Here is a 108,459-nt window from a genome sequence, read left to right as displayed (position 1 = left end):
TAGCGGGGGGAGGGGTATTTTATTGATAAAAATAAATTAAAAAAACCATAAAGCCTGCCCCCCCCCCACACAAAAATCCTGGTCCCACCCATGTTCCCAGGGCAGCTTTGACTGACACCACCTCTGTTATTTTCAGTGCCAGGTTTTTATTTTTAATAATAATAATAATAGTGGAACTATGGAACTCACTCCCACAGGAGGCAGTGATGACCAGCAACTTGGATGGTGTTAAAAGAGGGTTGGGGAAAATCATGGAGAAGGCTATACAGATTCATCCGCTATGGAACTTGGGGAGAGGGCTAGCTCAGTCACTGTTAGCATAAGCTACCTCATCCTTGGGGCCTTGGATACTAGGTAAGGAAGTGGTAAGGAAGTAATGGATGAATAATCCAATTAAACAGAATGGCCCCCAACTAATTTGGCAGCTGTTGCTTTTTTAAAATAAGAATTTTTAAAAAGTATACACAAAATGGGAGACTTGCCCTTTTCTCTCATATGCAGGAGAAAATGCTTTGATACATAATTCCAAGCATTTCAAAAAGGATGTGTTTTCCTTAATTCTGAATATATATATATATATATATATATATATATATATATATATATATATATAACACACACACACAAATGTATGCAGATTTAATTGGTTAATTTAAGAAAGGGAAGATAAAATTCAGAGCTGAGCTGAGAGGAAGTGGGAGGACATCAGATAAATTTAGAAGCAATACGAAAGAAATAAGCTTAACTAACGCCCAAAGAGTATTCTAGGCATCCTGGAGACTCAAAAGGTCACACTTCGCATACTGTACTAAATTCCCAACCAACAAAGGTCAGTTTTCTTCCTGAAGCACATGCAGGGTAAACTCCCAGTTTGTTTTTGTGAGTACAAAATAATATGCAGGGAACTCCAGATATGGCTGGTGTAGGATGGTTGGAAAATGCTTTGTTGGTTGCTGCCCCCTGCCAGGAATGCATTGCAAGTCAAACCATTAACAAATTTTAGAGGAGCAATTGACAGCTTTAAAGGAACAGCAACCATCCCCTTCAGCTCAACAGGTACATGGGACCCATTTTTTCAAAGGTGATTTTGATTTTGAGTTGGACACAGAGAAAGAATTAAAAAGGCAGGCATAGGCAAACTCGGCCCTCCAGATGTTTTGGGGCTACAACTCCCACCATCCCTAGCTAACAGGACCAGTGGTCAGGGATGATGGGAGTTGTAGTCCCAAAACATATGGAGGGCCGAGTTTGCCTATGCCTGAATTAAAGAGGTGTGAAGCAGAACAGTCTCAAGAGGAATGGAGGGCTATAATGTGTACATTGCCAGAGCAATAGACTAAGGGGAGGGGTTTCAACAGGCAAAACCCCCAGCAACCTCCTCCTTTTAGCCCCAGCCAGTATTGCTAATGGTCAGGGATGATGGGAGTTGCAGCCCAACAGAATCTGAAGGGGCACAGGTTCCTCACCCCTGTCTTACGGGCTATGCCTGGGTTCTGCCATTGGAAGACAAAACTACCCAATATAGACAGCAAGAACTCTGTACAGTCGTACCTTGGATCTCAAACGACTCATGACTCAAATGTTTTGGCTCCCGAACGCCGCAAGCCTGGAAGTGAGTGTTCCAGTTTGCGAACTTCTTTTGGAAGCTGAACATCCGACGCGGCTTCTGATTGAGTGCAGGAAGCTCCTGCAGCCAATCGGAAGCTGCGCTTTGGTTGTCGGAACGTTTTCAGAAGTCGAACGGACTTCCGGAACAGATTCCGTTCGACAACATAGGTACGACTGTACATAGATATTCAATTAGCATAATAATAATTGGCCACTTGAGGCTAACCTAATTTCATAGAATCATGGAATTAAAGTTGGAAGGGACCATGTGAATGATCTAGTTCAGGCTTCCTCAAACTTGGCCCTCTAGATGTTTTTGACCTACAACTCCCATGATCCCTAGCTAGCAGGACCAGTGGTCAGGGATGGTAGGAATTGTAGTCTCAAAACATCTGGAGGGCCAAGTTTGAGGAAGCCTGATCTAGTCCAACCCCCTGCAGTGCAGGAATCTCAAGTACAGCATCCAAGACAGATGGCCATCCAACCTCTGCTGAGAAGCCTCCAAGGAACGAGAGCCCACAACCTCCTGTGGGTGTCTGTTCCACTGTCAGCTTTTACTGTCAGAAAGTTCTTCCTGATATTTAGATGGAGTGGGCTGCTCCTGGGTTTTTCTATCATTGGAAGATGGTAAAGCAGAGTTTCTATCATCAGAGACAAAGACAGACTTTGTCCATCACCATCCTATTTGTCCGAGGTGACTCTTGGGAGAAAGGTACGCTTGGGTTCTGTCGCGGTACCCGAATCAGATAAAGTTATAATTGTCTCAGGCTTTGTACAGGTTCAAATATCTAGCACATTGCTGAGTTTATGGGAAGAAACTCTAAAAGGGGTAAAGATTAGAATCATAGAATCATAGAGTTGGAAGAGACCACAAGGGCCATCCAGTCCAACCCCCTGCCAAGCAGGAAACACCATCAAAGCATTCCTGACAGATGGCTGTCAAGCCTCTGCTTAAAGACCTCCAAAGAAGGAGACTCCACCACACTCCTTGGTAGCAAATTCCACTGCCGAACAGCTCTTACTGTCAGGAAGTTCTTCCTAATGTTTAGGTGGAATCTTCTTTCTTGTAGTTTGAATCCATTGCTCCGTGTCCGCTTCTCTGGAGCAGCAGAAAACAACCTTTCACCCTCCTCTATATGACATCCTTTTATATATTTGAACATGATTAGATGGCTCTGTTCCTCCACCTTGACACTCCATGTGGAATCAGGCAACTATGTTCCTCAATGCCTTCCTTGTGGGGGGTCACAGTCAACAGGAGCCTTTGAGAAGAGATGTTGACTTTTGATGTTATGAGAAGGGGCTTTTTGTTAAAGTGATCAACCTTTTTTTTTTTAAAGCATCTTTTAAAATCCTAACTGAAAAATCATGAATTCCACACTCCAATCTGGATCATAAATCCAGAAAGGAACTAAAACTTTTGTAAAGTTTGCAATTCTGCTGCAGATTGGATTCCCAGAGACTCAACTTTTGGAGTTATTTAAAGCCATCGGAATTGGTACTTGGTAGAACCCTCGTTTCCTAGGAAATGGGGGGATTAATTGTTGCCCTTTTCACACTGTGATGGCAAACCAGGTGGGAGTCATGGGACTCATGAAAGAACTAAAGCAACAGGAAAGTGTGTGGGTTGCCCCAATTGTGGCTTTCAGTAGTGGTGGGTTGCCAAACTACATCATGCAAAAGATTGGCGCTGTTTAATGTGTTTTCATTAACGACATGAGCCCTGTGTTTCTTCCTAGAAGCAACAAAAGAAACTCTCATTAGCAGCTCAAGATTGTGAGGCATTAGGACTATTCCCAGCAGGCATTTCAATCAAATCTTGCTGAGTGGATTCTGTGATTGACAAAAAACTTCAGACCGCAACTTGGTTTCACGTAATGCATTCACTTCCATAGGACAGCAGCTCCAAATTGAAATATTGTGTTGAAATATTGTGTGTCTGACACCAGTGGAACAAATGATATTTTATTTAGGTGTTATTGGCTTTTAAGTGAACCTTTATTTTACTTTAGCTCCAACTGCATTTTCAGGGCAAACCCTCACAGTGCAGCTTACAATAGAAATGTTAAATGCAACACAAAGAAAGGACATTGCTTCCAGGTCTTTAGATCATATGGTCACGGTTTGCAGGCTTTTCAGAGTTTTTTGGTGTGTTTTTTTGGTAACCATGAGGACTAGAATCACATTTCTGTGCATTGACTGGCATGTAGCTGAATTAGTCCCCATTCAGCCACAGTGTTGTTGACTACATGCTTGCATTCCATTGCCTAGAATAGTAGAGTTGGGAGGGACCATGAGGGTCATCATCTAGTCCAGGCATGTCCAACTTCCAAGAGACTGCAATCTACTCCCAGTATAAAAAAAACTGGCAGTGATCTACCCATTGTCATTGGAGGGAGGAGGAGCATGCGGGGGGTAGGTGGATTGCCCACGTTGTTGAGCTTTTTGGGGGGAGGATTGCACGGAGTTTTTAACTATCCTGAAATGTTTTGTACACAATAAGGATCCCTCAATCTAGCAGAATCAGCCGGGGATCTACCGGTGAATAATTAATAAAAATAATAATAATAATTTCTTATTTATACCCTGCCCATCTAGCTGGGTTTCTCTAGCCACTCTGGGCAGCTTCTAACAGAACATTAAAATACAATAATCTATTAAAAACATTAAAAACTTTGCTAAACAGGGCTGCCTTCAGATGTCTTCTAAAAGTCTGGTAGATGTTTTTCTCTTTGACATCTGGTGAGAGGGCATTCCATAGGGTGGGTGCCACTACCGAGAAGGCCCTCTGCCTGGTTCCCTGTAACTTGGCTTCTCGCAGCGAGGGAACCACCAGAAGGCCCTTGGCACTGGACCTCAGTGTCCAGGCAGAACGATGGGGGTGGAGACGCTCCTTCAGGTATACTGGACCGAGGCCGTTTAGGGCTTTAAAGGTCAGCACCTTTAGATCACGATCTACTGGTTGGACATCCCTGTCCAACCCCCTGCAATGCAGGAATCTTTTGCCCAACGTGGGGCTCAAACCCACGACCCTGAGATTACGAGTCTCATGCTCTGCTGACTAAGCTACCCAAGATGCAGCAAACTAATGAGTCGGTGGTGGTTTACAGACTAGCAGACTCGCCAGATTTCTGCAGGCGAATTGCTGGCATCGGTCCACCAGAATGAAGTGGTGCTTATTCTCACAACACTCTGGAAAGAGGTTCTTTTGGTTTGGATGCACAAAGGCTTCAGCCCATAGTGGACCATCTAAATATGTAGTGTACAGGGATGGTTGCAGAATCAGCTCAAGCTGTGCAATCTGTCTTCCCATTGTACTTCTAGAGATATCGAGAGGGAGGGGGAAATGCGTCTCAAAGGAACAGTTTGGTTCACTGCTAAAGGAAAATGGCACACAGGCACATTGTCACTATTGGTACTATATGGATGGATGGCTATTGAAAGATAGGGGTTTGACATTTGCTTATCAAGGAGAGAATAATGGATTAATGATGCTGGCCCATGGTGTATTTGAATTTACTAATGCCTACCTTCCTAGGTTGATTTTGTGATATGTTAAAATTAGTTTTGGGGGCTAGAGGCTCTAGCACTCAGGAGGCTTGCCAAAATAGCATTTTAGAGGAAGCCTTCCAATTGAAAGAATGACAAGATAACCGTAGGCGGAAAGTAATATCAAGTAATTTGCAGTCTGATCCCTGGGCACGGCTGAGTGTTAATTCCTTGCGAGCCCTGGAATTGTAGCATGCAAAGAAGGTGTTCATTTCCTAATTGCTGTAATAGGAATTATTAATGGAAAGAAGGTCCTTGCCTGGAATGCAGCTCAGAATCATCACATCTTTTCGGCTGAGTGAAAAACTTCCTGAATTGAAGGTGGCATTGATGGCTCTGGTGTGAGTTGAGCTAAAGCAGAAAGCTGCCGAGTGCAGAAATGTGCAAACAGTTTTGCCCTGCTGATAACCAGCAGCTCTGGAAATTCTCTTCAATGGGAGGGTTGTGTTTCCTTCACAGTTCTCAGATTTGGATCGCTCCGTTTGTTCTCCAGCTTGAATGCCAAGAAATGCCAGGTGGCCGTGCTATTTCAAATACTATCAATCGGTATTCCTCCCACTTAACAAGAAGGAAGAAGTTAGGGTTGCAAGCTCTGCAGATGGGGTTTTCAGCTCAGGATGTGAAGCTCTCCGTCATACGAGTCCGGAGGAACCAACTGCGCCTCTTCAATGCCAACAGCAACCAAGATGTGGTGAAAACTTGACAGATGGATTTTGTACTGATTCATAGCCTATGAAATATTTATCATTGAAGGTCTTGCCAGTGGCTTAGTAGAAGCTTGTTGGGAGAAGAGAGGGGAGTTTAAACCATTTCCCTTTTTAAACAAAAAAAAAAACCCTGCCCCCAGCAATAATAGGGTTCTGAAACACTCAGCTTCACCAATTCAAAAACTGCTCTTAAACTATTCAGAGCTCTGCATTATTGTTAACAGCAGAGCTTGAGGCATTTCTGAAAATACTTGCTTATACTGTCTGAAAATAGCAATCATGCTTGTGAATTCAAAGCATAAAATAGTAGTTCTGTGCAATAGAAAAGTATACATCTCTGGCATACAGCTGTATGATACCCAGGGTCACAGAGAATATGGAAATGGAGTGGCCACAGAAACATGTGTAAGTTAGGTTTATCTAGCCAATGAGGCTCACACTTTTGGATCTCGAACCCTGGTCATCATTTTAATGATGAAAAGCTCCAGAAGGCTCTCTCTAGCCTTGATTATTGGGCAACAGAATGGCAAATTCTGTTTCCTGCTTGGCAGGGGGTTGGACTGGATGGCCCTTGTGGTCTCTTCCAACTTTATGATTCTATGAAATGAGTTTCCAGTGTCGGTAACTGCAAAGTGATGCATACTGGGAATCACATAAAAACTGATGGGGTCTGAAATGGCAGGGAAGAGGTATTGAGAACAGTGGATAACTCAGAGCACTGTGCTTCAATAGTGGACGTGGCAACAGCCATGCTAAGAATTATTATTAAAGGTATTGAAAATTAATGGGAAATATAAGAATGCCAATTTAAAAAAATAAATATATGGTCACCTTTGGAATTATGTTGATAGTTCTAGGCACTCTTTTTTAAAAAAAAAAAAAGTATCACAGAGCTGGAAAAGGAACAAGGTATACAAATCACCCTACGGATGATGGGCGGTATACAAATTTTAATAATAATAATTTGTTTGTTCCTCTTTTTAAAGCCATACAAGCTGGCCGCCCTTGCCTCTTGTGGGGGCAAATTCCAGAGTTTAACTATGTGCTGTGTGACGTTATTTTCTTTTTGCCTGTCCTGAATCTTCCTCATTTGCCTACCTTTTCAAACACGTTGACTTCAATCCTAAACCAACCTTCAGTACAAACCCAGCCTTTAGCAACCTCTGAAAATCTTTCCGTTGCACCCCCTGAAAAACAAAAAACCTGCAGTCATCTGATTCTAAAAATGCCCTGCTTTATACTTCCAAACAGGTATACTTAAGATTGCAGCCTTAGCCTTACAGTATATTGACAGCAGCTTTTGACCTAAATTTCTGTAGTATGTCCTTGTCTAAACTTGCAACTGAACACTGCTGAGTTGCACCTGTTGCTGTCATCCATTTTAAGCTGCATCGCCCCCCCCCCCAGAGCAGAGTACTGCTGATTTTTCACTTTGCACTAATAATGTAATATACAGTACTGGTGATTCTTTCTTTTCTTTTTTTAGGGTGGGATAACTTCTGTTTCCCCCACCACCAAATAACCACTTTTGTTGACAGACTGTAACGCAACAGACAGTTCCCTACTGGTAAAAACAAGGTGATTGTTATGGTACTTAGTACAGCTTATTTTTAATGAACCTTAGAGCACTGATTTTCAACATTTTTAGACCAGGGGGCCACCTTCAGCTTGAAAATGCATAATGGGAGCTATTGCCTCAAAAAAGAAAATCAGTATATCTGGCTTGTGGGCCACACAGTTGTAGGTTCTGAACCATCGGCTGAAGACCACTGAATGAATGAATGAAACTTTATTTGCGTCAGCCATTGGCCATAGCAACAAAAGAACAATGCGATATACAAAGAACAGAAATAAAAAGTCGATTATATAAAACACAGTTTAGGGTCCTGAATCAGCAGTCAAATAGTGGACCTTATTCTGATTGCCCCAACTAAAAACCTTGCAACCTTTGCTGTCATCTACTCATAATGATCTGCCAAGAGAAAGGTAGGTAGCCGTGTTGGTCCGCCGTAGTCGAAACAAACAAAAAAAAAAATTCCTTCCAGTAGCACCTTAGAGACCAACTAAGTTTGTAATTGGTATGAGCTTTCGTGTGCATGCATACTCTTAAGGTGCTACTGGAAGGAATTTTTTTATTTTGTTTTGCCAAGAGAAAGGAAGGGAAAGCTGAAGACCAGTGTTTTATGGCAGGGGTAGAGAGGTTTTTTCTTCCAAACTGAGGGCCACATTCCCATCTGGGCAATCTCTAAAGGGCTGTATGATGGGGTGGGTGGGTCCAGAGGCAAAAGTGTATGGAGCTACAGGTGCAATTTACAGCAGGCTAGTTTCTACATTCAAACACTTCTCTCTATCCAAACAAGCAACGTGCCGCATGAGAGTTCAGGAATGCATTCCAGCTAGGCAAAAACACTCAAGGTGATAAACAGTAGGTGTTCATTTCTCTGTTGCTTGCTAAAAACTTTTTTTTTTTTTTACTTCTCGGGCTTTTCTTTTTTCATTTTAAAAAGGCAGCATACTAGCGGATAAGCATGCACTCCATAAGATAGCATACCATCCAACAGTCGTCAAATGAAAATAGGGACATTTCTCAACCCCTCAGTCTCTCCCCCCCCCCCCAGGCTCAATTCCCCAGCATCTACCCACAAGGCTGGCTCAGAGAGATGCTTGTCTGAATCCTTGGAAAACTCTTACCACAACACTGACAGACCAATAGTCTGGCTCGTTAAAAGCATCCTATGAGGGGAGAGGATGTTGTCACACCATTGGTGAAAAACCTGTTATGATTTCGCCTAAAATGTTTAATCTCTCTTCACCCTGTTTATTGTCATATTAAATTTTGTGTCTCTTCAGCTACCTGGCTTCTTTCTCTCACCTGCCCCACCCCATTCTTATAGAAAAGGTGTTATTAAATACCGTGATATGTAAAGGATTTTGCCAATGCAATAGATTGGCAGAAGTATTAACAATAACCAGAGGGGTTCCAAGTGAGTCTTCCCACACTCAACTGCAGTAAGGAGAGAAGGTGTATATTATCTGTGCGCCTTTGGCATTCAGGCCAACAAAATCTTGCTGAACTGGTCCCTGCTAAACTCTAAAGAAAAGACTTTTCCTCTTTAAATAAAATCCTAAATGAGGGGTGTGAGCAAACCCTGCGGATTGTCTATTTCATACATCACCAAAGATGCCTGGAAACGATGGGAGAGGGAAGCAGTGCGCAAGACAACTCTCAGTGGTTACACACAGAAAGTTAACAAGGCCAACGTGATTGCAACAAAATAAAAAAATTCCTTCAGTAGCACCTTAAAGACCAAGTAAGTTTTTATTTTGGTATGAGCTTTCGTGTGCATGGTATGAGCTTTCGTGTGCATGCACACTCGAAAGCTCATACCAAAATAAAAACTTACTTGGTCTTTAAGGTGCTACTGAAGGAATTTTTTTATTTTGCTTTGACTCAGACCAACACGGCTACCTACCTGTAACTAGTGATTGCAACAAGTACATTCAGACCTGAAGCTGAATAACCGAGACGTGCTCATGCTCATCTTAATTAGAATTTCTTTCCTGTCCTGCCCTCAAGGAACGCGGCAGGTTATAATATTTCCTAATCTCATTTGAGCCTCATTTTGGGTTAAGCTGAACGCAACTTGCCCAAGACTACCCGCTCAGCAGCAACATGAAACCTGGGTTTCCCAGGCGCAAAACCAACTCTCTTTCGAAACTTAGGATACTTTGCAACTGAAGAGTGCCTCTGAAGTCTCAGAATGACTCAGACACATACCGTATCTGGGCCAACTCAAATGATGCATTTGGAGCTGCTGTGGCATATTTGGCTTCACAGGGCCAACCCCTGTGCTATGGCATGAAGTTATTTGCTGTTCTGATTAAATGGCTGAAAATGTTCATTGGAGCTTTGAACCTGTCTAAATTACTGCTATTTCTTCTTACATAGTATCTTATACAGCTCTTTTTTTCTCTATACTTGGCAGAACAGAGACCAGAGGTACGTAGATACACCTGCTTGGGAAACATTCAGGAGAGGAGGAGCCTTAGAAAGGGTAGAAGGTAGGGACTTTCAGTCCTGGCAACTGCTCCATGGGGGCAAGACCTACTGGGAAGTGTTGCTGATTTGTATGTTCATTTCCTGGAATAAAGAATTAACTTCACTAACAATGGTGTTCTGCCTCTTCCACGCTGACCTGTGTCTGACTCCAACACAGATACACCAATATTGTTGTTCTCCATATTACATGAGACCAGCTAGAAATTTGCATCTGAGACAAGATTTGCCATTACATTGCATTGTTTATCACTACTTCCTTCCTACTTTCTCAAAGCCAGCCTCTCGTGAATTTTTGACTGGCTTCCTGTGATCGTTGTGACTTCCCAGGTAGACTTCACCTTGTCAGGTGGATGAGACCTTATCTTATTTAATGAATATTGGAATCTGATATGGGAAATGATATATTTGTTTGTTGTAAAATGGAAAACAATAATAATAATAATAATAATAATAATAATAATAATACTTTAACTGTGAAAGTTAATGTGAATCAACCTTAATTGCTTAGGCAAATTGTGCTTTGGGATGCCTGCATCCTGCTTAAGAGCACTGAAAATCTTTACATTTACATATTTTAAAAAGAGGTTTCAGGATGCAATCCTACCTTTGCTTACTTTGTAGTAAGCCCCGTTGAACACAGTGGGACATACTGATGAGTAAGCGTTGGTAGGATCAGGCTAAGTGTTTTAACAGCCTCTGTTATTCCACACCCACGGCCAGATTTTCAACGAACTCTTACTTTCATTTTTAACAATCTTGCATTGGTTAATTCAGCTCCGCAGAAAATGCAATTTCAAGGGATGATTCATATATATTTCACCCCCGTTGTGCCATTCAGTTTGAGTAATTCTGTCAGCAAAATTTGCAATTAGAAAAATTATCGTGCTGCTTTAGTTTCCACACAGAAGAGAATGACGGGTTTTGCAGCCATTAATACCATATTTGTATGCAAGATGCAGAGAGAAGGGTGAGCACGTATACTCCCACGTACTCTTTGTCACACTGGGTCAATCTGGCAGAAGCACTATTTAAGAAGAGAGAGAGAGAGGAGAGAGTCTAACTTTTTAATGCAAATATTCAAGCAAAAACCTTACTTGCAAAGGTGAAAGAGACATGAAGTCCTAGATGAAAACATTAAGAATTCTGGGACCGGTCAGTAATGTTAGGTATTCAGGCAGATTTCAATGGAATAGTTGCCATGAAACAGATTTATACATTGTTTATTTTGGAGGGGGAGTCATTTTATTTTCTCCAGTGGAACCAAACAAACAGTATTTGCTTGCTCAAACCCTCTGATGGATAACTAATTTGAGGTGACCAGTTTCTTTTTATGTATTCAGTTGTTATTCTGAATCCATTCAGTTGTTATTCTGCTCCATTTCTGCTTGTGGAATGGGGCCTCGATTCTGCATCCACATAGCTAAGAAACATATGGTGCAATAGGGTTCAGCCCCTTACACATTCCATGAATGTATTTAAAAAAAGATATTGCCCCTTGCCAGTAATTCTGGGAACAGACTGCGTGTTCATGCTTGGAAGGTATTGACTGCTATTGACAGAATTGGGAGTCGAGATGACCTTAACAGATTGGAGAACTGGGCCCAAGCTAACAAAATGAATCTCAATATGGACAAACGTAAGGTTCTGCACTTAGGCAGGAAGAACCAGGTGCACAAATTTAAGACGGGGGACACCTAGCTTACTAGCAGTACATGTGGAAAGGATCTAGGGGTCTTGGTGGACCAGAAGCTTAACATGAGTCAACACTGTGATGCAGCTGGGAGCCGGGGGAAGCTAATGCTATTCTAGGCTGTATCAACAGAAGTACTGTATAGTGTCCAGATCAAGGGACGTAATAGTACCACTCTATTCTGCTTTGGTCAGACCACACCTGGAATACTGTGTCAAGTTCTGGGCACCACAATTTAAGAAGGATGTTAACAATCTGGAACGTGTACAGAGGAGGGCAACCAAGATGAGCAAGGGTCTGGAAACCAAGCCTTATGCGGAGTGGGTACGTTTAGCCTGGAAAAGAGGAGACTAAGAGGAGATATGATAGCCATCTTCAAATATCTCAAGGACTGACACATGGAAGAGGGAGCATGCTTGTTTTCTCCTGCTGTGGAAGGTAGGACTTGAACCAATGGCTTCAAGTTACAAGAAAGGAGATTACAGCTAAACATCAGGAAGAACTTTCAGACAGTAATAGCTATTTGACAGTGGAATGGAGGTTGTGGACTCTCCTTCCCTGGAGGTTTTAAAGCAGAGGTTGGGTGGCCATCTCTCATGGATGCTGTAGTTGAGACTTCTGTAGCGGTTAGCACAAACGGCCTCAGAACAAGTAGGTACACTTCCCCAATAATATGATTTTTTTTCCTGCTAATTGACTAGGTTAGTCCCAGGTAATAAACAACTGGGTAAAGAAGGTAGTAAGAGAGTGTCTTTTATTGAGCCAGGTGAATGTATGGCACTAAAATGAAAATCAGTAGCTGCTTCATGTTGTCTGAACTACCGTAGTTGGCTAGTCTTCTTTAGACCTCAGGTGCAAGAGGAACTGAGTATACAGTAGGTTAAAAAAAACCTTGGCTTTGTTCAGGGAACTTAGGTTATGATTTACTTTTGCTCAGTGGAAGTTACTTTTGATTCAAGGCAAACACTTCACTTGCTTGAGGATGTTGAGAAACGAGGTGTGAAATAATGAGTCACATAATTGGTACTATGGTTTAACTGCCTGCCATAACAATGTACGAGTAACAAATTCTGGAGCGGTAACCGTTTTAGTTTGTTGCAACAAAAACACATGAGTCTTGTAGAACCTTAAAGAACACAGCAGTAGTTGCTCCAGGACTGTCCACATTGCCCCCTTTCATACTTGCTCCATCAAGGTGCAAAGGACTGCTACTGATTCGTCAGTAATGATCATTCAGAATAAGTGATGAATCAACATACAGTATACACAATGGTGGTTCTGGAAATAGCTCCAGCAGTTAAACAGGGGCTAAGAGCTAGGGTGCATGAACTTTGGCCATGAACAGCCACCCAAAGGAAACCGCCTTCAATATAAACATGTTTGATCCTTACAGTTACATAGCTACTCAGTCTTACCTAACTGAGGCAACAAGCACATAACAGTTTCTTTGCTGACAATCCAGTCTTGGATCCACTTCCTCACTGATGCATGGCAAAGTCCAAAAGGTTATTACAGTGGTACCTCGACTTATGAATTTAATCTGTTCTGAACGGACCTTCGTAAGTCGAAAAATTCGCAAGTCGAAGCCAATGGGGAATTTTTTTAAAAAAAATTCATAAGTCGAAAAAAATCCTATCTAAACCGCATCCAAAATGGCGGACGGAACTCTGTTTGTAACTCGAAACATTCATAAGTCGAGGTACCACTGTATTTCTAAGAGAGCGTGAAATAGAGTGAAAGAGAGAGGTATACAGCTAGAGCGAAAGCAGATAGGACTAAAACTTGTCTGACCAGGAGCCATGCCCTCCAAATGTGCACAGATGGGCTGTGATTGCTAAGTGTGAATGAAACATACTCTAAAAGTTATTCAAGTCACTTTTGTCTCGATTATTACTTCACAAGCTCCCGGGATGAGCCCTGATCCAGAATATAGATTTGGGAGTACTGATCCCTGACTTAAATTATGCTTTGTCAACTATCCATATCCTTTCCTTTGAGCATGGGTAGGCAAACTAAGGCCCGTGGGCCGGATCCGGCCCAACCGCCTTCTAAATCCGGCCCACGGATGGTCCGGGAATCAGCATGTTTTTACATAAGTAGAATGTGTGCTTTTATTTAAAATGCACCTCTGGTTTATTTGTGGGGCCTGCCTGGTGTTTTTACATGAGTAGAATGTGTGCTTTTATTTAAAATGCATCTCTGGGTTATTTGTGGGGCATAGGAATTCGTTGTTTTTTTCTTTCCCCAAAATATAGTCCAGCCCCCCACAAGGTCTGAGGGACAGTGGACCGGCCCCCTGCTGAAAACATTTGCTGACCCCTGCCTTTGAGGGTTCCATGTCACCCTTTGTTACATCAAATACCCCAATCTCCCTTCCCCGATTGTTTTGGGACACATTTTAACATCAGAGGTGTGCGTATGCATCGGTTTAAAACCTTAAAATGGCTAAAATGCATTTAAAATCTTCTTGACTGCCTGGCTGGTGTGGTTGGTGTGGTTATAGAGTGCTTGACTAGGATCAGGGTTCAAAGTACTGTGCCGCGGAACAGCGGTTGAGAAACGCTGCTGTAAACCTCCCTGTGATCCCTGGATGAAGGCTTGGATAGAAATTTAGTATGTAATAAATAATAATAATAATAAGTGTATATGTGGCAGGGATACTGATTTTGTTTGCTACTATGGCATGTATTTTTTTTATGCTCTAAAATCCCGTGAACCTTGGACGAAAGTGGGACAAAAATTTAGTAATAACAATTTACAACAACAACGATGATGATGATGTGCGTGTGAAAGGTTATTGTTTTCATTTGCTACTATGATGTGTACTTCTTATGCTTTTATGCTGTAAACTGCCCTGCGATCCATGCATGAAGGGCGGGATAGAAATTTTGTATGTAATAAATAATAAGGGGAGTGTGTGTAGGTCTATGTGTGTGTAGAAATTTTTTTAAATGAATAACAAAATGAGATTTTCCCACAGAGACGGCTGTGGTGCAGACTGTGAGGTTAACAACAACAACAACAACACAGTAATAATAGTTGTTGTGTTTAAAATATTATTATTATTAAATTATAACAACAGCAACACAGTAATAATAGTTGTTGTTAGGTTTAGAATCATAGAATCGTAGAGTTGGAAGAGGCCACAAGGGCCATCCAGTCCAACCCCCTGCTAAGCAGGAAACACCATCAAGGTATTATTGACATATGACTGTCAAGCCTCTGCTTAAAGACCTCCAAAGAAGGAGACTCCACCACACTCCTTGGTAGCAAATTCCACTGCCGAACAGCTCTTACTGTCAGGAAGTTCTTCCTAATGTTTAGGTGGAATCTTCTTTCTTGTAGTTTGAATCCATTGCTCCGTGTCCGCTTCTCTGGAGCAGCAGAAAACAACCTTTCTCCCTCCTCTATATGGCATCCTTTTATATATTTGATCATGACTTTACATTTCTCCTTGTTAAAATTCATCTTGTTTGCTTTGGCCCAGTTCTCTAACCTGTTAAGGTCATTTTGAAGTGTGATCCTGTCCTCTGGGGTATTAGCCACCGCTTCCAATTTGGAGTCACCTGCAAACTTGCTCAGGATGCCCTCAAGCCCATCATCCAAGTCATTGATAAAGATGTTGAATAAGACTGGGCCCAAGACAGAACCCTGTGGCACCCCACTAGTCACTACTCTCCAGGATGAGGAGGAGCCATTGAGGAGGAACCCCTTTGGGTTCGGTCAGTAAGCCAGTTACAAATCCACTGAATGGTAGCATTGTCTAGCCCACATTTTACCAGCTTCTTTACAAGAATATCATGGGGCACCTTGTCAAAGGCCTTGCTGAAATCAAGATAGGCTACATCCACAGCGTTCCCTTCATCTACCAGGCTTGTAATTCTGTCAAAAAATGAAATCAGATTAGTCTGACATGACTTATTTTTCAGATACCCATGCTGACTTTTAGTGATCACAGCGTTTCTTTCTTTCTTTCTTAATGATCTGGTTTAAAATGTTGTTATTAAAAAGGCCAATTATTATTATTATTATTATTATTATTATTATTATTATTATTATTATTATTATTATTATTGATTTCTATTATTATTCTTAAAGCCCCCTCCGTTGCCTGCTCTGCTTCCCGCCCCCTCAGCGAAGGCCCCTCGCGCTCAGCCTCCTCTTCGCGGTTCCCCCTCAGGCGCTGCATCCAATCAGCCGCCGCCCTCCCCGCGCCCCGCCCCCCGCGCGCTCCTTCTCCCCGAGCCCCCCTCCCTCCCGCCAGCGCCGCCTTCCCTCCCCCTCCTCCCCCTCCCCACAGCGGAAGTGACCTCGGCGCCTCCCTCCTCCCCTCCTCCCTCCCTGCCATCAGTGCCTGGCGGCGGAGGCCGGCGCTGGTTGCCTCGTTCGCTCCGCCGCTTCGTCACCAGGCGCCGCTGTGTGACAGACGCCCCAGGGAGCCGAGCGAGTTCGGTGGCCGGAGGAGCAGAGGCAGCAGGAGGAGAGGCCCTCTCGGGGGGCAGCGCCGGCGGCTGAGGGGGGAAAGGGGCGTCGGAGAGGGCGAAGAGAGCGAAGAAGGGGCGAGGCGGCCGGCCGGGGCCATGGCCGGCGGCGCTGCGGCCGGGCCGCCGCCTCCTCCGCCTCCTCTTCTTCTTTCTCCGCCGCCGCCGCCGCCTCAGAAGGAGCTGGTTTACAACAAGCTGCTGCCCTATGGCGACAAGCTGGAGGCCGAGGCCGGCCGCCTCCTCTCCCGCATCAAGCTCAACCTCAGCTGGGCCGTGCAGCTCCAGGAGCTCTGGCCCGGAGGCCTCTTCTGGAGCAGGAAGCTCTCCACGTGAGTGGGGCCAAGGGTTGCGTGTTGGGGTGGGGAGGATCATTGGGGGGTGTCTGTATCTCCCTCCCCCACCCCATCATATTAAGTTTCAACATTTTCAACAGTCAAAACACACATTCGCCTCTTAATTTTGTCGACTCCCCCCCCCCCCCGGGAGTTATTGTTTCTCCCCTTCTGCTGAGCCCTATCTTGTAGCTATCAAATCAGAACCGCAATATTTATTATTGGGGTTTCTTTTTTGGTGGTGGGGAGGACCGTCTAGGTCAGGACGCTCAGGGAGGGAGGGGGTGTTGCAGTGCAGTCCAGCCCTTTCCTCCAACTATTTCTCCGTGGGCTTTGCCGGTGTTTCGTGTAAGAAACACCCCCCCCTTCGGGGTTTGGGGAAACAAATGCCTCCCATTTACACCCACCCATAAAGCAGGCTTTATGTTGTGGGGTGGGGGGGGGGAGAGAACCCTAGTTAGATAAGTATTTTTCTTTATTTACTTGGTTGCCCCCCCTTCCTCGGCTAGACCCATGTACCCACCCACCTTTTTTTTTTTTTTTACAAAAAGGGAAGCCTCTGTTCTTCCTCTTCTCTCTCCCTGAGGCTGGGAGGTCAGCCTAGGGGTGGCACTTCGTCCTCACCCTACCTCAGGCAACCTGGAGTGGGGAGGGAAAAGGGGAGAGCACCACCATTTGTAATCTGGAGATTTAGGAAACGCCGTAAATATGTCTTAATGAACCACAAGAACAGTTGCTATAATTAATAGCTGGAAGGAACCAGGCAGGCGGTTTTGAGTTGGGTTTCTAGGGAGTTAAGCCCCCCCCCCCCCGGCAATTGCATTGGGATTTAACCTTCCCATGGAAAAGAAATAGGTTCTGGATTGTAGACAAAAGAGCCCTGTGGTGCTTGGAAACCTAACAGCCACCCGGTGTTTCCCTGGTGTTCATGTTTCGCTTTGTTGGGAGGGCATAGCAGCAGTGTGTCAGTTGTACTCAGAGTAATATGGATGTCTCTCTCCCCTCCACCCCAAATGAGGGTAGCAGGGTTTGGTGGGGTATGCATTCTTCTGAGATTTAGTTCCTCTGTTTTGTTCCCATTGTGCTCTGTTAAGTGACAGGACCACAAATATTGTGAGAGGGTGTAAGGTATTTAGCCTGCCTTGTGTCTGAAGTGTCAGGGCAGGTAAGAACACATAAAGCAATTAAGTCATCAAAACACATGCAGAGAAAACATCCTACCTGTCCTTAACAAACTTTTTGGGTGCCTCAGGGTAACTGTGAGTGGTGCAGCCTGAAGAATCTGCCAGTGATCGGTAAAATGATGTTTGATTCTCCCTTCTCTGGAAGTTCCACTTTGTTGGGCATCCTTTGATTTGTGGCTTAAGGCACACCGTATCCGGTCCTCCAGTCGCCCCCCCCCCCAATACAGAAGGTAGATATTTTTAAAATGGGAGGTGAATAAACACTGCATTAACTCCTTACCTATGTCAGTTTCTGGTAGCAAAGATACAGTACATTTAAGGCCCCGGATATTTCAAAAAGCCATTTCTTTCAAATCTGGTGCCTGTGGATAATGGGCAACTGGCCTCTGTTTGGGGCAGTGTCTGGTGGCACCCAGGTTCTACACTTCCCTGGATATAGGAGTAGCCCGTGCTACTCCTTTTACATTCAGCAACTTAGTTCTATGCCACGTGTCTACCATTGTCTGCTGCTGTCTGCATGACTCCAGCTTCCCCAAGGCTTTGTCTGGCACTATTTTTGTAAGTGTCATGATCAGCAGGGGGCTTGGTTGGGCTTTGAGTGTTTGTAAGATTGCAGCTTTGCTTTTGAAGGAGATCTCCTGACTGGGGCATGTGCTTCTGGGGACCTTTTTTTAGGAATGAGCAGCCACCCCTTCTGTTTGTGAACCTCCTGTGTGGGCTTGTGTTTGGGAAGTGTCATCTTTCAAGGCTGCATGAGTCTTGGACTTTGGGAAGAGGGAGGGTTTTTTTAGCTTTAGTGATCATAGTTGGTCCCTGAGCTTTCTACTTATGCAGCTATAAATCATACGCAGCTCATTACTCCTAAAAATAGTTTATCATTCTTTGTTGCCAAAACTAGTGCATAGGTTTTGTTCAGTGACTTCATAAGCTACTTGCAACTGTCCTTGCCTTTTTAAACTAGATTACAAAATAGCATTTGCATTTAGTCCAAAACAAGCACTGCATTTCACTTTCACAGTTCAAAGCCTAGGTAGTAACTTGCAGAGTTTAATCTCTTACTCATCTCACATAACGTTTGTTCATACTGCTGTGTCAGCAAAGGAAAAAGAAAAGTGTGTTTTGAGCTGGACAAGGGCAAAAGCACCAACTTCCAGTTCAAGGACTTTTTTGTCTTCTGGGGCACTGATAAAATGTTTTTGCCTTGTCATTATGCTGTCCCTACAGAGAAATATTAAAAGCGAAGCTGTGTTAGTCTGTAGCAGTTTCTTTCCTTGCTGCTATAGCATCTTGGAGGGGTGACTTTGGAATACTGTACATATCTTGCTTTCTCTAGTAGATGAATGTAACAGACTCGACTACAAAAACTGATGCTGCAGCAAACCAGTTAATTGTCAAGGTGGTAATATATCTTTTAAGCACCCAAACCACAGCTTGGAATGCAATCAATAAAGTAAGACTAAAGTGATGGACATACCCAAAGGCTTAAAATCTAACAAAGGTACCACAGCACTTTCTGCCACTTCATTTCTAGACCTAATCTCTTTCTAATACCGGTAGTGACTTAAAATAAAATGGACTATGAGGATATATTTCATTAACATTTCACACTACTAAATAGAGAAAATTGGGCGCAGGGTATACTAGATTGCCTGTTTTGAATCCGTTTGTGCTATTACATATTTTTCAAAAATAATGTAAAGAGCAGGTGTTGACAGCAAGCAAACTTTCAGTATTGCGCCTATAGCACACTCAACAAACCTGGTACACCTGGAACTGGGTGTGGAGAGTGCAGCTGAATGGGACACAGTTGTGGGTAGCCTGAGGATGTGCCATCCACCTTTGGACTTGCCCATAAAAAGCAAGTCTTGGGTAAGAGACTAGGGTGATGCCTGCTGTTTCCAGGAACTCTTCTCATTGTGAGACTCTTATGGGGACAGTAATCTGAGAATTTGTTTGAGCTCTGGCTGAGAACCCAGAGGCTGAGAGGGAGGGTGTGTCGGAAGTAAAATGAATTGATAATGGAACATTTTAATATGCAACTCAGTTTTTGTCATATTTTGTTTATATTGTTGTTCCTTCAGGTTTTTTGTACACTGCTTAGATATATTTTAAATATATTAAGTGGTATAGAAATTAATCAATAATCAGTCATACAATAAAAAAGTTAGTGCCTTTCATTGAGCCTTAAAATTACTTGCTTATGTTTAGACATGCTGAGGTCAGCTGTTCAATGGAAATGGTTTCCAGTTTGTGGTATCTTTGTATGTTTCAACAATGTTTATGTTTTCTGCTTATTTTTAGAATGTTCAAAACAGCTTACAGAGGTCTTTTAGTGTTCCCCTATAAGGGCTGTGTCTCAGTCCACACTAACATAGCTTAACAATGCTACAGCATTGGTTGCTCTTAGACTATTCATTGCCAAAAGGCATTCTGATTGTTTTAATGTATTTTTTAATAGAACTATCTTGCTGGGACACCTCAGGTAGTAGAGCATGAGACTCTTAATCTCAGAGTCGTGGGTTCAAGCCATATGTTGGGCAAAAGATTCTTGCATTGGAGGGACTAGATGACCCTTGTGGTCCCTTCCAGCTCTACAGTTCTTTGATTTTATAATTAAACTGAGGCATCCTAGTGTGTGAAGGGAAGAGTAGCCAACCGTGTGCAGGGGAATGAAGCTTGTTCATATGCCATCTTATTAAGATGAGATATGAGTGTTCAAATACAGCAATTAAGAATCACCCTGCTACTGCATACATAGTGTCCTCCTGAGTTTTAGTTTAAAAATTTATACCTCATTTTTCTCTTACAGACTTAAGGTGACCTATAATAAATACAGTATTGTAAATGCGGACTTTGTGATATAAATTCATACTTCAAAATTCTTATTTTGGTACTCCATTTAGTACTTATTCTTTATTTGCCTTTAAAAGGTAAAGGTAAAGGGATCCCTGACCATTAGGTCCAGTTGTGACCGACTCTGGGGTTGCGGTGCTCATCTCGCATTATTGGCCGAGGGAGCTGGCGTACAGCTTCCAGGTCATGTGGCCAGCATGACAAAGCCGCTTCTGGCGAACCAGAGCAGCACACGGAAATGCCGTTTACCTTCCTGCTTGGAGCGGTACCTATTTATCTACTTGCACTTTGACATGCTATCGAACTGCTATGTTGGCAGGAGCTGGGACCAAGCAACTTAATTTGCTTTGGTCCAAGTGCCACCAGAGAATTATGAGTCTGATCTTCCCAGTTTCATGTGCAGGTCACGTGTTTTGTTAGGGACCAGGAATACCATTAGACATTTCATTACTGTTACAGATGATGCAGCAAAACTGCATCAGAGGAATGAAAGATACTGTACTTCCAATGTTCCCCATATGCCTGGAGACAACAGTCCATAGGGCATTGCTGTTGTTGATGATGTTCTTCTAGCAGCTGGTTGAAAATCTCGTTAGAGATAGGATAGTTGTTGAAGCCTCAATGGCATGGCTGTGGCTCCTTGCTTCCCCAGGCTCAGCTGGATTTAGCTCTTAGCTTGGTTGGCGAAGAGAGTCAGTGCGGGAACAGCAGTCCTCCAGGCCCTCACACTTGACATATTGGTGATCCAGATCTGTTTCTTAGTCACACCAGAGTGTAATGGAACTTGGGGAACTGGCAATGTACATTAGTAAAAAAAAAATTTTGGGGAGCGGGGTGGGGTTGTTTGGCAGAATACCAATCTGCCTTTTGCATCATTGGAAGTGACTTTGTTTACTAGAAAAGATTCTTAGATAGGATTACTTCAGTAGATATAACATGACTCACATGATTGCCTTACAAGACATCTTGAACTTGAGTAGACATAGTGTGACACTGTTTTTCCTTTAACCATCTGCTGCTCCCTCAGTGTTGTTTACAGTGAGGCCTGTTTTCATTCTAGTAGGAGTTATGTGGTAATGCTGTCAAAACATGTTGCCTAACAAAATAATCAGGGTTCTGAAAAGCCATGTGATTTTAGAAGACAGCAGAACCTGCTAGTTTTAACCCTTTGCAGTGTATTATGGTAGTATATGACTTGTCATTCTGTTTCTATGGATGATGTTAGTATGAAGTAATGGAATGATCAAGCACTATGGCTTGGTATGTTATGTTTGGGAAATATATCCATCTCCGTATCCTGCATCCAGTAGTGCAGGCTTCCTCAAACTCAGCCCTCCAGATGTTTTGAGACTACAATTCCCATCATCCCTGACCACAGGTCCTGCTAGTTAGGGATCATGGGAGTTGTAGGTGAAAAACACCTGGAGGGCCGAGTTTGAGGAAGCTTGCAGTAGTGGCTAGATCCAGATGTTTTAAGAGCTCTGTTTTTCATAGTCCATTGCAAGATGTTTGTAATTTAATGTTTACAAACTCCATGTCATGATGATCAGAGTCCTGGCAGGTATACTACCTAATAGTTGTTTATAATCTGAAACAAGTGGCGGCTCTATGACTTAATAAAATCGTAATACAGCATAGTTTTCATAGATCAGACTCTTTCTTCAGATTTATTTATTAGATTTAGTTTTTATAATGCCTAGTTTAAATAATTTACAATGTTTCTGTTTATTTCATAAAATGTATACAACACTTGATTGTAAAAAACCTCCACCTTCTTTCTGTCCATGGCCAGATTTCCTTGTGGGCAATCTGTCAGAAGTTGCTTGCATCACTGGGTGGGGCCAAAGGCATTAGCGGATGGGGTCACCCTTTTCTCTCCCTCTTCTATCCAGGAAGCTGACAGAGGAAGTAGCAGATCACTCCTGACAAAATGTGTGAAGTAATTGCTTGTAGATGGCTTTTGAAATTAATTAGCCACTGCATGGCAGTAAACCCAGAGCCCCGCATGCTGCTCACCCCTGGTCTAGAGGGTGAAGAAGTTTAAGAACTATCATTTGAGAGGGCATGCTTCAAAATTAAAAGGGGAAATCATGGCTAGGAAATCAAAAGTGACATGCACTGTGCTTCATGAAGGTTGAACTTGCATTTGGAAACTATTCAAACTTGCTCCTCCAGTTCACCATTTGGTGTGTCATGATAAAGAGCAGGAAATAACTGCCTTGAGGGAACAGCAATTTGATGGCATACTTGAACACTGACTCTTCTGTTCCACACCCTAGTGCAAGGGCACATGGCTTGTTCAGCACTGAAGTGCTCCGGGGAAATAGTAGCTAGAGGGCTGCTGCTAATCTACACCTTCTGTATAATAGAGGATACTGAGCAACAGTACGCTGAGCCATAATGTTATTATGAAGTATTGTCTGTAATATAAAACAAAATTGAGTGAGCACTTGAAGAATTGAAGATAATGGGCAGTATCCAACTAACACATCCCATCAGTGCAAGGATTTACACATGTGCAATAGAACTTCCACACCTGCTTCCAGGTGTGTGCCCCGCACCCTCTCCAAATCTGCTCTAGGTTTTAGGCCTCTAACCCTTCACATTTTGGGGTCATAGATGATTGCAAAGGTTTATAAATATATGTAAGCCTTTAAACATACAGCAAGGGGTGAAAGTATTTGATCCCCTGCTAAATTTGCCCGTTTGCCTCCTCATGAAGAAATGACCAGTCCATAATTTTAATGGTAGGTTTATTGTAGCTGTGAGAGACAGAATAACAACAGGGGAAAAACCCAGAAACCCAGAAAACAAAAGTCAGAGATTGATGTGCATTATAATGAGTGAAATAAGTATCTGATCCCCTATCAACCAGCCAGATGTCAGGCTACCTGGTATCTTCACTGTATGAAGTACAGAATATGAATATTGAACAAGGAGAACTATTAGTCGAAACCTTATGAATATATGTTCAGCACCGGTGATGCTGTGACCAAGCTATGTGCATCTCTCCAATCTCCCCTAATTTAAAATAGCTGATGTTTAAAATTATGGCTGAAGAATGCTGGCTGTCCAGGAAAACAGCAGAGTCAGCCACTGTTGTCTCACAAATCACGGTTGTAATTTGCAAGACTAAGAGGTTTATAGCACTGGCAGCTTCACAGTTTTGCTGAAAATATAAAGATAGGTTACCGTTTTTTTTTTGTTTTTTTTTGTTTGTTGTTTTTTTTGTATTCTGTAAAATTAATAAAAAGTATGTTTAAAAAAAAAAGAGAGAATGAAAAGCCATTAATGATGGCTTTAAAAGAATGGTTCTCATACCTATGGTAAGATAAATTACCATGTTTACAATATCCTTAAATAAGTTTCTTAATTGTGATATCATATTGGGAGTACTGTATTAGTTTCTGAGCTCTGGGAATTTCTCTGGTACTGTGTGAAGAAAGTTAAAAATAAAGCAAAGTATTCAGCTTGAATAGTTAACAATTGAATGGATTTTAAGCAATCAAAGCAAGTAGCTAAATATTTTACATAAAAAGTACAAATGGAACCACCCACCTGTTACTATGATGTCATAGTGATAGCAGGTGATTGACAGCTCTCAAAATTGGTCGCCATAACTACTGATCATTGAGCAACCTCCTTTGAAGATGCCCTTTCAGCACCAACCACTGGATTGGTGCTAGGAGTGTGCTGCCAAAGATGCTCCCTTTAAACCAGGGTCAGCAAACTTTTCAGCAGGGGTCTACTATTCCTCAGACCTTGTGGGGGGCCAGACTATATATTTTTTTTGGGGGGGGAGGAAATGAACGAATTCCTATGCCCCACAAATAACCCAGTGATGCACCTATCTATCTATCTATCTATCATCTATCTATCTATCTATCTATCTATCTAAATGTTCCCACTGCGTGCGTGGATGAAACAGCCTTTCACCGTAACCGCTGAACTGAATTGCATCAAATTAGGACAAAGCGTACCTTGCCCATCAGGGAGGGATCAGGCATAAATTTTCCCAAAAAAGCACACCTTTCATACCTAAAATAATGATTAAACACAAAAAGTGGCGCACAAATTATACATCACCAGCAGAAGCTCTGAAGACTCCAGCAGCATCCAATAGAAAGGCAGATCACACGCTGTCACCAGCAAAAGCTTTGAAGGGCGGCGCCAAATAAAGATGTCATCAACCGAGCAACTGAAACCACCAAGGCAGCCATTACCAGACAACCCACAGAGTCAGGCCAGGGCCATGGAATGGAGACACAGGGCGGAGGCCTCGGCTCGCATTTAAATACTAGCCCAAGCCAAGGCCGACAGACTAGGCCTCGCCTCTACTTTAAAGCCTACAAACTAGGGCTCTGCTCTACTTTACAAACTAGGCTTCGGCCCTACTTTATAGACTAGGCCTCAGCTCTAAATTACAGCCCACAGACTAGGCCTCGGCTCCACTTAACAGACTAGGCCTCAGCTCTACAGCCCTTTAAATACTATCCCGAATGGAGCCCTGGGTGGGGGGGGGAGGGTTCCAAATAGGTCATGGGCTGACGTAGCGTGGGGGAGCCACAGGGTGGGTGGGGGGCAGGATACCTCATGGGTCGCTACAGGATGGGAGTAAACACAGGGATGAGGCACAACCACGGGGGGGGGGGGAGGAAAAAACACATAGTCCAGGGGGAAATGGACACATCCTCCCCCTTTCCTGGGAAACATTGACCATGAGCATAGCTGTCAAGTTTTCCCTTTTCTCACGAGGAAGCCTATTCAGCATAAGGGAATTTCCCTTAAAAAAAGGGAGAACTTGACAGCTATGACCCTGAGTCAGGCACAGCAACGCGTCATGGATCGTCACAGGGTGGGGGCAGCCACAGGGATAACCCACAGCAATGCGTGGGAGGGTCAACTAATTTTAAATAAAAGCACACATTCTACTCTTGTAAAAAATACCAGGCAGGCCCCACAAATAACCCAGAGATGCATTTTAAATAAAAGGGCACATTCTATTCATGTAAAAACACGCTGATTCCTGTACCGTCCGCGGGCTGGATTGAGAAGGCAATTGGGCCGGATCCGGCCTCTGGGCCTTGGTTTGCCTACCCATGCTTTAAACCAGGCATATCCAAACTGCAGCCTTCCAGATGTTTTGGCCTACAACTCCCATGATCCCTAGCTAACAGGACCAGTGGTCGGGGAAGATGGGAATTGTAGTCCAAAACATCTGGAGGGCCGAAGATTGTGGATGCCTGCTTTAAACCAATGAACAGTTAAGGAGAGTCCCTTTGCAGTTGCTGCAGAGGGGGGAAATGTTCCTAAAACTGGAGTATTTTTCCTTCTGAAGAGAAAGCAGCTATGAATGGCTTCCTTTAGAATCTGTTTATTATTGTATGCTTTGAAAGTGCCCTGCAGTGGTGTTTGCAAGCCTTGTGGTCATGAACTCATTGCAGGGTTTGCAAAGTGCCTCGTGCAGAATCTCTGCAAAACCCCTTTTGTCCAAGCTACCCCATACTAGATATTTTACATGGTGGCAGGTGTTGGGCAGGTGGATATGGCTTTATTATCATTATCTTTAACATTATTATCATTTATTTAGTTAATATGTATACCACCCGTCAGGGCAGTTCACAATATAGAATTACAGAATGAGAACACACAATGAATAAAAAGACAAAAACAAACCAATAACCCCCACATACCATAAACACACTCCTTCAGAGGGAGTGTAACCCCATCAAGAGCAGGCGGCCTCCAATCCATCCAGTCCAGGGAACTGCCCACTAACAGTGCCTCAGTGCTTATTTGGATTGAGCTTCAGTTTGCTGGCTCTCATCCAATCCATCACCGAGGAAAGACAACACTCCAGCACATCTCCTGCTACACCTGCAGATGTAAAGGAGAAGTAGAGCTGTGTGCCATCAGCATATTGCTTACAGCATATGCCAAAACTCTGGATGAGCACGGTCAGTGCTTTCCTGTAGAGGTTAACGTATGGGGATAAAATTGAACCCTGAGGAACCCCACATTGAAGGCTCCACAGGGCCAAAGTGCACTCCCATGCATTACCCTCTGGAAATGACCACCCAGCCACCACTAGGCAGTGCCACCCACCCCTAACTCAGACAGTTGCTCCAGCAGGATACCATAGTTGACGGTACCAGAAGTTGCCAAGCCTTTTCAGTGGTGGCACACAGCATTTGGAATGCCTGCCTCAGGGAGGCTCACCTATTATTCAATCCAATGTCTCTGCACCTTTTTATTTGCCCAAGCCTTTCAGGATGTTTTGAAAACATTGGCTTTTGTTGTATTTTTCTGCTGTGCTATATGTACATGTTGTCTTGATACTTATATTTTTATCTTCCAAGAGAGCTTGTTTGTTGAAGGGTGGCATATTTAAGTAAATAAATGTTTTTCCTCATTATGTATTTCTTCTTCTTCAAGGTATCTCCGGCTCTATGGGAGAAAGTTTAGCAAAGAAGACCATGTCCTTTTTATCAAGCTCTTGTATGAGCTAGTAACTATTCCAAAGTTGGAGATCAGCATGATGCAAGGTTTTGCACGTCTTTTGATAAACCTGCTGAAGTAAGTTACCATTTTCACTGCTCCTCTGTAACGGAAGTATCTTAATGTCCTGTGGAAGAGTAAATAGCTGACTTTGAGGCTGAAGACAAGCCGTTTTAGTTAAATGGGCCCAAAATTTGGATTGGCTTTTGTTGGGGGCTTGTGTCTTTCATCATGCTGGATTTTGAAGGTACTCAGAAGTGTCAAAAATCCAGCATGATAGCAGGTGCCCCTGCCCTTTCCCTATGTCTGGCAGAAGGAGGGGTGCTGATTCCTGAACTCGCTCAGTCCTGCTGCTTCAAAGTGCATTTGAGGCCCAACACAAGGTCCAACGCCATTTCTCACTTTTTTACTCAGCACTTTAAAAGAGGGGCTCACTTCTGGCAAGCACATTTGTCACCTCCCCCAAAACAAACTGGCTTGGTTAATGTAGCACTGAATTAACATTGGCCATAATCTCAGCTAAGGTTAAGAGTGACCTGTACATGTGCCTTCCCTTCTGACACGTAAATTCCCTTCCCTGCCACTTGTAAACTATGGTTAAGCATTCTATCAGCACAAACAAACAATAGTTTCACTTCAAACAGAATTTGTTAACTTCGATTCAAATCTGGTTTCAAATTCCTATTAAGAGAAAAACCTGGTTTAGTTTAGTTTAGTTAACATCTAAACTATTGCTTCAACTTTGTCTAAAAAATGTCCCAGGGATAATTTTCTTGGCATGTTATGGATTATTAGGAAGCTGTGTGAAAGGGGTGATGACTAAAGCAAAATTGCAGCCAGACTTTCTGCTGTGCTATTTTTGGGTATGAAAGATGCATCCACTTGTAATTAATCATTAATCTTAAACTGCTTTTTTAACTTAGGAAAAAAGAACTTCTTTCAAGGGATGACTTAGAATTGCCATGGAGGCCACTGTATGAAATGCTGGAACGGATATTGTACTCTAAGACTGAACATCTAGGATTAAATTGGTTTCCAAAGTAAGATTTTTGTTTTAGTTTTAAAAATGTGAGATAGAACAGGTTTACCTTTTTATTTTAAACATATTTATAAGATACTAACGGGATGATGCTTTGCTGATCCTCAAGGATAACAGACAAAAAGTCAGAATTTGATTGTAGGACTAACTTGTGTAGGGACAGCTTTCGGGAACTGAATGGGTAAAGCCTAAAAACTTAAAATACCCCACCCAACAAATACTAATTTCAACTTGCTGGTTTTTCTCAGCTCTAATTGTGCAGTTTATCAAATATATTTCTTCAGTCATCGATAACAAGATTTAGACTCGTGTTTTTTGTTTTACTGTGGGTGCTCACAATGTCTTCTATTACTCATGTGCCTTTTCTAGTTTACAAACAAGTGACATTTCATGAGATGAATAATCTGACTAGTCTAAGGTTTTAGAAAATGCTGTTTGATATCTGTAAGCTGTGAGTGAAAACTGGCCATTCACAAACAGAAAACAACACAGTGTCACCCACTTCTGAAAGGTGGCACTGCTTTACAGACAAGCCATAGCTTAGTTGTGCTTTGCATGTGTAGTGGCCAAGTTTCAATCCATTGCCTCTCTAGTTGCCAAGGATGGCAAGATTCTCAAAGACCTTGACCTCAGGCTCTGGAGAGTTGCTGCTAGGTGGTCAGTTGATCTGACTTAACATATAAAGCACCTTATATCTGTTCACACTAAGAGAATTCTCAGCTTTAGATTATAAAGATGGAACAATAGCCAAGTGGTTAAGGGTATGATGTTCACTCAAAGAAGGCCCCCAGTTCAATAACTAGAATCTCTGGTTAGAATAAAGTCAGTGTTTCAAGTGACTTAACATTTCCAATTTGCTTCTTGAGGTCTTTTAAGGCAGGGGTGCCTAAACTGTAACTCTCCAGATTTGGATGGACTATAGATCCTATAATCCCTGACTTTTGGCCATGTTGGCTGGAGCTGATGGGAGTTGGAATCAATGACACCTGGAAGGCCACAGGTCATCCAACCCTATTTTAAATAAAGATACCAGCGGTTGAACTTTGAACTTCTTACTATGAAGCATGAACTTTTGAGTTATGTCACCTCCCCAAATTTAATCTCACACCTCAATCTGGAAAGTGAGTTGAGGTAAACTTGTGATCTTTGGTGTGCCCAGTTTGACTTCTAATCTTTGAGGAACAGATCCCCATGTATGTACTGTTAATTTCTTTCTAGTGTGCACACGCATAGGCACTAGTAGAGGAAGGTGCTTTTTTTTTTTAAATCAAGCATGTGTTTGGAATTTGACTCATAGTTCTGTGAGCTGTGGCCAAGCTGTATTGCATCTGATGTTAAAGCACAGGGCAGGGCATTTTCAAAATGTTTTAGGTAAAAGAAGGGTTAAAGTGTGTAAATTGGAAAAGAGACCTGAGGGGGGGGGAGTAAGCCCCGCAGTAAAAATTTAAGGTTGACTAGACTAGAATTTAAAATTGTGCAGTGCGACTTTTTCTCTCATGGTGTTTTGGCAACATTGTTTAAAATACCTTATTTCATTGTTGCCCCTTCTGGTAAATTGGGAAGGATAAGTTGGAAATGAAAGAAATAGGATTGGAATCATTAGATTTGTGTGTGCCTGTTTTCTGAGTCATTTTGTTTACAATTCTACAATTTCCTTTTTCATTGTTTGTTTTTAAACCTTTCTTCTTTATGTTCAGTTCATGTCGACCAGGCTTGTCTTCACCTAAAACATTTGTGCTTAATGTTTTACATAGGTGGTAAGGACAATTATTTTTTGGTTTATTTAGTTTTGGCCGAAGCATTATCTTCTTGCATGGCCTGTTCAGTTGTAACACTTGTCACATACATGTAACTTTTTTAAAACTGAAAAAAACAAAAACAACCAATGTTAACATTACACCACAGTTTATGGGAATGTCGCACTGTATTTAAGCCTACTTGTGAGAAAATACATTCTGTGTGAAGTGGCTGAAAATATGGCTATCTGCTAATTTCTGTTGACTAGTAAATGTATTATTTAAAAGTTATTTTGAATGTAGTGCTTTAATTATTAGGCATAATTTGCACAAAGCTTAGAAATGCATGAATTTAACTTTCCACAAAGCTTGGTAGAATGCTAAAGGAGAGAGAATGATGAAGAGAGTTGGTTGAATTTTTAAAATAATTTTTGGGTTAAGACTTGCAGTGTAATTCTGTGCATTGGTTTGCTGGGTTTTATTTCCTAGTAAGTATGTTTAGGATTCCAGCCTTAAAATAAAAACATTTGACATTGTTAGAGAAGGTTCTGTAGTTTGGAAAATCTCTGTTCACGTTAACAACCAAAAACTGTTCAATCAACCTTTTTCCGGAGCCATTCCTTTTTTTATTTATCCTTAGCAAGTTTTTTCCCCCCCTACAGTACTGGGAAACCAGCAGCATTTTCCCCAGAACTCATTAACTAAACATGAAATATTTACACATTTGTTTGACATACATGGGATTAGTAATTTCCAAAGATGCAAGTTCAATTCTGGGAAATATATCTGTCAAAGTAAGTTATATATTTAAAGCATCCTTGGTAGAAAAGTGTCACTGGAGCAGAATATGGTTCTCGTCCAGCGTACTGTTTCTCACAGTGGCCAGGCAGGTGCTTCAAGGAACCCCACAACCAAGGCAAGTCATAATGGCAGGAGCCCTCCCACAGTTTTTGCCCCCCCCCCAACTAGCATTCTAAGGCATACTGCCTCTGGACATGGAGGTTCCATTTCCTCCATGAATTTGCCCCATGTAAAGCCAGTTAAGCTACTGTCTATCATCACATCTTTTGGCAGTAATAAGGTATATAAAAACAATTAAAAGACTTTGGGAATCTTTGGACATTCCATTTCACTGAGTGACTATCTTGCATGAGCAGCTGTTGAGAAGAGGTATAAGCTTTTCCCTGGTAGCTTAGGGCAGAATATGTGTTCTCCTCCATTTTATCATTGTATCAACCCTGTGTGGTAGGTACTGGCCTGGGGTCACCCAAAACTTCATTGCTGAGTAGGCATTTGGACCTGGTTATCTCTGGTCCTAGTTGAGGCACCTGGAAGAATCCTCCCACCCCCTGGACTATATGCATATTTTGAAAACATTTCCATGTCCTCAGAATACTTTAGTCTAGGATTTTTGCTTATTTATATTGAACCTCACTTGCAGTTTTCTTCCCCTTTTCTCCCAGTTTGGAAAGATCAAGTTGGCTTCATCTATAAATTTGCTTATGTCACTGCTCACCTCTGACTCCAAATCACTTATCAATGTTAAATGGTGTATGACTCAGTACAGACCATCAATGCTTGCTTACCTGTCTTGTGAGATCTGTCAATTTACTCTCACCCTCTACTTCCTGTTCATCAACCAGTTATAGTTCTGACCTGTCCTCCTATCTTACGATGATTAAGTTTGTGTGGGAGTCTTTATTAAATATTTTTCAGAAGTCTAGTTATATAATGTTTTTTTGATTGCTCCAGTATTCCTGAAGGATTATCCTGACCTATAATTCTCTAGAATTTTCTTGGTTAACAATCTGGTGTGCTTCAGTCTATCTGCCTCATGGCATATTGTGACTCCACTGTACACCATAATAAATTAGTTCATCTTTAAGATGCTCCAAAAGTCTTCGCTGGCTGTGCTTCAGCAGACTATTATAACAGCACTTGTAAGTAGAATCTGGTGTTCATAAGCTCTGAGACATCTCCACTAGTATGTTTAATTATGGAAAGGTGAGAGGAGGCAGGATTCCTATTCTTCAATTCCATGGTGATAGACGAGCATGAGCAGCTGTTGAGAGGTCTAAGCTCTTCCTGTCCTTCATATAGCACAGTGTTTATAACCATATGGAGAGCATGAAATGAGACACCGATGAGTAGGTGATGTGAGATCTTCTATTGCACCAACTAGTTGTTTAAAATGCTGCTAGCTCTTACACATTCTTGAGGCTTTGCTAGAAATCTGCCATGACTTTCAGAGCAAAGAAGACAAGTACATCTTGATATGGCCATGCTGTTTTATCTTATTTTGCCCTGTTTGAAAGCATACCTGGTTTCAAACACTTTACTGGTCGCATAATGGATGTTGCTGTATCTGTTATGTCCCTCCTTTCATTCTAAAGCAAGAGCAGAACATGGGACACAAACACGGGGAAGATCCGCTAGCAGGAAAAAGAGGAGGGGACAAGCCTTAGCCTTCACCTACCCTTCCTTCTTTCTCAATCCTTTGTTCATTCTCAGGGTTTGATCTTGCTCACCCCTCTTACTATGGCAAGAGGGAAGTCAGGGTCTGCCAAACAAGATGTTGACTAGCATGATCAGTCAATATTTATTGACTCAAATGGTTCTGCATTTGGGCCCTTTCAGCCTTCTTGCCACTAGCCTCTTTATTGCTTAGCTTCCTTAACTCCCAAAATTTCTAGGCTCTGTCTATCACTTCCATGAAGTTTTAATTTCCCCCGGAGTGGCAGCTTTCCCTTTCCTCAGAGAAGCTGAATTGAAAATTGCCTTGTGTGTTTAGTGGCTTGAATAATCCAAGTCAACCACTGTCAGAGGTTCCACCTTCACAAATGCACTACAGTGTAGCTCTGAATAGCAATGATAATCACATTACTGCTTATTTTCGCTCTACTTTTTAATGTAACTTTAGTAGTTCATAGATGACATTCAGGGCTAAACAACAAGATCAAAAACAACATTTAACATTGGCAGAAAAGTGGATTACTAATATATATATATTCTTAATATTCATGTAATGTGCTCAGTGCAGTATATCCTGTCAACCACATTGTCAATGTATTGTGAATGAGTTAAAATTTCCCAAACACTCTTCAAAGTTAGACCTTGGCTTAACATGTCACAACAATCTAACCTTGACATTTCAAGAGCATGAATCACTGTGGCAGGGTCATCTTTATCCAAGAAAGGGTGCAGCTGGCACACCAACCATAGATGAGAAAAGGCACTTTGAGGTATGGAAGGCCATAGACGAGGGTGGAAAGAAAAGGACCTGCCATACTATGACCCTGCTTCTTAAGCAGGAGTGCTTACCCCATCCATAAGCTCTTATCATCTTAGTCACCTGTAAGGTTTAGGAATACATGAATCTGAGCCCTGGACCATTTTGTCTTTTATTTTTTTCTAGCATTGCCTCTTTCTGCTTCACTCTGCCTTGGTCCAGCTCCAATCTTGCCAAAACAAAGCAAAAATGAAAATGAAATTTAAAAAATGAAAAATGAAATACTCATGACTGATGGGACAAATTACTAAACCAACTAGAGCAGGCAGTTTTCATCAGGTGAAAATGAAATGCATGTTTGGTAGGTAGAGTGTAAAGTATTATTGTTAGAGAAATTATTAAATAGGTTCTTCTTTACACAGAAATGTCTCTCTTGGCTCATTTTGTCTGGTAGAGGCATTGATTCAGTTTAAAGATTTAACTCCGAGGGCTAGCATGCTCTTATTCAGATTATTTTATAGTAACTTAATTATTCTTTAAATTGCATTGTATCCAATAAAGAGGATCTTTGCAGTCCATCAATAGCTGTCATCGGGATCCAGGGATGACTTATTCAGGAGGTAGACACATTTTCTGTATTAGGTTGAGCTGATGCATTTTAGAAATATACATTAGTAATAGAAGATACATTTTAGTCAACTTATTTTACCCCAGAGCTCTTATCAACTATTACCGGTATGTGACTTCTCATTCTCTCTTTCAAAACCTGATAAAGTTGCTTAGTTCAGAACATTACATAATCAAATAAGTTGTTATATTGGTGGTTCCTCTTATATGTCCCAACAGATACTCAAGGAGAATTAAAGAGCAGAGTCAGGAATTGGGCAGATCAGCTTTAATCCTTGTAATTAGGTCTGTAGAGTAAAGGAAGATTAGCTGCTGCATGCACTCAAGAAGATGTCTAATTGCATCAGTATCATTGTAAACTTAGCCCAATCAGGCAATTGTCTTGATATACTTCACTTGAAATAGGATGATGTAATTTACCTAACCCCCCCTCTCTCTTTCTTTCTTTTTTTAGCTCTGTAGAAAGTGTTTTGAAAACCCTCGTGAAAAACTGTAGACCGTAAGTACTTTTAACAGCTTTCAAAGCCATTATGTATTTCTTGAAGAGAAATGTTTTCTCCTTAAAGCCTTAAATGGCAAGATAGCTCTACATGTGCGGAGGGGGGCATTCCCGTTAGCCTTTTATGGAAGCGGGGGAAGTCCTGTGTGTTTATGGGGTTTTGCCATCAGCAGTGGGCAACAGAAGCCCTTCAGATACTGCACTTTTAAATTCATGAAGCTACTGGTGGAAAATAGAACACATGTATCCCTGAGAGATTAAATTGTGTAAGATTTTTTTTACTTCCCCCTCCATGCGTGCTTACTCAGTAGTGAAGACTATAGTTATTTGTGGTTAAAAATATGTCAGTTATGACATGAACATATTTTTGTTTAGACGATGACTTGTGTTAAGAACTACTTCTATCTCATTCATAAACAGAAGTACGGTAGTTGGGTCAGGTTAATCTTAATCTGACATATTGTAACCCTTTCATGTAATAGTAACTATTCTTGTAGTTTGGAAACTAATGCATAAAGAATGTTGTCAGCATTGTAGAAACCTGGCGTACTGTAAATGACACAAACTATTTTTTATTGTGAGATTATCTTTACCGCCACACATTTTATCAACAAAGTTATAATTTTGCTTCCCCCAAATGTGTGGCTGTAGGGTGGGACGTGGGTGGCGCTGTGGTCTAAACCACAGAGCCCTAGGGCTTGCCAATCAGAAGGTCAGCAGTTTGAATTCCCGCGACGGGGTGAGCTCCCGTTGTTCAGCCCCAGCTCCTGCCCACCTAGCAGTTCAAAAGCACGTCAAAGTGCAAGTAAATAAATAGGTACGCTCCGGCGGGAAGGTAAACGCCGTTTCCGTATGCTGCTCTGGTTTTGCCAGAAGCGGCTTAGTCATGCTGGCCACATGACCCGGAAGCTGTCTGCGGACAAATGCCAGCTCCCTTGGCCTATAGAGCGAGATGAGCGCCGCAACCCCAGAGTTATCGGCGACTGGACCTAATGGTCAGGGGTACCTTTACCTTTACCTAAGGTGGGAGCATAGCTTCTGGGCTCTGCTTGGGAGACCTGGCTGCACATCACTACAATCCCCTCATGCACTTTTAAAATGCATGATCTCTCTATTTCTCTCCTGCTTCCAGTTCTCATAAGAACATCTGTTTTGTCTTTCTGCATCAGGCCAAAGGTCCATCTAGAATAGCAGACAGCCAGGTACCTTAGGAATGGCCACAGTCAGGCCATGCAGTAGATGACATTCCCATCTTCTTTTGCCCCCTCCCTCCATTACTGGTTTTCAGGGCTCACTGCCTCTGTGCACTGTGGTCCTGTTTAGCTACCATGATCACCTTTCCTCTCCAATGCTGTTTAAAAAGACGCCTGAGCCAAGTGGCTTCTATCGCTGCACCTTGTGTCAGTGAATTCTGTCCATCTGATTATATATCTTGCTGAAGTACCACTTGTGCATATGAGCCAACCCATCACATCCCTCTTTCTGTTTAGGTATTTCCCCGAAAATGCAACAGCCGAGATGCTAGATGAATGGCGGCCACTAATGTGCCCTTTTGATGTTACTATGCAGAAGGCCATCACTTACTTTGAACTGTTTCTGCCTACCACTCTTCCTCCAGAACTCCACCACAAAGGTTTTAGGTGAGTTGGTCTTAGGTACTTCAAGATGTTCTCACCAAACAATCTATTGCATGGAAGGCTTTTGAATAAATTATATATGTAATGAACTGCACCACGTACTTCATTGTAGCGTTTTAAATAGTTACATTCTGAATGCCTGTTTGTAACAGGAATGATCTAATCAGTTTACCTGAGAGCTAATCTCCAGAATTAACTCTCTTACAATTGATACTGTAAATATATATATATTCAATTAAAGTTCTCTTTCTTGAGTGGGAAGCAAATGAGTTGCTTATATTGAGCAGCATTGCCTGCCTCTCTTCTTTCTACAGCAAGAATACTGTTAGATACCATTGCTTTTTATTGACTGATATACCAACTCTAATAACTTGATTCGGGTGCAGAATCATATTGGAGCCCTAAGCCTTAAACAAACCAAGCCTTTTAATGTCTAGACTTTTGGTTCAGGCTCCAGTGCCTGTCTCCAAAGGGAGGTAAGGCTGTGCATTTGCTGGTAGCTCAAAACTGGCAAAATTCCCATTATCCCAAGTGCACTACTTCTTTCATATCACAAGATGTGCTTAGGAAGGTCAGAGGCAGCATGAGAGAAGTCTTGTTTGCCTACCTTACCTGTTCCTTGCTTTGTTCGTGGACTCCCACAATCCTGGAGCTGGCATTCCTTTGATTAAAGAGGTTCTGTTCAATGACATGTGTGAATAGATTTGGCACGTTTCAATTTGGTTTACAATTCCTGCACATTTCAGTGCTATAATAATGATGCCAAGGGTTAAAATTTCTAATGAATGGATTGTGGCTCTTTTGAATCTTTTTTTTTAGTTTGTCAGCAATGAAATATGAAGCAGGTTTAAGGGAACTATGCATTGATCCAAATATTTGCATGACTAGTTGCGTCCAAAGGTGCTTCAGGCTTGCATTTCTCAAACAGCATATCCCTGTGCCACTAGGCAAGCTTGTTTTGAATGAGGAGAGTTTCAAAAGCAGTTTGTGATGTGAGATTGGGGGAATATATGTATGTGTGGGGAGTAATTAGAAGTTTGTGGGCGGGAACATTCCCCCCAGTGGATTTCTTAGCAGAATGTGTCTCCAATAAGTTTGAAATCTTGCTTAGAATCTGAGCAAGGATTTTGCCTCTTTGCAGGAACAATAATCTATGTTTGTAAATTGTCTCTTAGAAATCACATGGTAGGGAGTGGAGAGATCGAAATCAAGCTGCATGTGTTAATATAGATGCAGCTATGGAATGCAGTCAAAAGTTGGATAGCGAACTGTACAGCTGGGCGTAATAGACATTCAAAAACTATGCTTCCTCATATTTTCTGTCCTCATCAATTGAGACAGCACCATATTTATCTCCAAGCTGTTTCAGGCTGTCCTTGAATGTTCTCATTAAGTGGCTTCATATCTCAGTTCTGTTTCTCTTTGGACTTATCACTTCAAGGTCATAATAAGCCACACTTACTCAAGTGCCTGTCCCCAGAATGCCTCCCCTCTGGACTGTGTCCCATCCTTGAGTTCCTTGCATAGCTTTATAAGTGGTTGCTTTCATCCTGATGAAACACTGATAAGGCACACCCCATCATAGCAAACATATATATTTGGACTTCCTAGATTCAAGGAGGCTGCCTTTTCCATATGGACTCACTCTGTTCTATTGATATCATCAGTGTGTCTATGTGTGTCACATTGTTTAGCATGCTTTGCTGTTTTGTGCATTTTGAGGCTTTTGCTTTGTTTTTAAGTCATATACTGAGCTTACATTGTTGCTTTTTAGCTTCTAATGTTGACAGCACTTCCTTCAAAGTAAGCTCCCTTCCAGCCAGCAGGACTTAGTTCCAAGCACAGGGTTCTAAGGTTTGGGTACAAGAATGATTGTATGGAAAAGTGATTTTGTGTGCTGGCATCTCACCTCTCTTTGAAGTCCTCAATCAGTCTTACAAATCTAAAACTGTTATTAGCACTTATACACATACATACATACATACATACATACATACATACATACATACATACATACACAAGCCACTTGTAACCTAAGAAACCAACCCAAAACAAAACACCCTAACGGTTGTAACATTTCCCACCTGATCACCTGGAGGCAATTCTTACTTGGCATGGGTGACCAGACAGTGGCTATTTTGCAAGCCAGTCAGTTGACAAGTTCAGTATGCACTATAGGTTTATGTTTGCTTGTTTATGAGCTTTGAGTTGCTTTAGGCATGTCACCATCTCTATAAAATGGAACAATGGAATGACCTCCTTATAGTTAGTATGAAAAAAAGGCATTCCCTTTCCCGAGTCTCTGAATACCAGCTTTCTCCTATCATGTTTCCTCCTAGTTACAGGTAGGTAGCTGTGTTGGTCTGCCGTATCGAAACATAATAAAAAAATTCCTTCCAGTAGCACCTTAGAGACCAACTAAGTTTGCATGCACACAAAAGCGCATAGTAATGACAAACCTAGTTGGTCTCTACGGTGCTACTGGAATGATTTTTTATTATTATGTTTCCTCCTGGTAGCCTCGCCACATAGCTTGCAGGTGTGTTGCCGTTTGAGTTTCCTTCTTCAGATGTGATTGAACATCACAATGGATTCTCCAAGCGCCACCTTGCCGTTGTTTCAAACGCTCAGTTACCAGTAGTGGCAAATACTCCTTAATAGGCATGTGCCAGTGTCTAATATAGTGATGGGAGTCTGGAGCAGCTATAAAATAATCAAACTTCAATTGTTGTTGTTGTTTAGTCATTTAGTCGTGTCCGACTCTTCGTGACCTCATGGACCAGAGCACGCCAGGCACTCCTGTCTTCCACTGCCTCCCGTAGTTTGGTCAGACTCATGTTGGTAGCTTCGAGAACACTGTCCAACCATCTCATCCTCTGTCGTCCCCTTCTCCTAGTGCCCTCAATCTTTCCCAACATCAGGGTCTTTTCCACGGAGTCTTCTCTTCTCATGAGGTGGCCAAAGTATTGGAGCCTCAGCTTCACGATCTGTCCTTCCAGTGAGCACTCAGGGCTGATTTCCTTCAGAATGAATAGGTTTGATCTTCTTGCAGTCCATGGGACTCTCAAGGGTCTCCTCCATTTCAATTAGCCAATGTAAATATTAAAACATTTGTGGGTCTAGAAATGATTTGAGTGGGAAGGAGGACAACTGTGCCAAGGGATAAAGCAGTATTCGTTGTTGGAGGCCACATTGATTTAAAAAAGGCATTTCCCTCAGGGCATATTTTGATGACATTCTGTATGAGACTAGGAAAAGTGCCTGAAACTTTCAGTCAGAGTCAGAAACACCCATTTTAATTTCTCCTTCTTCACCCATATGCTCTCTGACTGGCCTTAAGCAAGCTGCTCTTAACAGTCTACCATCTGCACTATAACTAATAATGACTGACATTATTGGATGGTGTAATGATTTCTGAGATAATTATGTGTGCCATTTCATATTTATATAGCACTTCATTTTTTGAATACCGAGCATTAATTGTTACTATGATTAGGGTGGGAGCAGTGTTTATTGTTAAGAACGGGAATGCGTAGCAACAAATCTGTTTGCCTGATTTCATTGTCTTGCAGGCTCTGGTTTGATGAGTTTCTAGGCCTGTGGGTTTCAGTTCAGAATCTTCCGCAGTGGGAAGGAGTAAGTATTCCTGCTTTGGCTTCTTTCCCCCACTCCCCCCGGTCACCATAGTGTTGTAATTGGACTAGGAATATTAGTTCTAGGGTGGGCTGTGATTATTTAGGATTCGTATGTGCCCAGTAGTTGAATAAAGAAGCCCATATTTGGTTGGGTTCTTCTTCCTTTTTACATTGTTAGTTGCTCTCTTGCAAAATTTTCATTTTGTTACCTTTATGTAATGTTGTTTTTCCAAGCTGAAAGTCAAAATCTAGGCCATTAAAATGGGTGTACTTTCTAATTCTTTTCAAATCACACCAGTTTACTATGATCTTTTAATTTGCAGAGGAATCATATGGCTCTGGCAAAGGGCTCTATTTTTGTTTGCCATAAATATTATTGAACTGTATTTAGTCAGAGTTTTGTAAAGTAAAGCATGACATCAGGCGCTTGAATTTTGTATTTCTCACATCAGCATTGTGTTAGCTTTCAAGCCTGGGGCAGACATAGGCTGCATGTGAACATCACGTTAAGCTATGGTTTAGTATTACATGCACAAGCAGCAAGAAGTCTTTGGTATGCATACCCCTTCCTCCCATATGGCCAGAAGGAGGAGTTTGGGAGAGTTTGCTTCTAGCTATGATTAGTTTCAGACAAGTAAATTACAAACCATAGTTCCTAAAGTTGGCTTGTTGAAATTAATCCTAGTTAGTATTAACCATAATTCTGCTCCCAGATTACATTTTATAATTTAGTATTTACAAAAGTATTCATGTACCACACACTCGCAAAGTTCCAGGACAACGTACAACAGTGTAAACACTTATTAAAATGTCTGTCCACTCGAGAGACCTGACAGTCAAAAGTGAGAACGTTGCAAGCTGCATATAACTAAAACTAGAAAGGGAATCTCCTAAATTTCTCCTCTTTTACCATAGAGAAGGAGGTAGTGTGGGCTAAGAGTGTTTTACACACACACACCCCAGGCTAAAGTTGAAATTATCTTTTGATCAAGTACCCTTGCAATTTGGTTGGCTGAAACTTTTGGCCATGTGCAGTTAATCCCATTTTGTATGTACTGAAGTTCTCTTGTACGACCTCTGTTCAGTTAAGGGAAGAAGCAGAAGCAAAGTTTGTACTGAAAATGTTATCTGTGGTTTCTTTCTTTCCAGCATCTAGTCAACCTTTTTGCACGCTTGGCCACTGATAACATAGGCTACATTGACTGGGACCCCTATATTCCAAAGGTAATATCCAATATATAGAAGGAATAATATTAAAACAAGGATAACATGAGAATTGTCTGCTTGTTTAGTATACTTTTAATCTCTCATTCTTATAGCTTGTCCTAAATTGCTTCTGTAAAAAGGCCTTGAGGCCTTTTAAGCCTTACTTAATCATAACAATTGTTCCATGGTTTTAAAACACTTCTGGAACATATTAGCTTACTACCAAGCCTCTCTCATGGTGCACAGTAATGTAGGAAGCTGAAGCGTGAGATTTAGTGGCCACTGCTGAGAAAGTGGGTTTTTGCTTAGCTTTAGTTGACTGACTTGCAAGGTTAATTAATTTCTTGAGGCATGGCGGGACTTTATTTTTTCAGCAACTCGTAAGTAGATGCTTTACGGATGCTAACAAGGGATGCAGCAGCGAGAAATTCCAAACCAATTTGCAGAGATGTGGACTTTCTGTGCAATAGCAAATGGTACATAAATTGAGGGAGATCTCAAGATGGCTCAGGTGGACAATAGATTGTTCCGTTGAAGTGAAGTTGCAGACACTTCCTTACCTGAAAGTTTTCCAGGATCCATTCTGAAAGCACTGTGCTAGTGCTGTGCCACTTTTCTTACACTCTGTAAGAAATACCAAACACCGTTCAAAATGCATTTCGGTTATTTGATTGTGGAATTACTTTTTCTACAGATATTTACCAGAATACTGCGAAGTTTGAACCTTCCAGTGGGAAGCAACCAAGTGTTAGTTCCACGATTCCTAACAAATGCATATGACATTGGGCATGCAGTCATGTGGATTACAGCCATGATGGTAGGACCCTTTAATTTTCTCTACACCTTTCCTCTCTCTCCCCAGTTAGCTTGTTTTTGATGATAAATATTTTGGCTGGCCCACAAGCTTGGGAATAAAGTTGTGCTGTATAACCAAGAGCTGGTGTGGCTAGCTTCTTCGGGGAGAGCATTCTGTCCTGGGCTCTTACTACACAAATCAATTCTGTCGTAGGTAATCATACTCAGTAATTAAGCCATGACCACATAGCCAGAAGCATCCCAGGAGGCATCATGTCCTCTGGTTTGCCCAGGACCTCACAAAAAAGCCCCAAGTGGGTTTATCTCACTCCTGAAACCAACTTTTTCCTTTTTGAGTGAAACTATCAGCAAACCTCTTAATCACATACCGGTACTGGTTTATAAATCAGTTGGGCAGGGCTGCTGGGGTCGTAAAACTGCTTAATCTGATTTTTGCGAAGTATCAGGTAGCCTCCACAGATCTCTGTTGTAGATTATGAGAGCATATCCTTTGCTCTTTGTATGCTTGCGTGTAGCGCTCTCACAGCTGATCTGACAGAGAAATTTCTAGGGGGTCTGTTTGATGGGGGTCCCCAATGGAACACCAAACAGGCACAGGCTTGAAGTAAAAACTAGGCTTTTATTCCTACAAAGTCACGCAGATATAGGAAGACTGTGTGTGGTATAATTTTATACACTTCGGTGCTACTGTTAGTTATATGGATACAACAAAACATTCTATAGCAATTACAGCCCACTTCATGAAATCTAAGCCCATCAAAAATATATGGCTCCTCTGCCTGTCCCTCCCCAACCTTTCATTATAATAATAAGTGATTTACATGTGATTCTTCAATGTCTTTCATTATTAACTTTTGACTACTTATCCTATTTTTTTTTTAAATTAAATTTCTATACTGCCCTTTGTCTGAGGAACACAGGGTGGGTTATGATATTAAAAAAACAAAAATTTGTAACATAATAACAAAAAAATGAATCCCTCCCCCCCTGGAGTTTAAAAGGCCGTAAGTTGTTTAATTAGCCAAAGTCCTGGCAGAAGCAGAATGTTTTTGGCTGGCTCTTAAAGATATCTAATAAAAGCATCAAGTGAGCCTCTCTGGGGAGAACATTCCACCTTGTGGACTTCTCGTGGAGGGAACACACAAAGAAGGGACTCAGATGATGATTGCAGGGTTTGGGTTGGTTCATATGAGGAGAGGTAGTCCTTTTTGCTTTGGTGAGACATTTAAGGCTTTATAGGTCAGAACCAGCACTTTGCATTGGCCCAGAAACTAATTGGCAGTCAGTGAAGTTGGTCCAGGATTGGTGTTATATACTTAAACTGCCAGGATTGGCATTACATGAACAAGCTGGCTGCTGAATTCTGCACCAAGTGAAGTTTATGAACTGTCTTCAGAGGCAACCCCACATATGTTACCAGCGCTTACACAGCAGAAGATCGGCTATCTGCTAGCTTCCTCTTTCATTTATGTTGGATTAATATAGCCATTCTTCAATTGACTTCAAGATTAAATGCAATTGTTCCACCTAGCTGATCTCCTAGCATTCCTTCAGTTGTTGCTATGGTTATTGTCTTCAGAGATTAATGATGCATTCTGTCAATGTACCAGGACACTGGTTCCTCATCGTTCCTACCAAATAACAATTTTTTTCCCTACTAGGAAGGGTTAGTTAAGAGTTCATACACCAGTGTGATACAAAATGGTGTCAGATCAAAACGAAGTTTTCTGATTCAAACAAGAAAAAGGAAGCTTCCCCTTCAGATCCTCTGAATTATAAACTAGTATGAGAATGTTTTTGAACCTGTTTTAACTAGTACTGGACAGATAGGTCAGATACTTGTTTTTAGGGGGTGAATTAACAGGAAAACTACATACAGTACATTGCATCTGTTTTGTGTGGGTTTTGGTGCTAGCTGCCCCAATTCCAGCCTTTCATTTTGGAAGTTGGAACTTCTGTAGTTCATATATTTGAAAACCTTTTGAGGGCACAGTTTAGATAACTGAGAAGGTTGGTCTCCCCTACACGTGATGGCCAAACATTATACATACTGCAAGTTTGGGTAAGCACTTCCATAAAAAATATTTTGGGCTGGGTTTGGCTTTCCACCTCAGTAAGTTCACTGCTACTGAAAAGAACATGATGCGACTCTAACCCTTTATTAATCCTTTATCTTGGGGCCCATTAAAATTGAGTGGTTTATAACTGCATTTTGGCGCAGTTCGTGTTCTTTGAAGTTGTATCAAATAACTTGGTTTATCTTTGTTTCTGGACAGGGTGGACCAAGCAAGCTTGTACAGAAGCACCTGTCTGGGTTATTCAAAAGCATTGCATCTTTTTACCATCCCTCAAATAATGGCCGCTGGTTGGTAAGGATTTATGTATATATATATTTCTGATCTTGACATCAAGCACTTCAGTGTTTGTCTTGGAGTGGAATCTTGGTGCTCTTCATTTTCTTCAGCTACTGATGCATTGTATTCTGACTAGGCCATCTTGTTTAATTGTACTAGTATAGCTGCACACCAGTTTTGTCTAAACCTGTTTCTAGATTGATGTTGAAAATACTGGGTGGTATTCAACTAGGATTTATTTAGAGAAGACCCAATCAAATTAAAGAACATGACTGAGTTGAGTTCCTTAATTGCAGTGGTTCTAATGTGAATAAAACTTAGTTGAACACCACCATCTTGGTGGAAAACGAAAGGTGTGGTTGTTGACGCCCATAAATACAAAACTTTTAACCACTTTATTCACATACGCTGTTTCCAAGTAGCTCTGGCTGTATCTGGCCTGCTTGGCTACAAGTTACACCCTCCACTCAATTGTCTCTCATGGATAATCTGGCCATATTGCATGGAAATAATTTGCATGTCCAAATAGGCTCTTAGTCACCTGGCCCTGGATATACATTTTAAGGGAATGGGATAAATTAGGCTGCTTGACAAATTGCCCAGAAATTGACAGATTTTTAATGCACTTAAGTGTAGAGAGGGCAAAATAGCTTTTGTATTTCTTCTTACTGCTATGTCACTGAAATTGTTTCTCTTGTCTTTTTGGTATGGTGGTAGAACAAGCTAATGAAGCTGCTTCAGCGGCTACCCAGTAGCGTTGTCAGAAGATTGCATCGTGAGCGTTACAAGAAGATGACTTGGCTTACTCCTGTGCCTGACAGCCATAAACTCACCGACCAGGATATAACAGACTTTGTAGAATGTATTATTCAGCCTGTTCTTTTAGCAATGTTCAGCAAAACTGGAAGCCTAGAAGCAGCCCAAGCTCTGCAGAATCTCGCACTGATGCGCCCTGAGTTGGTAATCCCACCAGTACTTGAAAAGTGAGTCCAAATAGGACTTGGAAAAAGTGGTTTAGTGTCTATGTTTTAGATGGCCAAGAAAAGTGTTGCATCCTTTCTGCAGCTGAAAAACTCAAATTTGGCAAGTGAACATTGGACTTCTGCTCAATGCATAATGTATTCCTCTTGCCTGTCTCCCGTTTTATTTTATTTTTATTTTTAAATTTATAATACTGCCATTCAAATGTGGTGGCTTATAATTGCCACAAAACAGAGGATTGACTGCAAATTTGAACAATATTAAGCATTTCCTGCCATAGGTTTTTTCATGTGGTCCTGAGTAGAAAGAAGCGCAATGCAACTTCATTTTGCTGATATTTAATGTTATATTACATAGCCCACATAGGGTTTGTTTGAAATTCAGTGTCTATATTTCATATAGACAAACTATAAAAATATACATCTGATTAGAGCTCCTGCCGCTGAAAATAATGTTAATGCCTTATTTTCCAACATGGAGCACTAAGATGTCAAGTGCATACAGCCAGACTGGTTGAGACCAAAGGTCTGCCTTGTCAGCCATTCTGTTTTCTGCAGTGGTCAACCAGATGCCTCTGGGAAGCCCACCAGCGGGACATTGGGGGGGGGGGCTTTAGTCCTCTCCCATTGTTGATCTCCAGCAACTGATCCTGGAGAGCTTACACAGCAGAGGTCACCAACCTTCTAGGGCTTGTGAGTTTACATTTGTAAACTGGACAAGCCATTGTGGACACCATGCACATACCTGCTGGCTACCGTAGAATGCTTCCCCCCCCCCCCCGGCTAATGTTGAAGCCTCACCTTTCAGTGTGAGGGGAGGGGATGTTTTGGGCACCATGGAAGTCCTCTCAGAGTGTGTGTGTCCCTGTCGGGCGCTGCGTTGGCTACCCTTGCTTATAAAGTCATCATGGCTAGTAGCTGATGATAGCCTTGTCCTTCATGAGCCCATCTAATCTTCTTTAACATTGTCTCTAAAGTTGTGCTTTGTGGAGAAGTTATTTCCCTTTTGTCTGCCATGATCCTCCCACCTTCCAGCTTTATTGAATGACCCTGGCTGAGAACTAATTTTGCACATTCTGCATATGGGCCATATATTTAGTACAGGTGTAGCTGAAGGCCGTAGCGCATTGGTAGAGAAACTCCTTTGAATGTGGAAGGTCCTAGCCTTGATCTCCATCATCTCTAGGTAGTGCTGGGAATGCCCCCCCTTCTGAAACTCTGGAGAGCTAATGGCAGTTATTGTAGATCATACATAGCTAGGTGGACCAGCGGACTGTATAAGGCAGCTCCCTATTTCCCTACAAGAGTAAAAATGCAAAGAATTATTTCAGTGGCACACTGCATCACCATAGAAGAGAGCTCATCTAATTGTAATTTTTCTCTTCCACAAAAAACGGATAGAACATACCCTGCACTGGAGACTTTGACAGAACCTCACCAACTCACAGCCACTTTAAGCTGTGTAATTGGAGTAGCTCGTAGCCTGGTATCTGGGGGCCAGTCATTTCCCGAAGGTCCAACGCACATGTTGCCTCTGCTGATGAGAGCCTTGCCTGGTGTGGATCCAAACGACTTTAGCAAATGCATGGTGAGTGAACTTTCTTCCGCATACCGTTACGGCACAGTCAAATTTCTCCACAGCTTCATTGCCCTGCCCCATGTGGCCTGTTGTCATATTTCAACCCCGCCCTTTCTCCAAGCTGCCACTTCTCCCCCTCTTAAGGACCCTAGACCAGCTCCATTGTGGGGGGCCCTCTTAAGGACCTTAGACCAGCTCCATTGTGTGGGGGAAGGGCACAGCACACACAAGAGTGCCCAAATGAGTGCAGTTTGGTGGCTTGTATTGTAATGTAATAAAACTATGAAAGAATGCATAACTCTCTGGTGGCTTCCCCCCCCCTTACCTATCTACTCTGCCTAGGTGTTTTTTAAAGTTGTTGGAAAGAAATTATAAATAGTGGTTGTTCAGGATATGGAGAACAAGGAAGAAAAATGATACCTAGTGAGCAGCTTTAGCAAGGGACTACCACATTTTATTTTATTTTTGGTAGTGCAGGGGGTGGGACTACCACATGTATAAAATATAAATGTGTAAAGTAAAAAGGTAAAGGGAGCCCTGACCATTAGGTCCAGTCGTGACCGACTCTGGGGTTGCGGCGCTCATCTCGCTCTATTGGCTGAGGGAGCTGGCGTACAGCTTCCAGATCATGTGGCCAGCATGACAAAGCCGCTTCTGGCGAACCAGAGCAGCACATGGAAACTCTGTTTACCTTCCTGCCAGAGTGGTACCTATTTATCTACTTGCACTTTGACGTGCTTTCGAACTGCTAGGTTGGCAGGAGCTGGGACCGAGCAACGGGAGCTCACCCCATTGCGGGGATTCGAACCGCCAATGTTCTGATCAGCAAGCCCTAGGCTCTGTGGTTTAACGCACAGCGCCACCCGCGTCCCTAAATGCATAAAGTAAATCTATATAATAAAAGGTGATAAATTACTTGCCCAGGCATGTTCCATGTGTTATACCAAGTGTTTAAACGAATACACACAAATATGAACAGAGTGCAGTTCATACAAAATATTCAATGTAATAAGACATTGTGCCAGACATCTTTTTGTAATTCATCTTGCAACCCTCTGGTTTGGTCTAGACATTTGAAATCGGAGTATCCCGTACTCATCCTTTGTTGTCATATGTGCCGTTTTTGTGCTCATTTACCTTAAAAAGGAGTTGTGGTATAAGGCAGCAGGAATTCAAAGTAAGCATGCACTTATTGTGGTGCGATGCATGTTACATCACACACGAGGTTTAGGATGAATGGTCAGACGTTTTGACCCAACCTTGACACAAGGGTTTGCCTTACCGCCTATTTCAATTTTTCACATTACAGTTCAAAAAACAAACATGCTGTCTTTCAGTATAAGTGATTCACACTAAAACTTCCTTTTCATCTTCCAATAGATCACATTCCAGTTTATTGCAACGTTTTCCACTCTTGTGCCTTTAGTAGATTGTTCATCTGTACTACAAGAGAGAAATAACCTCACAGAGGTAAGATGTTAAATGGCTAATATATGCTGTTTCAAGTGTTCTTTAGTGTAAGAAACTCTTGGCTAATATATGCTGCTGCTTCTTTTTTCCAAATAATATTTATTGATTTTCTAACATTCCAAATTACAAAAAATTCACAAAAAACCCACAAGAATAAAAACATAAAAAGGAAAAACATATCAAATCTAACATTTTGATTAACATTGTAGACTTCCTTGATTCCCCTCACACTGGGTCCATTTTTAACTCCACATTAAGCAATTTTCATTTATCTTAGATCATTCTAACACATTTTTTTCATTATCTCACAACTATTTCTATTCTTCAGTGTGTCAATTATCTTCCACCCGTAATTTATCTTAATCCAAATCTAAATTTATTTTTCCATCCATCTATCCTCTATTTCTCCCCTTAGCCTCATATTTATACCCAAATTTTTCCATACATTCAAATATTATTTATTTTATCATAATAACATTTAAACACTTAAATCTAATTCGGCCCCCCCTCCCAGATGAATCAGCCAGTTCTATAGGTCGTTCCAGTTTCGGGCCATCTTAATCAGTCAGAAAATAACATCCATTATTACTCCTCACCCCACTCCTGCTCTTTCACCACCTATCCACCACTCTCCCTTCTTTGTCCCCTGCTGCCTCCCCAATTTCCTAGCTGTTGCACAATACCATCCAACTACATTTCCACTTTCCAGCCATGTCTCAATTTTGATACCACTTAAGCTCTGGCCCCAGCATGGGTCCTGTCCTCCCTCTCTCACTGGGAGGGCATTGTTCCATGCTGGTTCTTCCTTGAAGGCTTTTTGAATCAAGCATGAGTCCTGTCCCCCCCCCCCCATTGAGGGAACAATGTTCCATGCAGCTTCTTCATCATCTTTAAATTAAATTACATTGTCCATGGCTGATGATTATTCATCTTGCTTCTCTTCATACTTTGTTAAGATTAGTCCTTTCTCACTTTCCGCACAGTTCTGTCTTATTTTTTTAATCTGTATAGCATTCTGACGCAGTTCATCCCTAAAATCCAAAAGCAATTCCATAAGTTCCTTTTCAAAGTCAATAAGGTCAGATGATGTTATGTCTACTGACATCCTGGTCGTCTCCAATTTCGTGGGAACAGCACAGATTACAGCAGGAAATGGTACAGCTCGTATTTCCAAACTTCAGAAACAGAAATTATGCTGGATCTGGTTACAAACTCTCATTTTTAATTCTTCTTCATATCTTAAAACTCATATATCCATTTATGAAAAGAGCAGCTGTCAAACCTCTTATTCACAACCTTGTATTTTACACTCTCTTCAATGTTGACAGCTTTCAGCCTCAAAGAGTTAAACAAATTCCATCCTATTGTGATGTCATAATGGCGGCTCGCTGATCCCTCTAGTGACCCGACTCCAGCTTCCAGGGGGACTTTCCCCAGACCAAATTAAAGAACCTTTACAGGGATTTTGAGAAATTCAACCTTTCTCCCCTTTCCCTGCCTTAGGGGGGAAGTTTTAAGTCAGATTTTTGGTGGTTAAAGACTTCCTGTCAACTTCCTGGCTTCAGGAAAGTTAACTGCGTCTTAGTTTGCTCAATGAGGGAAATCGACTTCCTCTTTTAATTTCCTCCCGTGTCCAAATCTTTTCAATTAAAATTTTTAAAATCATTTTCCTTTACTCACGGTGTCCAATATTTTCAAATCCTTTAAGTCTGGAAAAATCCACTGCTCCACAGACTGCCAGCTCGGAGCTTCACGTTGCGAGGGTAGCAGATTAACTCTGATAGCAGATCCACTCTGCTCGCTCTCGGCTCCCTTAATAGGGCTACCGGGGGGCGAAGGAGACAGAAAAAGGTGCAGCTGAGTCCCCACGTCTCTGGAATGCTCAATCTGGAGCTCTTTTGGGGGTCCGCGGCGCTCTCACGGCTCCCCCTTCCCTCACAGCGCAAGAGAATCTCTGAGCTCGAGATTCTCCTGCTGGTCAGCAATGGCGGTAGACCGGAAGTCTATATACTTCTTTTTTTTAAGTGTAAGAAGCTATCGCATGTTGAACTGTTTAAAAAGATGTTACAGTGTAAATACGAGAGGGCAAAAGATGCCTGTATAAGTTAAAGCCCATTTCAAGAAAGGGGGAATAATATTCTTTTGTCTATACTTCACAAGCAAAAAATATGCGTTGCACCTGGAAGAATGAAATTACATATATGGCCCAAATTTGCAAATGAAAGTTTTTGGTTTTGTACAGTTTTTCAATGCTGATCCCAGGATTTGGAGTTTTAACCTGTTTGACAAGAATGAGGATTGTGGCATGGGTAACTGAGGGGCAGAATGTTTAGAAGACAGTATAATGATTTTTTTGGAGAAAATAATAATTTCATAAAACTGTATTTTGATGGTTCTGTTTTCGTTTGAGTGTATGGCCTAGCTAAACTAAAAGGGATATGTAAAATCATTCTGAGGTTTCTAGCAGCTTCCTGGAAAGCGTATCATAGTTTGGAAGGACTAGAAACTGAAGTATTTTATTTCCTGTTGTGCCCTGACATCATAGGTGGAGAGAGAACTGTGCTCTGCTACTGCTGAATTTGAAGATTTTGTACTGCAGTTTATGGACAGGCAAGTTGTGGTGGGAGACTGAGTGTACTGGTGAGGTGATAACTGCTCTGCTGGCTTTCCAAGTGTTTCTAAACTTAGTCTTGCACACCGGATGTTTTCTCCTAATTTATGTTCCCAATTCTATTGGTCACAGGGCAGATTAGTACAGAAATGCTTTTAATAGTACCTGGCTACATACAGAGTGATGTATGTTTAAGACTATACATTTTAAATTGCATTTAAAAATTGGGGGAAATGATAAGTTGAAGGATTCACAGACTGTCTGTTCTTTGGGTTGGTGCTTGCGGAGAGAGGGAGAGAGGGTTGATTGCGGTGCATGAATTGACAGAACTGCAACAGCAGAAGCCATGAGCATGGATATATCTTGCTACAGCATCTCAGTGCCTTTCTCCAGGGCTGTTTTCAAAATGAGTGGCTGTACAGCTCTTTCCTTCCTCCTCAGTTTTCTGATTTGGCACTTTGAAGCCTGCAGCCAAAAAACATGGTACTTCTGTGCTTCTTTAGCCCAGTAGACACTCCTGTCTTTTCTTGTGGCAGATTTCTTCCTCTTCCTTGATTTTTAGATTTCTTTGAAGATGAAGCAAGCACTGACCTTACAAGCCAGGCAAACCTATTATGCAGACAGTGCGTGGAGAGACATCAGTGAGCTATCTCCCCATGGTAAAAAAAAACACCAAAATCCTAATACTTTTTCTTCGGCTTTTTATTGTGTAGGTGTTTTGCGCTCATAGAAAGCAGCACACTGGAACAAACAAGAGAAGAGACGGAGACAGAAAAGATGACTCATTTGGAGAGTTTAGTGGAATTAGGCTTGTCCTCAACTTTCAGCACAATTCTCACACAGTGTTCGAAAGAGATATTTAAGGTATGTGTCACCAAGAGTAGGAAAAGTGTTCAACTTCTTTGCCTCACTTTTTTTTTTGATAAAACAAAAGCTTGTGGAACTGTAGATGGTTTCAATATTCTTTTTTTCCCCTTTCCCTGTTCTGTGTTTAGGCAAGGAAGTACATTAAAAGGCCAGGGTAGATGTTCGTTTGCTTAGCCTGCAATCATAAAGCACTGTAAAATTGTAGCACACAATTAAAGTAGAATACCTGTATACAATATGGGTTCCCAATATCTACTTGGACATGCTTAGTGGGGACAGCGGGTGGGTTACTTCGCTATTTAAAAAGGCACGGCCTCATACTGTACCGCAAACTGCTTCTGAAACGTGTCAGTTTCAAAAGAGGCATACCAAGCGGCATGGAAGGAGAATGACTGTTTGAGACATACAAGCCAAAAGCCCCCTTGGACATTCAGAATTAATAGCATAGTTCTTCAAATCTGTGCTGATGTTGTTTTCTATGCCAGGAGCAGACTTTGTGATGTCACAACTCCATGACGTTTTTTGGTTTCTTTTAAAGCTTGATGTTAAGGACCTAGTTCCGTTAAGATGATAAACTTGCACCTGGGCTATAGAACCATCTTCCTTTGTGACATTCTCCATTTTGGGTGTGGAGGCAATGTTTTTGTATGGAAGAAATGCATTCATTTGAGCTCTCACCTGCAATCTGAAGTGGTATAACCCAGACACAGGATTATCACCTTAGTGGAAACTAGGACAGGGAAATGACTGCTTCCTTCTGACTTAAAGAACATCTAGAATGCAAGGGGAAAGTCACACCGTAGCTTGATTTAAGACAACACCAGGCTTAAAATAAAATGTGTTGTATTTTTCTTTATTTTTTTCTCATAGGCCTTCTTCATGTATCTTTTAGCTCCTTAATAAGCAGCTTCTTCAATATGTACATGACTCCTGTGTTCTGCCTTAGAAAATCAAATGATTCTTAGGCAAGCTTTTATTATTATTTCCTATCTGCTAAAGCTGAGAGACTCCATGGTATTCTGAAGGGTGGGTGACTTACCTAAGTCACCTGCTGGACTTACCCAAGCTGTCTTCATATCCCTGGATGCTTCACAGACCTATTACTAGCATGTTTCTTTTAATCATGCGTGGTTAATCAGTGGCAGAGGCAGTAGGTGAAAGTGACTTGCTCAGAGAAGAAGAACTAGTGTGTTTCCCTTAGTCATATATCCTGCCTTTCTAGCACTGTGCTGCTGCCGCCCCCAGGAGAAGGAGTTGCATGTTCCCTGTAGATTATGCAAGAGCGGAACTATCTCATTAAGTGTTTGACTTGCGATGCCCTTGCCAAAAGTGGTTTGCCACATGGCATTGGTGAACACTTGGTTTCCTTATTCCTTTCTGGTTTTCTCATCATGGTAGAGACTGAACTTGCAGTGGATTCCATGTAGCTCCTCTGCCTGCACTGTGAGAATGTCATCAATTATATATTTAAATCAGAATATATATATATATATCTGCCCATAAAATGATGTTTCCTACCTAGATGATTGAATTGGACTTTTTCTTCGGTGCATTTCTCTTAGGTTGCCTTGGAGAAGGTTTTCAATTTTGCCGTTTCGAATATATTTGAGACAAGAGTAGCAGGACGGATGGTGGCCGACATGTGCCGAGCTGCCGTGAAAGTGAGACCTTATTCTTTCCCTCCTCTCAGCTTTTCTTGGTTGAGGTGCAAACCAAGGAGTAACCCTAGCTGCTTTGTTTTTTGCTGGCCCTGGGAATATTGGCCACTTCTTCTCTCTGTGCTTGTGGGCCTTAAATTGCACATTATCTTACCCAGCCATTCATGCCTCCCAGAATCAAGGCCTGTAATCAGAGGCAGATTTCTAATTATTGCTGTAGGATGCTCATTATCTTTAAAGCATACAAACTTCCACGCTCGCAAAGAGATCTTAATGTAGAACTTGATTCTTTGTGACATTTCAGTGCTGTCCTGAGGAGTCTTTGAAGCTCTTTGTACCCCATTGCTGCAGTGTTATAACACATCTTACTCTCAGTAAGTTTCAATGATTTTACATTGTTTTGTGATTGGCTTGTGTTTGACGGTGTGTGTTTGCCTGTTTATAATGTGGTGTTTTTATTTACTTATTTAAAACGTACTGCTATCTGGAGGATATTTTGCATGTTTATATTTCACAGTTTTCCCAAGCTGCTCAGGGCAACATACATGGCTCCACCTGCTATTTTTATTATCATGACAACCCCTGTTGTAAGCAGGTGAGGATTCGAAATCTCCAGTGGCCCGTGAGCACCCAGTGACCCAGGTGACCCACTGGGATTTTTAACATAGACCTCCCCATTTCAAATCCAGCGCTCTAACCACACTTGCACTCTGGCATCATTTACTTCATGTTTTCATGTGTAATTCCTTCCTAACTGCCCTGGGATCTAGTGATGAAGGGGAGTTTATAAATAAATACTAAACTAATTCCAGAAGATTAGCTGACTGTAGCTAAAGCCAAAAAAGGGTCCTCACACCTTTCCCCCCGCCCCCTTTTTAAGGTAGCAGATTATTGGATGCTGCTTCTTGGTTGGGACCCGTTATTTTGATGCACTCCATTTGTTTCAGTCTCAAAGCAGCATCTGGGCAAGGACGAAATTCGGATAAGCTGTTCTGCACTTCTTGCCTCAAACCCTTATCTTTGCTTCACAGCGCTCCTGTTGCATGTGCACTACATGCCAGCAAACGTGTTTATCACTCAGTTTATATGCTGGAGAAAGCTGCAGCCATTCCCAGTTCCTTAATTCATGTACATTTTAATGTATCTTAAATCTTTGTTGGAAGCCGCCCAGAGTGGCTGGGGAAAAACCCAGCCAGATGGGCTGGGTACAAATAATATATTATTATTATTATTATTATTATTATTATTATTATTATTACCCATTCCCGTTGCGCCAGAAGTGGTTCAGTCATGCTGGCCACATGACCCGGGAAGCTGTCTGTGGACAAACGTTGGCTCCCTCGCCCTGAAAGTGAGATGAGCACCGCAACCCTGTAGTCGCCTTTTACTGGACTTAACCGTCCACGGGCCCTTTACCTTTTAATGTCGTAATACACAGTAGGAAGCACGTTAGACATAAGTGCTTTGAAAGCCTTTTCACATAGTCTTCAGAGGCAAACTTGGCATTACAACCGAGTATACCTTTGACACACGTTGCAGCCAATCTTGATCCCAGGACAAGTGTACTGGTGTACTGCATGTACAAATGAGCACATGAGCACATGTTTGTTGCATTCATAAGCAACAGTTTTTGAGTAGTCCTTAGTCTCCCACCTTTTTAAAGTTCTCATTCCCCCCACCCCACCCGCCTTCTGATCAGTAGAAGAGGGAGACTGAACCTAATGGGGCGGGGCAGGAATGCATCTGTTAGGGGGCTTTGTAGGAGAGACAGACTTCAGTACACAAATTAAAACCAAAGCTATCCACACAGAGCCTTTGCCCGAAACAACCATGAGCTTTGCCAGCAACAGCCTTAGAGCACCTAAGCCCCTGAAGTGCCGGCACTATTTTGTCTTTTGTCTAATCACTAATACTTCAGGTGAGCGCCATTGTGGAAGACAACTGAGAGCAGGAAGGGGTGCCTTTAACTGGGTTTGTTCAGTTTCGAAGGTTTGAGTTGCCATTGTGGTGCCTGGGGACACAGTGGTGTCCTTGGGGACTTCACCTGATGTCTGTGAATCCTGTCACCGTCCTCTTTGCTAGGAGGCAGAAGGAGTAAGTTGGGGAAGAAGCCAACACTCATTCTTTTGCTTTTCTAGGCCCAGATCAGTACCTAAGCAGAATGCGGAGGGGCTGAGAAAGTAGGGAGGGAAAGGGATCTGGGAGACAGGGGGAAGGAAAACCGGGGTAGGTGGGATGAGGTGTTGGAAGTGTGATGCTGCAGGAGTCACAAAAGGAATTGCTTGTATGCCAGAGAGAAAGTGACTACACATGCCGGATCCAGTGAAATGGATCCTTTTGAAGATTTGCGAGGGGTTTTCTGCACCCCCACCCACCCTGGCAAATCAAATCACAGATCACATCGGCCTTCATTGACTGAACTGTACAAAAACAATAATCACAAATTTGGTGCTTTCCAGTGTTGCTAATTTGTTCAAAAACATTGATTCAAGGCGTATACTGTAACCCTATGTATAGCTATAATTTTTACAAGAGATCCCCTTAAAACCACCATCACATCATGTGTTGCCTTTGCATCCACACATCTGTTACGTGATTTGTTGGTGGGCTTCTTTCCACCCTTTGCAAAAACCATGAATATGCATTTAAAAAAACAACAACAAAAACTTGTTATGTCAACCATAAGAATTTGGTGAGTGGAATAACATTAGGACTTGATGTTTTGCTTTTCTAGATGATGATGTCTTGCGTGATGAAGAGTTAGATAAAGAGCTCCTGTGGAACCTTCAGCTTCTGTCGGAGGTATTATGGAGAATGCTACTTTTAATGCTTTATTTTCCAACCGTCTACTTGATCCATACTTAGCTTGGGTAAAAAAATCGAGTACTTTTAAATAAACGCTTTTCTGTGTGATGTATACACAGGGGGAAGCCTGTGAGCATTGTGACTGAGAATAAACTGTCTAGACAGAGTGGAAGGCGTTGTGTCAGATTACCCCAGTGCAGTGCCTGCTGTCCTGCTTTGAGCAGTGACAGCTCGATCCTTATTTTATCCTGAAGGACGAGTGGGGAGACAAAAGCTTCCCTATCAAGGTTGCAGCTGCAAGGCTTTGAGTGGAAAAACAGCAGCTGCAGCATTGCTCCCAGATGTTCATCCTGTTGGGAACATAATGGCACATGAAAACTATTCATTGTCACACCCTTTTCCTTCAGCCCATTGCAACGGATTTCCTTTGGAAATTCACTTTCTTCTTCTTTACCTTTATATCCAACCGTTAAACAGAGATGCTCAAAATGGCATACATGCAGTTTGCTGGTGGAGTTGTCTTGGTTTAGCCAAAGCTAGCAGTCCTAAGTTCACTCATGAGGGCAATCCAAAAGGCAAGGTCTGGCCAGGGTCTGAAGTCAAATCGTTGGGGCAATGCAAAAGTCAAGTTCCAGGAGAAGTTCCAGGTGCTGCAGGGGGTGTTTGAGATTCAGACAGATTCAGTTAAGAGCAAAGGGCTCCAATAGAGTCAGGCAAAACTTGCAATGGGCACATTTGGTGGGGCTGTGTTGGTACCTGGGTCCTATTTAGAGTAGTTGCGGCACTCAAAATGCAAAATATGCATTGATTTTCTCTTCCAGAGCTTGCGTTCCTGTGTGTCGCGTTCCTAGTTTGTTGTTGATATATTTAATTTCTGATGTTTCAACTCTTTGGCTAGATCACTCGTGTGGATGGGAAGAAGTTGCTGCCGTACAGGGAGCAGCTTTTGAAGATTCTACAGCGAACCCTCCATTTAACCTGTAAGCAGGGTTACATTCTGTCTTGTAACCTACTGCACCACCTTCTTCGTTCTGCTACACTTATCTACCCCACAGAATACTGCAGTGTGCCAGGTGGCTTTGACAAGCCTCTTTCTGAATACTTTCCTATCAAGGCAAGGATTTTAACTTACTTAGGATTAGAGAATTCCCCTTCCCCCCCACCTCTCTCTCTTTCTCTTTCTCTCAAAAAAATTTCTAAACTATTATTTTATTTGCGTTTATTTGAGGATTCACCTAACCCCCAGCAGCTATGGAAAGTGTAATTGAAAGATGCCGTGCCAATCTTTTAACAGAAATTTTATGTTTATGCTTTTGCTCTCTCCACCTCAAGGGAATGGGTGTTTTAACGCACCAAAAAAATAGTCTCTAGAAGTGAAAGCTTAATGTTAAATGCATTGTCGATCAGCTCACTATCTAGGGGCTGCCTCAAACGATGTCTCTGCACTGTTCTCCACAATGTTTGAAAAGGATGCAGCTTCTTATACTGCATGTGTGCCGGTTCTCCATTGAAGTTATATGTAGCATACTGTCAATCAAAGATTTCTTATTGTGTATTGTATGGTACTCTGCAGTACAGTCGTACTTCAGAAGTTGAACGCCTTGCGAGACGAACGTTTTGGCTCCCGAACGCCGCAAATCCGGAAGTGATTTCGTCCGTTGCGGCTTCCACAGCTTCCACAGTGATTTCGTCCGTTGCGGCTTCCACAGCTTCCGATGGGCTGGAGGAGCTTCCTGCAGCCCATCGGAAGCTGCACCTTGGTTCCCAAACGTTTTGGAAGTCGAACTGACTTCCGAACAGATTTCGTTTACTTCCAAGGTACAACTGTATACACAAAGTGTACCTATTGGTCTTGTTACATGTGAAGCTGCTCGGAGCGCCCAATTTCACACACAACTTAGGGTGCGAATCAAAAGCCAACTCCGGTTAATTTTCACCGATTCAAGCGATACCTTTGTCCATCTTTGCAGTCCACATCATTCCTAGGCATGTGTAATGTAATCGGTATAGACAGGAGCAGTTTTCACCATTATTTTGGCATCATTCCTGGCATGATTGTCAGATTTTACACGCTGCCGGTGTGAGTGCATGTCCAATGATGGTTAGGACTGCATGTCAGTACAAAAAACATAGGGCGAACTTGCTTACAGTGTTAGGCCACAGTGGGTTCATGGCAGCTGACTGAAATGATCTCCCACGTCCATCAACTTTAGCCGTTGGTGGTTATTTTGTACAGTCCTAATATACCTGTTACAATTGATACTTCTTTTGTGGGAAAAATGGTTGACGCCCAAGGAAGAAATAGCAAAGCATGATATTAAAACACAAAAGAAAAATAAATCAAAATGAAGTGACAGCAACATTGGTTCTCATTGGAACTAAAAACAAGTGGCAATAAGTTACTGTTTTTAATATGTGGGCAGTAACAGTGTTGTCAACTAGGCAGCAGTGTTTAAGAAAAATAATTGATGCTACCTTGGACTGGCTGAAACCTGGCAATTGAGGCGCCTGCTTTGTCTCTTGAAAAGTCTGTGTAAAAGGAGCAACTCAAGGACTGGTTGCCTGCTTTTTGGCCCTTTTTGTATGTTTATGCCCCACCCTTTACCCTGATGGGACTCAAGGCAGCTCACAAACTCATACGAATAATTACAATAAAAGCGGTTAAAAGCAGTCAGTTCCCAAAAGTGTATTGGAACAAAAAAGGGTTCATCTGCTGGTGGAAGGACCACAAGGAGGGAGCCAGTCTAACTTTTCTGGAGAAGCAGTTCCAAAGTCTGGGATGTTAACCCTTATTCTGGCTGGAACATGTCCTTGAACTCTGATCATGCTTCTTGTTTGTTTATATGGGAGGTGGAGCCTCCCATATATTAGCTCCACCCAGTTTTGCCTATGGTCCCACCCACCACTTGCATGTGGCCATTGGAAGGCTGTCCAGAAGGGATTGTGGCCCCTGGACCTAAAAAGGTTGCTATTTTCAAAATTTGCTGCAAGGCTCTCTCAGTTATCCCAAATTGTTACATTCTAAGATATTTTTGTGTGTGATGCATTCCTCTTGCCCAGGGCATGTGGTGCCAACCCTCTTTTGTCTATAGTAAATAGTACCCTCATGTGTAACATGTGATATGTTTACCATTCTCACTAAGTGCGAAATGCACACTCTTCTCTTGTGTTTACAGGACTGGGGGAAGCCTGGGGATCTATGGAAACTTGACATCCAATGGCATGTTCCTTCAGCCGAAGAGATCGCTTTTTCCTTTGAGTTGCTGGATTCTTTTCTGCAGCCGGAACTTGACAAGCTAGGAAGCTATGCAGATGGAAATCTTGAAATGTCCAGGTTAGTAGGAGTGTATCTGGTGGTTGGGTTTTTCTCAAGAGTTTAACAGACAGGTGCATTTTGGGTTGGCAATATTTGCACAGGTAGACTGGCTGTCAGCTTGCGGAGGGGCTTGGTGGGTGTTCTTCAAACATGATGTGGTTGCAAACACATCTTTATTGCACAGTTCAGCCAATTCAGCTTCTTGGCGTACACACTTATTTGATGGTACACCTGATAATATGTGCTTATCTGTTGTGTGAATGTGTTTTGCTTTGATTCTTGAAGATTTTGGCTTGCTGGAGTCCTCCTGGTGACTTTGTAGTTGAGATGAGGACTTCCCAGTTCAGACCATTTGTACCTGCATATCAAAAATGTAACATGTGAAATGCCCTCCTGTAATGAATTGTGTGTGGCTCCCGGTTTGAACTGGAGCGTTCCCAACTGCAAGGACTTCCATTTCCACTTAAAGAACGAAACTTCCCCTCTGCCTCCTGCCCCCTGCACTCCTCACCCCAAAATCTGTTCTGCATAAGTTCTATCATAGGTTGACTTTGTTAGATGCAACCCTATATAGGGAGCCAGTGTGGTTTAGTGTGAATATACCTGTCCAGGTAAACGAGATCCAGGTTCTAATCTCTGCTCAGTCATGAAACTTGCTAGTTCTTAGTTGATTTAAATCAAGTTTCCTGTTTATGCTACTTTGTGTATTTTCTCAACAAAGCTTACGCTCTAAGTAACTAGAGGTGGGGAACCTCTGTGCAGTGGGCCAGATGTGGCCCTCAGGACATCCCTATCCCCTGCTTGCCCTGCCCTGCAGTGTGGCAATTAGGTTTGAGAACTGCCTCCCTTGGAGTCAGTGGGACAATATTTTCAAACTAGTTGCTACCCATGTGGCAGGTTCAGAGTGGTGTTGCATCTGGAGGGGGAAGGGTTAACACAATTCTCCCATCAGGGCTGGAGTCGGATGCAGATCAGCATGAAGAGGGAGAGAGCCAGATGTCAGTGAAGTTAACTTTTTATTAAAGGAAACTGATCTGCAACTCAGCGACCCTTCCCAGTAGCTCTTGCCCCTTTGGAGCAGTTGCCAGGAATGAAGGTTCCGCAGCTCTCTAAGGCTCCTCCTTGCCCAGATGTTTCCCAAGCTGTATTAAACCGCATTTGCACAACTCTGGCTTCTGTTCTGCCCTCCTGATTATTCCATGCATTCTTGGAGTGGGGTGGGGTGGCAAACTTGTTGCAGCAGTCAAAATATATAAAATAATAATAAAAAGTGTCCAGTAGCACCTAGGTTTGTTCTTGGTGCATGCACACTTCTTCAGTGGGAGGGTGGGGTGGGTATGATAAACCTGTTGACGACTGTTAGCGACTGCAATTAGTTGTACAGGAGAAACCAAGGGATAGTATGCAGATGATTGACAGGAATTACATTGAATTGAAGTTGCTGAATTACAATTTACCACTAAACTGCAAACTGCAAACTATGGAGAGACCTGGTCCATAGCTGCCAAGTCCCCCGTATTTTATTTTATTTTAAACATAATTTTTATTGATTTTACAAATTACAAAAAACGGTACATACATGAACACCTTTTCCACCTTCTTCCCACCCCCCTCCATGGGTCCTTCCCTGCCACAGAAGTATCCCACGCAGGTGAACAGTCAGAGATGGTCCATTTTATGGTTGGATTTCTGTCCTCCTCCCCCTCCCCTGCCCCCAAAGCCCCCCCTGCCACCAGAGAGCTCCAGGAAACCAGGGCAGTACGCAGGAAGGCATCCATCCAACCATCTATTCTCATACCAAAAAGAGTAAAAAAAAGAAGAAAAGAAAAGACAAAAAAGGAAAAACAAAACAAAAATAATCTTTTTTCCATTCATAATTAATAAACCATATTTTGTGGGCTTCCCCGACCTCCCCCCTTCCCCGGTTTTCGTCCCTTTTTTATCCTCTTCAACAGTTTCTTAATCTATAAAATAATTACCTTTATACCTTATACTACTTTAAAACTTGACTATTATCATTTTCACCAAATATCTAAATCACTAAAAAATCAAACTCCCATTTTTTCTTCCCGTGCCTAATTTTTTCCCCCTCAATAAGCCTCCATATTTTCACCTTTTTCCAAAATCAATTCACTTTTAAACTATAACTATTCCCAATCTAACCTTTCATCCCCGATTTCCGGCTCCAACCCCCCAATCCAGCAAGTTCCGTAGTCAGCAGTCCAGTTTTAATCCTAATAATCCATCCTATTAATCACAACCTCACTCTCCCTTCACCCCACCCCCTTTTTACAGTATTTTGCCATCCAGGCCTCCATACAGCACCCCTGAGTTTCTTCTCTGATTATTTTTTTCCTCTTCCCTGTGGGCATTCTGGAGCTCCAGTAAATCCAATCGTACCCCCCTCAAAGGAGGGGCACTCCACCTGACTTTTTGTAGAGTAAAATCATCTTTTCTTTCGTGGTGAGCTTCATTTTGTATTATATTATCACAGTCGTCGTCTTCATCTTTTCGTTCCAAATCACAGTCCCCGTCATTGTCAAAATCCTCCAAATCACTGTCACTGTCATTCTCACACTCATCCTCCTCAGTTTCAGTGGCTTCATTCTCTAAGAATTCATATTCCGCCATCACCATCTGGAATTGTTGCTTTAACTCTTGCTGTTGTGTCTCATCTTGACATAGTCCTATTCTTACTTCCCACATGATGGTCAAAACAGTCCGCTGGAACTCAGGCGAATACCTTTTTGTTGACATAGTTCAATCCTGTCAAGGTCGAAGCTTGTCACATGGGGTGGAAAATGGTCACAGTTTATTTTCTCAACTCCATTTTAACAAACTGGCTGCATTCTCCGAGTCTTAATACATAGAAATAAAGTCCAAACTCATATTTCAAAAACATATAAACCAAGAAATTCCAAAAATAAAAATAAAACTAAAGTTCCACTTATAAATCCTGATCAGCTCCCTGGATTGTCTGGGCTGCCGGCTCCCGGGGAAAAGAAAGGTCTTTCTGGATCTTTTCCTCTTTCTGCAGGGTATTCACATCCACAGTCTTTCTCCCCTTTTACCCTGCATCTAGGGGAGATCCTCTTTAATGCCTTTGAGGGAACCTTTTAAATCAAAATCTTCTGTTTACGGCTTCGGGCTTCTATTTACTGTTTCTTAAATTGCCGGTGGGGGGGGGGGTGGCTTCCATTTTTTCCCCTCTCTCCCAAATCCAAATTAATTTGTAATCCAAATTTTGAGGTTACTTACAATCTTGTTTCCGAATCGTTTTTTCAAAAGAATCCAGCGCTCTCCACCTTCGGCTTGAAGCTTCTCTCCGCTAGGGTAACGTTGTCGTTCAAGATGACCCCCGCGACTTCTACCCTCCTCGCTCCGGAGCTCTTATTAGAGCTTGCCGGAGAGTTGGGGAGTCCGGATTGGGGCTCTGCCGAACAAAATTCGCCCCCGGGACGCTCTTCCCGGGGTTCTAAGGGGCGCAGCGTCGCTCTCGCTGCCCTCCCCACTCCTAGCAGAGACGGGTCGCCTCGGAGACGAGACGAAACCCCGCCGATCGGCGCTGGCGCTGAACCGGAAGCCCCAAGTCCCCCGTATTTTAAACTGTTTCCAGCTGGCAGCCCGGATTGGAAAAATCCCGTAAATCCCCCGGATTTCCTACCTGTCAGGGAGGCTCCATTTTGGGTGCCGGCACCGCCCGATTTCCGGTGCCCAGACATGGTTAGCGCAGCACCGGAAGTCACTTCTACGCATGTCCGCTGCTGATCCTGCATTTTTCAGCAGGAGACTTGGCAGCTATGATTCCTGTCTCATTTACCATACCCATTGAGTCAATCACCCATCTCCTACTACCCTCCTGATAAAAACCCCTGGTGACTTCTGTTTCGGTGTATCTGAAGAAGTGTGCATGCACACGAAAGCTTATACCAAGAACAAACTTAGTTGGTCTCTAAGGTTCTACTGGACAATTTTTAAATATATTTTTATATATTTCGACTGTGTCAGACCAACACGGCTACCTACCTGAATCTTGTTGCAGCAGGAGAGGGAGACTCCCTGGATTCTTCAGCAGCCTCTTGAACCCCCCACCCCACCTCTGCTTCAACTTCAAGGTCTGAACTGCTCCCTGTCACAGGCTCTTCCTGCTCTCTAAACCCTGTTGCCCCTCCAGCATCCGGCACCTTCTCCCAATCTACTCCGGCTGACCTCTCCTCTGTGTCCCCTCATCTCTCCCCTGACTCTGAGCCTTCCTCCCCTGGGGTTTCCCCAGTACGTGCCTCTCCCCCCTCCTCTGCATCCTGCCAGTCCCAGTGCACTGCAGTCTCCTTGGGAGATTACACAACCCTCCAGCAACTGAAGTTTGAAAAATCTCCAATGCTCTTTTAAAATCCAATTGTTGCTGGGGTGTGTGCGCTTTGCATCTGGGAGATTTCGCACCATGCAATAAGTCATATTTTCCAGACTTCTGGGATTCAGGAATTGCTTGATTGCCCAAGAGCACCCTCTAGTGGGCACACCAGCAAATAACCCTCTCCCCACCTAAAAGTAGGTTTGCTTACCTTAAATATTGAAATACATTTAACATTTGCTTTCAGAGATGATGTGCAGCAGTGTCTTTCTATAGTACACAATTGCCTGCTCGGGTCCGGGAACATTCTGCCACCTCTGAAAGGAAACAGAGTAGAGCACCTGTAAGTAAACTTTGTTTTGCACAGGTAATACATATGTAGAGTGGCCTAGAGAGAGAAAAAATCTCAGGCTGATACTTGATGATGTCATGAAGGATGGTATCTGAAGAAGTGTGCATGCACACGAAAGCTCATACCAAAATAAAAACTTAGTTGGTCTTTAAGGTGCTACTGAAGGAATTTTTTTATGAAGGATTGTGTAAAACTTGTATTAAAATTTGCCAGCCTGGAGTCATATGTAATCAAAACGCCCAATACATCCTAAAGTGACTATTCAGAGAGAGAGAGAGTGTCACAGTGTTTTGAAGCTCTGCTTTTCATTAGCAAGTTCATTTTGCACTGGGTGCTGGAAAACTTTCTCCTCACCAAACCCACTGAATAACTGATGATGCAGCCTATACATAGAACCCTAGAGTTGAAAGGAATTCCTGAGGATCATCTAGACCAATCCCCTACAATGCAGGACTATGCAGCTGTTTCATAAGGTCGATCCTGCAACCTTGGCATTATCAGCACCATGCTCTATCCAACTGAGCTCTTCCTCCTTGCCTGCTCAGAAGTAAGCTGTATTGAGTTCAGTGGGACTTTCTCCCAAGTAAGTGGGCATAGGATTGCAATGTACAGTCCGTACCTTGGTTTTTGAACAGCTTAGTTCTTGAATGTTTTGGCTCCCAAATGCCACAAACCCGGAAGTGACTGTTTCAGTTTGCGAACTATTTTTGGAAGCTGAACGTCCAACGGGGCTTCCGATTGGCTGCAGGAGCTGCTCCTGCAGCCAATCGGAAGCCACGCTTTGGTTTCCAAATGTTTTGGAAGTTGAATGGAGTTCCACTATGGATTCCGTACGACTGTACACTGCTTTCTCGTAAAGAAATAATGCCTCCTGCACTTAGTTTTTTGAAATTTATTTGTGTGTCTGTTTTGTAGTTGCTATCTCAGGGAATTTGAAGGATATAGTGATGTCTGTGCTATACAAATGCTCATCTGTTCACTCACTGAGCTGTGTCAGGTAATCAGTAATAGACCTGTAGCAAGCTAAGGGGAAAAAGCTGCTCAAGTGGAAGATCACTTTCTCATAAAGGTGCTGCCATAATATCCTTATTTAGCACATACCTGTTGCCGTAGACCTAAACTGGCCAAATGTCTCACCAAAATACAATTTGTGGGAATCATTGTTTTTTAAGGCATTTATAAACTGCTGTTTATGAATTATTTTAAGGCTTCTTCATAAAAAATAGATTCATAAAGTAAAATTTAAAAATGCAAACAAAACTAGCAGCAGATGAATACTAATTAAAAGTGTTATAAAACTGATGTCCATCCAAGTTTTTTGTGCTGTCTCTTGGAATCCCAAGGTGGCTCATGAGCATTAAAAACAATAAAACATAACATACAAGAATCTCAGCAACTGCAGCCTGGCCTGGCCTCTCTGTCCTTGCCGGCTTTCTTAAGGCTTTTATTCAGTTACAGAGAATCATAGTAGCAGCTGTTCTTAGCCTTCATAAATGTTAACAATGACTAAACACGTTTGGGAAAGTGTTTTGTTTCAACGGTGCGGATGCATTGTGTGTCCTGCAGGGTACCAAGCCTAGTGTCTTTAGAAGAGATCAAACTCTATACTGGTGTTGACTATGGTAAGTTGGTTCCATATTTTGCATTTTGTGTTGCATACCAGTACAAAAAGTAATTGGCCTGAATTACTCCGGTATTTGGGACACCTAGATGTACATAAGTGGGATTATATCGGACACTGTGTGTGTGTGTGTGTGTGTGTGTGTGTGTGTGTGTGTGTGTGTGTGTAAATATATGCCTAATGAACATAGGCATCCACGTATGTGTGTCTGTATGAATCCTTTCATGCCCTCCATCTAGTACTGTCCTATGCAATCTGCCTTTGTGTTTATTTTGGCATGTTTGCTTTCTAGTGACCTGCATCTTGCAGCATCATGTAACGTAGAGCATAAACACTATAAGTAACGACTGGTCTTACCTTGTCTAGATTTGTCAAGAGCGAATTACAGGGAATCCATCAGCAACATCACAAGGAAACTGCTGCGTAAGTGCGTTTTTAGCCATTTCTTTCTGTCCCCCTGCACTTGTGCTATTGCTTAAGGTTTGTAGTTCACTGCAGATTTAAAATCTAATTTTGGCGATGGAAGTGGAAGCATAATAAACCATCAGTCACGATTCATGCTTGCTTCCATTCTTATATAAAGCATTTGAGCTTAAATAAACTGTCCAGTAGTGTATGAACTAACACTTTTAAGTTGTCCTACTGAGTTGGATTTTCCTCTCTACCGTGATAGATTATATACTTGACCATTCGGAGGATGATACAAAGTCTTTGTTTCTCATCATAAAGGTAAAGGCCATAATGTCTGGCATGTTTTCTGATATTTTAAGCTGGGCAGGTGGATTTGCTCTATGTAATACAAATTTTTGTTTTGCAGATCATTGGGGACCTTTTGCATTTCCAAGGTTCACACAAGCATGAGTTTGATTCACGGTGGAAAAGCTTCAACTTGGTGAAAAAATCAATGGAGAACAGGGTTTGTATTTTAAGCTATCTAAACCTAAGTGGCATTTCTGAAGCTTTCAGGAAGAAATTAGGGGCTGCATAGGACCTTAACTTAATATTCATTGTTTATAAAGCAAATTGTAGGTACTGTACTTTTTTCAGCACTAACACCCCCCCCACCCTGATATTCAGGAAAATATCCTAGCAGTTCACGTGGTTAAAAGAAACGTATTCATATTAATGTCAGGATGTTGTCATACAATCTTTTAGAATAAATGAACCACATTCAGAAGTCAGGGGAGCAGTGGGGGGTGGGGTAGGAAGATAGTAGTTGTGCATTAGTTATACAGGGTACTTGGCTCAGTTCAAGAGAATAGGTGTTGGAACTTCCGAGAGGAAAGCTACGGCCTGGAAGCCCAGATTACAAACAGATTCCCAATGTGAAGGGATGTCATGGTTTTTCCCCCTGCATGTAGATTCCCACTTTGGCACATTCACAAAAAAGTACCGTATTTTTCTGTCTATAGGACGCCCCCGTGTCTAAGACAGCCCCCCCTATTTTAGGGGACTCAATTTTAGGAAAATGAGGGGAGATGGCCCAAAGTTGTTGAGCCTCTTCCCCCCAAGCAGCTGTGGGCAGGAAACACCCCCCAGATTGCTCCCCACTCGCTGTGGCATTGGGGGAAGCCGTGCTCCTGCCAACGAGCTGGCTGGCGGCGCACCACTCCCCCCCCCCCACCCGCCACTATCTGTATATTGGACGACTCCAGTTTTTTGACGTGATTTTTGAGTCAAAAAACCCTCATCCAATACATGGAAAAATACAGTACCTTGCTATGTTGGAACGTTTTAGATAAGTGAACTGAACGACATCTTAAGCTGTAACCGGGAAACATCATGAAGTGTTCACACAGGGCTGAACAGGGGGTTTGTGGGACTGTAATCCATTTGAAGTCAATGCGCTGACTTTACCATGTGAACAGTGGTTGTATATATCAAAAGTTCTGGTAACTGGAATACCACTTAGAATAGGAGGTTGATGCTGAACTGAACAGTTGTTAATTGCACAGCTGCCAATTGTTGCAGCAGACCTGTTGTGAAGCAGGACACTGTTTTGTGAATTTGTACTTTCTGAGAAAATTTGCCCAGCTGTATGCATTTGAAGGACAGCAAAGGGGGAGCTGTGGTCTAAACCACTGAGCCTCTTGGGCTTGCTGATCAGAAGGTTGGCAGTTCGAACCAGCGCGATGGGGTGAGCTCCTGTTGCTCTGTTAGACACTGTAAAGCAGCAGCTGATGATCTCACCTGTGAGTTGCCATCTTTGAATAGGGTTTTCTTTGTTGCTAATCAGTAGGAGATACTGAGGAAGATGGACTGAGAAAATGAGGAAAAAGCAGGAAGCTGGTTTCAAACATGTATAACTGTTTTAATGAACTTAATAGGTTTGCTTGCTTGTTTTCAGCTTCAAGGCAAAAAACAGCATATCAGAGCACTGCTGATTGACCGAGTCATGTTGCAGCACGAGGTAATGTGCCTTTCTTTACAACCAGTGTTTGCTTGTTGGTTACCTTTAACTTTGAAAAAAGTTGAAGCATGTTGTTTAAGCATGCTCCTTACATTTATAACGTGAACACACGCAAACGGACATATATTCTAATTTAGCCTTTTCTGTTTAGCTAAGAACACTCACGGTTGAAGGCTGTGAGTATAAAAAAGTACACCAAGACTTGATTAGGGACCTCCTGCGTTTGTCCACAAGTTCATACGGCCAGGTAAGCATATGTTGGGTCTGTCAATTTTCTGCAGTCAGGGTGTTAAAGGGGTTGGCTTTCAAGCTGGTGTTTGCAGGTAATAGAGTTCTGTTCTGTTTTTAGGGCAAAAACGTCTGCGAAGGCACTGTGTGCTAGCTTTCTTCTTGTCAATGATAATCTTTCGGTTTGGCAAAAGACTGGCCACTTTCAACCACTGCCATTCTTGTCAAGAGCAATCATGCTAGCTCTGCTAGGGTTTGCCATATTTCAAAAAGTAAAAACCAGGACACCCAGAAAGTTGTTGAAAAAAAGTGTGGGGAGAAAGACGAGGAGATGGGCAATGTACACAAGGCAGTTCCATTCACATGGTGTAGGGATTGCCCATCTCCTCATCTGCAGATGCTTGGCTAATGCAGGCTTCCTCAAACTCGGCCCTCAAGATGTTTGATACTACAGTTCCCAACATCCCTGACCACTGGTCCTGCTAGCTAGGGATGATGGGAGTTGTAGGCCAAAAAAACATCTGGAGGGCTGAGTTTGAGGAAGCCTGGGCTAATGGCTAGTGGTTCCTGCCCCTTGTGGCATAATCCAAAGGGGGAGACTCATAAAATGCCAAGAGTCAGCCTGAAACGCAAGCAAGTGCAGAAGAACATTCATTAACTGAAATTTATAGTTCCTGTCTTCAGCTTTTGTGCAACTGTCTGTGTTTGTTGTTTCTTTAGGTCAGAAACAAAGCTCAGCATGCATTCTTCACAGCCCTGGGGACTTACAACTTCTGTTGTAGGGACATCATTCCTTTGGTTCTGGAGTTCTTGCGGCCAGATGGGCACGATGTCACCCAGCAGCAGTTTAAAGTAAGCCAGGCGCTGCTTCAGTCTCTTCATAGGCTCTTCAGAGGATTTGTATTATGAGATGCACATATTAAGTTGTGCTAGCATGATTTTGAAGTGGTGGCATGACTTGTAAGTAGAAGTATGTAGTGAATTGCAGTAATCATGAAAAAATTGACACTAATGTCAGTGTACTGATGACTTGTCTTCTCCCCTGAATCTAATGTCTTTCCCACGTTCTTCAGAGACTGCCATTTTATTAAGACCTTCTGCAAACCTTGAGCCCAGACACCTTTCTAAATCATTATAACATGGACTGGTTTGAATGTGGGGTGAGATGGGAGGGTAGAGTTTGTCCCGTAGAATGGGCTCAAGGAACTTAGTCTTCCTTATTTATTTAAACCCTTAGCTATGAAATGATTTAGATTGGATGTGGTAACAAATGGACTGAAACAATGTTACAGTAAGGGGGAGTCATTTGTTATTTTTACTCTGCTGTTCAGCTGAAAATATGAAGCCCAGAGTGGCTTCCACGAGACAATGATATAAAACATGCCACAAAGGAAAATGGGATGACAAGGAAAACAACATGAGGAAAACAACCAATTCTTTAAAACCACATTCATTCCATTAACTGTGTTCCCTCAACTTTTTGCATTAGTTGGGGGCTTGTGGGATTGAGAGACGTGCAATGGCAAATATGTCCTCTTTTCCATTTGGTTAGTTGTGAATAAAAATATTATCTGAATGCAGAGCAATAGCTTAAAGGAACAAGCTTCTGCATTGTGTCTGCAGCCTTGGAAGAGTGAAGCAAGTGCTTCTAAGATGAAAGAGCTGCTTTTAAAAAGTAATGTCAGAAGCGTATGGGGTGTAATTCAGCACTACGGTGTTAAGGACATTCCGTTATGCAAATGTTGCAGCTTACCAGATAGAGGGACCCCCCTGCACATTGTTCTGGACATTTTCTTAAACCCCTCCCCACAAAAAGCCAATTTTGGGCATGCGGAGTGGTGGGAGCCCTGTTATACAAGCAGAAGTTCTTGCTCAGGGCTTCTGCTGATTAGGAACCCTGTCCCTATTGAGTATGCTGCATATTTACTGTTAGGTAAAATGGTGCAGGAACTTTTCCTTGCCGCTGCCTCATAGAATAAATCACTTAAATTAGTGTTTCTGAAATGACAACTGTCTAGACGACTTTGTAGGCCCCCAACAGTACACATACTTTACTGCAGTTCTTTGAAGCTATACAATCAATTCTAGGTTAATAATTGTGTTCTCAAACCTCTTTTCTGTAGGGTGCCTTGTATTGCCTTCTTGGAAACCACAGTGGGGTGTGTCTGGCAAATCTCCATGACTGGGACTGCATTGTCCAAACCTGGCCTGCAATAGTCTCTTCTGGACTTAGCAAAGCAATGTCTCTGGAAAAACCATCCATAGTCCGACTATTTGACGACCTTGCAGAGAAGATTCATCGGCAGTATGAAACAATAGGATTGGATTTTACAGTAAGCATGAAAGGTCTACTTCACTAAGCAACTGTTAGGAATAACTGGATGAAGGGATTGCCAGCAGTTGCATGATGATCCTGGAACCCTGTAAGCCGCATGTGCAAGTCTTGAGGGTGGGCCACCAGGGCCAATCGAACTGGGTTCAAGGTAGTGCTTCATTCATTCATGCTTCCAGCGTTACGCTGGCAGAGTGATTGCCGTCATGAATGAAAACCGTTTGCATGCTAGGCAAGCAAGTAGTTTTTGTGCACAAAAATTAAGCAGCTCCCCATGGGATTCATGAAACTGTGGGCTCAGGACAGTATGACAGTGTTTCTCCTGGATGATTGTGCTGCCAGTGGTAATGCACAAAATGGGCCAAATAGCCTTACATCTAGTGCGGGGCTTGCTATGGAGTGGATGTGCTACAGTCGAGGAGCTTCCAGATCAAAGCAGCAGGCAGTTGCTGCGTTTTTGTGGGTGACACATCAGCAGAGCTTTGTAACCCGCTCTGGGAGCCTTTTTGGGTTGAAAAGCAGAGGGAAGTACCACAGGGACCCGTGAAGAGGCATGTAAGAGGCCCACACTTTAAACCCCTGTCTGCACTTAAAGTGGAACTCGCATCCCAGATCCTGTGGGAAGCACCTAGCTGAACACCCATGTACATGCAGCAGTGGTGAATTGTGGAGCTACTCGGAGCAGGAAGAAGCCCTCGTGACTCTGTGTACACAGTCATATGAAGGACGAGCACCTCTATTTTGCTATGTGTTGGGGAGCTGCAGCTCATGTCAAGGTGCCTCTAAGATAATTTGGATGATTGTTACACGAGGTGTTTCTGGCAGGGATGTGAAAATACCGTAACTTTTAAAGCATTTGTGCCGTTACGGTTTTCAATAAGGCCGAATTCCTTTGGGAGAGTGTAGAGGAAGATGCAGTGAACAGATACTTAGATGATCACAAAAAATTGAGGAATGATGCTCCAAGTAGGGGCTAGGGTTACTGGGCTTTCGGAATATTCATCCAAAAGCAGTATTATTCATTTGATAGACTGAATATATATATTTGAGGGTTTTTTTATGTGGCAGTGAAGGTCTTCTGAATCCATAAACATCACGTGTTGCCCTTGTTCTGTCAGAGACTTCATTTGCATCTCCCTTCTTTGCCAGGTTCCAGAGAGATGTGTTGAGGTCGCTGTCCTCATGCAGAAGTCGGGGGTTCTGCAGAACAACTGGACAAGTCTTAGTTCAGAGGAGCTTCAACAGGGAATTCAGCGACAGAAAGAAAGGAATGCTGAGTCCTCTCAGTAAGTGCACCGGGGCCATAACATAAAATAACACTTTAATTTACTTAACTTTGCAATGATATGTCTTAACTATTCATTTTATTTTGCAGTAAAATAAGGAAATAGCTAGAAATTTCACTTTTCCAGAAGGTATATAAAGCTTCATTTGCTGATCATCAGTCTTTGCCCCTTTTACTTCTAAGAAAAAAAACAGTCTAATGATGGTCTTGTCTATTCATGAATACTTCAGCATGTCTGTCTTTGGGTTGACAGACAAACTGGAAAATGTGGTGTTCAGTTTAAATTTTTCTTGTAAGGCAACCTTGTGGCAAGTCTTTCATATAGAATCATAGAATCATAGAGTTGGAAGAGACCACAAGGGCCATCCAGTCCAACCCCCTGCCAAGCCGGAAACACCATCAAAGCATTCTTGACATATGCCTGTCAAGCCTCTGCTTAAAGACCTCCAAAGAAGGAGACTCCACCACACTCCTTGGTAGCAAATTCCACTGCCGAACAGCTCTTACTGTCAGGAAGTTCTTCCTAATGTTTAGGTGGAATCTTCTTTCTTGAAGTTTGAATCCATTGCTCCGTGTCCGCTTCTCTGGAGCAGCAGAGAATATGCAGCAGTTTCCACAAAGAATTGTATTATTTTAGCAGGTAGCAGAAAAAGAGGAGGCACACTGCCTGTTATTAAGGTCCTGAATGTGATTAGTATCGGAATGTTTCTTTTCATTTTCAGAAACTATGAAAACCTGATTAACAAACTGTTAGATTGTGTGGATCAAAGAAATCTGTAAGTACGCGTGTTTATTTCCAAAACGTAAATCGTGCTTTGGCTTTGAGAGACTTTTAGACAGGATTGTGGGATTATTCTATGTGATTCTTTCCCCAATCCCAATTCTAAATTCTGTGGCAGATAAACCAGTATTCTTTCAAGGTTTCTGTTCGTATAAAAGGGAATCAAAAGAAGATTCAGCCTAGATATTTTGACACACGACAGTACCACTCCCCCACAGGTCTTGCAGGATCAGAGCTGAATAATGTGATAATTTAACTCAGGGATGGGGAACCCGTATCCTCCCCAAATGCTGTTGGACGCCAAACACCTACCAGCCCTAGCCAGCTTGACCAAATGTTAGGGATGATGGCATTTGTAGTCCTGCATGTGCTGAGTCACAAGTCCTCCACCCGTGCTTTAGCCAACAATAAATTCTGGTTGTTTTGCTCAGTAGCTGCTTCTGAGTAGATTGCATTTTTGTTGTAAATTGTCTGAAGATGGACCATGTATTATTATTATTATTATTATTATTATTATTATTATTATTATTATTATTATTACCCTGCCCATCTGGGTGGCTCCCAACAGAATATTAAAAACACAATAAAACATCAAACATGAAAAACTTCCCTAAACAGGGATGTATCACCTCTTGAAAGGGACGCGGGTGGTGCTGTGGTCTGAACCTTAAAATTAAAGCTGTTAACGGTGGCCAGAGGAATGTGTTTGGCTCTAAATTGTGCTTGATAACTGCATTCATTCATTCTGTCCCAAAGGGCTATTTGATTCCATTTCCTCCCTTTCCTCCTTAGCCCCTGGAAGTTTGAGCACATTGGCGTCGGTTTTCTGTCCCTGCTGTTAAGAGACGACAGGGTGCTGCCTCCGAGAGCCATAAAATTCTTTGTGAAATGTCTCAACCACGACGCCCTAGTGGTTCGCAAGGTAAGAAAATGGCAATTGGATTTTAATGGTTGGTTGCCAGTGCTGATCCCATTACTCTTAACCCAAAGGCAGGGTCACATGATTGCTTTTGCTCATGTCAAAGTGATATTTGCTGCTCTTCTTGTAAATGAGATTAATACACATTTTGCTTCCACACTACCACGTCCTGGGCAAAGGTCAGACTTGGTGGACACATGTTGGCTTGCTGATTTGCCCACTGTGCAAAGGAAACCACTTTGGATAACTAGCACCGCTGACATTCCCTTTTGGACTTCCACAGCAGCCCAAAGTGAAGGCATGAATTAGGCCTTAGTAAATCGTTACTAAATCATGGGACACTGGGGCGCTGTGGTCTAAACCACTGAGCCTAGGGCTTGCCGATCAGAAGGTCGGCGGTTCGAATCCCCGCGATGGGGTGAGCTCCCGTTGCTCGGTCCCGACTCCTGCCAACTTAGCAGTTCGAAAGCACGCCAAAAAGTGCAAGTAGATTAATAGGTACCGCTCTGGCGGGAAGGTAAACGGCGTTTCAGTGTGCTGCTCTGGTGTCAGTGTTCCGTTGTGCCAGAAGCAGCTTAGTCATGCTGGCCACATGACCTGGAAAAACTGTCTGTGGAGCGGACAAATGCCGGCTCCCTCGGCCTGTAAAGCAAGATGAGCGACTGGACTTAACTGTCAGGGGTCCCTTTACCTTTTAAATTGTTACATAGGCATCTGCCTCACACTAGGCCAGACTAATTGTACAACTAGTTTTAGTTTTCTCTAACTTACAGTGGCTCTCCAGGGTCTTAAGGAGATATCTTTTCCATCACTTGTTGCTTGGTCATTGGATGCCAGGCATTGAAACCGGAGCCTTCTGCTTATGAGATTTTTTTGAAGTTTTTTCATAATATGATAAGATCAAAGAAACTAATATAAATAAAAAACAAAAACAGAGGGAGACAGAAAAAAAGAAAGCACCAAAGGAAAACCAAAAGATAGAAGAAAAGAAATGAGGAGAGAAAAAGGAAAAATAAAATGTACAGTACATCCGATTTTCCATCTGTCAGTCACATGAAAGAAATTACTCAAAAGATTAACTCAAGAATGGCATCCAACTAATCTGCTTTCTCTGAGGCAATATTTTTCACAATCTTCCAACCCAAATGACTCGTATTAATTTATTTTCCTTTTACACAAAAAGTCCAAAAGGGGTTCTCCAACCTGGAGCCTTCCCCATGCAGGACACATGTTCCTCCACTGCACTCTAGTCTCTTCCTCACTGAACCACAGGAAGCATATGGTGAACCATTAGGAGAAAATAAACGAGAAGAGTAGTGGGTCAAATTTAGTGCTATGAAGTGGGGGGAGTCCAGCTTTTATGCTTGCTTTTTCAGTTACTCAAAGCTGCTGGGTGAACCAGAAAGTTATTTTCCTTGAGATGGGATGAAAACATGGGTGTAGATTGCTTTGGAAGGACACCACTTCTTTCTATTGATCAACAGTCAGGAGTCCACTCTTTGCGTAGTTCTGTAATATTGGGCATGAGGAAGGGAGGGCAGCTTTCTTTTTAAAGATAGCAATGAAGCAGTTGCTTGCACTGAATTTTTAAAACGCATGATCCGGCATGGTGCAGTGTTTAAGAGCAGTGGGCTTGGATTCTGGTGAACCGGGTTCACTTTCCCGCTCCTCCACATGCAGCTGCTGGGTGACCTTGGGCTAGTCACACTTCTCTGCAGTCTCTCAACCTCACTCACCTCACAGAGTGTTTGTTGTGGGGGAGGAAGGGAAAGGAGAATGTTAGCCGCTTTGAGACTCCTTAAGGGGAGTGAAAGGCGGGATATCAAGTCCAAACTCGTCTTTTCTTTTTCTTTTAAAAAAGATGGCGATCTCTGCTGTGGCTGGCATCCTCAAGCAGCTGAAGAGGCCTCACAAGAAGTTGTCCATTTGCCCATTCCAAATCAGTAAGTGTCCTGAACAAAAACAGTTGCAAGCATCGTGTTGCTTTTCCCCCATGAAGTTTTTATTTAGTGTGTATCTGTGAACTATGTACTGTGTTATAGGGGGTGGCAGATTTCAAGCTTGCGGGATCTATTTTTCTTTCTACTGGAACTCTTTAAGATCAGGGGTCCCCAGACTTACCGGGCTTCGGGCCAGTGCCCGCCGCGCCGACCGCGCGGAGGGCAGGGGAGTGTGCACGCAGCGGGCCGGAGGGCGGGGGAGTGCGCGCCCGTGCGCATGCGCACACACACACAGTCGGGGGGAAAATCACCGAAAATCGCTTGTGCGCATGCGTATGGGCCTCCCCCGACCCGGAAGTGCACCGGAAATGACCTCTTCTGGGTCGGGAGAGGCCCATACGCTTGCGCACAAAGGATTTTCAGCGATTTTTTCCGATTTGGAAGATCGCCGCCGCGCTGCGCGCCGTAAGAGCAGGCGGCGGCAGCGAGCGGCGGGGGTCGTCGCGGGCCGGATTGGGAGGCCAATTGGGCCGCATCCGGCCCGGGGGCCATAGTCTGGGGACCCCTGCTTAAGATCTATCATTCAGAGCCAGGTACAAAATGGCGGCTTGGGGATGGGTGGAGACAGCTGCATGCTTCACTCATTGAACCGAATACTAGAGCAAGAAAAGCAGGGCCAGGTAATGTAGGGCCCTCCAGAAGTTGCTGGTTATCGGAGCTTTAAATCTTTCCAATAAATCTTTGCTGCAGGGAGTTTTGGCCCCATTAAAGTGCCAAAGATGGAACCCTGCTGCCTTCCCAAGGTGCTAAATCTTTGTGTTCTTCAGCGACAAACGGCAAGGGTTGAGCTAATTTTCAGTAAAGCCCATGGTAATATTGAACATTTTGGTGGGCTTTTCATACTTGTGCTTGCTTTTTGTTTTAATTATTTTGATTTGACGAAGTAAAGAGAAGTTGGGTTCGTAATACAAGTTTAGTGATTTTATTGTCATTTGAAAGCAAACTGCATGGCTTTCCTTCATATAGAAAATGTGGAATCGTCCAAGAATTGTCAGATTTCCTCTGGAAATTCATGCAAAAAGGGAAGGGTGGGGGGAAATGGTATGTACACAAATTCTTAAAACTGTCTGTCTTGTTAAAACAAAAAAGCTGATAGTTTTATGTTGTATACTTCCCTGTGATCCTCGGATGAAGGGCGGTATATAAATTTGATAAAGAAATAAAATAGTTCCAATCACAGGAACTGAATCACCGGGTCAATAATATATAACCGTTGCTTTCTCTTTTCATGTTTGTGAGCAGGTGGGGCCCCTCAGCTTCCTGAGATCAGGGCCGGCGACAGACCTGACAACCAGTGGCTGCATTATGACAGTGCAAGGTTACCAAAGACTAAAGAAGCTTGGGAGGCCTGCCGTTTTGTGGAGAAAACACACTGGGGTTACTACACGTGGCCTCGGTAAGTACTGGCTTGTCCCCGTCCCCCCTGCCCGCCCGCCTCTGGTGAACCTGGATGGGGAACTTGTAGCCCTCCAGGTGTTCCATCATCACTGACCACCGGTTGTGCTAGTGGAGGCTGATGGGAGTTGGAGTTCAAGGATTTGTGGAGAGCTACATGTTCCCCATTGCAGGACTTAAAGCTCCCTTGTTGCCTCTGTCAACAGCCTTCTAACTGTTGTCTTGCTGGTATAATAACAACAACTAGTAGTAGTAGTACTTACATCCAGCCCATCTGATTGGGTTGCCCCAGCCCCTCTGGAAGGCTTCCAACATAATAAAATCAGAGCAAAACCTCTAGCATTGAAAACATCCCTATACTGGACTCCCTTCAGAAGTCTTCTAAAAGTCAGGATACTGTAGTTGTTTATTTCCTTGACATCTAATGGGAGGGCACCAGGCCCTCTTCCTGGTTCCCTGTAACTTCATTTCACGCAGTACGGGAACCACCAGAAGACTCTTGGAACTGGACCTCAGGGCCTGGGCTAAACGATGCCGGTGGAGACGTTCCTTCTGGTATACGGCAGTATACATACTCTGCTTATGTTTGTTTTGGGGCAGCAGCGACGTTATTTCTCCAATATACCTTTTGAACATATTCAGCTCTTTGGAGTTTGATCTTACTGTATCTGTCTAACTAACACATTTTGCTACAGTGAATTGCAGTGGGGTCTAAATTTTTATTTGGCCATGCTACCTTTTTTTTAAAAAAAAGAACATGTTTGAGCTCTGTAGACGTTTGCCTCCCTTTGTCATTGCTATACTGGAACAATGACCCAGGAAATGCTGTACCTACATTTTTTTGTTCAAAAATATTGAAACCTATCTTGATTTCCCCCCCTCTCTTCACAATTTCTAGAAATATGGAGATTTATGCTTCTGCTGAAGAGCAACCAAAGCTTGGGAGGAGTAGAGATGAGCTTTCAGAGGTGAATGTGATATTTTAAAACTCCACTGAAAGTATTTTCTTGGGACTGATTCAAGCTTGAGCATATATATTTATTCCTTTCGTGATTGTGTATGTTTGAACAATTCCAAAACCCAAATGTGTAATCTGAATTCCACATAGAGCCTAGGCAGAATAAGAATGCAATTAATGACTTCCCTATACAACAAAGAACTTTTTGGTAAGCTCCATGGTTATTCTGATCATGTTTCACATTATCCTGCCTGACCCCCAACACGGTGATTCAGTTTATAAATGATGAATGTAATAGCCTTATTGTTTTCCCTCATGGGAACATTAGTTAAAAGCAGCTGCTACACAGGTTCTCTTGAGTGTGTCGCACGTGTGTTTTTAACAATAATCGCAACATGAAGCGATTCTTGCATGGACCATTATAGAATCTATGTGACCCAGTGCACATGTAAAAAGAAGTTATAAGCAATGGCTTGTCATGAATTAGTGTTACTTGTTGCCCATTTGTGCTTGCCCTTCAGTTTCCTTTCCCAAGCGGGAGGAAACAAACCAGCACTCACAGTTTATTTCTCTCCATATAAGTGATGAGCAGCTTACCATTAAAAAAAGTTAATGATTTCTAGCCCCCTGTGGATGCTTTGGCTATTACAGTACTTTACTTCAAAGGTAGCCAACTTGGTGCTCTCCAGGTGTTATTGTATTGTATTTCCCAGCAGTCCCAGCCTGGATCACCAGTAGTCAGGGGTGATGGTAGACCAAAAAATTATCTGGAGCACACCATGTTAGCTACACCTGTTTTCAGTGCACCACACTGGTTTATGAAGCATATGGATTGTCTTGTCAACTCAAAATTATCGCTGAACCGAGGATTGAAAGTTAGGAAAAGGAAAAACATTGCTGTAGAAAGCTACACAAGGTCTTTCAAAGCTTAAGATTTAAGAGTATTTTGTCCTTGCCAGGATTCTGAAAGTCTGCAGTTCTTCTAATGAGCATGGAAAAATGAGGCTGGTTCAAAGGTTGTCAATTGAGTTGCAGCAACTGATGTCCTGGCTCTCATTAATTTCACAGGAACCCAGATTTCTGTCAGTATTTGCACAAAATGCAGCTGCTTTGAAATGAGCTGCACTCATGAATAATGTTTCCTTTGACCCCAAATGCCTGTTTTTGTTAAGGTGTCACATATCTGAGACCATAAACTATGCAGACTTTTTTTCCGGGATGACGTCTGACTGTTGTACAAACAAAACAAGGCCTTTTAGTTTCATTGTGTTCTTGTTTCTTTTCTTTTTTTTACAGGCGGAGCAGGTCATTTATGATCATTTTTCTGATCCAAAATTTGTTGAGCAGTTAATCAAGTTTCTTTCTTTAGAAGACAGAAAAGGAAAGGATAAATTTAATCCTCGCAGATTTTGCCTCTTCAAGGTAACTAGTTATCTATTTCTTCAATTAGTTACACCTTCTAGAAAATGATAAAATCCTTGGTGAAAAGCTCTATAATATATAATATATGACCCATGCAGTTAAACTTCTGTATTCCGCATATTGGTCCAGTTTGGACAATTGAACCAAGGTCTCCTAAACCATGGTTTATGAAGCTGTGAATGAGTGCCATGACCAAGTTGTCCTTGGCCCCTCTTATTAAAGGGAGGTGGTGCTGTGGTCTAAACCACTGAGCCTCTTGGGCTTGCTGATTGGAAGGTCAGCAGTTTGAATCCCCATGACGGGGTGAGCTCCCGTTGCTTTGTCCCAGCTCCTGCCAACCTAGCAGTTTGAAAGCACTCTAGTGCAAGTAGATAAATAGGTACCACTCCGGCGGGAAGGTAAACAGCATTTCCATGTGCTCTGGTTTCCGTCACGGTGTCCCGTTGCACCAAAAGCGGTTTAGCCATGATGGCCACATGACTGTCTGTGGACAAACGCCGGCTCCCTCGGCCTGAAAGTGAGATGAGCGCCGCAACCCAATAGTCACCTTTGACCCGGACTTAACTGTCCAGGGGTCCGTTGATTCTCCCATTTTTAGCCCCTCTAGTCTCCTCTTTGCTTACCCCTTTGGAGCTTATTTTCTGACTTGTATTGAGCCAGAGTTTTCATTTGTGGACAAGCCAGAATTTGCTGTGCTTATATTCATTGTATTACTTTCTGTAAGACTTACATGGGGGGGGGGGAGGCGGGGGGAGAGAGAGAGAGAGACTCTATAGCCACAGCAGGTGGTCTAACCTCCAATAGTTTGACTTTCTTCCTGATGGTAAACTCTTTCTATTGTCTCCTGTGGCAGACGGATGCTCACCCTATAAAAGTGGCAGTATATGCTTTTGGGGAGCTTGCTTGCAAATATATTTTGAGGAAAATGTTGAACAAAATAATTTCATGCACCTATGTGCAAATGCAAAGGGGTTCTCTCTTATTCCTGGGGGAGGCGGGTGGTGGCACAGAACAGGTCTCTGTTGCTTTTCTCTCATTATGCCTCTTTTAAAGTTAAGACCAGTATCCTAATCTGTGTCTATGGCATGCCTTATTCTATTTTTAATACAACTTTAAAAAGTGTGCATTGTATTAATGGATGGGAAGGTACCCTTTTGATTATACAGTGGTGCCTCGCAAGACGAAAGTAATTCGTTCCGCGAGTTGTTTCGTCTTGCGATAATTTCGTCTTGCAAAGTGCAGTTTGCCGCGGCAAAACAAACAAACAAACAAAAATGCCGAAAAACTTTGTCTCGCAAAGTGCGGCCATAGAAAACTTCATCTTGCGAAGCGCCAAAAACATCACAAAACGCTTTCATCATGCGAGTTTTTTGTTGCGCGAGGCAGTCGTCTTGCAAGGTACCACTGTATTTTTCATGCGTTTTATAGAATTAACACTTTGGAACAGTTAGCAGTTGTGCAAGCCCTTTGCTTAAAAGTGATGAGTTTAAAACTAAACCATGAGTCTTGTTTTAACAGGGCTTGTTCAGAAACTTTGATGATGCCTTCTTGCCTGTACTGAAACCCCACTTAGAACGTTTGGCACTAGATTCTCATGAAAGTCCCCAACGATGCATAGCTGAAATTATAGCTGGTGTGATAAGAGGATCTAAGCACTGGACATTTGAAAAGGTAGTGTGTACTTTGCTTAATTTTTGCAAAAACAAAACAGCTGTGCATGCACAAGGATTACCTCTTGCTCACCCCCCCCCCTGCATGTCCCCCACGCTGTCAGCCAAATATGATTGGAGGGTTGTGGAAACCACTAGAACAGATTTAGGAAAAGTGCCATTGCGTAACTAGAGAGGTTTGTGCTGACCAAACTACTTTCTCAGTGCTTTGTTGAATATAACCTGTATTTATTTAGGTTATTTTTTATACTACACTTCATCATAAGTGTCACAGGGTGGTATAGAACAAAATAAAATGCAAGAATTAAAACCAGTGCACACAGAATGTAAGTCTATGAAATCCCAAGAAAAGCTACCTTGAATTCCCGAGGAAGAGTAGTATATAAATAATTCCAGTTTTAAACTTTCAAAGAAGCCCGCTCCACCCTAACTAAAAGTTGTACATTGATATTAATTGGTTTCTGTGATTTCCCAAATAAATACATGGAATTGCTAAAGTCTATTTACCCCTTTGTATCAGAATCATGAGTAGCTGAGATTGAGAATGAACTACTGTTTATTCTCTGATCTTTTAAGGTTGGCCATTGGCCCAAAATATTAAGGATTCTGTGTTCTTGGTTTTGGGTTCCTCCAGATCTTAGGCTTTCAGAGATTCTGACAGGAGCTCCTATTTCAGATTTCCATACTGGCCGTTACCTTGCCACATCCTTGTAAGAAATTAAATTTAGTTGAGTTTTTTTTGTTTTGCTTCTAAATTGAGACAGCTTAAACTTAAGCAGTATCTGAGCGGTATGCAAGAAAACAAAACATAAAAATACAGCAGCAGTGCTAAGAGAGAGTCCATGTGTCATATGTAGAGGGGTGGCTCAAGGTGTTTCAGCACCTGAGATGAAATGACCCGCTGCCACCTCCACAATGGGAGAGCAGACTCCATAAGAAGACTCCCCTGCTGGGCAGGGGGAAAGAGGAGGTCTTTCTGGATACCCACTCCCACCCGGCAGTGAGGCTTTGCACCAGCTCCTCCCTTCAGGAGAAGCGAGTGCAAAGCCCCATCACACCACCTCTCATGGGGAAGGGGAGATCTCCCCTCCCTATCTGCCGCCAGTCCCTCTCTGCTCCTAGAGACCAGCAGCAAAGCAGAACAGTGTGCCATCCCTTGGAGGGTGCCACTTGCGACAGCCGCCTTGCCCAGCCTCACGGGCTGGTCGGCTGTGCATACGTACTTCTCATGATTTCTTTGCCTGTTCTTCCTTTTTGTACAGGTAGAGAACCTCTGGAAAGTTCTCTGTCCGCTTCTTAGGACAGCTTTATCCAACATCACAGTGGAAACCTACAATGATTGGGGTACCTGCATAGCAACGTCATGTGTAAGTCCTGCATATTTCCTTTTTAATTTGCTGTATCTAAAAAGAAAGAAAGTGCTATAGTTCTCTGCTCTTCTTATTCCTCAGTGAGGTGGGTACCAAGCCTCTTCCTTTTAATTCTGAGGTATGGGAGGAACTGTTCAGTTGTTAGGTGGTTCTGTCACAGCTTGCCCTGGAGCTCAGGTTGCTACAGGGCAAGATATCTTCTCCGTCTTCTTCACTTTTGCTCCCCCTTTCTCCATGCCTCTCCCCTTTGCAGTCATTTTTGTCCACTTTTTGCTCTCTGTAATCCGTCTGGTGTGCACAGGGCAAGGCTTGGACTTTGCTCTTACCTTCTCTCTTTTTGGGTGCTGCAAATGTGACCTGTTATGCAATCCAAGAGAAAGCTGCTATTTACGGTAATTATTGGGTATCTCTGGCTCGTCCTGTGACCATCAGGGGAAATAGTGCCTTAGTTAGACAGGAAATTACAGCTGTGGCTGCTGAGTCTTAATTTTCACACGAACGTAGAAAATTGGATGAAAACGTACTTTGGATGACCTGTGATTCAGCCCTCTGGCTGTTTACTCAGAAGTAAGTCTTGCTTCTGCTCTTACTCCCTAGCAAATGTGTATAAAAGATTATAGCCTAGGGACGGGGTTTGTGCATTTTTAACTTGGGAATAAATACCTTTGAACTCAGTGACACTTACTTCTGAGTAACCTGCTTAGGATTGGCAATAAGGCTTAGATCAAAGCTTTGGTATGCTCAGAGACAAAAAGGGTATGCTCAGGGCAAAAAGAACATTTTATACAAGCTAGCTGCTAGCATTTTGGTGCTGCAGTATTTTAAAAAAATTTAATGATGGCTTCTGTCTGGATTTTTGTTTCTCGCTTGCTTTTTTTAAAACAAAAAACAAAACACATTGTTATGCAATAGAACCAACTCTTTTAACAGCACAAAGGTTTGATATTGAATTGTCTTTCAAAAAGCTTTACCAAGATTTCACTTGCCAGAAATCATTTTGCCCTTTTTGCCTTTTAAAATTGTTAATACAGGAGAGCAGGGACCCTCGGAAATTGCACTGGTTGTTTGAACTGTTGTTGGAGTCTCCGTTGAGCGGTGAAGGAGGATCATTTGTTGATGCATGGTAAAATAATAATAATAATAATAATAATAATAATAATAATAATAATAATAATAATAATAATTTTACCTATTTGTCATAGGCCATAGTGTGGAAGACAGTGGGGCTCGTATTTATACAGAAAAGATTGTTCCCATGCTGACAGGTTCTCACTCTTGCCAGCTGTTGCACCACAGCATTAAGCAGTAATTGCTTCTGGATCAAGCCCCACATAGGGTGCACTGCAGTAATCCAGTATTGAAATAGCCAGTCCATGAACTAACGCAGCCAAGCTTTCCCGGTCTGGGAACGGTCATGACTTCCTTACCAGATGCAGCTGGTAAAAGATGCTCCTAGCCACTGAAACTGCCTGGTCTTCCAGTATCAGACACATGCAGACACCATTAAAGAGCCGCTGGAACTATTCTTAATATCTGTGCAGGTTGTACTATTGCAATTTTGGTAGTTTTAATTTCCAGCGAAGATGTTCCTAGCCCCCCCCCCCTTTAACTATATGAGGAGCTGCTAGTTCCCTTAGTTTATTGTAAGCAAAAAAATTAAGTCATTGGCCTACCTTTTGTGAGCAATGAAGTGTAAGAGAATTGTTTGTGTCATGGGTAAAGGTGTGCTTCCCTAAGTTATGTCCTTACTGTATGTTTTTCTGTCTTTCCCCGCTCCCCTCCCCATTCCCCTGCTCCCTCCTAGTCGACTGTACGTCCTGCAAGGAGGTCTTGCACAGCAAGAATGGCGAGTACCAGAGCTGCTGCACAGATTGCTGAAGTACCTAGAACCGAAACTCACCCAAGTTTACAAAAATGTCCGAGAGAGGATAGGAAGGTTAGTGTTCTTAAATCCGTGCATAGTTTATAGGCCTGCAGCCCTCAGCTGAAAACCAGAGGATGGGAGCTCTCGCCCTATGGGTTGTGACCTTGTCAGGCAGAAGCCTTAAATATGGTTTAATAGTAATAGTAATTTTACTATTTATATGCCGTCCATCTGAGTTGCCCCAGCCACTCTGGGCGCCTTCGAGCAAAATACAAAAACACAAGAAAACATAAAACATTAAAAACTTACCTAATCAGGGCTGCCGCCAGGTGTCTTCTAAAAGTCAGATAGTTGTTTATTTCCTTGACATCTGATGGGAGGGCGTTCCACAGGGCGGGTGCCACTACCAAGAAGGCCCTCTGCCTGGTACTCTGTAACCTCACATCTCTCAGGGAGGGAACCGCCAGAAGGCCCTTGGAGTTGAATATGAATATGTCTTTTCTTCAGAATGCTGGAGGTTGTATGATTAAATGCCCCACCTCAACAAAAAAAAAAACCCTCTCTGTTCATAGAAAAATAGCACATCAGGCTAAGATAGTATTCTTTTCTCTGAGATGCTAGTTCCTCACGAAAGGACCCTTTTTACATGGAGCATTCAAACATACAACTCCCTTCTCACATAGCAATCTGAATGCACTCAAGAAGGCTCTACTGTGTGACTTGGAAATGTATTATTCAACCGTTAGATTTCTAAGGAAGCTGTCAGATTCTCCCCAGGAACTAGAATGAGTGGAGATTTCTGTTTAAATCTTTAAACAGGGTTTAAAGGAAAATATTAAACGTGTATACTTCATTTTGTTTCGTGTAGCGTTCTGACATACATCTTCATGATAGATGTTTCCTTACCAAATACTGCTCCAACAAAATCTCCCCATGTCCATGAGTTCACTTCCCGAATACTTGAAAAACTCAAACCCCTTACGGAAGTGGATGAAGAAATTCAGAATCATGTTATGGAAGAGAATGGAGTCGGAGATGAAGATGAGCGAACTCAGGGCATTAAACTCTTGAAAACCAGTAAGTGCCTGTGCTAAACTTGCGCACACCAAATTAAATGCCCAACTGTACTTATTTGAGAGTTATTATTTTAATTCGCATTCCACTTTCCCACATGAGTGTCACCCAAAGTAACTCGAATCACGACAGCAAATGTACATACAGGTGCATCGTTACAACAAGCAGCCTAATATTGATTGTTTTCATATTGTGCCTCACTTGGAGAGATTTTTTTAAAAAAAATTAAGAAATTTATAATTAAATGAATGAATGGTAATTTCAAAATGCAGCAAGATAATAAAACATAATATGACAATCCAAACAATTCCTGTTGGTAATGCTAAGAACATTTTAAATTCATTAACAAATGGGCAGTATCAACCATTGTGTCTTTTAAGGTAGAGCTGATAGTTGGAAAAGATTAGTTTGAACCATGCCTGTGTCTTGTTGTGCTCTGTGACCTTGTGCCAAGCTGTTATGTTTGCTTTTCTTCTGCCTTTGACAGTTCTGAAGTGGTTGATGGCAAGTGCGGGGAGAGCCTTTTCCACAGCTGTTGCGGAACAGCTCCAGCTCTTGCCGTTGTTTTTCAAGGTAGGTGGTTTGGTTAGTTCTCTTTAGGCTTCAGAGGTAATTTCTGAACACATTAAACCAACAATGCTTGACAAATAGCAGGACCCGGGTGGTGCCGTCGTCTAAACGACTGAGCCTCTTGGGCTTGCCGATCGGAAGGTCGGCAATTCAAATCCGCATGACGGGATGAGCTCCCGTTGCTCTGTCCCAGCTTCTGCCAACCTAGCAGTTCAAAAGCATACCAGTGGAAACAGATAAACCTTAGGGGTTTTAGTTCAAATTTAAGAAAGCTTTACACTTGCGTTTATTTTTCTTCAAGCACTTCTTCCATTTCTGAAGTATGACAAGTTTGTTAGAAATAACAACATACAGTGGTACCTCTACTTACGAATAACTCTACTTACGACTGTTTCTACTTAGGAATGGAGCTCCGGCCGCCATCTTGGATGCGGTTTAGATAGGATTTTTTCTACTTATGAATTTTTAGATAGGGTTGCTTCTACTTACGAATTTTTTCTCCCAATGCATTTCTATGGGATTCGACTTAGAAATTTTTTCGACTTACGAATGTGCATTCGGAACGCATTAAATTCGTAAGTAGAGGTACCACTGTAATACTTAAAGTAACTCTCTTTTTCAACTGCTCTCTGTCTAAATACTTACACATAGAAACTCATGCCATACTAACAGGTTCTGCCTAAAACAGTTCTTTTTGCATCCAATTTATCTATTGAGAGAAATTATTTGTCTTATTTTGGCTTTTACACCTACTCTTTGATTGATTGATTGATTGATTAAGGTATTTATGTACTGCTTTTCAGGTGGGACTCACAAAGCAGTATACCAAAGATTGGCACAAAATTGCACTAAAATTGAAAGACATCTATTTCTTTAGGAGATTGTACAACTCGTCAGTTCTCTGCTTCCCTAAGGGCAAGATGGGCTTGATGAGGCACTGCGTGTGGTTTTTTATTATTCACTCTTGCGACTGTAATTTGTTAACAACTATTTTCAATATTGTATTTTTAAAATTGCCATAACTCACCCTTGCTGCCCAATTGTAAAAGATGATAAGCCTCGAGCTAGGGAAGTCTTTTCAGGTTTAATACTGCTGAGAATTCACTTCTTTTTGTACACCCACTAACGGTTGCCATTTCTGGGAGCAATCCACCAAACACGTGTCCTATTTAAGTCCTGTTTCAGTTAAGGGGATTATACAGATAATACAGAAATATTTCAGGGAGGCAATTTCCCCTCCCTTTAAAGCTTTTATCTCAGTTTTATCTCAGTCCAAACCCCTGTATATTTCTAGATTCTCAGAGCCAAGTATTATTATTATTTGTTAAATTTATATACCACCTGAAGATCATAGTAGCGACATCTACTCCGTGTCTGTGGAGCAGGCATGTTAATAGTGAAACAAGCAGCACACTTCAGCTGTTGATTATTTTGTGAATGTACTTCAATACAGCATTTAGGGGCTTTATTCATTGATCCCATCTTTTTAGTTGGAGAAGCTGATAAGCTCTTTGGCATTCCCCCCTTTGTTGTCCTGCATTGTATTCATTTTACAAAAAAGAAGCCTTCTTTGGCTGTTGGTCCACTCACCTTTCCTGTTCTTCCTTCCACAGATCGCACCTGTAGAAAATGACAATAGCTACGATGAACTTAAGAGAGACGCTAAGATGTGCTTGTCGTTAATGTCTCAGGGATTGCTGTACCCCCAACAAGTGCCCTTGGTACTTCAGGTGCTAAAACAAGTGCGTGGCGCTTTCTTAAGCTGGCGTAAGCAACAAAAGCATATTTCATGGTGGCATTCTGAGTGGTTTCCTCGAGGCAACCATTGACAGTAAATGCCTTCTGCCTCAACACTTGGCCGGGGGTGTGTGTGTGTCTCCTATAAAATTCTGAATTATTTGATGACTACCAAAATGGCCGTCCCCATAGCAGGTGGTATGTGTGTGAAGGGAGGACCTGTTTATTGCAATATACCCTTTGGGGTGCACTGCACCGCCGCTGCCTCTGCTCATGGAGACCTACTGAATTCTACCCCACCTTTAAAGGGTTTATGCCATTAATGAACGGGACAATCCAAGCAAGGGCACGGACCCTGTGGCTAATGTGGTAGTTTGACTTCACCCCTAGAGGCACACTCCGTTGTCTCTTTAGACAGACAGATGCCAGCAACAATCCCAGAAGTTTAAGCTGTCATCTGAGGAGTTAAGGAGAGGGTATTGGGCATGGAAATATGAGTGAGCGTCAGGACAAATGAGCATTCGAGCAAAAGACTTGCTATGACTACCTGTAGATAAATTATGAAATGTAGCTATGGAGAGTTTTTGCTTTCTCTGTATATGGAAGGTGGTTTAAATGCGGGTTGATCCTTGCTTTCCACTTGAAGAATTGCCGGTTTAATTTTTTTCCTAACTGCTGCTATTTTGTTATTTTGCAGACAGCAAAGAATAGTTCCTGGCATGCTAGGTACACAGTGCTAACCTACCTCCAGACCATGGTTTTTTATAATCTTTTTATCTTCCTAAACAATGAAGAAGCGGTAAATGACATCAGATGGCTGGTTATAAAACTGCTAGAAGATGAACAGCTCGAGGTGAACAATATACCTGTGCTTGCATTTCTTTTACAGCCTGTGAAATATCCATGTTTGCAAAAAAAAAAGTTGGAACATAGGTCACGGGGGCACCATCCTGCCCAAAGTTAAATCACTTTTAAAAGTTCTGTTGATCTTGGTGGAGGAATTAGGTTTATTCTTTTAAAAATATGATCCATATATGAATCAAACGCTGCAAAAACCATACATGATCAGCAGAAAACACTTAATAGTAGTTCATTACGTTTCCCATGTTCATTTCACACCTGTGTTATTCTAGTTAACTTGTCCATTTCAGCAACACACAAGGTTTTTCCATTACTGTTTCTTACATTTGCTCTGCAAAGGTCCAGATTTCCCAGTTTTAGCAGCTACACTCTTTGCTGCTACCATCAGGCCAGCATATGCTTAAGTCTTCCCCTTTGAAATCAGAGAGACTTGAATGGGCTTCGCTTTTGTCATACTCTTTTGTCGTGACTTTCCTCCTTTCCTCTGATATAGCATTGTCTTTTACTTTGCCCTGGCACTGAATGCATTTTTAATTATCTACTGTATATTTAAGAGGTCAGCATAAGTTTGTTTTATGAGTGCTAGTGCTCTCACGCGATGTTATGATTGTATGAAACAGATGCTGCAAACACGACATTGTTCATGTGTGAGTGAAATAACCATTTATGGAGGCAAATGAACCAAGCGATAGGTTACCAGGGCAACTTCACTGTTGGTTATAAGAGAGGTTTCTGAAACGTTTTGTTTCCCAAAATGGTAGTTCCTGAAGCAGGTTTGCTAGTGACCTAACTGCTGCAGGAAGCAGTGTTTTGAATTGGAAGAAGCCTTTTGGTTCCTGCTTCAGTGTTACATAGCCGTGAGTTCTGCTTGCATCCCATGAATGCTACTAGCATCCTTTTACCACTGTTAGTTGGAACATTTATCCCGCGGTCTAAAACAAGCAAACACCCCACTGTTTGCTGTTCCCTCTTTAGCAGCAATGCAGACTTGCGGAACTAATTTGTAGAGCAAATTTGCAAGTTGCCAGATGAATAGTATCTTCTCGCAAAACAGCAGTACAAATCGGCAAAGCGCGCCTCCTTGTGTGTAATCTCTTGTGACCTGGTTGCCGTGGAAACCTTAGTCTTGCAGTGGCGGTAATCTTGTGTTTCCTTGCCCTGAGCTGGCAAGCCCTAAAATGGTGCTCACTTGTTACTCCAGTGCTGTTTTGCAGCTTCTCTCTGTCTCTCTGTCTCTCTGTCTCTCTGTGTTACATAAAGACAAGAGCAGTTTCTGCCATCAAGTGGAGGATAGGTTGTGCCTGGCATGGTTGTTTAGGGTGATGGAAATAGTGGATCCTCCATATCTCCTTCCCAGCATTTTGGTTCTCAGCTTTGATTTTAATAAAAGGTATCAGAAAGAAAAGCTGCTTTCCCCTTTGAATGTCCCCCATATCCCATTCTCCTCACCCTGGCAGCCGTGTTCTTGGGGTGGGCCTCATTATTTCCAAATCCTGCCTGTTCCAGCCTCTGCCCTTCCCACATCCCATTGCTTTCTTACCTTTTCTAATTCATTCTGTGAGGCTTTTATTCTTTGGATCAAGTCCCTTCTTCCTGCTTCCTTGGGCACTGTCTGACCTGGTTCTCCCCAATAACTAATCGGTAACTAACTGTCTTTCTCCTGTGAAATTCCCTCTTCTGGCTCCTTTCTAACTACAGTTGTACCTTGGAAGTCGAACAGAATCCATTCCAGAAGTCCGTTCGACTTTCAAAACGTTCAGAAACCAAAGTGTGGCTTCTGCTTGGCTGCAGGAAGCTCCTGCAGCCAATCAGAAGCCCTGTGGGATGTTCAGCTTCCAAATAACATTCGCAAACTGGAACACTCACTTCCGGGTTTGCGGCATTCGGGAGCCAAAACGTCCGAGTACCAAGGCATTCAGGATCCAAGGTACAACTGTACTTTCAAATATGCTACTGTTTTCCCCTGCTCTCAAACCACCCACCTTCCCTATCCAACTATCGGTCTGACCCCTTTCTATGCTTCACTTCCAAATCCCCGGAGCCCCTTCTTACTCCCACTGCCTTGAGTTTTCCTCTAGCTCTGCTCAGGCCTTCCTTCAATCTGGTCCCTGCCCCCTGTTCCGAAACTGCTCTCTCAAAGATCGCTGGCGTGATCTGGACCTCTGTTGCCTAAACTACTGCAGTTTCCTCCTCTCTAGACTCCTGTTGGATTTCCAATTGCTCTGATCATGTCGTGTGCCGCTCCTTAAATCCCCATATAAGTGATAAAAGGTAAAGAATCTAAAACACGTAGTTGACACTATTCAGAAGTTGATATCCGCTGGCACATTTGCGACTGGCTCTCCAGAGTACAAGCACCTGCCAACACTCTGCATCCAAACCAGCACATTAAATTATACCCTTGAACATAATATTCTAAAGTTCTACAAAGCTAAGAATCAGCCTGCAGACACCCCGTAATAAATGAGCATAGGAAGTTAACAGGCACTTGAGATCAACTTCCTCTCATTTTTATACTACGCGGGTGGCGCTGTGGTCTAAACCACTGAGCCTTGGGGTTGCCGATTGGAAGGTTGGCGGTTCAAATCCCCACAATGGGGTGAGCTCCCATTGCTCAGTCCCTGCCCCTGCCAACCTAGCAGTTTGAAAGCATGTCAAAGTGCAACTAGATAAATAGGTTTCCGTGCGCTGCTCTGTTTTCGCCAGAAGTGGCTTAGTCATGCTGGCCACATGACCCAGAAAAACTGTTTGCGGACAAACGTCAGCTCCCTCGGCCAGTAAAGCGAGATGAGCGCTGCAACCCCAGAGTCGTTTGCGACTGGACTTAACTGTCAGGGGTCCTTTACCTTTACCGTACTCAAATTTGTGTTAAGCAATGAGCCTAAAGAGCCCATTCTTAAACACATACTGCTGAGCTGAAAGGTGAAGTGCTAATAAACCCCAGGGTCAGAAGACTTGGCCGGGCAGTGAGCAAACACGCCACCGAACCGCTTTCGTTGACATCCTGTCACATACGTTAAAATTCACGTTTGCAGCTGAATTCAATGCGGGAACTCCTACAGCAAGGACTACCAAGCAAGCCAATCATGCTTGGCAGGGGGTTGGACTGGATGGCCCTTGTGGTCTCTTCCAACTCTATGATTCTATGAATTACTACGGGGTCATTTGAAAAAAGATACTGCAGTGGAACAAATTGCTGACTTGTTAACCAGACTTGTTCACAGGAATAACTGGTGTCCTCGTCCATCCCTAGGTGAGAGAGATGGCGGCCACCACATTGAGCGGCTTGCTCCAGTGCCACTTCCTGGTGATTGATGACCCCCTGCAGACTCACTTTGAGCAGCTCTGTAAGAGGAGACTCCCGAAGAAGAGGAAGAGAGACCTCAGCACAGTGGTGGATACCATTCCTCCTGCAGGTAAAGGGGATACTGTACTACGCCAAGGAGCCCCTGACCCTCCTTTCCATCGCTTTTGAGGTCAGCTGGGGAGGAAACGTTGTGAATAAGGTATCAGCTATTGCCCATTGTATAGTAGACCCATTTTATAGGAAATCTTTAGAAAGAAAGGGCCCTTTTCCCCCAACACACACACACACACACACACACACACACACACACACAAAAACCCACAATGTTTTTTCTTGTACATAGAAAACACCAATGACTTGCTCTGTTGCAGATTTGGTTAAGCGCCATGCTGGTGTGCTGGGACTTAGCGCGTGCATTTTATCCAGTCCTTACGACGTGCCCACCTGGATGCCTCAGCTTTTAATGGACCTTAGTGCACATCTGAATGATCCTCAGCCTATTGAGGTAAGAGCCCTCTTACCGCATCCCCTGGCAGCAAGGCTTTCTCAGAAGTAGTTCTGATTGTGTGGAATCTCCTGCCCCAGGAAGTATGCCTTGTTCCGCTGATGGCAGGCAAAAGGGAAGGGCTCATTGGCAGGGCATCTGTTTTGTATGACGCAGGTTCCAGGTTCAGTCCCCAGCCTTTCCGGGTAGGGTTTGGAATGTCTGGAACCCTGGGAAGCTCCAACCTTTGGGGTGAGGTCTTGGTCTGCGATTAGATCAGAATCTGCATTTCTCTGGTGCTGCAAACATGAATCGTAACTATAAACAGAGTAATGCTTTTCATAGTGGACTCTTGAAGATGATTGAGAAGGTACTTTGTTTATATACTTAGAGAGAGAGAGAGAGCTCCCCTGTCAATTGAAAAATAATAATAATAATAATAATAATAATAATAATAATAATAATAATATCTTGGAGGTCCTGGGCCTCAAGGAGTTTAAACTGGCCTCAACCAGGGCCAAGGCCTTTTCGGCTTTGGCCCCAGCCTGGTTGAATGCTCTATCGAAGGAAACCAGGGCCCTGCAGGACTTGACATCCTTCCACAGGGCCTGCATGATGAAATTGTTCCACCTGGCCTTCGGTCCGGGCCCAGTTTGACCCCCCTCTATTGGACCCTATAAGTTACCTCTTTGGCCCTTTTATCGGCTCATGTGGGACCAACATGGATAGCTGGCCCTGATGAATACTTGAGGTTCCCAACCCCTATGGTTGTAATTCGTGAGCAGCCATTTAATTTTATCCTGGTTCTAATTTTCAAGCTGTAAATTAATCAATTGTTTGATTGTGTTTTAATGTATTTGATATTTGATGTTAGCCGGGAAGGGCCGGGTATTTACTTACTTACTTACTAGTGGTGAATTTGGAGAAGTTAGTCTAAAACTATTCTCCCTCATTTGTGCAGGATTTTGTTCCCCCTTCTTTCCTATGAGGAACACTCAAATATGCATTAGATTTGCCTGAAGTCAGATGGTACAGTCTAGGACAGGCATCCCTAAACTGCAGCCCTCCAGATGTTTTGGCCTACAACTCCCATGATCCCTAGCTAACAAGACCAGTGGTCAGGAAAGATGGGAATTGTAGTCCAAAACATCTGGAGGGCTGAAGTTTGGGGGTGCCTGGTCTAGGAAACGTTTCCCATTTGGTTCCACTTAATAGAGAAAGTGGCCTTAAAAGGTAGAGAGAGAAGAGGAGCTGGTTTTACTCACCCTATTAAGTTGTAAAGTCCCAATCTCCCTATTGAACAAGGTGGGGGACCTCTACTTTGGTGAGAGAGGAAGATGAAACAGGTTGGTGCGTAGCTTGACTGAGGAAGAATCAAAGCTTGTGAGCACATACAGGTGAAACTCAGAAAATTAGAATATCGTCGAAAAGTGCATTTATTTCAGTAACGCAACTTAAAAGGTGAAACCAATATATGAGATAGATGCATGACATGCAAAGCAAGACGGAATGTTAATAATTATTGTTATTATTATTATTTATACCCTGCCCATCTGGCTGAGTTTCCCCAGCCACTCTGGGTGGCTTCCAACAGAACATTAAAATGCAATAATCTATTAAATGCTTCCCTAAACAGGGCTGCCTTCAGATGTCTCCTAAAAGTCTGGTAGTTGTTTTTCTCTTTGACATCTGGTGGGAGGGCATTCCACAGGACAGGTGCCGCTACCGAGAAGGCCCTCTGCCTGGTTCCCTGTAACTTGGCTTCTTGCAGTGAGCGAACCGCCAGAAGGTCCTCGGCACTGGACCTCAGTGTCTGGGCAGAACGATGGGGGTGGAGACGCTCCTTCAGGTATACTTGACCGAGGCCGTTTAGGACTTTAAAGATCAGCACCAACACTTTGAATTGTGCTCGGAAACGTACTGGGAGCCAATGCAGGTCTTTCAAGACCGGTGTTATGTGGTCTCGGCGGATGCTCCCAGTCACCAGTCTAGCTGCCGCATTCTGGATTAATTGTAATTGTAATAGCAATAATTTTGTATTATTGTAACTTTTTGTTTTATAACTGTGGAATTTCCAAAAGAAAGTGTTTGTTAAAATTAAAAGAAAATTTAAAAAATAATAAGTTGCATTACTGAAATAAATGCACTTTTCGACGATATTCTAATTTTCCAAGTTTCACCTGTAGGGAAAAAACCCTGGAAGGAATGGCATTTCACTCAGCTTCCCAGTGTGTTCACACAGGATGGAGAACGAACAGGGTGCTCCTCAGCAACAAGAATGTGTTTTTAATAAAATTGCACTTTTGGAACTAAAAATGTGGCTGCTGTTTCTTTGTCAGCATTCTACCAGCTCAGAAGACTGGGGACTGGGACTTCACTGCCATTCTCAAAATCTTTCTCCCCCTTAAATTTGGAACCTATAAACTTGAGGGCCAGTTCTTGGCAGTAGGGGACAAAAATGCAGTGTGTCTTGTATCTCTCATCATCATTGGTCCTTTTCTGATTGATGTCCTTTCTGTTTGTTGGTTGGTTGGTTAACAAGTTTATAGCATTGTGCTTGGTTAACTTTTAGGTGCCATTTTTATCTGACTCTGAAATGCAGAATGACTAGCTTAGGATAAGACCAATAGAACCAAGATATACTGAAATTATTTGTCAGAACCCTCAGAATAACATGGATGTATGGTTTGTTTTATTTTATATACTCAAAATAGAGCATGTAAACAATATTTGCAGTCAAGATAAAAGCACAAAAAGGCAGCATATAAAGGTCAACATTCTTCTTTTTTAAAAAAAGGCCTAGAACAGCATAAAAATCTAGATAAGGCTGCCTAAACGTCAGCATAGGGGAAAGTAATTGGTGCCACTATCAAAGATTTCACTAAAAGCATATAATTATAAAGCCTGAGAAAGAAAAAGGTCTTCATCTGGCCCTGGAAAGACCATAATGTAGGTGCTAGGTACAGTTTGAACCTAAGATAATTTTTAAAGGATCGTTCTGATTTACATGGCTTTGCATTTTTAGCACCTGGACTACAAATGTTTAGGAATTCACAAGATTTTGTTGCTGTGGTGGGTTGTTGTTGTTTTTTATAAAAATGATACAAATTCATAGCTGAGTTCTTAAAGAAAACTGAGAATAACTTGGCTTCTCATGATTTTTTTATTTTTTTATTTGCCTCTGCCAACGCAGGGTGATAGTTGTTTTAAATACGCTGTTTAGATCCATATCTCTGCTTCTCGCCACACAGATGACAGTTAAAAAAACTTTGTCCAATTTCCGGAGGACCCACCATGATAACTGGCAAGAGCACAAGCAGCAGTTCACTGATGACCAGCTTCTCGTCCTTACTGACCTCTTGGTCTCGCCGTGCTATTATGCATAATGAGGTGAGATTGCGTTGTGTGATCGTGGGCCCATAAAAGCTTCTCGGAAGGCTTTTCTAGATAATCCAGCTGTGCCGAACCCAGCTCTAAAATGGCAAGAGATGTGATTTTAGACACGTTGAAATTGAATAGATAACAGGGCTGTGGCATAAACCTAGGCATCTTTAATGTATTCACAGCTCCATTATCATGAAATTTGCTTCCAAGCTCAGTTAAAGCCTAGCAAGGGGGTATTTTCATGTTTGCATTGCGAGTTAGAACATGGGTAGGGAATACTTTTTGGCCTGGCGGGCCATATGAGTATCTGATCCCCACCTCCATGGAACAACCTGCCTGTCAAATCACCTGACACTGTGATGGGCAGCAAGTTCAACACTGCTTTGCAATCAAGTTCCCCTTGCCGTGCAGCGGATTCGGTATACACGGTATATGCATCAGGTGTAATGACAATTATTATACAACAAACCAACACCACCAAAACTGGCTTATGAATGTCAAGGACAATTTTACTAGACTAGGTATATAAACTCATAAACATACTAAACAATGAGCAAACAAAAGTGCAGTGTGCACAACCAAGCCTGGAGATACTCATAAACATAGATTGAACTAATGTCTGTCTCTTTACTATACCGGTAGTGTATCCGGTAAGTATTACATTGCACGGCTGGAACAAACAAGCCATTGTTCAAATAGTCATTTGCTGGAAGCGCAAAGCCATATATGGATGTGTGGTTGCAGGAAAACAACTCCTCACTGCTCCCACGGTAAAAAATTGATTTATATATAACATCCAATGTCAAACTCTGTCAAAAGGTCAAAGGGTTTTGTGAGGGACAGGGGATATCGCGAAGTCCCTCCCCTCCTGAGTTCAAGCCCGTCCCCGAGCAAAGGGGAAAGCAGGGAGAGTTCCGATTCCAGTGGGGAAGCAGGAAGTCGTGTCCGAGGCTCAGGCAAGGTAGAGGAGCCAGGGTCCCAGGTGGGACAGGAAGGGGCAAGTAAGGGGGGAAGACCCATCCCCCCAACTCCAGAATTACGCAGGAAGAGGAGGGGCAAGAGGATGGGTCTGCCAAAGCTTTTGTGCTGGAGAAAGACGCGCCAAAAGCCATTAGGAGGTTCTGAAACCGACTGACAACATCGCTCCGTGTAAATAGCAATGACTTGAGCACTGTAAATACGCAGCACCAATAAAAGAATAAAATGCAGAGCTGCGTAGCGTCGTTACTCTGAAGTAGTCCACTCCGGCCACTGTGACAGCAACCTCCTAATCATTTTTGGGCTACTTTGGAGTTGCCGGGATGAGCGTGTCAGAGGCGGAGAAGTGGCGGCAGATCGCTGAGCAAGCCCAGCTAGAACTGCAACAGCTGTCGCTGCAGGTGCAGGGGGAATTGAAGGCAGCTAAAGAGGAGACTAAGAAGGTCCAGGACGACCGGCTACAACTTGCGGAACAGGTGAGAGAGCTCCAGGAAAAAGAGCAGCATTTAAGGGCGGTGGCGGTAGACCTCCAAAACAAGCTGGATGCAGAGAAAAACAAGGCGGGAGGGGCACCCCAAGTCCAAGTGCTGCCAGGAAGGAGAGCCGGGACCCTAGTAAGCAAGTTCAATGGAGACCCGAAGGAGTTTCAGGGCTTTGAGACTGAGATTGTGTATGCTCTTGAGCTGCACCACGATGAGTTCCCTGATGATGAGCACAGAGTAGCGTTTATTGTGGAGCACCTTACAGGGGCGGCCAGGGAGTGGCTAAGACCGTTAATTGCAACAAGGAATCCTTGCATGAAGAATGTCAAACTATTTCTAGAAGGTTTGAAAACGATGTATTCGTCCGATAGTCATATGGACCAGACTAAGGAGGAACTTCATAATTTACGCCAAGGAAATATGACAGTTCGCGCGTATTGGGCGAAATTCACCATGCTGGTGCACAGATTGGGGTGGGATCTGGAGTCTGCCCCAATGCAAGCGGCGTTTTACTTGGGGTTGCATGAGGAGGTGAAGGATGAGCTCTCGAGAGGTCCAAAGCCCAGTAATATGGATCAACTGAGCAAAGCGGCTCTGGCGGTGGGGGTGAGGCAGGAATCCAGATGGAGCGACAAGCAAGCAACGCGCGCAAAGCGGGCTTGGTTCCCACGGTCGCAGGAGAAGCCACTCCCTCAACAACCCTTTCAAGCCACGCCTGGGGCCAGTCAGGACCAGGAACCCATGCAGATTGATAGCGCGCGCGCGCGGGCTTTTCAAACCCCAGCGGCGCCAAGACGCAAGGAGGGAAGGGGTGGGAATTGCTTTCTCTGCAACTCCCCCCAGCATCTCGTCAGAGACTGCCCACATCGCAGGGAGTGGGAAGGAAAGGCGGGAACGGTTGTGCCCTCCCCCACTGACGCAGCACCACAGCAGGGAAACGGGAAAGCCTGGCTGCAGGAGACAAGGGGCGGCAGCCAGGCACAGTCAGCAGACAACAGCCCCAGCCCACCCACCCGCACAGAGAGGAGCAGAGCCAGCCCACCCCTCCCAGAGCAGGAGTGGTTCTAGAAGTGACGCTCACGCTCCCAAATGGCTATCCATTGACGGTCCTCGCCCTAATTGACAGTGGTGCCTCAGCCAACTTCTTCTCGAGAAACTTTGCAGAAGAGCACCAGATCCAGCTTCTGCAGCTGGATTTTCCTCTGCACGTGGCAACCATTGACGGCAGAGAGCTGCTGGGAGGGGCCATCACTCATCAAACCCCCCCCATGAGAATGACGGTTGGAAGGCACTCAGAGACACTGGCATTCAACGTCACCACCATCTCAGACCCCCCAATCGTTTTGGGCATGAGCTGGCTGGCGCGCCACGACCCCTCCATAAGTTGGCATCAGAGATGCATCACTTTTGGATCGGACTTTTGCCTGGAACATTGCATGCAGCACCAACCAGGGGAGGGGCCTCCGATAGCCACGGTGGCCACCATGCACGTCAAAGGGGGTGAGGCGATACCCAAACCATACTGGGACCTGCAGGAGGTCTTCAGTGAAGCGGAGTCCGACCACCTGCCCCCACACAGGCCTTTTGACTGCCAGATCAACCTGGTGCCTGGGGCAACTATACCCCCAGCCAAGCTGTACGCCATGTCAGACCAGGAACTGGAGGATCTGCGCGCTTTTATCGACAAGAACCTCAAGCGGGGGTTCATCAGAGAAAGCAAGGCAGCAGGGGGCAGCCCGGTCTTCTGGGTGGACAAGAAAGACACGCAACAGCGCCGTCTTGTGGTGGATTTTAGACGGCTGAATTCGGTGACAGAGCCAGTGGCTTTCCCCATGCCCAGAGTGGATGATCTCCTGACAGCGGCACGCAGAGGCAAGATTTTCACCAAGCTAGACCTGAGGGGGGCGTACAACTTGATCAGGATCCGGGAAGGCGATGAGTGGAAAACCACGATGTTCACGCCTCTGGGCTCTTTTGAATATCTGGTGATGCCCTTCGGGTTGCAAGGGGGCTCAGCATGCTTCCAGGCCTTCATGCACCACGTCCTGGGGTCCCTACTCTTCAGGAAATGCTTGGTCTTTCTGGATGACATCCTTATTTACTCCAACGACCCAGTGCAGCACGTGAAGGACGTCAGGGAGGTGTTACAGCGCCTGAAGGAGAACCACCTGTATGTGAAGCTGGAGAAGTGCAAGTTTCACACCAAGGAGGTGGACTTCCTGGGCTACAAGCTGTCAGACAAGGGGCTGGCAATGGACAAGGACAAGGTGCAGACCATCCTGGACTGGCACAGCCCCAGGACGCGCAAAGATGCCCAACGCCTACTAGGCTTTGCCAACTTCTACAGGAAGTTCATCAAGAACTTCTCTCGAGTTACGGCTCCCATCACTGACTGCCTGAGAGGCAAGCAGAAGTTCAGGTGGACACCAGAGGCGCAAGCAGCGTTCGAAAGCCTCAAGAGGGTGTTCGCCTCAGACCAGAACCTGTTCCACGTGGTTCAGGACGCGCCCCTACGCATTGAAACAGATGCTTCTGATAAGGCTGTGGGCGCCATTTTGTTGCAACTGGACGCCAACAGAGAGTGGAGACCCTGTGCCTTCTTCTCCAGGAAGTTGACCCAGCCCGAGCGAAACTACACAGTTTTTGATCGGGAACTTCTTGCGATCCACGCGGCGTTCCAGCACTGGAGACACTTCCTGGTGGGCGCCAAGCACCCCATCCAGGTGTGCACAGACCACAAGAACCTGGAGTTCTGGAGAACTGCCAGGGTGCTCAACCAGCGGCAGATACGGTGGGCGGAGTTCTTCTCGAACTTCAACTTCTCCATACACTACATCCCAGGAGAGCAGAATGTCAGGGCGGATGCCCTCTCCCGCAAGCCAGAGTACATGGAGGAGGAGGCGCCACCAGCCCCAAGGCACATTTTCCCCCCGTCGGCATGGTCCTGCGGAGCAGCAGTGGTGAGCGAGGCAGAACTCACAGCACTGACGGCAGCGGATGAATTTGCCAACCGCATCTTCAGAGAACTGAGAGGGGGGAGGGAGCAGGCAAAAGACTTTGCAGAACGCAGAGGGCTGCTTTTCTACAAGGGTGCGCTGTACCTACCCACCACCCAGCTTCGACGTACGGTCCTCAAGCAGATGCACGACAACCCTACAGCGGGGCATTTTGGAAGGGACAAGACCACTCACCTAGTCATGAGACACTTCTGGTGGCCAGGGGTGAGGGAAGATGTTCGAGACTATGTAAGGGGCTGTACCACCTGCCAGCGGGCGAAGGTGGTCAGAGCAGCGCCACCAGGGTTGCTGGAGCCCTTAGCCACACCACACAGGCCGTGGGAAGTGGTGTCCATGGACTTCATCACAGATCTGCCTTCGTCCAGGGGTAAGACTGCAGTGTTGGTGGTGGTGGACCTCATGTCCAAAATGTGTCACTTTATACCATGTGCCAGGGCAGTCTCGGCAGAAGAGACAGCCAAACTGTTTGTTGATCACATTTTCAGACTGCATGGATTACCTTTAAGGGTTATTTCGGATCGTGGCCGCCAATTTGTTTCCAGGTTCTGGCGGCGGCTCATGAACCTCCTGCAGGTGGAGGTCAGCTTGTCGACGGCTAGACACCCGCAGACCAACGGACAAGCGGAGAGGGTCAACGCCATTCTGCAGCAGTACCTGAGATGCTACGTCAGCCAGCGGCAAACGGACTGGGTGGATCGCTTGCCACTAGCAGAATTTGCCTACAACAATGCAGTGCACGTCTCCACAGGGGTGTCGCCCTTTAAGGCCAATTACGGGCGCGACCTCAGATCTTTCCCAGAGAGGGAGAGGGAGGAGGAGGAGGAGGGCCCACAGGCTGAGGATTGGGCAGAGGAACTGGAGACGGTGCACCAGCAGCTCAGAGAACACTTGGAGAGGGCCAAGGAAGCGTACAAAAAGGGGGCAGATCGCCACAGGCGACAAGGGGAGGTCATCAGGGTGGGGGACAAGGTGTGGTTGTCCTCGGAGGGCCTTCCCACCAGAGGGAGGTGCAAAAAGCTGGCACCCAAATGGCTGGGCCCCTTCACGGTCACGCAACAGGTCAACCCGGTGGCATACAGGCTGGCACTGCCAGAGGACATGAGGGTGCATCCAGTGTTTCATAGATCGCTGCTGTCGCCGTACAGGGAAAGCAGCAGGCTCAGAGACAGCGAACAAACCCCCGAGGGAGGGGGGGAGAGGGAAAGCAGGGAGCAACTCAATGAGGCCACGGCCATCCTGGATTCAAGGTGGGGGGTGGGGGGCCTGGAGTACCTCATGGCATGGGAGGATGCTCCACCGTCCCAGAATGAATGGGTTCCCGCCACTCAGATACAGGAGGAATTCTTGGTGGAAGAATTTCACGCCCTCTTTCCCCACAGACCCAAGCCCTGGCACATGGAAAGGGAGGGGGAGGAGGAGGAGGCACGGGAGAACAGCTCACCATGGCGCTGGGAAGCGGAGTTTGAGGAACCAGAGGATGAGGTATGGGTGTCGCCAAGATCCACCCAGTCAGAGGAAGGAGCAGATTGGCAAAACATTTTTACCCCCACCAGCTCTGACGCCACGGACTTTTTGGGATTCCCGTCCTCCCAGGCGGAAGGGGGGGGCTCGCAGGACTGGGGGGAGGTGTTCACACCAACGGGCTCGGAGAGCACCGAGTTTTTAGGCTTCCAGTCGTCACCGACACATGGGGGGGGCCTGGGGAGGGGTGAAGGAGAGCTTGGGAGGGGGGTGGATGTGAGGGACAGGGGATATCGCGAAGTCCCTCCCCTCCTGAGTTCAAGCCCGTCCCCGAGCAAAGGGGAAAGCAGGGAGAGTTCCGATTCCAGTGGGGAAGCAGGAAGTCGTGTCCGAGGCTCAGGCAAGGTAGAGGAGCCAGGGTCCCAGGTGGGACAGGAAGGGGCAAGTAAGGGGGGAAGACCCATCCCCCCAACTCCAGAATTACGCAGGAAGAGGAGGGGCAAGAGGATGGGTCTGCCAAAGCTTTTGTGCTGGAGAAAGACGCGCCAAAAGCCATTAGGAGGTTCTGAAACCGACTGACAACATCGCTCCGTGTAAATAGCAATGACTTGAGCACTGTAAATACGCAGCACCAATAAAAGAATAAAATGCAGAGCTGCGTAGCGTCGTTACTCTGAAGTAGTCCACTCCGGCCACTGTGACAGGTTTGAATGCCGAGTTTGACCTTGGACGCTATATATAAATCAATTTTTTTGTGCCATTGTTTGTTTAGCAATAACAGAGAAGTGTTACTGTACCTTTAACAATGTATGAATGTGATTATTGATTCCATGTACCTGTAAATGTATTTAAATGATTGTTATTACCAGTTTCAATATTTTCTGTGACTGTATTTCGTATGATCTTTTGTCTTGAGCGAACTGTGAGATGGTATTGCATATACTTTATGGTCTTTCATTTATTGTAACTGAAATGCCATTTTGTATTATTTAGCACTATTGACTGATGAAACTTGCTGCGGAACCTGGATAATATCCAGAGAACCGGGCTCCATTTGACTATTTGTACCACTTTTACCATGGGAGCGGTGAGGTGTTGTTTTCTCGCAACCGCGCATACATATATGGCTTTGCGCTTCCAGCAAATGACTATGTGAAGAACGCTTTCTCACAACCGCTCCTACGTATATGGCTTTATGCTTCCACAAAGGAATGAGTATTTGAAACAAAATGAAACAATTCCTTCCAGTAACACCTTAGAGACCAACTAAGTTTGTCACTGGTATGAGCTTTCGTGTGCATGCTCTGGGTCTGTGCGCTGCTCTGGTTCGCCAGAAGCTGCTTAGACATGCTGGCCACGTGACTTGGAAGCTGTACGCCGGCTCCCTCGCCCAGTGAAGCAAAATGAGCACCACAACCCGAGTTGGTCACAACTGGACCTAATGGTCAGGGGCCTTTACCTTTACCTTCACATTAACAAGACAGTCCAGGTATAAGACAGCCCCGATCCACCTGGAATCCTGAAGAGGGAAGCTGCCATTCACTGGTGGATATCCACTGACTGTGAAGGTTGGAGAGCAGGCATCCCCAAACTGCGGCCCTCCAGATGTTTTGGCCTACAACTCCCATGATCCCTAGCTAAGAGGACCAGTGGTCAGGGATGATGGGAATTGTAGTCCAAAACATCTGGAGGGCCAAAGTTTGGGGATGCCTGTTGGAGAGTATTGGGGAAATTGATTGCCCTCTTCCCCCATGCTCCCTGCTGCCATCACAGTCTCTCTCTGCTGGAGCAGCTTTTTGCCAAAGGCAAAGGTATAGCTGGCTTCATCTTTCCGTCCTTGGCAGTTGCGGAGAGGAGAACAGGGAGGAGGATCTTGTTGACAGTGATTATATATATTGTAAATGCAAGCCTTAGCACAGGTACACACGTTCTTTTTTTTTGGCAAGCCTTAGCACAGGTACACACGTTCTTTTTTTTGCAAAAACATGATCCAAGCTCTCCTTTCTTGTTTCCTTTCGTCTTGCAGGTTCTCGGAAAAATGAGGGCCCACTGCCATTTCCGCAAAAATAAAGGAAACTCAAAACTAATTTATTGTGTATAGAACCCTTTTGGATATGGTAACTCTGAGGCTTAGCGCTGGAATCCTTTAAGGAAGTACATACCTTAAGTCTCTGTGGGAAGGACTATTGAGGATTTCTGCTGCACTGGGGAGGGGACTGCCGCAGTGTGACAAGTCTTTGTGTTTGAAGGGAGCAATCATGATTTTTTCCACACTTTCATGTAAATTCCTTGCATTAACCTGAAGCCCTTTAAAAATAAATCTTATTCTGTGCAGGTGGTTAATGCTGCAACTTCACATTACATACATGGACTTTTGAACCTAGTATCTGCAATTTTGGGTGCTCAAACTCTTCATCTGATCTGCCTGCAAGAGTGTGCATCTGTGAACTGCTGACCACTTGCTTGTAAGAGTAGGCCAAAAATGTCCCCCATAACATTGTTCTGCCTCTTTCCAGCTCCCATGCAATACCAGGCTATGCAGAACTTTAAGCTGGGTTTCTTTTGAAGCCTTACCTGCTGAGCAAATATTTTCCCCTCTATTGTTGTCCATATCAGAGCAGTAGAGTTGTCCTTTCTGTTGACAGGTTTTTAAGTAAGATTCTCCAGCCAGGTACTGAACCTTAACTTTTGCCTGCCTTCGTAAGCGGCAGTCTTGTTATTTTTGTCCTCAGTTCAGTAGAGTCCACGGACAAGAGTGGCTCTCAAGTGTTGGTTTTATTTCAGAGAACAAAAGAGTATGTACATATGTTAATAATGAGTGGCTAAAGACTTTTTAAATATTCCCTGTTTGCTAGTCACACATCTTTCCATTTGCCTCACGTCCTCATCTTGGAACAAGTATGTAACTTGCATTTAAAAAAACAAGAAGTACTGTATCTTCCTCCGCCCGCCCGCCCGCCCTCCCATCCCAAATTCCTTTTTGTTCTGCAACTCTGGTGGCTATTGGCTGGCTGTTTCACAACATGTTCAATATGTGTTACATAGATGTAAAGGACTGTATAAATTGTAGAGGCACTGCACTGGCAAAGCACTGTACAGTTTGCAAAATTTTTACATAATTCATTTGTGAGAATTAACTTTTAAACAATCGCACTTTTAGGTGTTGATAATAGTGCTTTCAGCTTTTTGTATCTGATTCGATGCCAATTTCTTCTGGTTTTTAATATTACCCCCTCCCTCTAATGAGGTGACTTTAGTTTTTGGCTTGATTTTCATTTACCTTTTTAGTGAATCTGTTGGTTTTTACTATGTAATCTCTGCCACTCTGCCCCCACCCGCTCCCTCACTTTGGGAATACAAGCAAGTGACATACTCTGGTGTGTGGTAAATTATAGAGTGCAAGAATGACTCCTATGTTTGGGGGGGAATCATCTGAGAATTGTGTGTGTTTTCATCTTCTGCACATCCTGTACTTTTTCTTTGTAAAAACAGGAATACATTTTTTCTTCTTCAATCCTCTGCCTGCTGGGAAACACCACCAAGTTTTTAAAGCACAGCAGTGTAACCAGTACAGTATCTCCTGAGAGCTGATACACAGAAATAACTAACGTATAGCATAGTGCCAAAATGCCGCCTTCTCCTTTCAGTTGTGTACTTAGTTTAAAGCTGAATAAATGAACTGTTTGTAAGATCTGTGCGTGCATGGTGTCTTGTTTTTCAGGGGAGAGTTTCTTCAAGATAAGTCCTTTCACCTGAGGCTACGAAGGGGAAAGCTGTTTGCCCAACTGTGTATCAAATTGGTCCCTAGTACAAAACATGTCACCTGCCTGCTTCCAGTTGTGCAGCACATATCTCAGGGAGCTTGTTTTTCCACTGGGCAGCATCTCCCACTCTACAGAAAGCTAATATTTGAGTTGAGCCTAAAAAGGGATGCAATCTGGAGTCGTTTCTAAACCCTTGCAGCTTCTTTCTTTTCCAGGACAGGGTATGAATGTGAAGCTCAGTGGTAGATCAGCTGCAACATGACAGAAGGGATGTGCATGGCATGGGAAAAGTGGGTTTTCTCCCTGTCTCACAACAATAAAACTATAATAGTTGTACAGTAGAACTTGAGCACATCCATTGAAGCTGATTTAGGACAGGGAAAAATTACATAAAGCACATGAACTTTGGAACTCCCACAGGAGGCAATGGTGGCCACCAACTTGGATGGCATTGAAGGAAAAGTGAGCTAATTCATGGGAGGTAAAGGCTAACCCTGGCTATGAACCACGACGGCTATGTTTCTGAATACCAGTTGCTGGAAGCTGCTGTTCAAGTGGCAAAAGTGAAGTTGAATCCAAAAGGAGTCAGGATGGCAAATCTCTTGGCTTAGCCAGGCCTGCCTGGGACGGGAGGGGTGAAGGGAAGAGGCTTACCTAGGCTCATTTGCACCATTGGCAAGGGGCTGTATCAATGGCACCCCAGTCCCTTGCACCCTTGGCAATCACCGGCTCTCTCTGTCTTCCTTTGCGGTTTTTGTGCACCCCTGGGTCTGCGCCCTTGGCAGGCCAACCTGACCAACGCCTAGGTATGCCCCCGGTCAAGGGTCTCCTGTCACTAGATTTACTGTGTCTGAAAACCAAGGCCACTGAAGTCAAAGGGGGAGCACTGGCGGAACCTCTGCCTTCTGTTTTGACCTTTCTCAGGGCTCCCGGAAGCATTGCCGTGGCAGGAAATATGCGTAGGAGACCCCTCGGGGCAGTTGAGAGTCGAAAGTGCCCACCCCCTGTCCCCTTGTGCCATAGGTACTTGGAATACAGCCTCTTCATCTTGTGGTCCTGGACAGAAGTGAACGGATCTTGGACTCGCATTCTGAACCTGTTTATGAGCAGCAGAAATGTGGGACAAAGTCCCCACTCTTCCTCGCCCTGTTACTTGGATTTCACAGTACTTTCTCCGTAGAACACCTGTGTGCCTGCAATTCAGCACAGGGGCACAAATGATTCTCATTTCCTTCCCTTCAAAGGTCTGACCCCCAGGCCTGAATCTGTGCTTTGGCCGCCCGAAGCGTTTCTCGATGCAAAAGCGACGCTTTGGCTGCCCGCGTCTATTTAGAAAAGAAATGTGAGCGAGAAAGAGCGCGTCGCTTCCTCCCTGCCGCTCGCTCAGATGCGCAATCGCTGCGCTGCGTGCCGCGCGTGCAGCTCCGGTGCAGTCGCGCGCACTCCCGCCGAGGTGTGTGTGTGTGCGTGCGTGCGCGCGCGCTGTCCTCCCTTCCCCTCCCGGCCCTTGTTTTTGGGGTCGTGCGCCAGAGCGGAGGCGGGGTGGACAGCTCCCTCGGTGACTGCGCGGCAAGCAAACCGGAGGACCCCCCCTGGCCGGGAGCCGCCGCTGCGCATTTTGGGAGCCCCAGCAAAGCGCGCGCCCCAATGCACAAGCGAGGTCCATCCTCTCCCGCACGTCGGCGATGACTTCAGCGTCCGCCCGCCGCCTCCGGAGCTGCCCTCGGCAGCCCGGCCGAGAGAAGATGCTCCCCGCTCCCTGCGCGCCGAGGCACAAGGCGAGCGGCGCCCGCTGCTTCCCCGGAGCCGGCGCTGGGTAAGGAGACGCTGCCTGGGGTGGTGGGTATGGCGGAGGTGGGTCGCCCTCGGCGCGCTTCGAGCATCCTGATGGCCAGGAGGGATGGCGGGCGATGGCCTCGGCCTCCGCTCTGGCCCGAAGCGCACAGGGCTCTCCTCTCCGGCCGGACCCTCAAAGCGGAGCCCGGCGCGTAATGGCGCCACGGAGCGGCCGGGAGCATTGGGTGCCTTCGCTGCCCCTGCCCATTGCCGGGGCCTGGGGGGGAGAGGCGCGGGAAGGAGCCCACGCGCCACGGCAGGCGGTGGGATTCGCTTCTTTCCGTCGGGGGGCTTGGAAAGGGGTTCGGTGGGCTCGGGATAAGGATCCGTTTGTTATGAGAATTATAACACGTTGAATGGCAGAATCGCGAGTGGGCAAGAGGGTCGTTGCGCAGAGGGGCCCCCTGTGAGAACAGGGTGCTGGATTTGGTGGGCCTTCTGGCCTGATCCAGCCCGGCTCTTCTTACAGCCTGGAGGTAGTTCTATCCCCACCCCAAAAATAAATCTGTGCTGCAGGAACTGGCTAAGTCTGGAGGCAACCAGGTTGGGCCAGGCCTAAAGAGCTTGGGGTACAGCAATATTTTTCCAGCGCTGCATTCTTTTCCTTAGGGATGTTATCTCAGGACACGCTGCTTAACTCTTTTGAGGTCACCCATCAGAAGCTACCTTGGGCCACCTCAAATGGCCATCTCTGCACTAAAGCAGTCTCATCGGTGCCAGATTACCAAATCGGCAGAGTAGGCACCAACCTATGGGCCCCATGCTGTTTAGGGGCCCTGTGACAACGGATCTAAATAATATTGATTGGATCTTGAAAGATCAAAGTATTAGGAGATAGTTTGCATGGCGCTCCCTGGAGATTTGAACTGCCTAGGCACCTCCACAGGGTTTAATACGGCACTTGAGTACACAGCTGTTTAAAATGTGGCCCTCTTGGTTTTTTTTTTTTATCTGGCCCTCAGAACTATCCCCACCCAAATGCTTTTGCCTGACTGCACTGTGTCCTTCCACTCCAACAATCATAGAATCAACAGTCAAGGGACCCAAGGGTCATCCAGCCCAACCCTCTGCAACTAAAGCATCCATGACAGATGGCCATCCAACCTCTCCTTGAAAACCTCTAAGGAAGGAGAGTCCACCACCTCCCGAGGGAGACTGTTCCACTGTCGAACAGCTCTTACTGTCAGAATCCTGGCAAGTGTAGTTTGTTCCTGTTGCTGAGTCGTTAGGAGACCCTTGTTCCTGTGGTTTGACTTCATCCCCAGAGGCACATTCCAACAACAGCAAAAAAAAGTCCCCTCGTGGAGTCTCAATTCTCAGAGTTCCCTGAGAAGAAGGATTGATTCTTAAACCATTCTGGGAATATTAGCTCTGTGGGGAAACAGGGGTCTCTTAACACCTCTCAGCATCTTTAACAAACTACAGGGTTTCCTTGGGGGGGAGCTCCATCTGTTTAAATAATTTGCCGCTTTAAATGTGAGGTGGGGGCCAAATTCTTCACTGTAGATGCTGGGAAC

At 43.7% G+C, this 108,459-nt stretch overlaps 1 protein-coding gene across 2 annotated transcripts; it reads left to right on the top strand.

Moving 5' to 3' along the window:
• The first annotated feature begins 15,965 nt into the window (after positions 1 to 15,965).
• On the top strand, positions 15,966 to 105,033 carry PSME4 (proteasome activator subunit 4). 2 transcript variants are annotated; one of them, XM_060273130.1, is made up of 48 exons: positions 15,966 to 16,427; positions 26,903 to 27,043; positions 27,889 to 28,005; positions 29,702 to 29,761; positions 34,051 to 34,095; positions 35,586 to 35,735; positions 39,305 to 39,368; positions 40,517 to 40,591; positions 41,268 to 41,390; positions 43,666 to 43,758; positions 44,461 to 44,726; positions 46,125 to 46,311; positions 47,683 to 47,772; positions 50,318 to 50,382; positions 51,097 to 51,247; positions 52,813 to 52,911; positions 53,213 to 53,282; positions 55,643 to 55,710; positions 56,612 to 56,827; positions 58,890 to 59,047; positions 63,628 to 63,723; positions 65,299 to 65,354; positions 65,720 to 65,776; positions 66,027 to 66,082; positions 66,171 to 66,269; positions 67,701 to 67,763; positions 67,915 to 68,010; positions 68,712 to 68,843; positions 70,115 to 70,324; positions 71,473 to 71,609; positions 72,331 to 72,384; positions 73,182 to 73,311; positions 75,170 to 75,251; positions 76,551 to 76,704; positions 77,602 to 77,671; positions 78,958 to 79,083; positions 80,602 to 80,754; positions 82,016 to 82,120; positions 83,155 to 83,246; positions 83,928 to 84,059; positions 84,856 to 85,064; positions 85,549 to 85,634; positions 87,245 to 87,373; positions 88,066 to 88,221; positions 91,483 to 91,645; positions 91,908 to 92,041; positions 95,272 to 95,410; positions 103,369 to 105,033. In XM_060273130.1, the coding sequence occupies exons 1-47, from the start codon at positions 16,195 to 16,197 to the stop codon at positions 95,404 to 95,406; spliced, it is 5,583 nt and encodes a 1,860-aa protein (XP_060129113.1). In that variant the 5' UTR covers positions 15,966 to 16,194; the 3' UTR covers positions 95,407 to 95,410; positions 103,369 to 105,033. The 2 variants fall into 2 exon arrangements, with proteins under 2 accessions (XP_060129113.1, XP_060129114.1); XM_060273131.1 differs by lacking the exon at positions 29,702 to 29,761.
• The last annotated feature ends 3,426 nt before the right edge of the window (positions 105,034 to 108,459 follow it).

This window comes from Zootoca vivipara, chromosome 3 (assembly GCF_963506605.1).
Source record: "Zootoca vivipara chromosome 3, rZooViv1.1, whole genome shotgun sequence".
NCBI classification, from domain to species: Eukaryota; Metazoa; Chordata; class Lepidosauria; order Squamata; family Lacertidae; genus Zootoca; species Zootoca vivipara.
Note: the sequence above shows the minus strand (reverse complement) of the source record. Positions and strands in the feature narration are given on the sequence as shown.

What these genes read in the sequence shown, in the direction of transcription:
- PSME4 (XM_060273130.1), top strand. Translation starts at nt 16,195, where the DNA reads ATGGCCGGCGGCGCTGCGGCCGGGCCGCCGCCTCCTCCGCCTCCTCTT. An exon ending in GGGACCCCTATATTCCAAAG is followed by an intron (nt 40,592 to 41,267) that starts GTAATATCCAAT and finishes CTTTTTCTACAG; the next exon opens with ATATTTACCAGAATACTGCG. An exon ending in CCTGCATAGCAACGTCATGT is followed by an intron (nt 82,121 to 83,154) that starts GTAAGTCCTGCA and finishes TTGTTAATACAG; the next exon opens with GAGAGCAGGGACCCTCGGAA.